The sequence below is a fragment of the Heloderma suspectum genome, chromosome 1 (genome assembly GCF_057233095.1).
Source record: "Heloderma suspectum isolate Gila_16-S chromosome 1, 16-S_ref, whole genome shotgun sequence".
NCBI classification, from domain to species: domain Eukaryota; kingdom Metazoa; phylum Chordata; class Lepidosauria; order Squamata; family Helodermatidae; genus Heloderma; species Heloderma suspectum.
In genome coordinates, this window is record NC_139458.1 from 146,040,221 (window position 1) to 146,184,399 (window position 144,179).

At 45.8% G+C, this 144,179-nt stretch overlaps 1 protein-coding gene across 2 annotated transcripts; it reads left to right on the forward strand.

Moving 5' to 3' along the window:
- The first annotated feature begins 39,834 nt into the window (after positions 1 to 39,834).
- Positions 39,835 to 105,674, forward strand: IGFBP5 (insulin like growth factor binding protein 5). Of its 2 annotated transcripts, none has more exons than XM_084806416.1 (5): positions 39,835 to 39,973; positions 50,335 to 50,723; positions 95,452 to 95,681; positions 96,686 to 96,805; positions 98,138 to 105,674. In XM_084806416.1, exons 2-5 carry the CDS (start codon positions 50,393 to 50,395, stop codon positions 98,267 to 98,269), a joined length of 813 nt encoding a protein of 270 aa, XP_084662542.1. In that variant the 5' UTR covers positions 39,835 to 39,973; positions 50,335 to 50,392; the 3' UTR covers positions 98,270 to 105,674. The 2 variants fall into 2 exon arrangements, with proteins under 2 accessions (XP_084662542.1, XP_084662533.1); XM_084806407.1 differs by lacking the exon at positions 39,835 to 39,973 and adding an exon at positions 47,956 to 48,438.
- Positions 105,675 to 144,179: the final 38,505 nt, after the last annotated feature.

The following is a 144,179-nucleotide window of genomic DNA, read 5'->3' on the forward strand; positions in this document are numbered from 1 at the left end:
TTCTTCCATCTTTTTTTCTTACCAGGGAAAATGCAGTAAAGAGAAAAATTCAGAACAGCTGCACAGTGCCTTTGGACTGGTAGCACTAGGAGTCCTCTGTCTGGAAGCACTCTTTCAGCCCAGGCTGGGAACAACTAAGCAAGACTTTGTGGAAGACAGATATTTCTAAAGAGCCAGTGTGGTGGTGAGAGTGTTGGACCAGGAGCCGGGAGATCTGGGTTCTAGTCTCCACTGGGCCATGGAAGGTCACTGGGTGACTTTGGGCCAGTCACAGACTCTCAGACCCAACCCACCTCACAAGGTGGTGGTTGTGAGGATAAAATGGAGAGGAGGAGGATAATGTAAGCTGCCTTGGGTTCCTTGCAAGAGGAAAAAAGGTGGGATATAAATGCAATAAATAAATAAATAAAAGCTGTTGCTATCACTCCATGTTGGTTATTTGGCCTGGAGGCCAGGAAAAGGCGAGCAAGAGGGTGGCGGTGGCAATGAGGAGGTGGAGCAGGAGTTGTGGGCAGTGGTTAACAATGAGTCCCCTACCAGTGTGTGCAGGTCTCAAGTGCCTGACCATAGACTAACACCTGGTCTGAATGGGAGTTAAAAGAAAAATGGAGGTTACATGGTTGATGGAGACATCAAAATGATGGGTCATTCTATCACCTGCATTTTAAGCACAGATGTTCAACAGGGGATTCAGAAAGGTAAGGAAAAGATTTCAGTACTCAGAGCAAGAAAGAAGAAGATAAAAAAATTGACATCCAAGAACTTAATAATGATGAGGAAGGAGCAAGAGACAGCAGGCACATTGCTAGCCCTACCATTATGCAAAGTGAAGCTGTCACCTCAGGTGGAAGAAAGGTGTTGGAGGAGAGAGCTGTGGGCCATGCAGCCTACTCCGCACCCCCTAAGTTAGCCTGCAGCCTTCAAGGGCAGTAGAGGATACTGACCCATCATCAGTGTTGAACACAGGTCTATCTGCCAGTCCAGTCGGCTTTTGTACATGGAATGGGAGGGGGCACCATCTTTGCCTCAGGCAGCAAAATATCTTGGTGCGCCCCTGAGCAGGCATCACACTGAATTTGAGAGCCAAGGAGAAAGAAGAGCTTCAAATAAAACTGCTTTGGTACCCCTGAACAACAGGTTGGATATGACGTTGCTGCAGATTAAGAGTGAGAAAGGAGAAGGATACATCTTTAAGGGCTTACGATGTGAAACACCCTCAAGTGCAAAAAAGACAAAGGCATGTGGTGGGGGCTCACCACCTTAGAAGGTCAAACTATGGAGCTGCCAAACAGAATGTCCCACCCTTGTTCTGAAATCAGAAACAACCTCATGAGGTCTGCTATCATGACGTCTGTATTGGAACCAGTTTTGAGGCCGCTGTCAAAAATCCCCTTGCCCACGTTTGATCATGGCTTCCTATCCATCAGTTGACTGGCAAGGAGTAGCTCTTAATTTTCTCTGAAACAAGCTTCTTTGCCTTGGCAGATGTTAGAAAAGATGGGGAAAGGAGGGAGGGTGATGGGAGAATGACATCTCATCCATTTTTAGTTCTGCCAACATTCCATTGAGTTTGAAAGCCTGACAAACTGGTGACAGAAGGAGATTTTTATCAGGTAAGTTATTTCACAGAACTGTCAGGTGTGTGTGTGTGGTTGCTTTTGGTTTTTGGTTTTTGTTTTGTTTTGTTGCAAAACAAAGTTAAAGTTTCCAAATTGTTGCTACCAGAGGAGCCAAGAGAGGGTTTTATTCTGTTATATATGCCATTATATAAAATTTAATGCAGACGTTACGCACCTTAAAATGTTAGCTTTGTTGCCATTTATTTTTCTTCTTATTTCTTAAGAACCTTAAGCGTCACCAAGGAATAAACTGTATGAGATGGAGTCAGTTATCTGCTATTTAACAGGTGATTGAACAATCTCATCCAATGCCCTATGGGCCACTCAAATTGCCCAAGGTTTGTATAATCACGTATTTAAATAGCCACTGAATAATTTCTTATTTGCCTGGGTGCACATTACCTTTGAGCTACAATGAGAAGAGAGCAGCAGGAAGACCAGTGAAAATCCGAACTATCAATATTTGGCTATAATGTAGGCTCGATCTTGGGGGGGGGGGGGAGGAGCTTTTTAACATCATAGCTCAATAACTTCTGACCATGTGCAAAGTACCTCTTCCAACTAAATAATCACAACCAGCCTCCATATGTCTATTTCTGGGATCAAGGGGACCCATCTTCCAGTTTGGGTTGGGATAAGAGATTGGTCACTGTGATATCCAGACAGGCTTGAGCGCCCAAGTATGTCATTCCACTAATTCACTGACAAACTGTCCCTCAAACAGCCCCACAAGGAAACCAGGCTGTGCTTGCTTGCCCTTATTAAGAACCCACAACAAGGATTGTTGTCTGCAAGGATGCACCCCTACCTCACACACTGAGTGTCATACAATTTTTCTTGGCAAGCTAATATCCACCAGGGCAAGCTAATATCCACCTCCCTCAAGGTACCCATTTAAATAACACAGGCTAATGAACAGAAACACCAGAGCATTTGCAGTTAGGAAAATAGTATCAATATCTTTCATTCAGGAGGGTTTGGGGGTCTGACTGCTCAGCTATGCAACAGGAAGCACGGTCCAAAAGATCAGCCAGCCTGTGGCAAGGCCTAATATGCAGTTCAAACTTGGGCAGGAGAGAAAATCAGTCTGCTGCCTTTCCCTCGGTGTTGGGCTAGCTCCTCCCAGTCCAAGTAACTTCTTCACAGTGCGCATAGTTAAACTATGGAATTTACTACCACAAGGCGTAGTAATGGCCTCCAATTTGGATGGCTTTAAAAGGGGGTGAGACAACTTCTTGGAGGAGAAGGCTATCGATGGCTGCTAGTCCCGATGGCTATATGCTACTACCTCCAGTATCAGAGGCAGTGAGCCTATGTACACTAGTTGCTGGGGAACATGGGAGGGAGGGTGCTGTTGCTCTCATGTCCTGCTTGTCGGTTTCCCACAGGCATCTGGTTGGCCACTGTGTGAACAGAATGCTGGATGAGTTGGACCCTTGGTCTTATCCAGCAGGGCTCTTCTTAAGAAGCAGCTGCTATGTTTGCCTTTTCAGGAAGGGGGAGGAGCTAATGGCAGTCAATAGGCAGTAGAGATTCTAGCTACAATACTTGGGCTGTGGGAAAACAGCCCCAATATGTGGGAGGCACTTGTCTGTTCGCATTCCAAAAGGAGTCCAGGTAGCCTAGTCTCATCACTCTGCAAGTTCCCCTTTCCCTGTGTAACTGTCACTTTGTGTTTGAGCTGAAGATTCACTGGAATACCCCAAACAAAGAAACAAGGTAATGCAATTATATGTCTCCCCTCACCCACAGGCCTTAGATTTGGAGCACTCTGTCTTTCTCCTCACTAAGAGCCTTTGTACATGAGGATTTTATTATGAGCCCATGATTCCTTACTCATGGTAGTTTGTGGGTCCTTTACATGATGTCATCATCCTCCAGAGCCTCTCCCATGCTTTGCAACCATTTTCATGGGGTTTTCTTTTCCTAACGGGGAAAGTCTGGTATTTTTCTGAATGGTGTTACAGAAGCTTTGTGTATTTGTTCAATTCCGCTGTAACACAGCACCACCAAGTGGTTGTGTAATGGAACATATTGAACGGCAGGGAAAGACACACACACACCCCAGGGGAAAAACACGTGCAAAGGAGCTGATCTTAATCCCACAATGAATTCAGAAGCAGAAGCCTTTGTAAAGGTGTGGGTTAAAAGCCTCATGTAAAAAACCCCAATGATACAGCCACCACTATATCCCCACACAGGTATAAAAATAAGGGAAGAAAGGGGGATGCAACTTCTCTAGCCTTTCCCCAATTTCCTAAGTGGGGAGAAGATTATTAGCTTCATTCACAGCCTTATTTTTAGGAGGGTGCAATGTGAATGATAAATGCACCAAGCTCATCTGGAAAACCAGAAAAGAGGATAGTGGACATGTTAGCGATCACACATATTAGATTCTGGTAAGTGCATTAACCTATGCTTTCAGAACAACACAGAGATATTGATTGTTCATGTGCAAATATCTTCATTGTTCCTGTGGCTTTGTGGATGCAGTGCCCTTCTGACTGGCCGTGTCTAGCACTTCAGATAAGCTGGCTTTATATTGTAAGAACTAAGGGTGTTTGCTCTTCTGCTTTCAAACTACACCTGCTTCCCAGATATAAGGTTTGCACAGAATGCCAAACAAAAGCAGCAGTATAAATAATTCCCTACTCGCCAAGGAACTGTGTTCCCCATTGTTGTTGTTGTTCAGTCGTTAAGTCGTGTCCGACTCTTCGTGACCCCATGGACTATAGCACTCCAGGCCTTCCTGTCCTGCGCTCTCTCCCGGAGTGTGCTCAAGTTCATATTCATTGCATCGGTGATGCTATCTAGCCATCTCATCCTCTGCCGTCCCCTTCTCTTTTTGCCTTCAATCTTTCATCAGGGTCTTTTCCAGGGAGTTTTCTCTTCTCATTAGGTGGCCAAAAAATTTGAGCTTCAGCTTCAGGATCTGTCCTTCCAATGAGCACTCAGGGTTGATTTCCTTTAGGATTGACCGATTGGACCTCCTTGCAGTCCAGGGGACTCGTAAGAGTCTTCTCCAGCACCACCGTTCGAAAGCATCGATTCTTCGGCGCTCAGCCTTCCTTATAATCCAGCTGTCACAGCCATACATTGCTACTGGGAAAACCATAGCTTTGATTATGCGGACCTTTGTTGGCAAGGTGATGTCTCTGCTTCTTACTATGCTGTCTAGGTTTGCCATAGCTTTCCTCCCAAGGAGCAAGCATCTTTTAATTTCATGGCTACAGTCACTGTCTGCAGTGATCTTGGGGCCCAAGAAAATAACATCTGTCACTGCTTCCATTTCTTCCCCTTCTATATGCCAGGAAGTGATGGGGCCAGATGCCATGATCTTCGTTTTTTGTAACGTTGAGTTTCAAACCAGCTTTTGCACTCTCCACTTTCACCCTCAACAAGAGGCACTTTAGATCCTCTTCGCTTTCTGCCACTAGGGTGGTATCGTCTGCGTATCTGAGGTTGTTGATAATTCTCCCGGCAATCTTAATTCTGACCTGTGATTCATCCAGCCTGGCGTTTCTCATGATGTACTCTGCATATAAGTTAAATAAGCAGGGCGACAATATGCAGCCTTGTCGTACTCCTTTCCCAATTTGGAACCAATCGGTTGTTCCATGTCTGGTTCTTACTGTTGCTTCTTGACCCTCATACAGGTTTCTCAGGAGACAGGTAAGGTGGTCTGGTACTCCCATCTCTTTAAGAATTTGCCAGAGTTTGTTGTGATCCACACAATCAAAGGCTTTAGCGTAGTCAGTGAAGCAGAAATAGACATTTTCCTGGAATTCTCTTGCTTTCTCCATGATCCAGCAAATGTTGGCGATTTGATCTCTAGTTCCCCATTACCCTGCATCAATGACACATTGAAGTGTCCCAGACTCTGCTACAATATATAGAAAGATAGATACAGTATATTGACGCATAGCCATTTTACCTTGGCTTCCGGAAAGTGAAAACACATCCGCAGTGTTGTCCAAAGGCTCCTTGTCTTATTCTGTGAGTTCAGCATGACGCCTTTCAGTCTCCGCAATTCCCTCTGTGCTTTTCAAAGGCTAATGGATTTGATTTTGGCAGATATTCAGCGGGCCACATGTTGGGTTTATCTGGATGATGTGATTGTTATTGGGAGAACTTTCCAGGAACATTTAAACTGCCTGAAGGATGTGTTCCACTGGCTTTCAGCAGGCTGGTTTTGAAAGCACAAGGGCCATCCAACTGTGACTTGTTACGGTCCCAGGTGCCGGGCCTCTGCCACATCATTCCTTCACGAGGGCGTCTTCCCAGATCCTGCCAAGATCAATACAATTAATAAATGTGGGGCCCGCACTGCCAATTGCAGAAAAGGAGACAAGCTTTCAGGAGCTTACCCTCTGCCTCTGATTTGTGGTTTGCTTTGGCTGGTGCATGTATATATACACACGTACACACAAATTAACTTTTTGTTTTAAAGGAAGAAAGACCTGGGCAGAACAACAGCTTGTTACTCAGCAACATCTCAGTGAATTCTACCACATGGCATGGGGTTTGGAATTTGGCCTCCTGAGACCATATGCAACCTGGGCTAAATAGTGGCCACTGCCATGGATTCAGTTCATCTGCAGCATTCACCATGATCCTGGTATTTGTGCTTTTGCTGGCATTTGGAATGTGTTTAGGAGGACAGCTGGGTAGAAGGGGGAAGAAGGAAGGGCAGGGCAGCACAGCTCAGTGGCAGAGGACACACTGGGATGTAGGCAATCCCATCACTACCTAGCACAGCCTCCTCAACCTGGTGCCCTCCAGATGTGGCCACACTGGCTCGGAATGATGGGAGTTGCAGCCCAAAAATATATGGAGGGCATTCCTGATATGTTAGAGCAAACAAAACAAGAAGCCTGTTTGCCAACCCTGAAGGAAGGAAGGAAGGAAGGAAGGGAGGGAGGGAGGGAGGGAGGGAGGGAGGAAGGTTCTTGAGTATGTGCAGTTTCTGCATTTTAAACTTCCTTAAATCACAGCACCATCATGACAGGCAATTAAGACCCATTCACTTTACTGAACCCCTGATCCTAGCACATGAAAACTGGTTTGTTAATATGGAGCAACACAGCTGCCTGAATTTTTGGATTCTACTTGGGGTGTGGCTATGGGGTCTGTCATGATGAGCGCCTCCACTTCAAAATGTACTGCTACACATATATCAACTACGTGATCAATCCCTCCTGTTTTTAAGGTATAGTGGTACAGCCCTCTTTGAGATCAGGTAGGCTACTGATGTAAAATTTATGTTAAAATATATTCAAATGAATAAGTATTATTTTTTCTGCAAGACCCAAATAATGAAAATGGGCAGATTTTCAGGCTGAATGAAGCTGCCCACATTGCATCTGCATGATGACTTCATTGTTTATATTCTAGGTGATGAGATCTCCTTGGTTTTAATTACTATTGCCCCCAATTCAGTGAGAGAGAACAGCAACAATAAGTAGCTGCCTGTGTGCGTTGCTGGTAAGAATAGGAATGTACACATGCAACTGGAGCAGCAGTGTTGCCAAAACCCATAATTACCTTGTTCAGAATGCAGACTTGCTTAGCTCATAATGCTTAAGAGTCCCACCTTCCTTCTTTTACTTTCCCCTTTCCAATAACGTGGGGTTTAGGCTGTAGGCATGGGGTGATTGACACTATAGGCACAGGGTTTAACCACAACAGTTTATTGGTAAATTAAAGCAAGCAAATCACAACTAAAGGTATTTATAAAATAGAACTGAGTGACACAAAAGGCATTAAGATAAAATAAAGGTTGCAAAACACAAGTTCCTTTACCCTAGCTCTACTTAGACTTCTCCAGGCTGCTTCTTCCTGCTCCCTCTTCAGGCTCTGGTCTCCCCAACTCTGCTCTTACTGGCTCTCTTGCTCTCTTTATTTACCCTCCTCCCTCAAAACCGAAAGTACTATTTCAGACCCGAAGAAATGAAACTTAACTGGGGAAATGAAACTATTCCTCTCAGACATACCCCCTCCCAACAAAAAACTTAGGCCTCTAAGCCTGGCCTTTTCCCCCTTTGCCTCTATAGGCCTCAAACCTCCACAAGTGGTAAATGTTGACTGTCATCATGACAGTCCCCATAGCCACGCCCCCAAGGAGAGACCAAAAATTCAGACCATCAGGTTGATCCATATCCATCAGTTTTTATCTTCACCAGGAGCAGGGCTGTGTTTCCACCAGCGATTTACTCCAACCTGGCTGTGTGGTGAGGTCTCTGCGTTTCCATGACGTCATGGCCATTCAGCCCCAGCACCGCATTTTATCACTGAAAAACTGCTTCTTCTGGGGCTGCTTATAGTCCGACTTTTCCAGTTTACCACAGCTCCATTACTGATCTGTTTCCACAATCGCACTGGGTCCAGTATCACAATCCTGCCCATGGGGCATGTAGCCCGGCTTTTGTGGGTGTGTCACTCTGACCTCAGTGACTCAACCCTCTCCCTCCCTGTATTCCAGAAGTTTCATTGCCATTTTGGAGCAGGATGCCAAGGGACCAACTTTTAAAACATCATTGAAAAGAAGCACTAGAGCACACCCATGACCCCAGTCAAGAGGTGTTTTCTCCCATTATGCTGAATGAGACTTGCCCTCTCAATGACCTCAGAAATGACAGAGAAGCCCCTCAATTCACACGGCACATATCAAAGCCCTCAATTCTTGAAAGGCGATTAAGCACGAACTTGAGGCTTCAGTCCATTTCCTTAGGACGTAACTCATTCACACAGCTTCCAAATAGAGATCCTGTGCATTAAAATGGGGGCCGGTTTCAGTCTCTTTCCCACAATAAACCCATTAGTGTCTCCTCAGAAGTAACTCCCATTGTTGTGGATGAGGCTGAGATTCCCCCTCAATTGAAATGGCACACATCAAAGCCCAATTCCTTAAATGTGTTTAAGCGACCAAGAAAGGCTCCGATGAATTACCTTAGGATGAAAGTATTTAGCAGCTTCGTTATAGCTATCCTGCAGGTTGCAATGGGGGCTGGATTCCATCTTAGTGTGTACTGCTCTCTTTCCTACAACAAACCCATTAGTGACTCCTCAGAAGTAACTCCCATTGTGCTGAATGAGGCTTGCCTTTGAATGCCTGCATCAGAACTTACACAGATCTCCCCTCAATTGAAATGGCACACTTTTAAGCCCAATTCCTTAAATGTGATTAAGCATGATCTTGAGGCTTTGGTCCATTGCCTTAGGATGTAACTCATTCACAGCTTCCATATAGAGATCCTGTGCATTAAAATGGGGGCTGGTTTCTCTCTCTTTCCCACAACAAACCCATTACTGTCTTGTCAGAAGTAACTCCCATTGTGGTCAATGAGGTCCTCTGGGTTAAAATGGGGGCTAGTTTCCTTCTTTATGTTCTCTTCCCCCACTTTCCCAACACAAGCATATGTGTGTCTACTTGGAAGTAACTCCCATTGTGCTCAATGGGGCTTGCTCCTGAACTGCAGGTGCATCTGGACTTTCAGGGGAAAGGAGAAATGGGGGGAGAGGGGGAAAGCCTTTTTAAAAATCCCATGCTCCTCCATTATCTTCTCCTTCCGTTGTCCTGGAAACACAGCTGAAGAGGTGGGAACACTGAAGTTGTGTGAAGGAGAGGGGGAGATGATCCTGGAGGGAGCAGTCAGGCAGAGATGAAAAGATGCACACATAAGCACCCATTTTAGGGGCAAGAAAGTAAGTTAAAAGGGTGTGGGATGCACCTAGGGATGTACGAAAGTCACTTACCTTTCTGCAATTATGTTGATGGGGGGGGAGGCGTTCCGTCCCTCCCCCCGGAATCCTCAATGTGGGGGGAGGCGATCCATTCCTCCCCCTCGGAATCCTCCACAGCCGGCTGTGCTCCGCAGCAGCTCCGCGGAGCAGCCGGCCAGGCCCAGGCCAGAGCCGTCCGCAGCCGGATTTCCGGCCGCGGAGGGCTCTGGGTAAAAAAAACCCCGTGTACGCAAATGGCAGCGGCTATGGCCGCCGCCATTTGCATTCCTTATTTTTGGCCATCTTAGTCTACGTAAATATTTACGAAGGCTAAAACGGCGAATCAAAAAGGGACACAAATAGCGCCCGCTATACTATTTGTGTTCCCCTTTATTTTTGCTGTCATAGTCTACGTAAATATTTACATAGACTAAGACGGCCAAAAATAAGGAATGCAAATGGTGGCAGCCATAGCCGCCGCCATTTGCGTACGCTGGGGTTTTTTTGTTTTTTTTTTACCCAGCCATGATAGGCTATGTAAATCTTTACGTAGCCTATCACGTCTTGTAAAAAAAATAAAGAACGACAAGACTGCAAATGGCGGCGGCAGCCGGTCAGAAGACCAGCCGCCGCAGCCGCCGCCACCCGGAACATCCGCCCCAGGTAAGTCTCGTCCCGGGGGGGATCCGCGGGGGGGGGGGCAGGCCGTTCCGCCACGGAGTTCGGGGGGCCGAATGCACTGGCATTCGGCCTCACCGAGATCCGTGGCGGAATTCTCTGACATCCCTAGATGCACCAGACACAGTATCACAGTCCTGCCCATGGGGCATGTAGCCTGGCTTTTGTGGATGTGTCACTCTGACCTCAGTGACCCAACCCTCTCCCTCCCTGTATTCCGGAAGTTTCATTGCCATTTTGGAGCAGGATGCCAAGGGACCAACTTTTAAAACATCATTGAAAAGAAGCACTAGAGCACACCCATGACCCCAGTCAAGAGGTGTTTTCTCCCATTATGCTGAATGAGGCTTGCCCTCTCAATGACCTCAGAAATGACAGAGAAGCCCCTCAATTCACATGGCACATATCAAAGCCCTCAGTTCTTGAAAGGCAATTAAGCACGAACTTGAGGCTTGGATTTTTTTGCCCCTTTGTTAATGCACAATTGTGGTTTCAATATCCATGTTAGGGGCAACAAGGAAGGTTTAAAGGCGGAGGGGGGCGCTCCAGACAGAGTGCTTTGATTTTTTGCTCCTTCTCTAAAGCAAAACAAAAGGGCTAGGAAGGCAAGGAGGAGACTGACCAGAGCAGGAAACTTCAGCGGGGCAGAGGGGGCAAGGGAGGGGGGAATCAGAAAGAGGAGGAGGTGGGAAAACAGATGGGGTAAGCAGACCCAACCCACTCCAAAAAGACTCCATGCAGCCATCAAGAGAATAACGCGATTAGGGCTCCGTGGAAACAGTGCAGACCACCAGGGTACAACGATGATAAACCGGGTGTTTTAGGACATGGAAACACATGAGAGAGAAGATGCAATTGGGGAATTATTGCAACAAAGTTGGACAAGAAGTGAAGCCAATAGTGTGGAAACGTACCCCAGGTATTTTGTAAAGCTATTGGGTCTTACTTGCCCATTGAAGACCAAGCCACTACAAAATACTTAGTATTATAACAGGGGACAATATATTGTTCCTGGGATAATTAATCCCCCCGCACCCACAGCTATTTTGAGGATTGCAGCTAAGATCAGGGGGAACAGGGAAGTCTGAGGAGGGTGGCAGATGACGTCAGTGTCCCTGCTAAGAAAAAAGTGCCAACACTGTGTCCCTGTGAGCCCTGGTTTCACTCCACCACTGCATCTGGGAGGACGTCTCTTTTGTCTGGGGCCGCACCAGAGAACTGTGGGAGCTGCATGCACCGGATCTAGAAAAACTACCCTCTGTAGAGATGCCATGAGACTTCCCTTAAGAATCATGGTATATCAAGTCCATCCCTTCAGGTCTCCTGGGAGAAACCATATGGGTCCAGCACGCTTTCAGAGCCAACATAGCAATGGTTTTGCAACTGCCTTATTATTTCCACACTATCTTTTTTCCATTCAAGTATGCTGGAAAAAAAGGAACGTAAATGCAAAACCCACATAAATATACCCATTTTAAAAAGCAGCCAACTGCCATAAAACGATAAAAAGTTTGGGGGCCAGAGGAAGATAATTGCTAATCTGCAAAGCCATCCATCATTTTGAACATCCATCCTACTTCTCTCTTCCATCCTTCAATCATTGGAATTCTGTTCCTCACAGAGGCAGTGCAATCAAGCCAGCTGATTTCATGTCAGCTCCCAAGGACTCCCCCCACACCCCACTCCACCACTGCCTTTATAGATATTGACTTCAGATTTTAAAAAGACTAGTAGCAAATTATATAGTTCATGCAGCCTGCATGCAGCAGGATTTTTCTGGAAAAGCTGGCTCCAGTGAGTCTGGCACTCCGTATCATTAGAAATATTTAAAGCCACTCTATGGAGCCGAGCAGATGGCAATGAACTTATCTGGAACTGCCTTAACTCTTAGGAGGCAGCTGATGTCTTGAACGCTGCAAGCGAAGAAGGCTGTGGCAAAGCGGCCTTTGCTTTTTTTCAGGTTGCCGTTTTCAAATATTAAGTGTGAAGCTTGTCATTAAAAAAGCCTGCAAATTTCACTTCTTTAAACAAAACTCGCTTTCAGGTCAGTGTAGATATAAGTCAAAGCTTAATGAGGTCTGGGTTGTCTTACCTTCAAGTCTGTTCCCGGCTTTGTTTCCCTGAACCTGTCTTCTATTTCTGCATCTTGCACTACATGCTCACCTCAAATGTTTTTGGTCTCCCAAAATGGACGTGTCATTGCTCAGTGACAACAGACATCAAGAGTAGGCATGGTTAGGCGCCTGCCAAGGGCCCACACGCCAGCAGGGACCCACAGACAAGAGCCCTCTGGACTTGCTCCTCCTCTTCATCATTGCAGCTTGCTTGTTCAGCTGCCTCTCACTCTGGCCCAGACAATGGTGGTCATGAGAAGGAGGAGCAGGAGATGCTGCTGCCTCCTTGCTCACTGGCTCTCTTCCTGTCCGGAGAGCAAGTGGTAGCAATGATGAGAGAGAGGATGAGGAGCAAGAGCAGCTGGTGACAATGGCAGTGAGAAGGGAGACTCACTGAGGGAGGGGCCCATTGAGGGTGCCTGCCCAAGGGCCCTCCGAAACCTGGAGCTGGCACTGCTCGGTGGGACTGCATTGCCGAAGACCCTAAGTTCAATCTCCACATCAACTCCAGTTAAGGATCAGGTCACAGGTGACAAGGAAGACTTTCTGCCTGGAGAGCCACAGCCACTCCGAGGAGGTAGCACTGAGCTAGATGGAGTGAAGGTCTGATTCAGTATAAGGCCGCTTCATATGTTCACACTTACCACCATCACACATTTTCCAAAGGAGTCCATAAGTTCTTAGCCCAGCTTTCCCCGACCTGGTGCCCTCCAGATGTTTTGGACTACTACTCCCAGAATTCCTGTTCATTGACTATGCTGGCTGGGGCTGATGGGAGTTGAAGTCCAACACATCTGGAGTGCACGAGTTGGGGAAGGCTGTACTTGCCTGTAAGTATCTTCACCAGTCCACACATAGCTAATATTGTTGTTGGCCTAAAAGAAAAGCCGTTCAACACTTTATAGAAATGGTTTGGATGCAATGCTTCTTTGCCATATTGATTTATTTAGAACTTTCTACCCCACTTTTCAGTATAAAAACATTCAAAGCAGCGTATAAAATTGCTAAAACACCATCAATACAGCCATAAAAGCAATCCAAAAAATCACTTAAAATGAGATCATATGTAATCAGAGCAGGTTAAAACAAGTAACCAGGAAATAAAATGGCTTTTTCCAAGCCTAGCTTAAGTCATTTTGTGCCTCTCTATTGACTCGGGCTATTCTGTCTGATGACTTTGAAGAGCATCATGTGATAAGCTCCCCATCAAAACCACATTCTTACACAAAGCCTCCTTCACACCAGCCATTCTCACCAATGTCAGTGACACCGCACAAGCAGACTCACCCGCAATCACTCCCCCACCCCCAAACCACACTGTGGAAGCAACAGTTCTGCCATCAAGATGGGTTCCCAATTTCCCATAGTCCAACATGGCATCCCCCTTTTTCCTTTTTTCTTTGCCTTAGAGATGCCACAGAATTTTACCAAGTTCACAGTTTGGGTGGGAATCTCTGGCAGCCTTCCCTGACCTGGTGTCCTCCAGATGTTGTGGATCTCAAGTTGCATAAGTCCCAGCCAGCATGGCCAGTAGTTGGGCATCCTGGAAGCTGTAGTCCACAACCTCTGGAGGGCACAGGGCTGGGGAAGGCTAGTCTATGGTTGCACCAGTCAAAATTGGAGGAGAAGAAGAAAAAGAAAATGGAGGGGTTGATCACAGCTGTAATCTTTAACTGCCAATTTTAGGATGTGAACATAGCTTGTGCATTCAAAACATGCTCTCTAATGCCACTCAGCTGCAAGCCCCTAAGTCAGCCTTCCCCAACATGGTGCCCTCCAGATGTTTTGGACTAAAGCTCCCATTACCCCTGACCATTGCCCATGCTGGCTGGGGCTGATGGAAGTTGTAGTCAAAACAGCAGGTGGGCACCAGACTGGGGGAAGCTGCCCTAAGTGAAGTCCCTGGGGGAAGCTGCCCTGAGTGCCATTTTGCTCCAAGTGAGGCCGGTTTGATGCAAGTTTATTTTCTTGGTTACCAATAGCTCACCCGCTAAGGCTGCAAACACATATGTGCATTTGACTGGGAATAAGCCCCATTGTACAGAATGTGACTTACTTCTGAATGAAAGTAAAGAATAGGGAATAAGGACTGGGAATAAGCCCCATCATACAGAATGTGACTTACTTCTGGATGAAAGTAAGGAATAGGGAATAAGGACTGGGAATAAGCCCCATCATACAGAATGGGACTTGCTTCTGAATAAACAGGCCTAGGATCGCATAGGATCGCTGTAATCCTGAGCCCATTTAGTAGTGAAGTAAGCACCTTGGAACTCAGTGGGACTTGCTTCTGAACACCAAATGTGTGGGGTTCTGTATGTTTGGGAGTTGTTGTTGTTTTTAATATGCATAGGTTTTTGCCTTGCTTTCTTCTTATATAGCATTTTTATTTCAGTACAATTTATGCTTGAAAGGCTCGGACATGTCATTTTTATGCACACCACATCCAAACGGCCATAATATGAACCCAGCTGCCCCTGTTACTTGTGTTAATATAGTTCTGTTTTATTTGGTGATGGGCTTTGCCTAAGGGCTGGGCTGCTTGGCTTAGAATGATGTGTGCATCAGCTTTTTGCACGATATGACAGATAGTTTTCCCAGTGGAGGATCAGGCATTTTATAAATCTGCTGAATGAATAAAGGAAATGTAATGCAAAACAGTTTTGGGGACATGACAACAATGTTGCACAGATCTGGTTATGATTGTTATTACCAGCAATATTTGGTTTGTTGGGAACTGGCCAAGGAGAAAGTGCAGAAAACCAGGCACTCTTCTCAGGCATTCAAATTACAATGTGTAGGTCTGAAGGCTGAGCTTCCTCCCCTCGTATGTTCATTCTCCATGGGGAATAAACACCTGGAACGGGCTCCTGTTCTTCCCCTTGAAGTCCTCACTTCCTGCATGACAGTCCTTTCCCAGAGTGACAGGTACATTTTCTGTAGGACTAGAAGGATCTATGACATCTAATGGTGGGCAAGTTGAAACAAATCAGATCCAAACAATACTTCCCATTAGGGATGTACATAAACCACAAGATTCGGTTTAGACCCAGATTCAGGAATTCGGAAAAAAGACCAATTCAACTCTGACCAATTTGACTCAGGTCAGATCTTAATCTCCCATCAACTATCACTGGAAATCAACAAATGACTTTAACTTTTTTGTTGTTTGATAGAATAGGATGACATTTGCTGGGGTAGTAACCCCTTGTGAGGGGATGAAGTCTGTCAAATATCAGATGAATGGATGCAGGAGGTTTTGTCCTAGGTGCATTTAGTTTGATATTTTCTTAAAGGAAAATTGCCATTAACTGTTTTTTCTTGGGAGAATTCAGTGAAATTCGCAGGCATTCGTTGCCCCTTCTGTGGGGACCATGCCTGCCAAATTGCAGGTGAATCCCTGCAGGGGATGCTATGCAATAAACAGCAGCTTGGAGGACTTGTGGCTGCATCCAAGCCTTCAGTCTATGCTTTCTTTGAGCCCTTCTTCATAGGCTGGCCATGTGTCCCATTTTACAGAGGACTGTCCTCTATTTGAAGGGCTGTCAGACGACAGTCCTCTGTCTGAAGGACTGCCCTCTGTATGAAGAGCTACCCAGCCCAAATCCTGTTTAAAGATGAAGAACTGTTCTGTACACCACCCAAATAACTTCTTGTTAATGGGAGGTATAAAAATTACGGGTGTGCACCACTTCGGTCTGAATCTGGAACCCCAAAGCGGATCGGGGTGATTTGGACCGGTCTGGTTCTGGAGTGGGTAGGGGTCAGGCTGAAGCGTCCCAAAGTAGGTTGGCTTGATCCAAAGCTCTTTGGGGTGCTTTGGCCCAATCCAGACAGCTGCCTGCCCAGCTGCCCGTGCCCCCTGCTCCTTACCTGGACCCATGGGGAGAACCCACAGCTGTCGCCGTCTTGGCAGGGGGTCGCTATTTTCTTTTTAAATGGTCACTCTTCTTCTGGTAATTAAATGTTGTGTCTATAGCAGCCATAAATGTCAGGATTCCCTTAGCCCCCACTTTACTTCAATGCCCAAACATACACAGACAAGAGGCTTCAGTCTACAGCTTTTAATCCATTACTTCACAGGGTCATACAGATGCAAATTCTCAGAGACTCTCTGTCTACAAAGGAATGCCTTCAGGGGATTCAAACACAATTTACGAGAGTTGCCTGCCATTTGAAGAGGGAGGTGGTCTCGCTAGCCTAACTTAAGGGGGGGGAGGTCCCTCTCTTGTTGTGAGGCCTCTAAGCGCAGCTTTTCACACAAAGCCAATCGAGTAGACAGTCCAAGTTCCTCCCCTGCCTTCTCTCTCTTTGCTCTGCACCTGCATCTGGCATCTATTAGGTCATTCTCCCCAGACCCCGCCTTCTCCTGTTCGCTGCCTCTCTGGGGGGGCGGGTGAGGAGGGACCCTCATGCTCAGCCATCTGGACGTTTGTAACCTGAGAAGCAGGCCTACTCATATCTGGACTAGCCTGGGAAAACACCTCCCCATGTCTGATGGTTCTCCTTCAGAATCTGAACTACTATCCCACTCCCTGCACTCAGAAACACCCCTGACATCAAAGGGACCATCTACACAACATTACAGGGATAAATGTGTTGATGGGCCCTTTACAGCTGCAGTCTATGCAACATTTAATTACTGAAAGAAATGGCTACACCCTCCAAGTCAGCAGCAGCTGTGGGCACTGCCCATTGGTCCAGGTAAGGAGGAGCAGGGGACTCATGTGACTGGAAGGGGGGCATTTCGAAATTTTGAAGTGGAGGTACTTATCATGAAGCCTCCATAAGCATGCCCTCAAGGAGAGTCCAAAAATGCAGGCAGCTATGTTGATCCATATGTATGTATGTATGTATGTGTCTGTCTGTCTGTCTCTCTATGTTGCTGGGAAAATCCATTTTCCACCAGCTACTGGGAGGACTACAGCTATGTTCAGTGGGAACACCAAAGTCTGGGGCCGGGGAGAGGCAGATTATGTTATCGTCCCTGCTAATCAAAAACATCTTGGCACACTGACCACCAATTTAAACATTTATTTATTTATCACATATATCCCACCTTTCTTCCCTTGTGGAACTCCAGGTGGCTACATGTGGTTCCCAGGTGGTGTCCCCTCCAAGCACTGAACAGACCCAAACCTGCTTAGCTTCACCACGGTGGCTGCCTCATGTGCCTTCAGACTATGCCCTGGGACCTTACACATGGTGTTATTCATCTTGTCAGCCCTTGTGTACATGATGGGTGTGTGTGTGTGTGTAATAAATAGCAGGCACAAGGAAGTGAAAAACCAGATCTGCACCATGACATGAGGAGAGGAGGCTTTAGTTGTTTGCTCCTGCCATGGTCCCAATAAGAAACAGTGGGCCCTGCACTGCGATTTGCAATTAGAGGAATCTCTCATTGCTGCCAATGGGAGCTCTCCTCCCACTGCAAACAGCAGGAGCAAGGACCTCCAATTCTGATTTGTGGTGCGGACAAAGAGTCAAGACCCCCTTCCCTGTACCACAATCCCCATCTGGCCCACCCAGCCCCATGCATGCCTTCCATTATTATTTTTCAATCACACTGTTAAACCTTAATAATGTCTCTTCTGATTTGGCCCTATGTCTGTGGTATAGATATGCCAGGAGAAGCAGCCATTGTCAATACTTGGTTTTCTCTTATAGGTGTGAGGTGTAGGACAAAAGCCCTACCACTTGATGCATGGCCAGCCCTGTCCCTCAGCTCCTGTACTCCCCTAGAAGTCAGTAGAGAAGATGTGTTCTCCCTCATGGCCATAGCAGCTTTTCTAGCATCTGAAACCTGTTATCACATGACCCATCACCCCACCCTCAATATTCTTTTGTCTCTAGGCAAAAGATACCTAATTCCTCCAGTATCTCCTCATGTGTTTTGCATTTGAAGGCAGCTGCAATGCATTCTGTTGTATCCAATCCAGCTCAATGGAATCACTTGGAAGAAGGCAGGGAATACAATGTGTGAGGATGGTGGCGGTCCTGCAAATACTGTCCTTCCCTCGAATGAAGTGCACACAGTGTTCTCAGTCGCTGAAGCATTTTGCTGGATGAAATGTAACCCGGAATTCATTTGGGATGTGGTTATATCATCTCAGTACATGTGAATATTGCGGCATGATGCATTGGGGAAGAGTGGCACTGGATTAAAGGATGTGGGGGTGCCATGTGGAAGACTTGGAATTATCTTCAGAGGATGACTCTCCATACAGAGCTGAACAACTGTGACACACTCTTTCTACTGCTTGTCTCTACACCGCAGAGGCAGGCTTCTTCTTTTTTCCAATTGGCCTATCCCATATTAAGCTGTCAAGGCTCAAAGTTCAGCCCTTAGCGTATGCATTGCATGTTACTCTGACAGAATGGCTGTATAGGCACTCCATCATGTATCCAGCTTAGCATTCTGTTCCACATATAAAGAGCTCATTTTTCTTATTCACCTCATCACAATCTGCAATCTGGGCATCTAAATGAATGCTTATAAGATTGCTTTGTGCGCAACCAGCTGTAACATACATTGAATTTGCCTGATGTGGAGCACCAGTCATAAGAATCGGCTTATTTTCTGTGTCTTGGGTTCTGCTGGATACCCGTTTATTTGTTTTTTTAACTTGCTCTACAACTGGGAAGACAGGAGCTGCTTCCTAGCTATAAAATAAAGGAACAGCCACCATCTTCTGAGTTGCAGGGGATTTTTAAAAAGTGCTCTCTCCAGAAGTGCTCTCAGGTAGCTAAATGCTCAGCATCTATTTATAACCTGTATACTTAGCCTATTGGATAATCCTTAGTAAACGGTAGGGTGGCCGCTTACGCATGGCCAAAAAAGAGGAAACGGACCCATGGAGGCAACCATCTTTTTTTCCATATTATGCCCCTGGGAACAACATTATGTCATCATGTAGAGTCATTCCCAGGGGTCTTTGGGGGAATATTTTGAAAGCATGCTGTGCAGAAAAGTTGCAGCTTTGGTTTTTGGGCGACTAAAAGGAATGAAAAGTAATTAAAAACTCTCAGACCACCTCAAGTAAGTGAAGAAGAAAAATCCACCCAAATGTCTGATTTTGCCAGACATACAGTGAAAGTTAATTTTACCCCAGACAGCCCCTCAAATAGAGGACTGTCTGGAGTAAAGTAGGACACATGGCCACCCTAGTAAATGGTTACCCTTTACAGGTCATAAAGAGCTCATTATGTTGGTGGTGTGGCTGCCAATGGGAGCACAAACCATTTGGTCCCCTGGTTAAGATAACCAGACACAAAAGAAAACAGACCTCCTGTGCTTTTAATGCTAGTACAGAAAAAGGAATTTCAGGAAGTGCAGCTTTTGTCACCCCTGTGCAAGCCAAATGTGGGCTACTAAGTAGGGAGATGTGATGCCAAGATCACAGTTCCTGTAATTTTAATAGCTGCATAGGAAAGGTGTTTGCTTGTTTGTTTGTTTGTTTTAGTATCAGGCAGTTTTTCCCCGCATGTCAAGTTACATCCGCCAAATTTCCCTCTTCTGCATTTCCTCTGAGACATGCTGTAAACGTGTGTTTTTGAGAGAAGACTCTTCTTCATCAGGTCACTGACTTCTGTATTCTTTGTTGCAAAGTAATTCCAAGAACATTGGGTAAAATCCAACGTAAGCCCTACTTAGAGTAGACCCACTGGAATGAATGCAACTTAAGTTAGTCATTACTAACGTAAGTCTTATTCATTTGAATGGGTCTACTCTAAGTAGGACTTAAGTTGGATTTTACCCACAGTACCCCTGACAAAAAGTCTTCACTCAAGGTGTGTTGGGCCCAATAAAATACGTATTTCCAGTGTGCCTTGGAGGCTCCCTCTTTTGTTGTTTTTGTGTTGCTACCCTGCCTCCTTCTCCCTCGTTCCCTCTCTCCCTCCGTCTCTCTTTCGCATCTGGACGTTGTACGCTTAACTATGTGGAAAACCAGGTGTGTGAAGGTGCTCCCTATGCTGTTAATGCTAACCACACCAGCAAAAACCTGGATGGCTTATGACTAAAATGGTCCAGATTACGTGTCGAGTAGTCTTACATACTGTTCATAAGCCCATGTAGTTTGTGCTCCTGGTAGCAATCACGTTGCCAGCGTAACATAAAAACAGGCTGAAGTCACAACTGCAGGATTTTCCAGCTGAAACATACAGAAGAGCTACTCCTTACCCACCAGCCTATTCTACAGGTTCTGTCTTTATCTGATACTGTAGTTTCCCCAGACTCACTGTTGGCATTTACCATACATTTGCCCATGGAATTACAACCCCATTGCAACCCAGACCACAAATAATTAAAACAAGAAAAGCAATCTACCTGTCCCAGGTTGTGAAATTCTCTTTCTATGCAACATGGGGGTGGCAGGTTGCAGAGACAGCTTGGCCAAAGCGCTTTTGATGTGTGCTTAGACTCTTGGAATTTAAGAGGCAATTGTGTCTTTAATGCCCCACTGTTCCTCCGCTTGGCATGGGCTCCTTCTTCCTTCATTGCCTCTTGGATTGCTTTTCAGTTCATTACTTTTAGCTTTCTGAAATACAAAATGAAACAACACTTTTTGAAAATTATTTTTTTAGGAGCTGGCCCGGCTCTTTCAGAAGGCAGGGCCTGGTTGGCGCCGGCCTGTTATAGTCGAAGGTGCTGACAAGCCCCATGGTTATGCAAGAGTTCAATTGGAGCACAATTCCATTTGTTACAGCATGTTCCTATATAGATCCTGTCTTTCATACCACCACATCTCAGAGCAGCAGCGGCGGCGGGGGGGGGGGGCGGGCAGGAGAGGAAGCAGTCCAAGACTTAGGAGAGAAGAAAGATTTCAAAAAGTAAAACGTTTCACGTCGGAAGGCTGAGAGACTCACAGAGAAGGGGCAACACAAGTCAGAGAGCAGCTGGATCTCTAATGGACACGCCAGACCAAAGAGCAAACTTTGGTACCAAGAGCATAGAAAATGGATAAGCCCATTTGTGGTGCTGTAAGGCTAGGTAAGTGTTTTTTGTGAGGGGGGTTGAATCAACACACAGCTGTTAAGTAGGCAAAAGGGAAAGGGGAATAAACCACGGATATGGGCTGTGCATATGCAACACCAATAGGACGACAAATTGTGCAACCAGGAGGAAAAAGAAGGTTCCTCTTGTGCAAGCTCCGAGTCATTACTGACCCCTAGAGGGACACCGTTTTTCCTCGGCATTTTCCTGGCAGACTGTATAGTGTGGTGGTTTGCCATTGCCTTCCCCAATCCTAACTACCTTTCCCCCAGCAAGCTGGGTACTCATTTTACCTAACTCTGAAGGAAAACAATTACTCAAATGATATTGATCTATATGCATTTTTTCTAATGTTTGCATTTTGGGGTTCTGTTTTTCCTAAAGCTGAAATTTAGGATTTATTGGAATGAATGGAAGTGACGGATGCAACTAGAATGGTGGGAGGCAACAGCATAAAGTTTGGTTAAGTGGGGAGGGGTGTGTGTGTGGGGAGAGAGAGAGAGAGAATAGCAGCCATCAAAGAAGAAGAGTGGAGGACTCTGGGCTTCTTTGCACAGAGTTTTTATCCTGCCATTGAGATTGCAGAAGTTTGCAGGCCCTTTAGATGACATTGTGAACCTCCAGGGCATCTCCTGCACTAAATGACCTTTATTCCATTTTTAAATAGATCGGAGATAACGAGCTATCGAATTACCCTGCTTGTGTTCCACTTGAGTTTCCTCTGTGACAAAGGAAAAGCCGCAAGAAGAGGCGCTAGATCGATGAAACATATGGAAGAGGGAGAAGGAAAGGGGAGAGGGAGAAGGAAGCACATGTAAAGGGAGTCGGTTGTGATCTTGCATTTAAAACGGTAGCAGAAAGCCCCATTTTAAATGCGGGCTTTTAGGCTGGTGTAGACATGCTCTGTGGAAGGGTCTAAAATTGCTGACTTCTGGAAGCCCTGCTTGGCATCTCCCTGATTTCTGAAGTTTTCCCAGACACTGCTCCTAGGTAGTGATGCCACTGAATTTCATAATTAGTTGGGTCACTGCTCAAAACTTTGCAGTGAGCTTGGATTGCTGGATGATGAACTTGCTGTTAAGTTCAGAATTGACTGAGGGCTTCATAGCATGCTCAGTCTGCATCTAAACAACACCATTTCTGCACATACCTTGAGTTAGTTAGTTTAACCCTTGAATGATCCAGCGCTTCCACCACAACTTCCATTGTTTTTACTGCAGCTCTGGCTCTGTGAGGAGGAGCACTCTGCAAATCATTCTTCTTCTCTCCTCCATATGTTGGCAAGCGGCAATGGTGAATAAACGTCATGTTGGTGAAACCAACCAACCAGGAAGGGGGTACATAATGTGGTGACGCATGAGGTCATGCTGTACTAGGCGATTCCACTCGACAGCTCTGAAGATGCACTTTGATACTGTACATGTGCAAAGACTCATGTACGTGGAACGAGGTATTGTATTAAAGAACTTTTGCCTGAGTTCACATGAATGAATTTGTTACTTTCAGAGGAAATCACAAATTCACTTGGCGTAAGTTTGCCCATCACTACTCCTAAGCCACCCTCCTGACCCATAACTCCAAAACACCATATCTCAGACTTTTGATCCAGGTTTTTAAAAAATTAATCTTGACTGCGGAGGCACATCTCATTATCACACTGAAAGAGATACAGATATAGATCAATTATCAGAGGGGGAGCTGTGTTGGTTTGTTGCAACAAAAACTTTGTTAGGCACCTGAAGGCTAACAATTTACTTACTTAGATCGCGATCCTAGGCATGGCTGGCTGAAGAATGCTAGCAATTGTAAGACTTTTTTCTGTCTAAACATGCCTAGAATTGCACCCGTACTTACTGCATTTCTATACTGCCAAATGACCAAATCTGTCGGGGAGATTCACAAAACCAGATGAAGTGGTCTCTAGTCTGAATTCTTATTCCTAGGGTCTCCAACATGGTGCCTATGGGCACCAATGTGCCCACAGGCACCTCTCTTGGCATGCACTAGGGTTCCTGCTTCTCCTGATTTTTATTGTATTTTTTATTTTTTTAAAAAAAATTAAAACTGGGAGGCTGGCATGCTGCAAAGCAAAGAGCTGCCTTCCAGCAACATCTTTACCTAGGTTCAAAAAAGTGGTTTTGTTGTTTTGGAGCTCTGACCCCACCTCTGTCTTGTACTTAGGTTTTTGAGCAAGTTACTTTTCTTTTAGTTCTATCATTTTGCCTTCTGGGAAATGTTTTGTGACCGACCATTTCTACTGTGGTAGCCATTTTATGAATGGACAAACCCCCACCCATGGCAGCCATTTTATGAGAGTGCCCATGACACTCTCTCAAAAGTCCAAATATGTTCATCAATTCAAAAAGGTTGAGGAACCTTGGGCCTTATGCCATAAGTGTGTGTGTGTGTGTGTAGATTCTCAGAACAATGAGTGGGACAGCCCAGTTAATATTGCCTGCTGGGGTTAGGATGACCACATTGCCAAAAAAGAAGAAAACGTCACCAAAAATGAGGACAAAAGATGACACAGTTTTGCATAAAAATTGAATATCCTAATTTAGATAGATGATAGATAGATAGATATTTAGCAATAAGTACCATCATTTAAATAGAAATACAATACATCTCACCATAGTGAGGAAGACCAGGTGACCTGAGTTCCTTGCTCAGTCTGCTGTTGAGGTTATGACTATTGGTGGGCAACTTCAAAGCCCCTGTGGTTCTCTTCTTATGGTTCTTTACCTTTAGACTGGACTTGGATTGGTCAGACCTTCAAATAAAAGACACCTCCAAATCGACTACCCTCCTCTCATAGCCCTTCAAATATAGGACTGTCCTCTCTAAAGCAGAATACATGGCCGCCCTTGCTGGCATTTCATTTCCTTTGCTCAATCTGTTAAGGCCCAAGAATGGAGCTGTGTTGAATGGACAAGAATGGGATTCCCCCATTCCTGTATGTTCTAGCATGGGCTACATTAGAGAACCTTGGCAGGAAGAGAGGAGGTGGATGTTGCACAGAATCACAGAATCATAGAATAGTAGGGTTGGAAGGGGCCTACAAGGCCATCGAGTCCAACCCCCTGCTCAATGCAGGAAGAAGCGGGGAGGGCTGCTTCTTCCAGAGGCACCCAATAGTAGATGAATCCAACATGGTGGCTTACAGGCAGCCCACTAGTTTGTTCCAATATAGACTCTGGAAATGACTGGCCTAGAAATTTGCTTTTACTGAAAAAAACAAAACCCTGAGATACCAGAACATGCAGGATACATGCAGGCCTGTTTTATATAAAACATAACTGTCCACAAATGCATTTTTTAAAATTATTAAGATAGCTGACTACACAGTGATTAGCATTTCAGATTTAATATAAATTGAACAGCAGGGAATAGCAGTGAATTATAATGAGCCAGTTCTTCACTCAGCTGCCATTATTTACATGGACAATTTCCATACCTGCGTCTGACATACCGTGGTCCCTATTTTTTCCTTATTTTTTTCTTTTGGGGAAGATTTTGAAGGTATGGTGTTCATGGTTTTAATTTTAGAATATTGTTGGCGTGGGCACGCGTGCACACATGGACTTGAGTGAGCTAGCTCCTTTTCCATCCCAGCTCACAACTGTCTCCTATATACAGATACCAGTTGCTGCTGAATGTGCTTGAGGCACAGCTGTTCCATAATAAGTATAAAATATTGTTAGAGTAAACATTTGTATTATACATTGTGATATTTAAAACAACAGCAACCTGCAACTCATAGAGGGCCAGAAAGTGGAATGTTGATTTTCAAATAATAAATAAATAGAAGGATTAAGACAAACTGTTGTGGTAAATTTACTAGTGCATTCTACTTCAGAAGCCAGTGTGCTAGTCAGGGACTTCCCCTCAAAGCAAATGCTCGCTTCTTTTTATCCCCCTCAGAACCATAGCATGGGAGGAAAGGGTTAAATTCCCTCCCCACATCTGTATAGATCCTGTTAATTCTCAGCCCTCCTCCCTCACTAGCTGATGCATTTGCATTTTAACAGACCAGCATGTTAAATGCAAAGAGGCATTGAACCTCAGGTCCAGCTTGGCCTTTACTCCCATTTCCACTCATACAGATTTCACTTGAATAACATACATTATTCCACCCCATTTTTGGAGTGCTCAGAGACTGAGCTAGGTATCATGCAGTTTGAACCTCATGTACCTTAGGCAAGCCACTCTCTCTCTGAGCCTCCAATGCCACTACCCTACCATCTGCAACACAGGGAATAATCGTACTGATTTACATTACAGAGTTGTTGTAAGGATTGCAACTATATAATGCATGTGAAGCATTTCTAAACCCTTTTAAGCACAATATAAGTATTTGGTATTATTATTTAAGGTTGCACTCTATCCTATGCACTTTTTACTTGGAAATAAATCTCATTGAAATCAGGTGAACTTAATTCTGAATAAACATGGATAAGGATCAGGCTTTTGTTTTTTTATTTAACATTTATTGATTTTTCTCAAATTACAGAATATAAGTGTTGTTGTTTTTAAGAAGTGCTATACATTTTAATTCATCATAAATCAACCCCCCTTCACACATATATTCCTCCAATTCAGAGTAACAATTAAGAACGTAAGAAGAGCCCTGCTGGGTCAGACCGAGGATCCATCTAGTCCAGCGTTTGTTCACACAGTGGCCGACCAGTTGTCAACCAGGAAACCTACAAGCAGGACACGAGTGCAACAGCACCCCCCCCTCCCATGTTCCCTAGCAACTGGTGTACATAGGCATACTGCCTCTGGTACTAGAGGTAGCACATTGCCATCAAGCCTAGTAGCCATTGATAGACTTCTCTAGGAATTTGTCTAACCCCCCTTTTTAGCCATCCAAGTTGATGGCCATTGCTACATCATGCGGTAGCGAATTCCATAGTTTAACTATGCACTGTGTGAAGAAGTACTTCCTTTTATCTGTCTTGAATCTCCCACCAATCAGCTTCATGGGATGACCCTGGGTTCTAGTATTGTATGGGGGGGGGGGAGTCTCCCTATCCACATTCTCCACACCATGCATACACAGTATTCCTAGTGTGGTCGCACCATAGATTTGTATAGGGGCAGTATGATATTTTGCTTTTTTTTACAGCAGCCACACACTGGGTTGACATCTTCATTGAGCTGTCCACCACAACCCCAAGATCTCTTTCCTGGTCAGTCACCGCTAGCTCACATCCCATCAGGCTATACTTGAAGTTGGGATTTTTTGCCCCATTGTGCATCACTTTACACTTGCTTACACTGAACCGCATTTGGATGCCCATTCTCCCAGTTTGGAGAGATCCTTTTGGAGCTTTTCACAATCCCTTTTTGTTTTAACTACCCTAAATAATTTGGTGTCATCCACAAACTTGGCTACTTCACTGCTCACTCCTAATTCCAGATCATTTTTGAACAAGTTGGAAAGCATTGGTCCCAATACAGATCCCTGTGGGACCCCACTATACCATTTATTCCTATTCTGTCCTTTCAGTTTTTTAACCAGTTACTGATCCATAAGAGGTCCTTTCCTCTTATTCCATGACTGCTAAGTTTGCTCAGGAGTCTTTGGTGAGGGCCTTTGTCAAAAGCCTTTTGGAAGTCCAAGTAACAATGTCTACCAGCTCACAGGGCAGAAGCTGTGTTGATTCTTTTTCAGCTGGGCTTGTCCTTCTATATGCTTACTAATTTTATCTTTAATAATGCTTTCAACCAATTTACCCGGAACAGCCGTTAAGCTGACCAGCCTGTAATTTCCCAGATCCCCTGGATCCCTTTTTGAAAATTGGTGTTACATTGGCCATCTTCCAGTCCTCTAGTACAGAGGCTGATCTTAGGGACATATTGCATATTTTGGTAAGAAGATCAGCAATTCCATATTTGAGTTCTTTGAGAACTCTAGGATGGATAATGTCTGGGCCTGCTGATTTATTTGCTTTCAATTTATCAATAATGTTGAGAACTTCATCTTTTGTCACCACTATTTACTTTAGTTCTTCAGACTCCCTTCCTGAAAACATCAATTCAGGCACAGGTATCTGTCCTATATCTTCTGCAGTGAAGACGGATGAAACGAATACGTTGAGCTTCTCTGCAATCTCCTTGTCCATTGTCATCTAACGGTCCAACTGCCTCCCTAGCTGGTTTCCTGCTTCTGATATATTTAAAGAATTCTTTATGGTTGGCCTTGATGTTGTTAGTGATATGCTCTAGTGTATCAATGTATTGGTATTTGATACAATTCCAGTGTATCAAATCAAATGTAAAGTAGAATTTAATATTAATTAACTGTTGGGGTATTCAGAGACAGGGTTGACTCTGATATCACATTTTTGCTACCTCAGATCAAACAACAAATCAAATGTCTCAACTTCAAAATCTGGCATATTTTCACAAGATTGACTATACTGACCCATGATTCTAGATCAGGAAGCCATAGCATCTGCTAGCATTTCTCTCTAGTTGGTTTTTTACTTTTCAGATTGATGCTCTGTTTTTTTTACCATTCAATCATTAAAGTCATAGACAACATTTTAAAATACTATTTCAAGTTCTTCTTGTGCGCCCCCCCCCCACAGCACCATTCCCTATGAGCTTTTCTACATGAGGCTTTTGATCCACTGTATCTACTTTTGATTTTGTCACAGAATTGAGATCCAAGCACTACATGAAGAGCATTTCCTTTCCTGCTTTTCCGCTACATAACCTGTAAGTGGCACTGTGGTATAGTGGAACAGTGCAATTACACAAGGGGAAAAAGGATTTTCTTTTGCTTTCAGAAATAATATCACATTTTCCCTGCTCTAAAAAGAAAAAGAAAAGAAAAAACACCTTGCTGAAAGTGCTGTTTAAAAATAGAAGCAAAACTAGAGCATCGCAACATCATCTAAAGAACCTGAAAACCACCATGACAAGTTCACAATAAATGCCTTGTGTACAAATGCTCCATAGCTTAACCCTCTGTTCTTCTGTAACCTGAACCCTATCTAACAGCATATAGACTATCCTTCCCCCACTATTTTGTATTAAATATATTCCTTTTTATACAATAAATTGTATTTCATTTTGATTGAAAGGAAACCCACACCACTGAGCTCCCGGCTCCAGAGCAATGCTTTCAAATGTAAGTGCATGTCCCCAGATGGTCCAAGCCCTTAAGTCGCTCATTATCATCAGCTGCTAAACGTTTTTAATGTCCCAGGAGCCAAAGCAGAGAGGAGCCAGGTGCTGTTCTGCTTCAGGTGGGTTCCATTATGTCTCATTGGTAGGTTCAGAATGACAGCTTCCTAGCTGGTGCACTCTTAGACACTTCCTCCCATTGGATACTAGACATTTGGTGCATTTGCATTTCCTCCCATATCCCCATAAGCACTGAATGCCATCTGCGTAGAGATCACCTTTGATCCAGGCCTTTACCATTCTTCCTCTTTGTCATCTCTCCCCATTCACTCGTATATATTTACCTATCCAGAAGTCAACTTTCCAGATTCCTCAACAAGTGCAAAACACCAGACATATACATTATTATCTTGCATAAAGCTCCAGATGTTTCACATCTGCCTCTACACTTGTTATCCTGCCAAACTGCTGAGTCTTCATGGCAGGTTTACAGTAAAGAAAGATTGTAGCTGTAAACAGTTTTATGACAGGTTGACATTACAGGCGCATGGCTCCTTGCCTAGTTTCTTGAAGGCTCTTATGACTCCACAAAACCAGGCCATGCACAAACCTCAGAAGCCCAGCAGAAAAAGTGATCTTTGAACCTAGCATATGACCACACAGGTCCTCCGCTTGCTGTAAACGCGCATGTTTAAGTGACTTTTACCAAGAGACTATGGAACATCTGAACTGTGGCTCACATGGCTGCTTCCTGATGCAATGGGTGACTGGTGAGCCATTTTCATGATGAGTTGTTGTGGCCATGTGAGTTTGATAGTGAATGTGGCACACTGAGTTTAACTTGTGGTGGAAGATGCTCCAAAGCTAGTGCTGTGTGGAAAACTTCCCTCCATATTTTTTCAACAATTCTCATTCAATCTGATAGAAAAGAAATTGCTTTCAAGTTATGACAAAATAATAGCCACCGGTCTGAACATACACCAACTGCCTATAAAGCTTTAGTTGTCATATTGGGAGATGATACTTTTTTCCCCACATCTGTGGCAATCGTAAAATGTAACTCCAGTGAAGCACTGGCCAGAAATCTAGCAAAACTGATAAACTGTAAATAAGAAGACAGGAACATCAAAACATGAGAAATATTATAAATTCAAAACTGAAAAAACACCACAACCTCGATCCCAAAATGCACAGTCAGGAAATACCTTTATTAGGACCAATCAAATATGCACAAAAGTGTGGGCAAGCTGTCGAGACTTTTTTTTCTCACGCTCACCCTGCCTTATTCATGGAATTTCACTGCAATACTCTGTATTTGCAGATGCCAACTCAAAAAGAGGGGGCGCGTTGACCTGTGGCTTTCATAACATACACTGCACATTGACCTTAAGGGATTCTCTCTTATGATGGTTTAGTCCTCAACCCCAAATAAAAGAAAGCCGAAGCTCCTGTGACTGCACATTCGCCTATCTTGTTTATCTCTCTCCTCCGTTTCTTGTCTTTCCCCACCTTTGAAATTTAACTGTAAGTGCTTTTGAGCGGGGCAGTGATTGGGGTGGGGTATGTGACTCTGTAGAGTGCAATGTACATTGATGGAATTATATATGGATAACCAATAATTAATAATATAAATAGTGATCAATATGATGTCAACACTCATTTGGGTTTTTATTTCCCCAAATGCAACTGCCATCTTAGCTAACAATTTGCCCCTGAGGAATCAAGGCTTTGAAAAAATCAAGTTTTATAGGTTTCATGACTTGTATGGCTTTAAATGGATTTTGAATGGATTGTACCTTTTTTCTTAATGTTGCAAACTGCTTTGTAAATTGGATAATTGAAAAGCAATATATGTAAAATAGTAAATAGTACAATAAATATAATGCGGGGGGAGTTCCATTTCTCTACTTCTGTTTTCCACCAACCAAATAACGTGTCTGGTTCACCTATGATGAAGAGAGTTTTGAATGAACTGCTGGATTTTATATTCTCACAAATGAAGGATCAACAATTGGCTACTTTCTTGTTCCCAGTAGTCCAAGGGGCACTGAAACCATCATGAAATCTGCAAACCGTCCTCCTCCCTATTATCTTATGACCCTGACTATACAGACATCATGATTTCAACATCAAGTCAGCTTTCACTCACCCCTCCTACCCCCCCTCCCCTGCCGGCAACCTGCTTTTTGTAACATCTTGCCTGATGAAGAGAGGGGGGGGGGGGATCTTCATGACAATGAAAGTAGAACCACCTTGGAGTATTATCCAGATTTTCATGAAATCGGCTTTGGTCCCTCAGGAACACAAGAAGCAAGAAAAGCCAAGTGTGCCCTACCTAAAGCCCTACTTTTTTTTCCTTTGTGTGCCCCTGATGGGCCAAAGCGGATTTCCTGAAAATCGTCATCAACCCTGTAGGTGCTGCTCAGTGAATGAGAGAGTTGATTCCCATCCCTGTCCATGCTCCCCTGCTCAGGGAAGTTTACTGGAAGCCCTGAAGTAAGCCCTGCAGTTTATCCCACATCTCCCCCCTCTCATCCAGCATTGGGGTGAATCCACATCCTGTATCTCAAGAAAAAGCAAAGTTTGCAGCATGATCCCCATGAAAGCTTACTGGAAAGTAAGTCCCATTGAACTCAGTGGGACTTACTCCCCTGCTTGAGACTGCAGAGGAGCAATATTTACTTCTTACTGGGCAGCAAAACTTAGTTCTGAGTAAACATGCACACAAGGGGAGGGGGTGACTCATAGAGACTCTCAGCCAGCATCAAGATATGTGAAAGATTAAAAATTAAAACTGAACATTTATGAATGGAGAAAACAGCCTGCATTCTATGAGTGAGTCAAGCCACTATCGTGACCCATTGAAATATTGAAACTGCAGCATTAAGGGAGAAAACAGCAGCACAGCTCTGATTTTCTCAATAGGAAAAAGAGGCTACAGACAAAAGGCAGGCTAAATACTCACTCCCCATAAGAACACCCCACCAGTGCAAATAAACCCCATTCCAGCAAACTGTCAGGGAGTACTAGTTCCAACCCCCTTTTCTCTTTCTCTGACCACTTCTCCCTGCTAGCAGTGACAGGCTTCTCTGCTCTCATGATCCCGATACCTCGGTAGATTGCTACTGTGGTAAAGCCCTAATGTGCATTTGTTTAACACCAAAAAAAAATGAGTACAAGCTCCCTGTTCACTCACTTTTCCATGAAGAAGCCAAAATCCCAGATTATCCAGTGCAGCATCTGAAGGCTCCCCATGAGAGCACCCCACCACTCCAATTTCACCCCATTCCAGCAATCTGTCATTTAGGCTGAATCTACACTTACCGCCTTTTATCACTTCCAATGAGGTTTCATTGCCTGCCTTTCACACTACGCAGTAGCTGCCTCAAATTGGAACCGGAATTTCCCACTTCCGTGCTCCCGCTTTCAATACCGTAATATCTCGGTATTTCCCCTTAATGTGCTCTGATTTTCCGCCTTCACTACCATATCCAGTTGTAGTCCCCTCCCCCGCCTGTCCATATACGGCGGTGTTTGTATTTCCCTCCTGTCCAATCACAGCTCTCGACGGCCCCATGTCTTCTTCTGGCTACTGATCACATAGCTTCCTCAGCAGCCCCCGTTTCCTCAGCAACAAGCAAAGGGCTGGATGTGCGTGCACTTGTCTGATCTCAGAAGCTAAGCGGGGTCGGTCCTGGTCAGTGCTTGGATGGGAGACCGCCTGGGAATCAGGCTTCCTGCATTGAGCAGGGGGTTGTTGTATCCCTTCAAATGAGACTAAGTTTTACCCCCTCCTATCCCCCACTCCGGATGTTTTTTAAAAAATTAAGGCGTTATCCTCGCAGAATCGGGGCTTCTCCGCAATGTTTTATTTTCTAATTGAGGCATGATCTTCGAAGCTTCGAAGTTGTGAAGCTTCACAAGTTTGAAGCTTCACAAGTTTGAAGCTTCACAAGTTTGAAGCTTCGAAGATCTTGCTTGAATTAGAAAAAAAAAACCCATCACTGAGAAGCCCCGATTATGCGAGGGTAACGCCTTAATTTTTTAAAAAAAAATCTGGAGTGGGGGATAGGAGGGGGTAAAACAACCCCCTGTTCAATGCAGGAAGCCTGATTCCCAGGCAGTCGCCCATCCAACTACTGACCAGGGTCGACCCCGCTTAGCATCTGAGATCAGACAAGCGCGGGCAGGAAAACAGCAGGAAAATAGCACAGCGCTTGAGTGTGAACTGAGCTTGCGCATTCGATGAAGCACTGCAATGGGGAAAATGGGCGAGTGTGAATAATCACATTTTAATGCAAGTTCATTTAACCCGATGGGACACCGAATTCATTGTGATGGCGGGCGCAATGTAGATCAGCCCGGAGTTATAGTTTCCAACCCATTTTTACTGCAAGCAACAGTAACGCAAACACAGAGAAGCAGCAAAGTAAGGCAAGGATCAGACAAGTGCCAAAGTAAAGCAAACATCAGAGAAACAAAGTAACGTGACATCAGAGAAGCGAATTAACACAACATCAAAGAAGCAAAGTAACACAAACATCAGAGAAGTGCATAATGATGGCTCTCAATGGGGAACGGAGGCTAGTTACTCCCACTGGCGAAAAGGAAGTACAGCGCGATTTTGAAGGCACAGAAGAGCTCTCTAGTGCTTTGATGAACTGGAAAGGCAGGGTAGTTATTCTAGTTACCTAGGCTACCGAGGGCACAGCCAGGTAAAAGACACACCCCCAGGAATGCCCAATCATACCAAATTTAAAGTGGAAGGATGGGCATACAGCAGCTGAACCACAGGGGAGCAGAATTAAAGAAAAACAGTGGAGTTTTTTACACATTTTACTCTGCAAAAATGTGGCTTCCCCTCAGGTGAACTCCAGGGTGGTTGCAGACTGACCATGACATCATGTGCCTCAAAGGACCTCCAAATGGTCCGAATCTGCAGCGAATCACCCATGAAGACCAGACACAGGAGATCTCAGAAGCTTGCACATTTTTTGTGACCTTTGAGTTGGTCTAATCAAGGTATTACACTATATGGATTTTTGATTGTTTTCTGAAAGCCAACAACATGGCTGCCTTTGTTTTTTGTAAGAATTATGTGTGTGTGATTGATTCCATTCCCATCCCGAGCTACTAAATGCATCTCAAACTGCCCTTGTCCAAGTCTTACATCCCTCCAGCATGTGCAGACATCAACACTGTGAATAAAGGATCAACAATTTTAAAAGCTCCAGAAGCCAAAGGACCCTTCTGTATGAGCCAGGAGGATCCTTCATTCATTCACTAACTGTGCTCATCCAGTAGCTGTATGCCTCCTTCTGAAGTTCCTTTCCACTCGTGTTCTGTTCTCCTATAGCTTGACTGGAAACTCAGCCAACTCTATGGCTAGGCCCACTTCCTTGTATTTTCACTGCATTGCAAAGTAAATACTTGCACAGCGCCTACAGAATTCAAGAGGCCACAGCATCTGTCAGTGTGTTTCCACAAGACAATGCTGGATTTATACTTCTCCTTTTTAACAATTGATATTCTTTGCTGTTTGCTGATGATGGTTTTCATTTGCTTTTATTAGCTGCACGTGTTTTCTGTGCTTCAGCTGCCGGCACTTTCCCCTTTTCCCAGCCAATTCCAACCCCAGTTTGTGCCTTGGTCACCTTTTTGAATACGATGTTGAGAACAGTACAGATTTCTGCTGCTTCAGCAGATGTACACAACCTGCCTCCCTCTTATCTCCCCCGCCCCATTTCACATGTTTGAAAGAAGCAGCACCTTCTGCTTGGCATGAGAGAGAGAACTAATTTACGGTGCAAGTATGAGGGCGAGATACAGCTAAGAACAAAAAGCATTTCTCCTCACAGAGCATGCGTGCATTTGGTTTGTCTGAGTACCTTGAAGAGTGTTGTTTGGACATTTTAAGGGCACCATAACATAGGCCAGAAAACAATGCTAAAGGCCAGGCTTGTGCAACCTTTTAAATTAATTTCTTACATTTTTTATCGCACCTTTCTTCCGGTGAGAAGGACACCCTGGCATTTTATCTTCACATCAACCCTCTGAGATAGGTTAAGCTGAGAGAGAGTGCCTGGCCCAAGATCACTGAGCTACTTTTGTCACTGAGTGGGGATTTGAACTCGGGCCCTTCCAATCTCAGTCGGATGCTCCAATCACTACACCACACTAACTCTTGTGACCCACCACCTGAAGCCAGGGACTTGGGGGGCACTGGGAGGAATGACAGCTTTCCCCCAGCATCAGCCGTGTGATTTTGTATGGCATGTGCTGCACAAAACCAGGGACTTGAATGGTTTTGTATTGTCTAAGCATTGTCCAAGTCCCTTTCTCCATGCTGAGAGAGCTATGGAACTCTGTGTGTTTCCCTGCATGGAAAAAGGCAAAATGAGTGGAAGGCGAGGTGATGATATCATGGGTGTGGCCACACCCACCGATGTCAGCCTGCCCACAGAGAGCGGGGGGCGATTCCCACCAGCCCCACAAACTTGTTCTGCACCCCTGCCCTAAAGGATCTGGTTTGATCCATCATTATCCCTAGAGGAGCTGGTGATGTTGGTGGTTCAGAGCAACTTCTATCAGGTGTGGCTGATATACCATCCAGGACTCTATCCACACAGAGATAGCCTTGCAAAGGGCTGCTTTTGAAAGCAGCCTGAAAACTTCAGGTAGTCCAAAAGAAGCTGACTAACAAGTTGGACAGCCAACTAATCATATTATGTCAGTCCTTTCCCATCTGCATGGGCTACCAGTCCATCTCTGGGCCCAATGTAAATTGCTGGTTTAAACCTTTAAAGTCCTAAATGGCTTAGGGACAAGTTACCTGAAGGAGTGTCTCCTCCTATTTTTACCTACCTGAACCCAAAAGTCATCATCTGAAGCTTTTCTCATGTGCCCCCACCTAATTTCTGTGAACTGCCCAGAGAGTGTCAGCTATTGGGCAGTATAGAAACGGAATGAATGAATGAATGAATGAATGAATGAGGTGAGGCAGGTGGCTACAAGACAGAGGGCCTTTTTAGTGGTAACATTCCATCTGTAGAATGGCCTCCCCAAAGAAGTTTGCCTGGTGCCTATCGTATAGTCTTTCCAGCACCAAGTGAAGAACTTTTAATTTTCCCAGGTATTTTAGGATATGTTTTTAGTGCTTTTAGATCTTTGCACTGCTTGACCCCTGCTGCTGGCTTTACTTTTGGTTTTATCATGCGCTGCTGCTGGTTTTATCAAGTGATGCTGCCAAATTTCATAATTAGTCTGCTTGCTGGTCAAACCTTGGCCATTTGTAATGCCCACCTTTTTAACAAGCTTGGACCAGCGGTTTACAAGTTCACTATTAAGTTCAGAATTGATCACAAGCTTCTGAGCATGCACAGTCTCTATCTCCACAATGCCATTTTTGCACATCCACTGCATTTGTTCGATTAACTGTTTCTTTGCCTAATCTGGTGCTGCTTCCCTCCTTGACACTGTTGCTGCCGTCACTGCTACTGGTCTGGCCCTGTGAGGAGGAGGAGGGCTCAGCAACACCCCCTCCCCCTAAATGTTTAGTTATCCTACTGTCTTCTTAGCAGTTTCTCTTGCTGCTGCCACTGCAGCTCTGGCTCCAAGGAGGTACGACACGATTCCAAACTACTGCTCCCAAGATGCACTTTGATATCAAATATACGCAAAGGCTTGTTGATATGGAGCAAGAGTTTGCTTTGAGGATGAACTGTCATCCAAGCCTACATGGGTGAGTCTGCTGTTTTCTGAGTAAATAACAAACTCACTCAGGGTACGTTCACCCATGACTAGTTTTATCCTGTTTTTATTTGACTTGTTTCATAGCATTGTTTTACTGTTACTTTGTATTTCATGTTTTTAATTTGTACACTACCCAGAGAACTCTGGTTATTGGGCAGTTTAGAAATGTCATAAAAAAACTATTTTATTCTCCTTGGCATTTTAAGAACGGTTTCAGTGCTTTTAGATCTTTGCACTGCTTTATTTTTGCTGCTGGTTTTACTTTCCACTTGTTATGCCCTGCCTCATTTTTAACCCTTGCTGCTGATTTTATCATGTGCCCTGCTATTATTGTTTTATTGCTATTTTGTAGTCTGTGGGGTTTTTATTTTTATTTATCTGTACACAGCCAAGAGAACTTCAGTTCTGGGGCAGTCTAAAAGTGTAATTAAGACAACAATCCTATGTCCCCTAGGCAGTGTCTGGGGGATATAGGATTTTTCAGTTTCCTGGCTCCGAGGTTGGAAACAGGGCTCCGACCTCGGAGCCAAGAAACTGCACTCCCCTCCCCCTCCCCCTCATAGCCAGCACAGAGAGAACCACGCCAGCTACCTCTCCACACTCAGAAAACAGAGCATGGAGACAGGAAAAAAGGAGGCGTTCCTGGGGGCGGGGAGGGGAGGAGACTGGGGCGGCAGCCATATGACAAATCCTATGGCTGCCCCAGCCTCCTTCCCTCCCCCTCCCTGAAGCCTCCACTAGACTTGCGAAAATGCCTGTCTAGCTTAAATGCAGAGCAGGAGGTGCAATATGCATAGGACACTCTGCATAGGATACGCGTACACCTCTGAGTTTGGAGGCTTACGAGTCCTTGGGGTGGATCAAATAGGATTGTGCCCTAATTAATTAATAACAGGAGGAAGTGTGGCCCCCTGGTACTCCCCTCTTTTGGCATGTCTGATAACATGCAAAAAGCACCCAGAGAGTTCATCAGCAGGATGATGCTGAGTAGATAAAAGGCCGAGGCCTCTGTCCAGAGTCTTGAAGAGGCTTAGATGCTGATGGAGAAAGGTTTGTGCTTCGGTCCCATCTGAGAGTTACCATTATCATTTGGCTTGTGGTTAGATATCATGCAGTATCTTTACAGGGAAGGGCTATAGCTCAGTGGTACAGCACAGGTTTTGTGTGTAGAAGGTCCCCGGTTCAAAGTCTGGGACTACAGCTTCCAGCATTCCTTACCATTGGCCATGCTGGCTGGGGCTGATGAGAGTTGAAGTCAAAACATCTGGAAAGAACGAACCAGGGTGGAAAGGCTGGTCTACACTGACTGGCATCAGTTCTTCAGGGTTGCAGACAGGCATCTTTCCCAGCCCTGCCTAGAGATGCCAGAGGTTGAACCTGAGACTTTCTGCATACAAAGCATGTGCTCTACCACTGGGCTATGGCCCTTCTTTTACAGGTTTTTCCTAGTATTTAACAAAGTACTGGAAAAGAGGTGGGTCAGCTCCTAGGTCCTAATAGGGTTTATTTGTTTAGATGGAATAGACCCCAGGAAGTGACTTTTCTTTCTAATTTTCACAAGATTGAATTTGGAGAAGGTACCTTCAGAAGACGGTACCAAGCAAAGTGACAGGAAAAAAAATGTTGCAACCCCATGTACATTTTCCTGAGCATTTTCAAGAAAGAGCAAGTTTAAAAAAAAAAAAATGCCGTAAATCAAAGTGAAATATTGTTCCCCATCAAACATGAGAATCAGATCTTAGAAAAGATTGTCTGGGGCTGTGCTAATATGCTTGAGCATTCTAGATCCCTGTCCCCAGCAAAGACAGCACTGTAACATAATATTGGGAATAGGTTTCTTGAACAGTAAAGTCATCCAGTGAAGATGGTGCTCTGTATCCAAGAAGAAATGGACATTCTGTTTTTTTGGTGAAGCAAAAGGGTGTTCCTCATATTCTACCAATAGAGAACTGGGCCAGAAGAACCCTGATTTCCAAAAGAAAAATAAAAGTTCTCCCAATAGTTTATTTGTGTGGGTTTCTTTTCTCGATTCCAAGCTGCACGCTGAGTAATGGGGGATCCCATGGAGCATTGACAATTCTGCTAGTAACTGCACAGGTCAGTGTCCACATTGATCAGAGTACTGGGGAATTGTAATTCTGCATGCAGTAAAGCCAATATGTCCCAAGAGGCACATTAGTATCCCAAATACTGGTACTGCCTTCACAGTTTGCTGTGTTTGCTTGTAGCTACGCAGAATGCTGCTTGCAAAGGAATCACTGGATTCCCCATAGTGTGTTAGGCTGGCTGCGAAAGGATCTGCAACTGCACTGCAACTGCAGCAGTTGTGAATCCAGTATGCCCCCTAGCCCTCATCATCACAACTACACCAAGGCAGTCCTAATAATGCTCTTTTGCAGCAAAGTGAATGCTTCGGATGCTAGGCCACCTGCGCCCTTTCCTGGGCAGAGGTAGCCTGGCTGCAGTAGTCTTTGCACTGGTAACGTCACATTTAAATTACTGTAATGCACTTCATGTTCAGCTACCCTTGTGCTTGGTCTGGAAGCTGCAGCCGGCGCAGAATGTGGCAGCCATGCTGCTGGGTGTGGTGCCTGGCCATGCACATATTGAAGCAACTGCACTGGCTGCCTGTTAGGTCTCGAGCCAAGTTCAAGGTTTTGTTGCTGAACAGCTTGGGACCTGGCTACCTGGCAGATCACCTTCCCTGATATAGACCCGTTGGATCACTAAGATCATCAAAGGAGGCCTTGCTGGTTACACTACAACCTGCAGACTGCCATCTAATGGAGACCCAGAAGCAGGGGAATGCCCTCGCCCTTGGTATGTGGGACACACCAGCATGTTTCAGACACCTGTTAAAGACCAACATTTTCACCCCGGCTGACTGTGCTGCCCAGTTTATTCATTCTTATTTCTCGGATTGTAAGTAACTGAGAATGTTAATCTTTCAGTTTTAAATGTTTTTAACCAAGACGTTTTATATTTTCTGTTTATAAACGTTTTGGGGATGTTTTGTATTTAAAATGTTTATGTCGTAAATCACTTTGAGATGTCCTTTTAGACTCCATCAAGCAATCTATACATTGATCAAATAATTAAAATCTCAAAATACAGTGAAAGACATGGTGCCATCTTCAAGTGTTATTAGGGTTAGTAGACACAAGAATGACTTTTTAAAAAATAGGCATCAAGTTTCTGAATTGTACGGGGAGCCTACATGAGCATGAAGGCTCCCCGATGAAGACTATTGCCCCCAACACAGGGATGGGGCAGGGTGGGGCAACAAGGATGTGATGGAGAGGGGGGGCAGCTAGCACATGCCTACTCCCCCCTCACCCAGTTCTAATTACATGAGGGCTTGAATGCCTGCGTAGGGCTTCAGCTCTGCATCATAGCCCACATAACTAGTTCCAGCTTCTATGCAGTCCTCTGTGCAGTTCAGAGAATGCAATTTCAGGGCTTTGTTGACAATCATTTTCTAGGATAAGAAATGCAAAGCTGTCAACTATTTTTTCATCCACATATTTTCTTTTCAGGCTCCCTTCCTGTTGCAGTAACAGAACAATTTCCCAGGGTTGCAAGTGGGAAATGCCACTCTTCCCTGTGCTGCTGCATATACTGCTATTGGCAGGAGGAGCACCTCCCCACACAACAAGGCGAAGATCTCCCCACACTCCCATCAATTACTGGCCCTGGCTGAAATAGCCTGAAGCCTTTCCAAAGCCCTGGAGACACTGCTGAAGAGCAGAGTTGCCAATAGTGTGTGTATGTGTGTTTCCCGGCATAGTTTCTAGTCAAACCAGTTCTGCAAGTTTTCATAGTGCTTCAAGCTATAACCTGGACAAGTCAAATGTTACCCCCCAAGAAGCATGACTAGCAGCCTAGAAAAAAGAAAAGAGGAACAGGCTGACAAAGAACAGGCCAACCCAGAAGGACAAGAGATGCAGTGCAGACAGGTGAGTTGTTCAATGAGTATATTCCCATCCACCTGGGCAACTGAATCGAGCAGCACCATCATGTTTTGTTTTTTTACCTTCTCCCTCCCAATCCCTTTCCTTGCGTCTCAGGTCCTCCCTCCCAATCCCTTTCCTTGCGTCTCAGGACTTTTTAGATCGTAAGCCTAAGGGCGGGGATGATCTAATCATTGATTCCTGTAAGCCACTCTGGGAGCCTTGTGACTAAAGAGCAGGATAAGAATGCTTTGAATAAATAATACATTTTGATGGGGCAATTGCAGGAACTATTGGATGACTTATTCATGCATTTACATGAGTTAGCCCTTTAAGAAAGTAAAAGAAAACAATGTAAAGCTACCTCTCATTCACAGCAGTGCCACACTATTCAAGTATTTTTTTTCTTTTTTAAGTTTTTCCTAAGGAGTGAAATTGACTAGGCCAGAAGCCGCTGGCCTTATCTAGTCTAGTGAATTTCACGACTCCCTTGCTTGTACCAGAGGAGTAGAAATGGCTGCAGTCAAGGCAAAAACAAACAGGGATTGTCCCACTCCTCATCTTTTCTGTTATTTGTGTATGGTTATCAAGTGATGCAGGATCACAGCAATTATCACAGTAGTGGTAAAGATGCTTCATATAAATAACTGCCTGCATACAGCCTTCTGACAATACGTTCTTTGTTTGTGTTCCGTAGTTGGGAAAAAAAATATTGCCTTCATCTAATGCCCTTTAAATATGACCTCCTAGATTGAGATACACTTATATTTAGTTTCATTGTTCATTTCATACATTCCGTGGTAAGAAAGAAGATGGTCTATTTATGAGGCATCTCAGTCAAATCACTTATTAACCATCTCAAAGGAGGGAGGGAGGGGGAGAGAGAAAGAGAGAGTGATTAAATGCCAGGTCTGGCATCAAGGATAGGCATGGTTGGATGCCTGCTGAGCCCCCCCCCCTCCCCAGTTCCTCTTCACTATTGCAACCTGCTTGTTCACCTGCCTCTTGCTCTGGCCCAGACAACACTGGAGGTGGTGAGCACCAGTAGATGCCGCAGCCAACCTCCCTGGCTCTCCACCTGTCAAGCAAGCAAGCGGTAGCAATGATGAGAGAGAGGATGAGGAGCAAGAGCCTCTGGGGACAATGGCGGTGAGAAGGCAGAGTCACTGAGGGAGGGGCCCATGGAGGGTGCCTGCCCAAGGGCCCTCAGAACCCTGGTGCTGATCCAGTCAAATGCCATCTTGTTTGCTCTTTCACCCCTCTTTCACCAAACTTAGCTAATTGCATTTGGTTGGCCAATGCACTTTCTGATTTATGTTCTTCTGTCGTTGTCCCTTCTTTCATCCTCACACATTGGCATTATCTTCTGGCATTTCTGGATGGAGATATTTAAATCCCCAAGGAACTTTAATCCTCGGCCTCCTTTTTAATTGCATGAAAACTTTTCTTTCTTTCAGGCTTGTAAAACGTAAGTTTCCTCCACAAAACCTTTTAAAAATATATATTTTTATTATTATTATTTTCCTTTTACCGAGCTATCCGGATAGAATCCCTTCCAGATAAAGTCAGTTCTTATCCATGAGTCATCCATTAGCCTTTCTGGATGCCCTGAAAAAGTCTGATGTGTCAAGTGGCACCAGAATACAAATGTCAAGCCAAACTGTCTAGAAGACATATGCTCTATCCCTTCATCTCTGTTTGGAAAGCTAACACTTTTATGCATTATAGCCTGAAGCTAGTTGTGAAGCACGGAGCAGATGAGGTATACTGAACACCAGCCATTTCCACAGGACCAACAGCAATAAACAGGGGCTTCATCATCTGTGATGGCCCGACAACATCCAGCAGATGACATCCAATGCAGAATTGAGTATCCTGCGCAAAATCCCATGAAAAAAGGGGAGTATGTGTCTGGACCCCAATGATTGTAGAGAGAGAGAAATTACTGAAATGGTGTTCGCAGTATCAGAATAGCTCCCACTTTGTTCTCATGGATCAAGTCCCTGGGGCATAATAGGTGCACAGGATTTATACTTGGAACCCAGATGGATGAGTTCAGACATTTGTGTGGAAACTGGACTTGCAGTTCAAAAAAATCAAACCAATTTGAAATTGTACAAATTCCAAATTGGCCTATGGCAGGAGTAGGCAACCTGGTCCCTTCCAAATGTTTTGGACTACAACTCCCATCAGCCTCAGCCAGCATGGCCAATGATCAGGAATTGATTATGGGAGTTATAGAACAACATATCTGAAGGGTGCCTGGTTGGGAAGGCTGGGTTAAGGTTTGTGGCAGCATAAAAGGGCTTATTTGAACACAAAGCTCTAAATGTTCACTGGGTTGGAGTGGGGAGGAATATATTTTGCAAGATTCAGGAAAAGGTAGGATTCAAAGTTCCCTGTGGATTGACTCCAATGGTGGCTTTGCCTTAGTGAAAAGCACTTCCCCTCGCACAAGTTAGGGCATCCAAATTTTGTTCAGAGGCCATCCAAGATACTTTGCTGCCTGAGGCAAAGATGGTGCCCCCTCCCATTCCATGTACAAAAGCCGACTGGACTGGCAGATAGACCTGTCTTCAACATTGATGATGGGTCAGTATTCTCTACTGCCCCTGAAGGCTGCAGGCTAACTTAAGGGGTGCAGAGCAGGCCGCATGGCCCACAGCTCTCTCCTCTAACACCTTTCTTCCGCCTGAGGTGACAGCTTCACTTTGCATAATGGACCGAATAAACAACGTTTATTATTTATCCTGCATTGAGCAGGGGGTTGGATTCGATGGCCTTGTAGGCCCCTTCCAACCCTACTATTCTATGATTCTATGATTCTATCTATAACAAAGGGCCAGCCCTGATTTTGTTGGCTCCTCCCACCCCTGCAGGCCTCAGTGCCATATCCTGTCTTTCCTCACACGGAGCTTTTATCCTGCAATTGAGATTGCTCCTTCACTGATGTTGGGGGCTCTTTACATGACACCGTGACCCTCCAGAGCGTCTCCTGCACTAAATGCCCTTTGTTCCATTTTTAAATAGAACGCAGATCATGAGCTATCAAATTCCCCCGTTGTGTTCTGCTTGAGTTCCCTCTGTGAAAAGAGGAAAAGCAGCAAGAAGAGGAGTGAGATCAATGAACAATAATGGAAGACTCAGATACAGGGAGGAGGAGGGGGAAAGAGGAGCGGGGAAAGGAACGGGGTGAAAAAGGGAGTCGTTGTGACCCTGCATTTAAAACGGAAGCAGAAAGCCCCATTTTAAATGCAGGATTTTAGGCTGCTGTAAAGATGCCCCCTGTCCTATTCAAGCCCCCCTGCCACCACTGCCCCAACAGTCAGAAGACGCTTTGGGGGGAATTTGGTAGTTAAATGGATAGGAGGCCTTGGCAAAAAACATGCCCCAACTTGCCTGAGCAAAAGTGCTTCCTGATAAGGCACAGCCAACATTGGATGCAGCCCTATGATCATAAGCGCCATTAAAAAAAAAAAACCTTTCTAGTTTAATTTATTTAAAAATCTCACTGGCCATTTTTCAGTTAAAAACTGCTCAAAGCAGTGTGCGATAAAAACATTACAAGACATCAATACAATTCATTAATGACATATACTTCAACAAAAAACCAGCAACAGCAGAAAACCATTTAAAACCGATTGAGCTGTCCACAACATACCCATTTTATCTATTTGTCTCCTCTCTCTCTCTCATACACACACACACATATACAGAAACATGCATACCATCTTTCCACTAAAAAGCAAGGTAGGTAACCAAATCACTTCCAAAGTAAAATTACATAAAAGCACAAAAGAGTAACTAATTATATACTAATCAAAAATACTCTCAATTAAAACATAGAAACATAATGCATCAAACAACTTCCTACCAATGCAATCCTACACAAGTCTACTCAGACATAAGTTCAAATACGTTCAATGGGATTTACTCCCAGGTAAGTGTGTCTAAGATTGTACCCTAAAGCCATTTATTAGCTGCCTCCTTCAAAGACAGCTGTGTAAACAAAATTGTTTGCACTTTTGTCTTGAGAAGAAAAGGGGAGAGGAGAAAAGCCACAAACTCAAGAAAAGGAGAGGGTGGAGGTCTCCACAGAGACTGTTCCAAAGCCTGAGCAGCACCACTACAGAAAAGGCCCTGCTTTTGTCACTAGTTTCTAAGGGAGCAATCCTATGTGGATCGACAGTCGCCTCCGACCCTAGGGGCGACAGCCTATCCAGTGCAGGGCGGGAGGAGTGGCAAGGAGCTGATCTCCTCCTTGCTCCCCCTGCCCTGCTTTCATGGCTAGACAGCTAATTTCTAGCTGCGGGACCTTGGAGCGCAGGAAGTGGTGGCCAGACGACACATAGGATGTGTCGCACCGGCATTTATGACCTCCCTGCCCCAGGAACACCCCATTTTTGCCCTTCCGCACTGCTCTTCCGAACACGGAGCACAGGGCCAATCCCTGCTGCCTACAAGGCGGCACAGGAGGGGGTAGGGGTCAGTTCTCCTGGAACTGACCTTGGAGTGCAGGCTCCGAGGTTGGTTCCTGGGAACTGATCTATCGTATGGCTGTCTAGCCACTGACTAGTGGCCATAGGATTGTGCCCTAAGAAAAATCCAGGGAGAGTCCCACGTAAAGCCTATTGCAGTGGTCCACCCTTCCCCAACCTGGCACATGCAAGATGTGTTTGATTACAGCTCCCAGCATTCCTCACCCAGCATGGCCACTGGGCATCAGGTTGGGGAAAGCTGCAATAGTCTATTGTGGATGTTTCCAGTGTATGAATGGTAGTGACAGATCTTCCTTCTGCACACAAAGGCTCCACTGGGACACCAACCAAAACCAGTGAAAAGTGCTTCTGATCATGGATGCCAGCTGAGCATCTAGGAGCAAAGGCTGAGCCAATCGCATCCTTAACTGCCAACCTAATTTGTTGTGGCAGGGGTGAGGAATCTGTGCCTCTCCCAATGTTGTTGGACTCCCAACTCCCATCAGACCCAGCCAGCATGACGAATGGTAATGGATGATGGGAGTTGTAGTCCAACAACATCTGGAAGGCCGCCGGTTCCCCACCCCTGCTTATAGGGAAGTGCAATGCCATCTAGAACAGGCTGAAAACTACCTCTAGAGTCAATGGCATGAGAAGCCACCAAGCCCTCGATCCTGTCTAGACTGCATTTCAGTTTGTTAGTCTTCTCTTCCAGCCCACTACTGCCCCTAAATCACCTTTCTAGAACATCAGACTCCTCACCTCAACTAGATGGAAATGGAGCACATTATCATCAGCATATTAATGACATCTCATCTTAAAACCCTGAAGACACCCACCTACAACTGGTATCATGTAAATCTCAATCAGTAGGGAAGAGAGCAAGAGGGAACCTTGTGGTACCTCAAAATAGCAATTGCTGTGGGGTGAAGCAAAGGACTCTCAGTACTTCCTTCTGAAGCCTCCCTGCACCTCCCCAGGTAAGAATGGAACTAACACAATGAGATCTCCCCAATTCCTAACCAGACAAGCATCCCAGAAGGGAGCCTGGACATGGGTGGTAACCTGGTGCCCTCCAGATACTTTTGACTGTAACTCCCATAATCCCTGACCATGCTGGCTCATGGTTTGGGAGTTGTGGTCCAAAACATCTGGAAGGCAGTAAGTTGCCTACCCCTGCAACAGACAATGGTGTCGAAAGACGGTTCAAGGACCAGGAGAATCATGCAGGTCAAGATTCCCAAAGACAGTTCCTGTACCTGGTTGAAAGTTAGATCAAAATGGATCCAGATAATCAATGTCATCCAGAAGGCTCTGGAACTGGACCACCACCATACACTCAAGTACCTTATCCAAGAAAGGAAACATGGAGACAAGCTGGTTGTTCGACAGATATCCAAAATATATCTTGGATTATATGGCTGGGATAGTTTCACCACTTCTCCCTCATTCCAAAGCAGTACCATCAATCAATTGACCTTTGCCCCACTTCACACCACTTCCTCCAGCCTAGGGTGGCCAGGTGCCCTACTTTACGGAGGACAATCTTCTGTTTGAAAGAGTCCTGTTTGAAGGGCTGTCCAGTCTCAGTCCAGCATAAAGATTTTTTTAAAAAACCCATCAAAAAGGAAGAGCTGAGCCTTGAAGTTGCCCATCCACAGTTCGCACCAGAACAGCAGACTGACCAAGGCACACAGGTCACCTGGTCACAGTCTTCCACACCATGGTGAGATGCCTTGTATTTCTTTTTAAATTATATTAATTATTTCCAAATTTGCATCTATGCATATAAATATAGCCTATGTAACATTTATGCAATTTTGCCATCTTTTTGGTGATGTATTTCCTCTTTTTTGGTAATGCCTGTGGCCGCCTTACCCACTCCCTACCTACATATACATGGCAAGAAAGAGAATTTATGCCAACCATTAAGTAGCCAGCGCAATCAGAAATAATGTCTTTGGTTTGACCTTGATTCCGCTTGGTGGGCCACAGATTGTAAAGGCCTGGACCAGGGGCCAAGTTGCCAACTTTTTTAATGCCCCCTCCTCCTGTGCCTTTATCAAATAGCTTGATTGGCAGACATTAGCAGATCGTCATGCTTATCCTCATGCCACTGAAAGCTTTATTGGCTGATTTTGGCTGATAAAGCTGCCTTCAAAACACAAGAGCAAAGCAGGCCAGGTTTTTGTTTGTTTTTCCTGGTCAGTTGGCAAGGTGGCCGGGCAGGGGGGAGGTTAGGATCAAGTCCCTGCTCATCAAGGACCTCTTTTTCTGGCTTTGAAATAGTCACTGTCACCCACCTATTTGTAAATACTGGAATATGAATGGCCTTCTTGGGTTTTGTGAGGATGAACAAATTACCATCTAAACCATCATGGGCAGCGGAACTCTGGTGATGACTAGTTACTGGTGAAATGTCCATCCCTGGTGAGGTATGCATAGAGGGAGGGCTGATGTATTGTATATAAGGGGATGCAACCTCTGGAGAGATCCCTGTGCATGAGAAGCATCCTAACTACTCTGGGGTGGAGGGCACATGCTGCACTTAAGCCAATTTTGTCCTGCATGGAGATGCAGAAGAAAGTTGAGTTTCTGCCTGTCACACAGTGGTTAAACAGGGGTGGGTAACATATGGCCCTCCAAATGCTTTGGCCTACAATCAAAAAGAACATAAGAAGCCCAGCATTCTGTTCACACAGTGGCCAACCGTGGGAAACCCAGAAGTAGGACATGAGTGCAACAGCACCCTCCCACCCATGGTTCCCAGCAACTGGTGTATATAGGCATACTGCCTCTGGTACTGGAGGTAGCACATAGCCATCAGGACTAGTAGCCACCGATAGCCTTCTCCTCCAGGAATTTGTCCAATCCTCTTTTCAAGCCATCCAAATTGGTGGCCATCACCACATCTTGTGGAAGTGAATTCCATAGTTTAACTATTTGCTGTGTGAAGAAGTGCTTCCTTTTTATCTCTCCTGAAGCTCCCAGAAATCAGCTTCATGAGATGACCCCGGGTTCTAGTATTCTAAGAGGAGGGTGTCCTGATCCGCTCTCTCCACACCATGCATAATCCTTCACCATTGGCTATGCTAGCTAGGGCTGGTGGAAGTTGTATGTCAAAGTATCTGGAGGGCCACCAGTTGCCCACCTCTAGCTTAAAGGCTCTCAACTACTGTCAGGGTGTGGGGAGGTGGCAACCCCATCTCGATGTGAAGCTGGCTTCTGGATATTTGCCAGCTTTCAATTCCACGCATACACACACCAGGATTTGTCAGCTCTTGGGCATTTGGGACCCACATTCTGAGAAAAGAAATCTCCAAGGGCTCCAATCATTCCCATGTGCAGGTGGCAAGAGAGAAAATTCAAAGCAGTGCTTAGGTAGCGGGTGCAAAGAGCATGCAAGCAAAGCCAAGTTGGCAGAAAGGGGTTAACATTTTTAAACAGCAGAACCAAGGACTTATCATAGATAAGGGTGCATTCTAGTGGCAAAAGCCGTGCAATGCAGGCATATTCGAGATTGTAGAGAGAACTAGAATCTAACTTGAGGCGGAAGAGGGGAGGGTTGCTACTTGTGGATCTCAAACAAAAATGACAGATTGCTTTCAGTCATCCCCCCCTCCCCGGGTTCCCAGCTTTTCTTTGTTTGAAGGTACTGACTGCTGTCCTTACAGGTTATATGCAGAAAGTAGGATTTCAGAATGCTCTTCCAGGGTTTGAGATCTCTATATACTGTATTTTATTCAAAGCTAGTTTTGAGTTTTAGGGTATTGCGAAGGCCTCTGCTAGACATGTACTTCCTAGCCATTTTCATCTACGGTCAGTCATTCACGAAGGGAGGAGAAGGCCGTTCTATAACATGCAAGAATATGTTCCACACATCTTCTCCTTGTTTGGAATTGTGGAGGAAAAACTTTTCCTTTCCAGATCTGGGATGTTTTTGAATCCTTTGCAAGGTGAGGTTTCAGAAGAGCACCAAGAAGGGTGGAAGAGGTAAGGATGCCTTTACAATCTGTGATGTGTGTGATTTACATGGCAAACATCATGTATGTAGCTAACTTTCTTGAGTTCTGATTAGACCTGACATGCTTTGGGGGGGGGGGAGTTGATGCTTTGGGTTTGTTGGTGCCATTTGTATTTGTGAGGTAAGAAGCTTTTGTTACCACACACATACACACGTGCACACTGTCATGGTGCACAGCCTTACTGAACAAAGCATGCATCTACAAATCCATGCAGATGCACACCCTGCACCAGTGATGTCATGTCACATGCAGACAGACGCCTGCCATGTTACAACCTGAAGACACAGTATATGCTAAAGGAGTTGTCAAACTAATCCAGCAAACAACTCCTTGGTCTAGAGCGCTACAGTGATACACCTCAACTGCAAATGTAGGGTTATAAATTGGTGCTGGGTTGATCGAATGCATATGAGTTGGACCCTGTGAACACTCTTTAGCAAGGAGCATACAGTGGTGGTAAGCTAGGTACAGCAAAGCTATCCTCTTGTACCTAGTGTTGCCAACTGACCCCCCAAAAACTGGTGCCTGGCTTGTTCCTGTGCTTCTTACTGGCTGCATCTTCATCTGAAGAAACCAACAGGCAAAGCTTACCACAGCATGGAGAGAAGCACAATCATCTGTCAGCAACTGTACAGTGAACTGAAGTTAAAAGGTACAGGAGCAGGGATCAGTTTTAAAAAAAACGTTGGCAACCCCACATGCCCTTCCATCCCTATGCATACATACTCACAATTCAGTGGGGCTTGCTCCCCAGGAAGCATGCACGTGATGATAACCCTTGGGCACCAAATAAAAACATGACACACCAGACCTCTTGAGTGTTTTGAAATATTCCCTGCAGTTTGAAGGGAAAAGAAACACGATTCCTTCTTGTGTCCAGGATAAAGAAGGCAATTGGATGCCCTTGGGGGGGGGGGTGTCCGCGCGCGCGCACACCCCTGCTAACAATAATGTTGCTGATCCTTGCCAAGGCTTTGGAAGCCTAGAAGTCAGAAGCTGCGCACACACTCACAGCCCACCCCCCACCCGCATTTGGAGTGTGCACTGATCTTGCCCTGGTTACTGGCACCCATTCAGGCTGAGGTGTCATTGGGATCTCAGATTGCAGCGAGGGGCTGGCAGGCAGCCAGGGGCAGTCTATTTAAAAGACATGCCTGCTCGGCGCAATTCAGTCTCTTTAGAAACTTCTCCAGGGGGAAAGTGTTGGGAGATCTACAAAGTGGAATTCTTCTCTCTCTCTCTCTCTCTCTCTCTTTCCCCCCTTTCCTCCTTCGCTCTCTTTCTACTGCCGACTTTGTAAAAAAAAAAAAAAATCCTCTAACTTTACAGCAAAACCTCTTTGTTGTTCTTCACCCAATCTAGAAAGAGAAGGGATATATATATATATATATAATAACAGCAGACAGTCCCAAGCGAAATCTCTTCTCGACAAAAGCCCAGCTCTACCTGCTTTAGAGCTACTCTAGACTTTTTGTTGTTGTTGTTGTTGTTGTTTTAATTTGCTGCAGATAATATCAGGACAGTAAAAAAGAAGCCTGTTGCCTTCTTTGCTTCCTCCTTCTCAGCCTCTTGCAGAGGCTGCTTTTTTAGTGAGGCGTGTGGATTATTTTGCACCTCTTTGTGCAGCCTCACCAAAGCTACTCCTGCTCTTTTTTTTTTTTAACCCTTTTCCCAGCAACTCCCCCCCCCCCAGTCTCCAACCTGTTGCATCTGTAGTTCTTGCTACTGCCATTGCCTGCAGATTTTGACAGCCTGGTTTAATTTTGTTTTGTTTTCACACACTATTTTGCGGTGGAAAAGCTCTTTTGGAATCTAAGGAAGGAGATACTTTTTTTTTTCTCTTAAAGATATTTTCTTCCCTCAGAAAGACGATCAATACTGCATTGGTTGCCTGCGACGACATTGCTGCGAGTGCCTTGAAGATGCTCCTGACGCAGGTTTTGCTCTTGTCCCTGTGCCTGGGGCTTTCGCATGCCTTGGGTTCCTTTGTGCACTGTGAATCTTGCGACGAGAAAGCCCTTTCCATGTGCCCCCCCAGCCCTGCGGGCTGCGAGCTGGTGAAGGAGCCCGGCTGTGGATGCTGCATGACGTGCGCCCTGGCTGAAGGACAGTCGTGCGGGGTGTACACAGAGCGGTGCGCTCAAGGCTTGCGCTGCCTGCCGCGCCAAGGCGAGGAGAAGCCCTTGCATGCCCTGCTCCACGGCAGAGGGGTCTGCCTCAACGAGAAGAGCTACAGGGAGCAAGCCAGGAATGGTGAGTCCTGCCTGGGCCTTGGTGGGGGTTCAAGGCGGTATCTCTCTATGTTGCTCCGCTCTCTTCCTTCCACGTATCCCCATATATTGGCTGCTATGCTCTAAGCGCCCTCTGAACAACCTTAGTTCCTTGAGGCACCACCTATCCCATCAGGCCACCTTTCCGATCCTATTACGCCTGGGTCATCATCCCTCGTTTGCATCTCCCTTGCCTTCTTCAATCACACACACAAACACACACACCACCCATGCCTGATAAACCTGTGCGACCTCCACACTGTCCCATTGTTCATGCTTTCCTTCAGTGCAGTTTCCTTTAACTTTCACCTGCAGCTACATTTCCCTTTCCCACCTCAGCCTCGGGCCACTGTCTTCCTTATCTTCCACTGCATAACCTTTGCCCACCCTTATTACACCCCTTGTTTCTCACTCAGATGAGTTTTCTTCACCACCTGTTGCATCTCAGCCATCGTTTCTCACTTGGGGCTTTACTGCACCCTCTTGACTGTGCCACTTTTCTCGGTCCAGGCATTTTCCCCTTTGCTCAGTGGTGCCAATAGAGCAGGACATGGGGGCAGAGGTCCAGGGCCCCACATGGCAGAATGACCAGGAGGGTCCCCAAATGCAGCAGGGCTGGCTTACTACTTTTTGAAGTAATGTGCCATCTGAGTAGGGGAGGGAGGAACAAGATCATTAAGTCCAGATTCTACAATTAGTAACTGCACTATTGTCTTTGGTACTTGCCACCTAGATTTTGCACCCTCCCAAACTTTCCCTTCCATTATATTGTCAGGTTTAGTATCAGACTTTCTCCTTTGGCCTTTATCATCCTACCTTTAAGCTTTGCATCTCTGTGGTAAAAGCAAATACCCCATTGAGTCCAATTCAGTCCAACTTTCCATACCTGTGTATGCAGCCCTGTCCCATCCTCCTCAGAATGGATTTTCCCTATGATGCATTTGGAGGTCATTGTTGCCTAAGTCACTCTGGCAGAGAAATGAGCAGGTGGAATAAAGTAATGCATTTTAAAAAGACATTTTTGAAAACAAAACCTTGATAAGCACTTGTAGGGGTGGGCGGAAAACAAATCCTGACCCAATGTTTCCTATCCTGTATTCCATTTGGATGATTTCTTCTTCTTTTCTCCATACCTGGATGCAAAGGAGAGCCTCACACTTCTCTCCCCAAAAGCCAGTGTTTCTCATCCTTCCCCTTCTACAAAAACAAGCATCTGCTTTTTGCCAGACTGCCTGTTGCATCCACACAGGGAAGATTTGCAGCTACAGTTTCTTCTTCCCAACACCCCATAAATCTTGCTGCTTTTATGATTCCCCACCCCTCCTCCTCCTCCTGCTGCTGTTACTTGAAGGCATTGGCTTGGTTTAGGTGTCATCTCAACTGGCAGAGTGAAAGTTTCTTTAAGTAAAGAACAAATTTGCAAAAGGTCAGGTGCTGCTTTTGGAGGAGGCTAAAGGCAAAGACTTTGGCTGGATCATTCCATAAGGTGGAACTGCTCTGTTACATGAGGGGGAGGGGGCGGGGGGAGATTTGACTTGATTTCGACTTGATTTCCTGCCTTGGAACCCAGCAAACTTAAACTGTGTAACAATCCGCTCACACTAAAACTATGTGAAAGATCCTTATTGCACATCATCTACAGTACTTACATATCTGTGTGTGTCTGTCTGTGTTTGGTCAGTAATATGGAGAACAGAGTTAAATGCAAATACAGCAGCCTGCAAAGCAATGCACTCATCTGCAGCATTTGGAGTTGCAACAGTGCCACTTACAGACAGATGAGACCAGCAACAGTTTGACTTTTTGATTTGGTCTGAAGATGCCTGTGCGTTTTCCCTTCCCACCCCCTTCTCCCCCCTCCCCCCGCTCTCACGCTTCCAGCTGTTGAGCAGGTGCTCCAAAATGGTCTATATCAGGAATAGCCAACTTCTGAACTTCTCATCAGCAGTAGTGTTACATGCAAAACCCAAGGAGTGATGAAGTGAAAAGCGGAATCTCTCTCTCTCTCTCATGCATACAGCCCTTGAACCAATTTTCATTGGGGATTGAACCTGGGACCTTCTACATGCAAAGCAGGTGGTCTACCACTGAGTCACAGTTCCCCAGTTGGCCATGAACCTATTATGGGGTTGCATGAGGCTTGTAAGTTACTAGGTTGCCAACCTTTAGTGTACAACACCGTCTGAGGACTTCAGGATCAGAAAGTGGATCCCTCTTAAAAATAGACTTCCCTTCGTTGTTTGCCTTACTAAAATGATTGAGAACTGTTGGCACAACTAGCCCATATCTTCACTCTAGGATGAAATTGTCAGATACCTGTGGCTATCAGGTGTCTGTTTGACATTTCAAATGTTGCCATAGCATTTTAATGGGGCTGTAATATTCTAGAGAGCCCTTCAGAATTTGCTTTCCGCCACCGTTTCCCCCCCCCCAAGTCTTTGCAAATGAATTTCGAGAAGCCCCGTTTTGCTCCTCCATTAAAATTTAATCCAGTCTTGTTCAAAGTGGTCCCTGAAAATAATACCAAAGTCACCTTTCCCCAGAGACAGAAATTTGTTGGGAACAGATGAATGACTTGGGTATAACTTTATGCCTGCAAGACTTTAAAATAAAATCAGGAATTTCCGAGGGCAAGGCATAGGGAAAATAAAAGCTCTTGGCACCAGAACAGTAGAGTGTGAGAACGGAGAAGTATATTTTCATAGGCATGTTTCTAAGCAACTGGTGAAGGGGAAAAAATGAAGTTCGACTTGAACTTGAAGGCTTGTGCCAGGTTGGCCAGAAATCCAAGGAGTGAGTGCTCAGGAAGCCAGTCCCGGCTGTGGTCTCTCAATGACCAAAACTGGCCCAGAGCTGGAAACTGAAGAGAGGCGAAAAAGTCAGGCCTATATATAATAAATTAATGGTGTATTCCTCTTTGCTGAGGAAAGTTGATTTTGAAGCCGGCATTCCCACCATCCCTCTCCTGTGCTTCCTACAATGGATGGGCTGCAATAGTCTGGGGTTGGCAAGAAACTGCATGTTTGGAGCAGAGGCTGATCACTATGCCTCAGTTTGTCTGTGGCCCAGGGATAAAGGCACATGACTGCCACTCAGATAGAAGGAGACATTTGCCAAGGCCAGGAAAAAGAACACTAGGAGCCTCTGTTCTTTCTAACTAGCTATTACATTTCTAATTGGCTATTACATGGCTATCCCACATGTGTGGGATGTGAGAGTAAGTGCCCATATCTGGTCCGGGGGGCTTCAGCCTCCCACGCCAAAGAAGCCTTGGCCCCTACATCACTGGTGGGGGACGTGTCTCCCTCCAAATGTTGTTAGGCTGCAACTCCCATCACCCTTAGCCAGCATGGCCAATGGGGAGGGATGATGGGAGTCGTAGTCCAACAACATCTGGAGGGTCATCATTTCCCCTTCTCTGCCCTGCACCTTAGTTTCCCATGTAGAAGTGCATGCTTAACTTCTGCCTACCGCCAGAGAGAAGCCCTTCCTGCCCACCCCTAGTTTTTACTATGATGCCTTGACTTTTTCAACCATTTCCCACATACCTTTCTCACATTCTGTTCATTTCTGTTATTTGCCCATGCGCCTATAGTAGGACCCCAGCCCAATCGGTGAGCTTTCTTCTTGCCATCATCTGGATACAGCCAACCTTTTTGGAAGCAAGAGGAGAATATGGTGCTTCCCCTCTAGAACTGAACCACATTGGAATGCAAGTGTGTGTGTGTATTCACATGATTGAATGCTTCTCCGTGGATGCTGTTTCTCGAACCCTTCCTGCATGCAGGAAATGAGCCGATCAAGAGGAAGACTGAGCAAGAATCCTTCTCCCCGATATGGCGGCTTTTCATGGGTTTGGGAGTTTTCGAGATGGGGGAACATTCAGTCATTTGAATCTCTGCCTGCATCTTGAAGTGGTACAGTTCCAGAAGAGTTTCCCCATGTGATTCTACTGACTATGTTGCTAGTGTCAGACACCATCCCACACCCTTGCAACCTTCCTTGTGCAGGGAAGGTTTTCTTAGTAATATGTGGTTGCTGCAGAAGCAACCCCTAGCGGCCACATGCAGCAACAGTAGCTGCGCTGTAGAAACTTTGCCTGAAGGAATTGTGTGTGTGTGTGTGTATATGTGTGTGTGTGTGTGTGTGTGTATGTGTATATCTGTGTGTGTGTGTGTGTGTGTGTGATGTAATAATAGTAACATCAAGGTGACTTTCTCAGGAGCCACAAAAGGCTAGAAACATTTCTGTTTTTATTTTTAATTAAAGGTGAGGTTTTAGGAAATAGATGCCAGTAAACATCCTTCATGATCACCAGGAAAATATGTCACCTGGGGTGAACAGACAACTGGACACTTGCACAGCTAGCTTGGAGAACTACAACCAATCAAAATGGACTCATTTTTCAGAAAGAGGCCAATTAATGCACCTACCAAAATGGAAGAGATATTATTTATTATTTCTGCCAGCAGCACGCAGATATTCTTGGACTAAAACAGTTGTCCTACAAATGAGAAGATGAGTTGATCATGGTTCTAGCTGGGATTCTAAGCTTTGGCCGTGCTGCTTTCTTGAGAAAAAGTGATGCAACTGAGAAGAAATGAAAGGGTATTATTTTATGATAGTGGTTCTGGATTTTTTTTATTTTTAAAACATTTGCTTTTTCTGCTTTGGCGTCTTGCCTCGCCACATCATACCAGCGCTTCTCCATCACATCTTCTGAGGAGAGGAAATAAATAGCCCAATCCTATGCATGTTTCTCAAAAGTAAGAGCCAGCATGGGCTACTTTTGCACATGACATTGCATTTTTTGGAATTATGGTCACAGACCAGCCACTGAAAATACAAAGCATGAAATCAAGCTCACAAATACAAATACAAGCTGCAGGTGCAGAATTGCACATGACGTTGTTAACATGCTGGTGCACGTTAAGAGGGGGAGGGCCCATGCTTCCATTGGGCAACACATGCTATGCCTGTAAAAGGTCCCTGGTTTGGTTCTATGCATTTCTACCCAAGAAGGAGTTCAGGTTAGGGTGGCAAGATGCGAATGAGGAGATAATGCTCCTGCACCTTTAAGAGGACATTTATCCAGCATTTGTCATGCCAAGCTGCACCTGCTGAAATTCTCTCTTCTACACCAGGGGTGGGCAGAAGGTAAATCTCCAGGTGTTTTGGACTGCAGCTCCCAGAAGCCCTTGCCAGCAGGGCCAATGGTCAGGAATGCTGGGAGTTGAAGTCCAAAACATCTGGAAATTTCTTTTCTGCCGAACCTGGTTCTATACAACTATTACAGACAAGGGAGCTTTGTCCTCTTTTGCAACTTGCCAAACTATTTCAGGCGGCACAGTAGAAAAGACTTCTCTTTGTATTCTTGGAAGCTGCCTGCTGCCCATCAGGGTAGCTGGGCCAATGGTCTGAGTCAACACACGCACACCTTTCAAAACACCTTGCATGGCAGGAAGCAGACATTAAGTGAGGGTTCCCTGCCGCATGTCTAGATCTTTAATGACATGCATTTGTTGCCTGGGGAATTACTAGGTAAGTGCACGCAGGATTGCACAGGGATGGCCCTACCATGGGGCAGAATGAGGCGGATGCTTCAGGCAGCAGATGCTAGGAAATGGGAAAGGGTGACAGTGTGTTAGAGGACAGTGTGGTGTGTGTGCTACACAGCCTGCACTATGCCCCCTAAGCAAGCCCGATGACCTTAGGTGCAATGGAGGAGGACACTGTCCCATCACAACTGTTGAAGTAAAAGTCAACCGCCAGTCCAGTCTGCTTTTGTATGCGCAATGTGGGAGGGAGGACAGCATTTTGCCCTCTGCCTCAGGCAGCAAAATGTCTTGGGCCAGCCCTGGGATTGCAGCAGTTGCAGACAAATGTAGGGTTTCTTACTCAGACCTCAAATTTCCATTTGCAGAAGAAGCAAGTTCCTAGAAACTAACTGTTGCCCCAAAGTTCTCTCCTCCTCCCTCCCATTATGCCCCCTATTTTTTTTTTTCTTGCCAAAAAATGGAGAATGAATCACTGGTAGACTTCCTTGTGAGACCACGAGCCAACAATAACTGTTGCTAGGAAGGAGGGAGTCTTGGAGCTAGCATGATAATAGTAACAACAACAACAACAACAGTTTTTGCTGCCTCAGCTTTCACAAGCAAGGGGAGAAGCAGTGACTTGAGCTTACGTTTCCTCCAGCTAGTAGTAGATTTAATGTTTTGCCATTCCTTTGACATAGTTCCCCTCACACTCTCCGCTCAAATGAATTTAACATGGGGCTGGGTAGAACAGACACACAACAGCTGCAATAGAGTGTCTGGGATATAAAGGGGGGCAGGTGCAAAGTTAGAAAGGGAGGATGGGGGCTCTGGGTGAACGGGGGTTAGGCAGGGTGAGGGTTGGGTCAAGGGTCATGGGAGCAGCAAGCTGTGTGCCTTCTACAGTTGCTAGGATGTGCTGTTCATCCAAGGCATAACTGGCAACCCTCGATGAACTGTTCTCTTTCTCTCTCGCCGCATGAAGCCAAGACAACTTCAAAATCCTCGAGACGTTAAAGCTAAGGCTAGTAGCAACAGGCCTGTGGCTCCCTCAGAAACTGGAAAAACTCCATTCTTCATTCATATATATATATATATATATATATATATATATATATATATATTCTAAGATAGGGGAGTGGGGAAAGAGGCATTTAATCCATCAGGCCCAAGTGCCAAAGCTGAGTTTCTCTTATTTTGTGGAAAGACAGTGGGGGCTCCTGAGGGAAAAGGTAGCACCTGGTTTTTGGAGAAGGAATGGATTTAAGGTATTGACCAGAGACAAATACAAAATAAAAAGGTCAGCTTAAAGAAAAGAGGGGTGAATGAGAGAAACATCGAAAGTTGATGTGTATCAAGTTAAGGATATTTGTCCATCAAGCCCAGTACTGCCTGCTCTAACTGGCAGTGTCTCTCCATATAAGCCCAGACTTTCCCATTGCTGGGCTGATATGGGTTGGATTTTGATACTTAGGCTGTATTCTAACCAGTGCCAGTTCCAGAATTTTCAAGGCCATTGGTCAAGACACCCTCAGCTGGCCCCCTCCCTCAGTGAGTCTGCCTTCCCACCACCATTACCACCAGCAGCTGTTGTTCCTCATCCTCTTTCTCATCATTGCTACTGCTTGTTGGCTTGACAGGCAGAGAGCCAGTGAGCAAGTAGGTTGCTCACTCCTCCTTCTCAGGACTACCATTGTTTGGGCCAGAATAAGAGGCAGCTGAACAAGCAGGTTGCAGTAGTGAAGAAGAGGAGCAACTCTAGGGGGCACTTGCCAGTGGGCCCCTGCTGGAGTGCAGGCCCTCAGCAGGTGCCTAGCCATGCCTACCCTTGACACCATCTCTGACTCTAACATTACACTGCTGAGTGGGCATTGAAGGCAGGATAGGTGTGCCAGAGGACAGGTGTGCTCCTCCTCCCCTCCATATGTCTATTATGTATAGGCCAGAGTAGGTCCTGCTTATGTATAATGTTCAATACAATGAAGTTGGCTGGTGTGTGCGTGCGTGCGTGTGTGTGTTGATTGCTGCTCCCCATTGTTTCTGAGCATGACTGAGAATGTTATGAGAAGCCCACTTCTCACGTAGATGTGCGTCAGTCGATCCCTCATGGCTTGTTTGCTCAACACTTTTCCTTTTCCATCATGCTGCTGCTCCCCTGTGCATGCAATGTGAATGTGCATTGGGGTGGGCAGAGTGGCAGGCACCACCCCCACTACTGCATGCATTCATTGAATGCATCAGTAGGGCCCCCTCACACATGCAGCTCTATGTAGGAGGTCCCTGTTCAGGCATTCAATGCAAGTGTGCAGATTGGGAGTAGAGGAAGGGCTGTGGCTCTGTGGTAGAGCACCTGCTCTGCATGCAGAAGATCCCAAGTTCGATCCCTGGCATCTCCAGGTAGGGCTGGGAAAACACTCTGCCTCAAACCTGGGGCAGCTGCTGCCCATCAGTGTGGACAATACTGGGCTAGATGGACCAAGGGTCTGACTCAGCAGAAGGCAGCTTCCTATGTTCCTCTGCCAATGTGTGTTCATGGAATGTAAGGAGGAACATGGGAAGTTGCAGTGCGCCGAGTCAGACCAATGGTCCATCTTGTTCAGTATTGTCTACTCTACACTGACTGGCAGTGGCTTTCCGAGATCTCTGGCAGCAGGAGTCTCCCCAGAGATTTTTCCCCACCCAACCTGAAGATGCTGGGGATTGAACCTGGGACCTTCTGCATGTGCTTGACCACCGATGTACAGCTTTAAAGGAGCACCAGCAAATGTCTGAGAAGGGGTTGTGACTCATGGCTGAACATGTGAACTGACTCCATTGACAAGCAAGCACTGTGGTTCAGGCAGATCAGTTCTGTTAGTAGTGTTTAATCTATGCTGGTTCATTCACACACTCATGTCATCGCTTGATGCTGCAGTCGTCAACTGATACATTTTCAGAAAGGGATACAAGGGGGATCTGGGAAATTACAAGCTGGTTAGCTTAATGTCTGTTCCGGGTAAATTGGTTGAAGGCATTATTAAAGATAGAATTAGTAAGAACATAGAAGGACAAGCCCTGCTGAAAAAGAATCAACATGGCTTCCACAAAGGTAAGTCCTGTCTCACTAACCTTTTAGCGTTCTTTGCAAGTGTCAATAAACATGTAGACAGGAGTGGTTCGGCAGACATTGTTTACTTGGACTTCCAAAAGGCTGTTGACCAAAGACTCCTGAGCAAATTTAGCAGTCATGGAATCAGAGGACAGGTCCTCTTATGGATCAGTAACTGGTTAAAGAACAGAATGCAGAGAGTAGGAATAAGTGGTAAATTCTCCCAATGGAGGAAAGTAAATAGTAGGGTCCTACAGGGATCTGTATTAGGACCAATGCTTTTCAACCTGTTCATAAAGTGGTCAAGTTTGCTGAAGACACCAAATTATTTAGGGTGGTAAAACAAAAAGGGATTGTGGAGAGCTCCAGAAGGATCTCTCCAAACTGGGAGAATGGGCATCTAAATAGCAAATGCAGTTCAATGTAAGCAAATGTAAAGTGATGCATGTTGGGGCAAATAAAAAACCAACTTCAAGTATAACCTGATGGGATCTGAGCTTGCGGTGACCAACCAGGAAAGAGATCTTGGGGTTGTGGTGGACAGCTCAGTGAAGATGTCTACCCAGTGTGCGGCCACTGTAAAAAAGGCAAATTCCATGTTAGGCATAATTAGAAAAGGAATTGAGAATAAAACTGCCAATATCATACTGCCCTTATACAAATCTACACACCAAGTGCGACCACACTTGCAATACTGTGTACAGTTCTGGTCACCACACCTAAAAAAAGAGATATTGTAGAGCTGGAAAAGTGCAGAAAAGGGCAACTAAATGATCAAGGGGCTGGAGCATCTCCCTTATGAGAAAAGATTACAACAGCTAGGATTGTTTCACTTGGAAAGAAGAGGGTAAGGGGAGACATAATAGAGGTCTACAAAATTATGCATGGTGTGGAGAATGTGGATAGGGAGACATTTGTCTCCCTCTCTCAAAAAACTAGAACCTGGGGTCATCCTATGAAGCTGATTGGTGGGACATTCAGGACAGATAACAACGCATAGTTAAACTATGGAATTCGCTACCACAGTATGTGGTGATGACCACCAATTTGGATGGCTTTCAAAGGGGCTGGACAAGTTCCTGGAGGAAAAGGCTACCTGGGACCCAGCTTCCACTGGGATCGAACTCAGGTCGTGGGGAGAGTTTCGGTTGCAATACTGCTACCTACCACTCTGCGCCACATGAGGCTCTACTAGTATTGATGGCTATGTGCTACCTCCAGTACCAGAGGCAATGAGCCTATGTATACTAGTTGCTGGGGAACATGGGTGGGAGGGTGCTGTGGTGCTCATGTCCTGCTTGTAGGTTCCTGGTCAAGTGTGAACAGATTGTTGGACTAGATGGACCCTTGGTCTGATCCAGCATTGCTGTTCTTATGTTCTTCAACATGTGTGTGTGTGTGTCTTTAATATCTGCATGAGAAATGTTGAATTCAGCAGGTATCGGTTTCCCCAGCATGCAGATGTAAGGACAGGGAAAGCTGCACCTTGTGAACTTCAGCTTGTTGTGCAGCTATTAGACACAGCAGCTCTGAATTGCGGGGGGGGGGTGTTAACAACCCTAAAGCTCCAGCCTATTCTTGTCCCCTTGACCCAGCATGGAATCATATAAAACAGCCCTCCTGAACCTGGTGCCCTGCAGATGGATTGGACTTTGGCTCCCATCATCCCCAGCCAGCATACCTGGATGGGGTTGGTGGGAGTTGTAGTCAACCGATCCGGAAAGCACCAGGTTGGGGAAGGCTGATCAGTTGGAATGAGTTCAGAGAAGGGAGGAGGATGCGGGGACCAGAAACCAAGTCCTATGAGGAAAGATTGAAGGAACTGGGTATGTTTAGCCTTGAGAAGAGAAGAGTGAGGGGATATGATAACATTCTTCAAGTACCTAAAGGTTGTCACACAGAAGAGGACCACAACTTGTTCTTTATCATCATTTGGGACATGAAATTACAGGCTTAAGTGATGGGAAGGCAGATTTTGGTTGAACATCAGGAAAACCTTCCTAATGGACAGAGCACTCAGACAATGGAACCAACTGCCTAGGGCAGTGGTGGGCTCTCCATTGCTGGAGGTATTCCAGCAGAGACGGGGCAGCCATCTGTCAGGGAAGCTTTAAACTGGATTCCTGCACTGAGCAGGGGGTTGGACTCAATGGCCTAAATGGACCCTTCCAACTCTCTAATTTTAGACCTTCTTCTCTGAGACAAACATCATCGTCTGGAGACAAACATTATCATCTGCTAATGTCTGCACACCATGTTGCTGTTAAAGGAGCATAAAGGCTGAAAAGATGACAGCCCTAGCTCTTGGATGGCACTTCATGCTGTATGCATGTGCCTTTCTTTCACATACCCAGTGCTGTGCCACCTAAGCACCTGGATTGCAGACTTTTCAACCAGCCACTGTAGCTCTGCCTTTAGCAATGTGATGTGCAGGCATAAGTGGCTGATGATGATTGCCTCCTTCATCCTGTAAAACAGTGGGTCAAGCTAGATTTGTTATTTCCTGGTCAGTTGACAACCATACTAGAGACAACCCAAGGATCTGTCTTCCTGAATCACCAGAGCTCGCATGCCTGCCAGTTGGAGGTCACCCTGCCCCCTTCAACCTGTGGGTCAAGTCATCCACCACCGCCCTACCATACCACCCTGCCAGTTCACATTTCCAAGACTGATAGTTGCTCACGTTATGGCAGTTCAGCTCCTTCACATGTGGCTAGGTATCACCATCTTGCAAGCCCAGCTGGCCAGTATCTGAGAACAGGGTGCATCACACATGTCCAGTGTTAGAGCCAATAATGAAACTCTGGACTAAATGGCTGCCAACTTGCAGCACCAATTATCTCTCAGAATAAACACTGGGTTTTCATTATAAATGTTTAGGTATTTGTTATGTGCAGAGCCAGGGACATTGTTCATCTGATTTGATCCATTGCATTGGTTTGATACAATATAGGACGAGCATTCCCAGAGAATATTTCTTGGCTCCAGCCATGGGTTGCTTAGCACATACACAGGGAAGTTAACCTTACTCTTGATCAGGAGTGGGGAACTTGTGGCCCTTCAGATGTTCCTCAACTGTAACTCCCATCATCCTCACCATGGGGTATGCTGGTTGGGGCTGTTGGGAGTTGCAGTCCAACAACATCTTCAGGACCACACATTCACCACCCCTGCTCTCTGAAACAGAATTCAGAAGGATGAGAACCTTTTCTCTCAAGTCACCACCCCAGGATTCTGGCAGCAGGATCCTGACCATATTTAGTTTACTTAGACATAGGCCCCATTGATGCCTGCTCTACATATGTGGTAAAACAGGGGTGGGGAACATAAGAACCTAATTTAGCCTAAATCAGACCATAGGTCCATCTAGCCTGATGTTGTCGACACTGACTGGCAGCAGCCCTCCAGGGTTTCTGGCAGAATTCTTTGCTAGCCCTACATGGAGATGTCGGGGATCGAACCTAGGACCTTCTGCATGCAAAGCAGGTGCTCTACCACTGAGCCATGGCCCCTTCAAGATTTTGTGGTTCTCCAGCTGTTACTGGACTCCAAGCACATCAGCCCCTGATGGCAATGATAATAGAGAACACTGTCTTAAGTAGAGCTGTGCACAAATGGCCTCTTGAAATTCTCCACCTTACTTGTGGGCAGAGAAATTTGGGAGATAATTTCACTGAATTTCTCCAGGGGGAGGATAAATTCTCCATAGTTTCTCCCAGGTAGGGCTCCCCATTGGCAGGGCTTGTAGCACAGCTTTTTCTTTTTCCTAAGGGGTTGGGGGGGGGGGTTGTGCTGCAACAGCATCAACTGTCTTGGCAGGCTGGCCCCCAGTTTGCATCCACCACAATGCAGGTGGGGGCAGTGTTGTGTCTGGCTCCAGGGATGAGGTGGAGCTAGTGCTCTGCCAAAATCTGTCCTCCAATTTCCTGAAAGTTTTCTCCCCAATGAAGTTTTCTCCCCAATGAAAGAGGCTTCCATTGTTCTGCCTCTTCAGGATGTTTTATAATTTATTTTTGTGGTGGTTTTGAGCTTACCTAATCACAGCTAGCCTCCCAGGCTGCCTGCACATCCTGATCAGAAAACACCCTATGGGAGGAATTACCTCATGGTGCCTTAAGATGGGCTTTAATTGAAGTGTAGGAAGCTGAGGAGGCTACAGGAGGCCAGAGAGATGATTGTACAATGAAAAACAGGACCCTTGTGCTCACTCCTTGCCCACCTCCCAAGTACGGTAAGCCTAAGAAACCCAAACGCAACCCAGGAGAATTTCTCCGAAATTTCTTCACCATTGAATTTCTTTTCAAAAGCAATTTATCTTCTGTCACGTTGATGAGAATGTGGGAGTAATTTTCAGCACAGCATTAGTCTTAAGGCACAATCCTATGCATGTTTGGACAGAAAAAAAGTCCTACAACTTGCAGCATTCCCCAGCCAGCCATGCTGGGAGTCGTAGGACTTTTTTCTGTTTAAACATGCATGGGATTACACCCTTATAGTATCATGGGCTTCATCACATGGAGCTTTTATCTTGCGATTGCGATTGTTCCTTCATGGAAGTTTGCAGGCTCTTTACATGACACCATGACCCTGCTGTGGCCCTCCTGCACTAAATGTCCTTTGTTCCGTTTTTAAATAGATTGTAGATAATGATCTAGGGCCGCGGTGGCTTAGTGGTTAAGATGCTGAACTGCAGACCGGAAGGTCAGCAGGACAGCAGTTCGAGACCCGAGTGCCGCGTGACGGAGTGAGCTCCCGTCTTCAGTCCCAGCTCCTGCCAACCTAGCAGTTCGAAAGCAAGAAATTGCAAGTAGATAAATAGGTACCGCCTCGGCGGGAAAGGTAACAGCGTTCCGTGCACCTCGGTGTTCAGTCATGCCAGCCACATGACCACGGAAGCGTCTTCGGACAGCGCTGGCTCTTCGGCTTAGAAACGGGGATGAGCACCGCACCCTAGAGTCGGACACGACTGGTTGGGGACACCTTTACCTTTAGATAATGATCTATCAAATTCAGTTTCCTCCATCCAAAGAGTTAAAGCGGCAAGAAGAGGAGCAAAATCAATGGAAGGCTCAGAGAAGGGGAGAAGGGGTGAGAGTGGGTAAAGGAAGCGCATGTAAAGGGAATCAGTGGTGATCCTGCATTTTAAACAAAAGCAGAAAGACCCATTTTAGGCTGATGTAGAAATGTCCTAAGTCTCTGCATACTGAGTTAATTCAAGGCTACCAACACTGAAAAGTTGGACTGGCAACTTTACCTATACATGAACCCTTCACACTCCAATACCATTTGTTCTTTTGATCACTGGATTATCCTAGGATTTGCATTTTCTCCGTTCATCCTCCCTGCTTGCAAGATCCATCCGCATTTCCTCTTCTAAAATTATTATCCCTTGTGATCCAGGCGTCTCTGACATTTCTGCAGCTTGTGGTCCTCTGAGCGATCTTAGGCTGTGTTTCTCTGTATTATTTTTCCATTTGGGGTTGATCTGGATGTTTGGTTAAGTGGGATTCGGACTTAATACAGAGCTTTAGCATAATTGGCCACTTTCAGCCCCATAGTTCTGTGATTTTTTATAATTTTCATGATTCTGTCATTTTGAAAAAAAAGCAGCATTCAGTCTTTTCCTGGGACTAAGGAGTATGATCTTTTTAAAATAAACAGAAGAATAGCTGGCTAGCTGGGCAAGATTCTCAGGGACACAGATTCAGCACTTGGGTGGCCACTTACGAACTGCCAAAAAAGCAGAAAGCATCACCAAAAAAGAAAGATAAAAGAGGGGGTTCATTTGCATAAAATTTGCATATGCTGATTTATATGTATAGATGCAAACTTAGAAATAATTATTATAAATTGAATAGAAATACAATACATCTCAGCCTAGTGCAGAAGACTGACCAGGTGACCTGCGTGCCTTGCTCAGTCTGGTGTCCAGGTGCTGTGGATGGGCAACTTCAAGGCCCCTGCTCTTCCTTCGTGTGGCTCTATATCTTTAAACCGGACTTGGCTTGGATAGCCCTTCAAGTAGAGGGCTGTCCTCCATAAAAGAGGATGCATGGCCACCTTATGATGCAGTAGTGAACATGAATAGCTTTGCAAGCACAGCAGGCTTAGCTCAAGGGTCATATTAGAGGGTTCAAAGTCAAGACTATGACTGCCAACTCCTGACCCATCCCCTGTAGTTCTCCCTTTAACAGTAATCTTATCTACAGCAATTAGCAGCTAATAATAATAATAATAATAATAATTAGCAGCTAATAATGTTCAGCCCTGTGTTCCGAAAATCGCTGCAGTTCAAAACTATGTTTAATAGAGTTTTGATTTGCACCATGATCGCTGCAGATCAAAACTCTGTTGAAGTGTAGGCCAGGCTAGTTTCCTCCCCATCCTTTTTTTTTCCTGAATAGCTAGTGCCCGTAGTTTAGGATGCCATGAAAGTAGCACACAGAGAAGGTGGTGCTACGTAACAGCCAGCAAATGCAGTCGTGGAAGAAGGTCCCCACTGATCTTCCATCCGAGAAAGATTGCCAGGTAACACGAGCATAAGGGTGGTCTTACACTGTCTTGCTTATGGGTTTCCTGTCGACAGCTGGTTGACCACTGTGAGAACAGAATGCTGGACTAGATGGACCCTTGGTCTGATCCAGCAGGGCTCTTCTTATGTTCTTAAGGGTGCAATCCTATCTATATAGGTGGCCGCCTCCAAACTCAGAGACGACCGCCTATCCAAAGCAGGACAGGAGAAGCACGGAGGGGATCGTTCCCTACGCACGTCTCCTGCCCTGCTTTTTCTGCTAGGCAGCCAATTGCAGCTGTTTCCACCCCGGAATACCCCCAGACATGCCCCTTTCTGGCCCCTCCACACTCCTCTTGTGAGTGCGGAGGATGGGGCTGTTCTGCGCTGCCTCGGAGGCAGCGTGGAATTGAGAGAGGTCAGTTTTCCGGGAACTGACATCAAAGCACAGGCTCTGAGGTTGGTTCCCGGAAAACAGCATATCCTATGGCCATCTAGGGCATAGGATTGCTCCCTCCAAGGGGCAAAGATTAGGCCATTATATAGGTCATTATATGGTGCATATTATGAAAATGGATGCTACCTGGCTAGCATTGAGGCTAAGTGGCAAATAAAGCTCACATCCAAGAGCAGGGTCGGCTCTGCCATTAGGCAGAGTGAAGCAGCTGCCTCAGGCAGCACAGTCTGAGGATGGGGGCAGGGAGTGGCAGCAAGGTGTTGGAGGACAGAACTGTCTGTGCCTGCCTTGTGCCCCCTTAGCTAGCCTGCTGCCCTCGGGTGTGGTGAAGGATGTTGTCCCATCACAAATGTTGAAATAACACCCAACTGCTAGTCCAATTGGCTTCTGTCAGGTGGGGGGTGCCATGTTGTCTTTTGCCTCAGACAGCAAAACCTCTTAGGCTGGCCCTGTTCAGGAGGTTAAAAATAAGAATGGCCTACAACTGGCCAGAAAAAATAATTGGGACAAAGACGGAAGTCTGTATGCTATGGATAGACAACTGGAGCATCCTGGGCCAAATCCAACTCTTTTAAGGATACTATCTCGTCCCATGCTTACCAAGCCTAGGCATCAGACAGGTTTGGCAGCATCTGTGGGAAACAGACTTGCCAAGAGGCTCTTTAGGATGAGGCTTTGCTTGCCCTCATCCCACCTTTCCTTTCCCAAAGTGGTCCTATACCAAAATTAGTTGCTGGTGAACAGACTAAGGTGTTGCGTGCAAATAGAAGAAATGGGAGCAGAGTTGCCACCTCCTTTTCCCCTTTGGGAGTCAGGTTGAGAAGATTGAAGACTGAGTAGCTCGCACAGGTATTAGACCAGCAACCTGAGCAGCACCAAGCAAAATGTACCTCGGGAGGCAGCTGAGGTTCAACCTCCAGGCCTCACCAATTTGCATCTTGGTCCTGCAGTTTGTCTATGCAGGCAGAGTGGTTTGCCTGTTGAAATAGGTACCACCCTAGGCTTTCTGAAGGATGGAGGTGTAGCTGGGATGCTTGGGGATTTAACCCATTCAGAGCCAGGCCCCGATAGATCACCCCCAACCCACCCACTCCCCGTGCTCCATTCTTTAGTGAGCAGGACTCCAGATGTGCCACACACAACATGCACAAACAAAAGCGCTGGATGGGGAAATGGGCAGGGGATCGTTACAATGCCTTGACCTAATCGCCTCAGTCAGTGCCACATTAAAAGAGAAAAGGCGGAACCTCCAGGTGGCAACCGAACATCCTAGTTGGATGTTCCCACCACGCTGATGGTGGCCCACTTCAAATTGCCATGCTCTCTTGCCAAGTGTCTTCCCGTACACACTGAACAGGAGAGAAGACAAGAGATGAATGCGTAAGAACCCCATGGAGATGGGGGGCAACCACCGCAGACTGTAGGTTTTAACCAGAGGGGCACTCAGCACACTTCTTCAGGCTGTTGAATGACAACTGCATTGGAGGAGTAAGGGAAACAAATGCAGCAAGATGCAACCCTGGAAAACGAAGAGGTGGGGATCTTCTTAATGCAAGGCTGTTGCTTTCATTGCCCTTTCGCCCAGCAAACCTGTCTGAGCATTCACAAAATGCATCATGTATTATTGATTATATCTTTTCCCAGGTATTTGGCAACATGTGATGAGTTTTAATTGATCCTGGATTTGTTTGTGTGTTTTTTAAATTTTAAATTTTGCATATTGTACTTTTAATGCTTTAACCTTTGTACACCGCCCAGAGAGCTCTGGCTGTGGGGTGGTATAGAAATGTAATAAATACTACTACTACTACTATTACTACTACTACTAATAATGTGCCGGGGTGGGGACATCTGGCTCTCCAGATGTTGTTAGAGTGCAACTCCCATCCGCCCTAGCTTGTATAGCCAATGGTGAGGCATGATGGGAGTTGCAGTCCAACAACATCTGGAGGGCCATGTATTCCTCATCCTTGATATATACTGATAGCAAACTCTGTTCTTCTTATGTCACAAAAATGGCACCATTCATACACACAAGGGAGGGATCAGCAGGCTTGAAGAAAACACAAGGCTTGCAGAAGTAGACTCTCTCTCTCTCCCTCTCCCTCCCTCTCTCTCTCAACTGGGAAACCCCTGAAAAGATCCAGTGAGGACTGCGCATGCTCAGTGACCAAGGCATGCTGACACTGAGTGAGACAGTGAGAACCGAAAACCCCAGGGGCAGAGGGGGCAGAGTGGCAATCGAAGGGAGTATCCTGGGAGAGGGGCATGGCTGGCCGGAAGCCTGAACCTTCTCACTGCACATTTTCTTGCTGGTCCCAATTGTTACATGAGGGTCCCGCAGGCAGTCTTTCATCCAGGCACTGACCAGACCCAAACTTGCCGAGCTTCAGGAAGATTCTAGCACCTCATCCGGCTGCCAACTGCACCCTGGTCCACAACAGCAGCTAGAGCATCCTTCCCCAATGTGGGGCCCTCCAGATGTTTTGGACTACAACTCCCAGAATTTCTGATCCTTAGAGTGCAATTCTATGCATGTTTAGATGAAAAAAAGTCCTACAATTCCCAGCATTCCCCAGCCAATTGTGTTGATTCAGGAATGTTGGAAGTTGTAGGACATTTTTCTGTCTAAACATGCATAGGATTGTGCCCTTAGCCATGCTAGCCAGAGCTGATGGCAGTTATACTGCAGAACATCTGGAGAGTCCCAGGTTGGGGAAGGGTAAGCTGGAGGAAGGAATCAGATAAAAGATCACAGTACTGGATGGTGGGGGGATGCATAATTTCCCCATAGGCCACTTTTCTGAGTATAATTGCCCCACCCTCAAGCTCCTATTTGCCCAGTGGGGGAACACTTACGGATGCCATGCAGATACCTGTAAGTCTTCCTCCATCCGGCAAACAGCAGCTTGGGGGGGGGGAGGATTTAATTGAGAAAACAGTATGGGCGAGAGGATTAGGTTGCCCCTTCCCAGCACTGCAGCCCCAATCCACTTCAAGGGACTAACTTTTCTCAAACTGCAGGAGATCCTAACCACAATTGCCCACATCTTGTCTAGTTTGGCCCTGACTAAGTATGGATTTGGGGTCGGTCCTTGGGAACAGAGGCCACCGGTAAAAGTGGGATACAATTGGTATGTATATAAATAGTGATCCAGTCATGAGGAAAGCAGAAGTCACTTTCTGCCTGTTGTGTCGCTGTGAAAGTTGCAAAGCCTTCTGTAAGAGAGGGTCCCAGTGTCCATACCCACCTTGTGTTAATTCTTCTCCTGCTTCCTTAGAACGTGGCACCCAGGGGTGAAACCTCCCAAGTCCAGTTATTCAAGAGCCTTTTATGCCTTTGTCAGTCCTATTTGAACAGAGCCAGAAGCAGGGGGGGGGGATCAGGAAGGGTTAGGGGGTGGGTCAGGGTGGGGTGGGAAACCAGCTCCATGAAAAACAACTTATTTATTTGATGAACTTCTGTAGATGCTCGTATAATCCAGAAAATCTAGAGTTTCTGCTCCCTTTGGTTTTTCTAATCACCAACCCAAGCCAAAGGAGTTTTAACTGGGAAGTGCCACAACTGTTCCCTTCTAATGAGTAATCTCTAGGGCTGCTGACCAATTATGCATTTAAAGTGGATTTAGATGCTGTTCACTATCAATTTTTTTTAAAGCACAATCACAGCCCCAGACAAGTTCTATCCACCACTCCCCAGAGACCTTGTTGCTTCTATCCAAGTTATATTTGGGGGTTGATCTTCTTGGTTCAAACCCATGAGTCTTTTAGCCCTTTATCCTGCCTTCCAAAATACCCATATCCTGGATGCTTATTAGGGATGAATGGACTTCATGTGTGTTTCGTGGATTGTCAGGCACCTGTTGTTCCATTGTCCGCTCACAGACAGATGCGAACTTTTTCATCATGCAGAAAAATATGCAAATACGTAACATTTAGTGTATTGTCCCCCGCTGCATTCACCTTTTCCTCACCAGAAATGTGCATATTTTCCTATGAATAAATATGTATAAATCTCGGGAAAGAAAAAAACATCCAAAAGTCCATGGATTCCACACAGCCTGAGGGGGTCACTCCGCAGCGGATTCCACAGGTTGGATTCCTAGAAATCTAAGCTCATTTTAGTCTGTCTTGAATTTCTCCAGCATCTAGGGATGTCAGACAATTCCGCCACGGATCTCAGGGAGGCCGAATGCCAGCGCATTCGGCCCCCCAAAATCAGTGGCGGAACGGTCTGCCCCCCCCCGGGACGAGACTTACCTGGGGCGAATCTTCCTGGCGGCAGCGGCTCCAGCGGCAGTTCGGCGGGAGCAGCGGCTCCAGCGGCCGGTCTTCTGACCGGCTGCCGCCACCGCCATTTCCAATTAAAAGAAATAAATAAAACATGATAGGCTACATAAAGATTTACAGTGACATCCGGCCACTGGCTAGCAGGGACACAAATGGCGGCAGCCGTAGCCGCCGCCATTTGCGTCCCTGCAGTCAGCCGTGATAGGCTACGTAAATGTTTACGTAGCCTATCACGGCTGACTTAAAAAAAACAAACAAACGCGCGTATGCAAATGGTGGCGCCCATGGGCGCCGCCATTTGCATACGCGCGTGTTTTGTTTTTTTTACTCAGCCGTGATAGGCTACGTAAACATTTACGTAGCCTATCACGGCTGACTGCAGGGACGCAAACGGCGGCGGCCAAGGCCGCCACCATTTGCATCCCTGCTAGCCAGCAGCCGGATGTCCGGCTGCTGGCGGAGCCAGCCAGTGGCTCCGCAGAATTGCTGCGGAGCACAGCCAGCTGGCCAGGATTCCGGGGGGGACGAGATGGAGTGCCTCCCCCCCCTGTCCAGGATTCCAGGGGGAGGGACAGAACGCCTCCCCCCGCACCATCAGCATAATCCCTGAAAGGTAAGTGATTTTCGTACATCCCTACCAGCATCCCTAATATTTCTAGAGCCTGTGAAGGCAACTTCTGCCTCACAGGCCTAGTCTGGCCTGCGGGGATGCACAATAGAGGAAGTCAGTAATGAACAGAGGATACTGATGCAATACCCTATGGCAGCCTTGCCCAGCATGGTCCTCTAAACTCCAGCTTGCATCATCCCTGACCATTGGTCATGTTGGCTGGGGCTGATGGGAGTTGTTGTCCCAAACATCTGGAGGGCACCATATTGGGGAAGGCTGCTGTACAGTTGAGTTTCTAAAACAGTGGGGTGGACAGTGAGGTACAAACTCCCTAGAGGAAGAGGACCCTGTACCAGATGTAACCTGAAGAGCTTTTGCATTGTTCTAAGAAGTTTGTGTTTTAGGATGGGATGTGCCACCATGTTCAGTTCTACTGCTCGTCTTTTGTCTGTGTTAGATGAATGCCCCCAGTTCCCAAGTCCTTGCAAGCAGCAGTGAGCTGCATATGTGATGGGGTGGGGGGAGAATCTCCCTACGCTCACCCACGGAACTGCTTCATGGTGCTTGGCTGGAGGGCCCAGAAGGTAAATCAAGTTTAAAAGTGGGGAGGGGGTCACAAATTTGAAAACATTGCCAACAGGGAAACTCTCATAAAAAGATACAGACACCTTTTTTGGGAATTCTTGCCATATACTCTGTAAGGGGTAAGAGTAACCAGAGGGTCAGCTCTCGCAAATCTGACCCATATTTTTAATGAAGTGCCACTGAGCTGTTGATAAGTTAACTGAGCTGATTAATCAAGTAATGCTTTTAGGCCTGGCCATTTCTGATTGAATTGGTGGCTTATAAACCTGTCTCACTTCCACGCAACCACCCCTACCCCCACACCCACACCACCACAAATGCAGACAATTCTGCAGCTTGGCAGAATTTAAGGAAAGAATGGTGCCTCTGCTATTCCCTTGAGACCAGGCCATGCTTTCTAAAGAGCTTGCTGTTTCAAGTACCCACCTATCCATCACTCAGCTCCTCAACCCCTATGCCTTTCCAGCATTCTGCCTTTCAGGGATCTCGTTGAAATCCCCCTTTCAGCCAAAACCCAGGGACAGAAATACACTGTGTCAACAAACAGAGCCAATAACAATGTGACTGGGTTTCCCTAAGTCATCAAGTGTACAGTGTTCGAAGCAGCTGCCCTGGGGGACCAATCCAGCTGAGTGCTGAGAAGACATTTCAGAAAAGAGTTGGAGGAGCTCAGAAATCATGTGTGATTGAGATTTGGTTATGCTGGGATCCCGGTCTGTCTGTCTGTCTGATTTGTTTTAGCTGTACAGTTGCTGATGGAGACAGCCAGTCTGTGTTTGCAGCTCAGCCTAGCAAAGAAACATAGGTGGAGGTTATCGAAAGAGCAGCCGAATCAGGAATTGGTTTTAAGAAGGAGCGTTTTCTGATCGAGATGAGGGGTTATATAAAAGCAATGGAATTGTTCGTCACATTTTACTCCCCCGCCCCTCAAAAAAAAAGAATCTAAAATTAATAAATAAATAAATATTGCAAATAAAATAATCTAAACAATCTCTTTTTTTAAAAGTTTTTTTTTGTAAAGTACAACTTTTACTGCAACTTAGCATGATCCTAAGAAGTTTACTCAGAAAAAAGTCCCACTGAGTTCAATTGGTCCTATTTCCTGGTAAGTGCATTTTAGGATTTCAGCCCTAATAATAACTTCAGCCTTGCAGTGCAGTGTCAGAGTTTGGCATCATTGGGCAGGTGACTAGGCCCACATCCCAGCAGGGGGTCCGTTGCTGACCCCAGGCCCACCTGCTAGGCTGGCCACTTATGCATTACCAACAAAAAGAGGACACCGATCTGCACAAAAGTTGCATTTGCTAATTTGTATATGTACATGCAAATTTGTAAATAATAATTATAATTCACATAGAAATACAATTTCACCATGGGGCAGGGGGGGACAGGACAGGGGACTGACTAGGCAATCTGTGTGCCTGCCTGTTCATCCTCCTGTCCAGGTGCTAACTGTTGATGGGCAACTTCAGGGCTTCTGCTCTCCCTTCTTACGGCTCTATCTTTAAACTGGACTTGGCCTGGACAACACTTCCAACAGAGAACATTTTCAAACAGGGAACTGTCAAACAGGGAACTGTCAGAGGCAGTATGCCTATGCACACCGGTTGCTGGAGAACGTGGGCGGGAGGGTGTTGTTGCACTTGTAATCTGGTCGACAGCTGGTTGGCCACTGTGTGAACAGAATGCTGGACTAGATGGACCCGTGGTCTGATCCAGCAGGGCTCTTCTTATGTTCTTATGTTTTCTGGAAGCCTTTCAAATACACATGGCCACCCTACCCCCTGCATGATGACAGTAGTAAGGAGGGGGCTCCTTGATGGTATCTTGCTCCACTCCCCACCCCTGAAAAGATCTGGAGCAAATATTAGTAGGGTGGACAAATGCAAAAGAGGACAAGCATTCTGCATCTTTTATAGACATCTCAGTCCTCCCAAACATCACCTGCTGAAATTCCCTTTTCTACACAACTATTAAAAGTTCACAAGCCCTCTGCTTTACTTGTGATTAGTAGAAATTCAGTATTTATTGATGCTGCCGTTATTTATTGATATACTTTTCTGCAAGGCATTCAAGGCAGCTTACAATGATAACATTAATAAAAATAACAGTACAAATGATCATTATAAAAGAATAGTCAGCACATATTTTAAAAAGTACGATACTAATGCAGGTTGAAGCACACCATAACAAAACGACATGATGTAGTGCTGGGAGATGCTTCACCTCCTCAGTTTCTGCTTGTCACACAGCTGTATAGTCACAAGATCCCTGCCAAATTTTTAAGAAGACAAGTTGGCAACCCAACACTTAACACACTGCATTCTTCACAACATGCAGGGGTGACTCAGCATAGTCCAGTTCTATTCTTCGGAGCCTAAATAGTCCCTCTAGAATGTCAGGAACACTTTTGGTACTGAATATACCACGGCACAAGCAGTGAAATGCATTGTGGGATTTGTTTGGCTGGCTTTGAATTATTATAAGTGGGTCACCATTTTTTTAACCTAACAATCTCTCTGCCTTTAACAGCTGCATAACTGTCAAAACTCAACAGGTGCATTTTCTCATTGCTGCATCCCCATGTAGGGCGAACTGCACCTGTTGGTTTTCAGCCTTTGAGACAGCTGCTAAAGGCACAAAACATCTGGCAGAAGAAGATAGCAACAATAAATAGCAGTGACTTGACTGGTACAATAATATTCTCCATTTAATTTGCAACTTTACTATAAGATGGATGTACCATATTACCCAGTACTAGTAGCCACTAAAATCTCATATGGTTGTATGTCAAGAGGCAAACCTTGTAGACTTGTATGGAGTCAAGGTGCGAATGTGTAGACTCAGGATCAGAATCTGAGGCCACTTTAGAGGGTGATCCAGAGGCAAAGCTCAGATATGTGGATCAGGAAAAACAAATGATCTTGATGCTCAAATTACAGGGGGCTAGAGGGGGCTGGACCCATTACCCTCTTGTGATAGCACCCTTAATGATGGTATTTAAAAGGCTACAGGAGGCACGAAAAGGGCAGGGGGAGTCAAGGGATGGGGCTTGAGGTTTTCATTAAGGGCTCTGCCTACAAATGTAAATAAAAATACAATCCTAGAAATGTCTACTCGGAAGTAAGTGCAATTGAATCTGATGGGTGCTACCCCTTTCAGCCTTAGTGTGCAATCCTATGCATGTTTAGAGAGAAAAAAGTCCTACACCCCCAGCATTCCCCAGCCAGCAGGGTTAGAAGATGTAGGACTTCTTTCTGTCTAAACATGCATAGGATTGTGCCCTTAATGAATTAACTTTACAGAAATATCCAGGAATCCCTAATGTGCAAGCTTTGTTCCATCTTTGATAAGAAGCCAAAAAAGACATGCTGTTTATCAAGGCAGTGGGAACAAAGTCTGAGTGCTCCAGTGGAAGTTTGCTTGGACTCTCTCTCCAGCCTCATCTGGTTCCCATGTATGGTTATTACAAGAGGATTTATTCTCTTTCAGGCATGCATTCCCTGATTGCAATTTTCAGTTCTTTAGTTTTTCCTATGCAGATGTGATTTTGTGTCGTGTTCTCTTGTTGATGATGGTTTTTTTAAAAGCGGGTAGAGTTGGGTGAGCATCCTGATCCATTTCCTAGCTTTAAGAACACTTCTGTGATGAAACTGTTTGGAGGAGCTATGGAATCTTACTGGTTGGCGGTTTCCAAGGAGAGGTTGGCCAGGTGCCAATGGAGGATGCTTTAGGTGTGCAATATTCTGTCCTTGGGATAAGGCAGATTTCCCCCAACCTCGAGCCCTCCCAATGTGTTGGACCACAACTCCCATCATTCCCCAGACAGCCAATGCTTGTGCTGGGTGGGTGATGGGAGCTGTAGTGCCACACATCTGGAGGGTGCCAGGTTGCAGGAGGCTCCGGAAGGACTATGACCCAATGGGTCTTTTTCCAATTCTGTGATTCCAACAACATTTTGCTTCATGGTCATTGCAGGAAAATGATAGAGTGACCCTCCCTGCTTTAAATTCTGGTTTCGGACATGGCAAAACTACATTTCCACTTCAGTGTATAACAGATCCTCATGTCATGATGTCAGCACCTGTTTTTGTACATTTTCAGTTCATTCTCCTCTCCCACCCTTTCTTGTTGTTGTTGTTCTTCTTCCATTTTGCATGTTGAGAAGTATCCGCATTGCCTCTTTTGTTTGTTCTCTGACGACTTCAGTGCAAGCAGAGACAACGTTGCCAACATTCCCCTGCCTTTAACAGCAGCCTGATCTGAACACGTTGCAGGCAAAGCTTTCCATGGCATGGAGATGACAAGTGTCATCCCCTGCTAATTCCTGTGGATCAAGCTGCTGTTAAAGGCATAGCTGCAGGGGTCTGTTGAAAAGCTGGCAATCCTAGACAAAGGTCCTAGAATCTTACAAACCAGACAGGGGAATCTCACTCTCTCTCTAGTGGTCACTTCAGTAACACAAAACCAAAAGTGCAGAATGCATTGCTGGCTGGGTGAAGAAGGTAGAAAGATATACAATTTTATCTCCTTCCTGTGTGGACTGGATCAGTTTTCACTTTTTGTTCTCTAGCACAGAGCTCTGCATCCCTAACAGCTGTATAACAGACAAGAATCCAATAGATACATGATTTCCCCATGGCGGGAGGGAGAATGAGATGGCATTTCTGCCTGTCAGGCAGCTGCTAAACAGTGCTTCTGTTAGGAGGGGGAAATGGCACCCCTACCTGTGATTTGCTGGGGCAGCCAGGTGTCCTCTTTTACAAAGGACAGTCCTCTATTTGAAGGGCTGTCCTGTCCGATACCAGTCTGTTTATTTCATTTATATCCCACCTTTCTTCCATCATGGAACTCAAGGTGGCTGCATCATGCATGTGGTTCCCAGGCGGTCTCCCTTCCAAGCACTGACCAGACCCAGACCTGCTTAGTTTCAGCAAGGTGGCTGCCTCTTATGCCTTCAGACTATGCCCTGGGACCATTAACATTTAGCTCCTGGACAGCTGGCTGAAGAGGCAGGCACACAGGTCACCTGATCACAGTCTTCCACACTATGCTGAGATGCACTGTATTAAAATGGTAATTATTATTTCTAAATTTGCATCACTGCCAATTAATTAGCATATGCAAGTCGCCTGCAAATCACCATCCTCTTTTTTGGTGATGCATTTCCTCGCTTCGGGGGGGGGGGGATGATTCACAATTGGCTCCCACCTACCCTGGATTAATGCAGACCATGCACAGTTGCCTCCCCTGGAGCATGTGGGGAACAGCTCCTCTGGAGCCTCTTTCGGCTTCCTTTGGGGAGAAAAGCGGATAGGAATAAATGGCGGTGAATCAGCATAGCAGAGCCTTAGTGCAAAACACGCCTGGAGAGAGAGAGCAGAGGAGTTTTGCCTTCGCCCCCTTTGTGCTTCTCCGCTGGCCAAGAGATCAACTTTCTTAAGATAGACTCTGTATCTCCCTTGGTCTTTCTGTTTGTGGCCTTTCTGACCAGGGAGGGCCCTAAAATGTATTAACGGTGGTGCAGTTTGTTACACAGACGCTTGACCTCTAGGAACTGAACTGTGATTAATCCTCATACCCCTTCTCCCCCCCACCCCCGCCACCTTCTAACTGGGCACCAAACAGCTGTCCGCCGATAACAGCTTTCACTCACCACCCACATGGCTGGGAGCCCAAACTAGAGTCTTAGAAGCAAAAGATCCCTCTCCGGTTACCCCGCCTCGCCTCGGAGCTGGTTCTCAACTTGCATGTCTACCTGCCCCCACCCCAGCCGCCACGCTCAGCCAGGCGGTCGACATTTCTAATGGGGATCCCGCACTGTGGAATGCCCACTTCAAGTCTAGACAGATGTTGACAATCTATGTTGATCCTTGTAAGAAAGATTGGGGAGAAGATGAGAGCAATGGGAGCTTTCTCGCACTATCAGGGCAGCACGGAGGCAGTGGGGAGATATGGGGGGGCATGATGCAATCTCAGCAAGCAGCTGCTGCCAATTCTGTGGAAAAAATTAAATTCAGCAACAAGTGGCCAAGATGATGATAGTTACCAGAGCTGCACAATGCAAGATTACGGACCTGAACAAGTCATGAATATGTCTTAAGCAATTATTTTATTTCAACACTGAATCTCTAGTAGGATTGCCAACTGCCCTGGAAAAAAAAAAAACTTCATTAGGATGGATTTTTTTTTCCAGGCCAGCATGAGGTAAGGCCATTTTTGTCCCCAACACTGCCCTGTTCAGTTTTTTTTTAAGTGGCACACTTTAAGTCAGGGATGGGGCACATGGCCAATAGATGTGATGGGAGTTGTAGTCACAGAATCATAGAATAGTGGGGTTAGGAGGGGCCTATAAGACCATTGAGTCCAGCCCCTAGTCCAACAATGACTGGAAGGGCACAGGTTATTTTATTTTATTTTTTTTACATTTATATACCACTTTTTTTCCTCCTACAAAGAATCCAAGGCAGTTTACACAGCCCTCCTCCTCTCCACTTTTATACTCACAACAACCCTGTGAGGTAGGTTAGGCTGAGAGACAATGACTGGCCAAAGTCACCCAGTGAGCTTTATGGTTGAGTGGGGAGTAGAACTCAGGTCTCCCGAGTCGCAATCCAACACCCTAATCACTGCACCACACTGGCTCTTTAGGTGACTGTCTTGCCCAGTAGACGTGATTGGGGCTCCACCCCCAGGGCCCCATCTACACAGAAACGCTTTCTGAGGTGCTTCCATTTAAATCTGGATTTTCATGAAATCGGGTTTGCTCCACCAGTAAAGCGGTGTATACATTTAAAAAAATCATGGTTATCACCCCTGAAGGTGATAACCATGATTACTGGTTATCATTGATAAATGGCTGTCTTTATTTCAAGGCTACAACTGTTAAGGGTTTTTTTCTACATTCACCACAGAAATGGGATGGGGGGAAAGACTTCCATTCCTTGTCTCACTTCCCAAAGACATACCAGCTTTATTATGCCACTGGAAAAGGAACACATCTTGTGGTATGTCCCCCTCCCCTCTGCTGCCTGTCACTAGTTACATTTTCTGGAACCTTTGGTCCAAATTCCTAGCTTGGATAAATCTGAAAATCAGTATTTGAATGAAGGACAAAGCTGTTCATTTCCACCAGCTGGAGTATTACCATAATGAAATTCCAAGGTGGAAAAAAATCTAAAAAGATATCAGACCTATACATGGTATTATTAGTGGGTTGGTTCCTGATCTCGAGAGTGACCCAAAAGTGATGCCTTTCCTCCTCATACCAATTGGGCCAACAATAGTTATGACAGATAACTATGACAGATTGTTCCCTCAGGAACAAGACACCTCAACTCCTCATCCTCCACTTTACCTCTTCACTTTACTTTTACCTCTCATTCCTATTTCTAAAACATCTTTGAGCATCTGTGAATACTCATCTCTTTTGGGGTTCACAACCTGCCAATATTTGAAGCTCACCAAGGCTGCAATCCTACGGTCCCTGGGAGGGTGTCCCAGAGGCCATAGGGTTTTTCAGATCTCCCTCTCCAATGTCAAATGCCTACTCCAGCTCCCTCCACAGCCCTTACATCTCTGAAGTCGGAGTTCTGTTGGGGGGGGGGGGATCCACAGATCTCCTCCCCCCCCCAGCTCCTGATCAAGACCAACTCTGGGGCTGGCGTAGATCACTTCCCTCCCATTGGTTTCAACAACAAACAAAAACACCTCCTCAACCCCCACCTCTGTTTAAAAGAGGAGAGGGCAATGGAAATACATTGTAATGTGATCTCTGCCTTCAGGACTGGGATACCAGAGTGAAAGTCGGTGTGCATATTCAGGGTACCATTTGACATACCAAGTTCCAAGCCAACTCCATGACCTACCATCCCAATCCCTATGATCTCTTGCTTCACATGCACCTGTGAGGTTCGCAACCAAACTTTGAACAAGTGGAAATATGACTGGCATCCAGCACGTTTCCCAACCCTGTTTGTATATGAGCTATTGCCCTTGCTAAGAAGGCGAAAGTCCCTGGGACTTGACCATAGCTCATTCTCTGGCATCATGAGTGACGGCTTGGCAGTGGATGCTCTCTTGGCATGGTGAGCTTGGAAGCCAACACGGGTGCTCCTTTGGAAACGCAGAGGCATTGACATCATCAGGGTGTGGATCCCAAGTGACATGATGGTTCGTCATGTTCCAGCTTATCCATGTTCAATCTCCCCCAACCATCCACATGTCCTCCTCCTCCCTGTCCTCTCCAGGTCAGTGGCAACTGGGATCCTTGATTCATCCTTTGCTTGCCATTACGGGTTTGTCTCACTCTCCAGACAAAAGAGGCCTTTTGTTTGGAGGTGTTAAGATCTGGCCGTGAAGGCTCCCTTTCTTGGCATCAAATGGCATTGCAGATTCCACCACTCATTCAGCTTTCCAGTGAACTCAAGGATACAAGGTTGTTTTTTAGTCTCTCTGAAATGTCTCCTCAGGTAAAATGTTATTTAAATTAATTTGACTTGTGTATTGGTAAAAGGGCAAAATGACTTTCACCATATGGCAGCCTTCCCTAACTTGATACCCTCCAATTAATTGAGACTACAGCTCCCACCATCCCTGACCTTTGGCCATGCTGGCTGGGGCTGATGGGAGTTATAGTCCAAAAAAACTGGAGGGCACCAGGTTAGTAAAGGCTGCCATATGACAATAAATGTGTAGTGTGTTGCTAATCCCAACATATTTTTTTTTATTTTAGTGTAAGTGTGTGGGGGCTTGATCCAGATCAGGACCACTGCATGCTGGGAGCGGGGGTTAAACCTTCCCATACAGCCCCATCTCCCTTAAATCCTTCCCCCCCCCCCAATGTGCAGGGGATAAAGAAAGAAAGAAGCCTCCATTGACACGAATTGAGGTTTCTTTTCTTTAGCGCCCACATGGAGTGGGGGAAAGTGGCTTGGTAGTTAAGCTTAACCCCCACTACCCACACACAGTGGTTGGGGGCTTGTACACTTACACTAAAGTTTTTAAAAAACAGCTATAATCAGCTACACATTTAACGTAGTGTATAGTTTAGCTTACAATTGGAATCTGGCATGACCTGGTTTAGGCTAATAGCTTCTAAATGTCAGTGAAGAAAGGAATTACATCTTTTTTACTACGTAATATTGGATCCATTTCAGCATGATCTTTTGCATGAACTCTGCAGTGCTAACTTGGAACTGTTTTTGTGGGTGTATGAATGAACAAACATGTCTCCTAATAGGTTATCCAAGCAGCATGCTGATAAAAAGATCCCATTCAGCACAGCTTTCGAGGAATCCAATCCAAGCTCAGGATATCCCTATGAGCCAGTGATTCTGATGACCCAATGAGAGAGAAGGTTTCCTTATGTATATGTGTAGGAAGTCAGATAATGACCCCTAAATCAGAAACTCATGGGGAAAATCCTAGGTATCTGATTTATTTACTTTCAGAAGTAGCCACAGTTTCTACCAAGAAGACTGCTAAGGTGCAGCGTGACTGCAGAATTCCTTTTGCTCATAGCTTACAGTTTTATTGGTGGGACTGGAAGGGTATAATGCAGATAAAGGCATGGTAGTAGGCACTAACAAAGGGAATAGGGAGATAGAAAATATTAGCAGGTGGACTCAGGACAAGGTGAACCTACTCTTTCCATTAGGGCAGTAGTTCTCAGACTTTCTGCCCTCATGAAACTCTTCCATGTTGACTTGTCAGCACAGGAGCATCTGTGCTGCCACATAATCCCTGCATGTTGCAGAGGATTCTGGGAAGTGTTATTCACACATGGAACTGACCAGGTCTCTTGGGCTTTACCATCACCCCATGTGAGTATGGCCTAGAACAGGAGTGGGCAGACTTCAGGCTTGTGGGATCTACTTTTCTTAAAAAAAAAAAAAAACAACTAGAAACCTGAGATCCACCAAACCAAGCCTGTGCAAAAGATAATACACTTAGAATTAAAGACTTCTGAGCCCAGGGGTTTGCTTTGAGTATCAGAACTGAGTAACATTCATAGACTTCAATACAAAATTCCACTCCTAATTATCCCAAACTCTCTTCATTTCTGCAGTATAATTAGGATGGGGGTGTCTTTGTGTTACTATTTTTAAATAATGAGGAATCAGAAATCCTTGTTGATCTACTGTAAATCACTTCTACCAGTAGATCCAGATCTACCATGTGCCCACCCCTGCCCTAAACCACACCAGTGCTGTCCTGTCACTGCATATTGCAGAGAGTAAGCACTTTTCTACATGAGGTATTTATTGTGCACTCATCATTCCCTACTCATGACTGTTGCCGGCGTTTTTAGACAATGTTGTGACCCTCCAGTTTCACTTCTGTTTTTTAAGAGCACTTCCCCGGGATTTTTTAGGGTGGGGAAAATGGAGTATTATTTCTGAAAGCAAAAGAAAATGTATTTTCCTACTTGTGTCATTGTGTGATTCTGCTAAGCACAACAGTTCCGCCTACAGGTTTTGTAGTAGAAAAGCAAGGGAGAAGCTCTTTGCGTAGAGCTCAGATCTCAATTCTGCAACAAAACTGAAAGTAGATAAAGCAGATTAACAGCCTCATGTAGAAAAGCTCTACGCAGACTATAAGCCAGCCTTCCCTAACTTGGTGCCCTCCAGATGTTTTGGACTTCAGCTCCCATCAGCCCTGGCCATCTTGGCCAATGGTCTGAGTCCCGAACATCTGCAGAGCATCAGATTGGGGAAGGCTGCCGCAAGCTGTCTTTCAAGGACACTCACCTGCCCTCAGTGATGATCTCATGAAAGAAGCCCTCATAAGCTTCCAAGGAACCCTGGGCCTTTGTTGTTCCTTTGAAAACCATCACTTCAGGCTGTGCTTGTGGCATTCTTATTTTGAAGGCAGTCAAGTAGCGCATTCAGTCCTCCTGCAGTCCACACACACACCAGAAGCTTTAACCCAGGGGCTGTGGAACGTGTGGCCCTCCGTATGTTGCCAGACTGCAACTCCCATCATCCCTCCCCATTGGCTAGGCTGGCAAAGGCTGATGGGAGTTGCAGTCCAACAACATCTGGAGGGCTGCATGTTCCCCCATCCCTGCTTTAACCTGTGCTGTCCCTCTGCAGTTCTCACCCATCCACATGTCTAAAGGGGGCAACTGCAGGGCTAGCGAGGATTAAGCAGTCAACATGCATGAGCAAAGGATGACATACGAGTGTAAGTAGAGCCATGCTGGATCAGACCAAGGGGCCATGTCTTCGGAGAGCAGGGGGACCTGCTTTCTCCAGGGCCAGTTCCCACACTTCTGGGTCTCTGTTGTTCCAGTGTTCATTAGGGGGATGTAAGCAGCCATGCTGTTGCTGTTTTTATTTTCTTCTGTACCTCTTCGACTGAGTTCCTTGGGAGAAGGTGGGTGGATCCTCCCCGGAGAAGAGGGGGGCAGGGGGGACTGTAATGATTCCCTGTGCAGATATCACTTCTGTATAGAAAAGAAAAACACACATACATCAGCATGTGCATCAAGCATACATGAGCTTTTTTGTCAGGAAGTGGCACCACTCTCACCAACGCATGCATCCATGGCAAAATAGATGCCTGCATGTTTGTCGAACACGGCAGCATGTGTATGGCTTTCCTGGATGGATATAATGGATGGGGAGTGGCCCTTGGGAAGCCTGAGTCAAGACATCTTTTTAAAATCTATGAAGTTGCCTTTGTCCAGCTAACCCAGTATTGCCTCCTTTGACCAGCCGTGGCTCTCCAGGGCCACAGACAGAGGTTTTATTCTATCACCTTCTCCCTGATCCTTTTTACTGCCTTTGCCAGGGATTGAGCCTTCTGCGTTCCAAACCCGGTTTTTGAGTTATGGTCCCTCCCCATCAGAGGTGTCTTGATAGATTTAGACCAGCTGCAGATGTTTTGGCCTACAGGTCCCATAATCCCTGACCATTGGCCATGCTGGCTGGAGTTGTAGTCCAAAACTTCTGAAGGGCAATGGCCTACCTGCCCGATTTATTTATTTACAACATTTATATACCATTCCACAGCTAAACAGATTCTGGAGCGGTACTTAGACCAAAGGTTCATCTAACCTAGCATTCTTTCAGTAGCAGCAGTGGTGGGGAACATGTGTCCCTCCAGATGTTATTGGATTGCAGCTCTCATCAGCCCTAGCTAGCATAACCAATGGTAAGGGATCATGGGAGCTGTAGGCCAAAACATCTGGAGGTCTACACATTCCCCATCTCCGCTCTAACAGTAGCCAACCAGATACCTCTGGAAGCCCGCAATGGAGGTGATGGAGATAGGCTTCCTCCTTTGTCTCCAACGTCTAGTCATACAATGTGTACTACGTTTACATGCACACCCCTCAAAACCATTGTAGGTGTTCCCTGTCAATTTTCTTCCTCCGTAGCCTACGCTGCATAGGTGGAAGAAGCCTAGTACCTGGAGGTTAACAGATGAGGACCAGGGGCCCGACGGGCTCAAGATTGTTTAAATTAATGTGTAGTTGACGTAGGCAGTGGATCTTGGTTGCATCAAGTCAGTGTAGCGCGAAGCCCAGCTGGAAAGGCAGCTCAGGTTCAGGCTGTTTGAGTGAGTTTCATGAACCAGCTGGGGGATCAGGTAGCAGTGTGATGCAGTATCAGTAACATGGGCTAGGCTGAGTGTGTGTGCTCCACCGGATGCAACCCGCTCCTCTGCATTCTAGCTAAGGACACATGATCCCTGCATAATCCCACCAAGCTTCTGTGCAGGGAGAGGAAAGGAGGAGAGACCTCTGCCCTTCAGAATTCCAGCTTTCCATTCCTCCAGCTCTAGGCAGCTTTAATATCTGAGTCCCCACTGCACCCCGAATACACCCCTTTTGTGCTTGTTCTCACTATGAGAGATGTTCAGCTAGTCATCTTATAAGGGGATTGAGACCACCAAGGGTCGCTGCCTTGCTAAATTTCAACTGGTCGAACCAATTGGCAGCTAAGGCTACTACCTGGCTGGGTTTTCTTCCTGTTTTAGAACGAATGCCTGATCAGAATATGCACAGAGATCAGCACAAAATATAGTCGCTGTAATCCTTAGCTTATTTTTCTCTCCCCTCATCCCTAGCCCCATTGGTGAGCGTGAGGTATATCACTGCCTTACTGAAGCAAGATCCAAAAGAAAGATCAACATTGAATTTTGACTTGGGAATTAACAACACACATAACACACCAGGTATATATGGACACACCCAACAATAGCGTCTAAAAATGCAAATATTTCCCAGTCTAACGTTGCTGTGTTTGGCAACAGCTAATAGTCATGGCAGTCATACTGAATACTACCTCCCGGAGCAGAGACAACATGCCTCTGAAGACCAGCTATTGGGGAACAACAGTGGGCGAGGGCTATTGTGCCCATGTACTGCTTGTGAGCTTCCCATAGCTATCTCGTAGGGTGGCCATGGGGTTCATCACACGGAGCTTTTATCCTGCTATTGAGATGACTCTGTCATGGAAGTTTGTGGGCTCGTTAGATGATGCTGTTACCCTCCAGGGTGTCTCCCACCATTTCCCCCAGCCTATCCCATGTTTTCCCCAAACGCAATAAATGTGGGGGGTTTTCCGGCCCATGGAACAGGAGCGTCATGACCTCCCCGTGAAATTCTCCAATAGCGGAAGAAACCGCTCTGTCCGCCTGCTGTGGGCATTTGTTGTCAGTTGCTGAGGGCGCACGCAGTCAGGATGACGAAGGCATTGAGGATGGGAGCACGGCATGCAGGAGCAGATTTGACAGGCGTGAGGGCAAGAATCCCTGCCAATTGCAACTCCTGCCTCCGCTCAAGTCTTGCTGAGGAAGGACTTTCCTCGATTCCCAGGTGTCTGCCATGTAAATGCTTCAGCACATTTCTCAGTTGGAGGGAGAAGAGGGTCAAATGCCTCCCTGTAACGAAGGGAGACACATTTGATCCCCCACCTCACCAAGCTCAGAAGCAACGTCCTCTGTTGAATCAGAGCACCCCATTAAGTTCAGTGGGGCTTACTCCCAAGTAAGTGTGCCGAGGGTTGCAGTCTTACAGGGCGATTATCTAGATCCATTTCAATCAGGCTTCAGGCATGGGCATGGGACAGAAACGGCCTTGGTCGCCTTGGTGGATGATATGAGGAGGGCTTTGGATAGAAGTGAATGCTCCTTGTTCTCCTCGACCTCTCAGCAGCTTTTGATACTGTTGACCACGGTATCCTCCTGGACTGCCTGGAGGGGTTGGGCATTGGAGACACCGTATTGCGGTGGTTCCGGTCCTTCCTCTCCAGCAGGTACCAGAGGGTAGCACTGGGAGAGGAGGTTTTGGACCCATGGCCACTCACTTGTGTGGTGCCACAGGGTTCCATCCTCTCCCTGATGCTATTTAACATCTATGTGAAGCTGCTGGGGGCTATCATCAGGAGGTTTGGGGTGCGGTGTCATCAATATGCGGATGACACGCAGCTCTACCTCCCGTTCAAATCTTCACCAAGGTTGGCCGTAGAATCCCTGTCCAAATGTCGGGAGACAGTGAGTGGCTGGATGGGGAGGAATAAGCTGAACCCTGACAAGACCGAGGTACTTTTGGTGGGAGACAAGAGGAGGTTGGGGGATGTTGACCTGGTGTTGAATGGGATACGGCTACCCTTGGAAGACCAGGTCTGCAGCCTGGGGGTCATTTTAGACTCCCAGCTTTCCATGGAGGCTCAGGTGTCAGCTGTGAGCCGGACAGCGCTGTACCAACTCCATCTGATATGGCAGCTGCACCCCTACCTTTCCGACCATCTCCTCCCATCAGTAGTACATACCCTGGTCTCCTCTCATTTAGACTACTGTAATGCGCTCTGTGTGGGGTTACCCTTGAAGACAGTTCAGAAGCTGCAGCTGGTACAGAACGCAGTGGCTCGCCTGATTAAAGGCAGCCGCCGGCAAGATCACATCACTCCAGTGCTGAAGGAGTTGCAGTGGTTACGTTGTTTTCCGGGCCAAGTTCAAGGTGTTGGTTTTGACCTTTAAAACCCTATGTGGTTCTGGGCCAGCCTATCTTAAGGAGCGTCTCCAGCAGCACCAGACAGGCTGCTTAACAAGATCAGCCTTGGATGGCCTTCTCTCTGTCCCATCAGCCAGGACAGCTAGGCTGGTGAGGACGAGGGAGAGGGCCTTCTCTGTGGTGGCCGCCACTCTGTGGAACTCCCTCCCTAGGGAACTCTGCCATGCCTCCTCTTTAATGAGCTTCCGCTGCGCATTAAAAACATGGTTGTTCAGGCAGGCATTTGGGGTGGGTTAGGGTATTTTTTATGATATTTTTAATGTAGAATTTTATTGTTTTAACTGTTTTGTTGTTGTACATTGCCCAGGGTGGCTGGGTGACCGGCCAGATGGGCTATTAACAAATTTAATAAATAAATAAATAAATAATCTTATGTCTGCTCAGAAGTCCCATTGAGTTCAATGCGGCTTACTCCCACATAAGTGTGCCCAGGGTTGCAGACTTACCATACAATCTTACATTTTATGTCTACGGAGAAGCAAGTCAGAGGTTTCCTGGGGGCTGCGAGAAACCAGTACAGCAGAAGTTTAGCTATGAAAACAAGACCTCCCCCCTTTGAACACATACCAGGGAGGGAGGGAGGCACGCCCTCAGTTCAAACCACGTGGCTGCCATGTAAAGAAGCCCTTCCTAATCCCGCAAAGAAACCGAAAGCAGCAAGCTCCGGAAAGGATGTGGGGTTTTGTGGGAGGGTTGCTTAATGTAGAAACATCCCATATGTTGTACTTTACAGAGCCCACTCCTCTATCTGAAGGGCTATTGGTCCATCTCTGGTATAAAGGAACATCAGATGGAAGTTGCCCATCAATCCCTGAGGAGCAGACTGAGCAGGCACACCGTTCACCTGGTCTGTCCTGCCCACTGTGGTGAAATGTATTTCTATTTAAATTAGAGTTATTGTTTCTACAGTCTGAAATATCCTACAGCCCCCAGACATTGTCTAGAGGCCATAGGATTGCTTCCTAAAGGCACAATCCTATGCATGTTTAGACAGAAAAAAAGGCCTAGAATTCCCAGCATGCCCCAGCAAGCTGTGCATGCTGGGAGTAGGCCTTTTTTCTGTGTAAACATGCATAGGATTGTGCCCTAAAATAGCTGCTCTGGAAAGCACCATTGCATGGAGAAGGTTAAGATGATCGGGTTATTGTGCGCTAATTGGCTTCACCATGTGACAATCAAGATTGAGCAGAGCGTAAGGGAGGTGAGTGTAATTTCATCATGGGGCTGTGAATCCATTCTGGATTTTAGTCCATCCCGAGAATAAGTTCAGCATCTTGGATAGCTCCTTTAGAGTTCTGTCAGGTTGTGACTAAAGCCCAGAGTGAAATCACTGAAATTGGAGCCACCAGCCTCCACTGCATTCATGCACGTGTAGGGCCCCCTTCAGACTGATGCTGGCAGGGGGATGTGGCTGATGTGCACACAGGCGTCTGAGAAGTGCAGCTAGCCTGCTCCTGCATGTGAGCCCCTTCCCACATTCAGACTGAATGCCTAAAGAGGATTAAAGAGTCTAGAGCCAGTGTAGTGTAGTGGTGAGAGTGACGGACTGGGAGCCGGGAGATTCGGGTTCTAGTCCCCACTTGGCCATGGAAGCTCACTGGGTGACTTTGGGCCAGTCACAGACTCTCAGCCCAACCCACCTCACAGGGTTGTTGTTGTGAGGATACAACGGTGAGGAGGAGGATAATGTAAGCTGCCTTGAGTTCCTTGCGAGAGGGAGAAAGGCGGGGTATAAATGCAATAAATAAATAAATAAACAAACAGAGCAGCTGTCCCCAACTTGATGCTCTCCAGATGTCTTGAATTTCAACTCCCATCAGTCCCTGCCAGCATGGCTAATGGTCAGGAATTCTGGGAACTGTTATCCAAAACATCTGGAGGGCACCAGGTTGGGGAAGGCCAAGCAGAGGAAGGTTGGGGTAGAATGGACTTTAGATTGCAGGTGAAGGATCATATATTTGAATGGTCCCCTGTGTAGACCATACTTGCTGAAAGTAGCATAGGAGCAAGAGCGTGACTTCAGAGCCTTTCTCCCTCATGTGTTAGTTTTCTGCTTGCAGGGAATTTCAAGGATGGTATCTCCCAACTGCAATCTGAAGTAGTACAGGCCATTTGGCCACCTCGTTTGCATGAACGTATAGACCAAAGCTGGGACATTCGGCAGCTGTCCCATATGCAGCATTTCATGCAACTCAACCCATATCACCAGGTTCCTTTGTGCTGCAGGGTGTGCTAATAATCACATCAAAATCCCTGGGGTGAACCATGCCTTTTTTGCACAGGAGGCAGTCACTGTTTGATTGCTGATGTACAGAATCCTGTTTCAGAAGCCTGGGAAATAATATCCGTGCACAGCTGGGGCACAAAACCTGTTTTGGACCAATACTTAGTTCAGGCCCCATTTGCTCTAGCAAACTGACATGCCAAGGATATGGGTTGAGGGAATCCATGTGGAGTTCAGCTCATGGTGAAGCATATAGATGGCAGGATTCGCAAACAAGGATTCCCGTTCTTTGAATTTATGCCCAGTTTATAGTTCATGCCACAATTATAGGACTGCTTCTCAAGCTACTTTCACAAATGGTGCGGCAGTGCCAGTAACCATGGAGTTTTGTGCAGGATAGGTCTATCAATGACTATTAGCCGTGCTAGCTCAACCAAACACCCACATTCAGAGGCAGTATACCTTTGTAAAGCAGATGCAGAAGTCAATCGACAGAGGGGGACTGTTGCTCTCATGGCCTCCTTATCAACTTCAAAGAAGTATCCAGCTAACCACTGTTGAAAAAAGGGTGCTGGACTCGATGGACCTTCGCTCTGATCCGGCAGGGCCCTTCTTATGTTCTTATGTCTACGATCCCTTTACCGCATGCTGGACTCTGCATGGACCCGCTCCACCCAGAATCTCGACAGCTTGCTACATAAACTGTCAGCTCGCCAGATCATGTGAACTTTCCCTAAGGAGGAAGGGCTACAGTGCATGAGGGGAGTAAAGTAGAGGCTGTGGAACCATTCAGGGTATTACCACCTCCCCATGACACTTGCACCCCATTCCCAAATTAGACTTTTTCTGGGGGCTGCTCCTATCTCTATCCCAATTACCAAAAGGAATTAGAACTCGGCCAGCAATTTCTTGCCCTGGCTTGCTGACAGATCCCAGGTTGAAAGAATTGTTTATACTTTCTTGTAATTTATAAGGGTTGCTCTGTTTATATACCCAGATTATATTTCCCAGATTGCTAGAGGCATGCCTCTGGTGCCCTCTTCAGAACGCAGGATAATATTGCACCCAAGATCATTAAAGGAACCAGAAAAAGGACTTGTGGGAAGGATGTGACCATTATTACCACAACACTTTTGCATGGAGGGGCTCCTTCATGTAACCGTGCGCCTGGCTCAGTATTCTTGTGTCACATGCATGGACAAAAAATCGTGTCGACAGGAATATTACTTAGGTCAAACACAATGAGACATCATAAGCAATGTTGCTGTTGTTTTCAGGGGAGATGCGAGCCTCTCAGTGGCTAGGCCTTAAAAAAAAGGAAAAAAAGACAACATTATTTTCCAAGTAGAAAATGAGTATGGTCTAGTAGTTTGAGTGCTGGAGTGGGACTCAGGAGATCCGGGTTCTAGTCTCCACTTGGCCATGAAGCTCACTGGGTGACTTTGAGCCAGTCACTGCCTCTCAGCCTAATGTACCTTATAAGGCTGTTATAAGGATAAAAATGGATGGCAGGACTAGGTAAGCTGCCTTGGGTTCTTTGCAAGAGGAAAAAAGGGGATAGAAATGTAATAATAAATAAATAAAAATACTACTATCCAGGTCCACTGGGGGTGCATGTAGACTGGTACTGTGATTGGTCCTTTTTCCTAGACAAAGACAGATACAATCTGGAGCATAGAGCGTTTCTACACGACGCTGTTAATCCACTGTATCTACTTTTGGTTTCATCCCAGAATTGAGATCCAAGCATTTTCTTTCCTGCTTTTCCACTACATAACCTCTATGTGGAACTGTGCTATAGCAGAGTAGCAGAAATACACAAGAAGAAATCACAAGAAGCTTTCTTTTGCTTTCATGATTAAATGTCGCATTTTCCCTGCTGCAAAATACCTCACCGAAAGTGCTGGTTAGACACAGAAGCAAAACTGGAGGGTCACAACATCATCTAAAGAACCTGTAAACAGCTGTGAGTAGGGAATGGCGAGTGCATGATAAATGTCTCATGTAGAAAAGCTCATAGTGTGGCGCAGGGGGAGGGACCAAAACAAAGTCAGGCAAAGGTACTTCTTTAAAAAAAAAAAAAAAAAGCTGGATACACCTGTTGTCTTGAGCAGCAGCTTTGCAAACCTGATGACAGCTTTTTTTGGATCGTGAGGCTTGAAGAGCTCTCCCACCCTCATGTATGCAAAGTTTCCTCTGCAGCTTTTCTGCCTGTCTAGTGAGTTGGCTAAGGGTGCCATCTTGCTAATGTTTGACATTAACCCACCCTGACCCCATACCACTGAAATTCGTAAACATCCCAGCTGCAATGCCATGCGCACTGACTTGGGAGTCCTTTCCAGTGAACGAGTGGGGCTTATTTCCTAGTAACATGCATTTGACTGAGTGTCTTCTCTGTTGAACCAAAGCAGCACTGTCTATTACCTGGAGCAGTATTCATGGGGTCCATATAGGAGACGTTTGGATTGGATTAAAGAAATGTGGGAGTAGGGGCAGGTATTTCCTTTAGCCCTTTCATCATTTCTGGCAGGGGGAAAAAAGGAGTTCAGCTCTGTGACACTGGGCCAATAAGAGAGATCAGTTTACCAGACTGTATCACTCTTTGCAGCTAGTGTGTCAGCCCTGATGATCAAAGCACTTGACACCGCACCTCCCAAGGTTCTTCTGTTGCTGGATAACATAGAATTGGGAGGGGGGACTCCTGTAACAAGCAGGAATTCACACAACTAGAAAAATAATATGAACAATAATTGTGCCTGCACTCACAATGGCATTAACATTTAGCCTTTGATAAATAGTCCCCCCATCAAAAGAGCCAAGTATTCCAACACAGAGATTTTCTAGCCACTTTGAAGCAAGCAATGCAAAGTTCCCTGCATGACTTGGGTGGTGTGAACTGACCCAAGGACAATTAATAGCCTAATACTGTGCAATTTATCAGATGTAAGTCCCATTGGGTTCACTTGGGCTTTGGGTTGCCAGGTCACAACCTGGCGAAGATGCCTAAACCTTTCAATTCCTAGATGCAGTGGGAGGCAGGGTAGCTCCTAGTTTTTCCTCAGTCTTGTCACCCAGTCATCTTGTAGGGGAGTTTACACAACTAGGTAAAATATAGGTAAAATACAACATATTTTCTTAAAATAATCATTAATACATTTAAAGGCTGGGGGGAGGGGAGATGTCTTTGGCACTAAAAAGATAATGTTGGCACCAGGTCAGCCTTCCTGGGAAGGGAATTCTACAAACAGGGGCCACCACTGAGAAAGCACTTCCTTTGGTTACCGGCTGCCTTACCTCAGATGTCAGGGGTGCCTGGAAGAAAGCCTCTGAAGTTGTCCTCAGTACATGGGCTGTGCCATCCTGCAGAGCTGAGAGAGACAAGAAAAGCAGGGCTGTTGCATTGCCACAGCCTTTGGCTCTCCCCAACTATCACCTCGCTGGCAGCCTTCTGACATCAGGCTACCAGAACTGTTTCCACCCCAGCTAGTTGTGATAAGAACTGTAACTTTCTGAACTAGTACTGGAGCTTGCTTTGTTTTCCATGCTTAGTTCCCACCTCTCCCATGCTTTGCAACCATTTAGTGAGTTTTTTTTTCTAACAAGGAAGTCTGGTAATATTTGTGAATGGCAAGATAAAGCCAAGTGTAATTGAACAGGTCTGCTATACCACAGTGCCACCTAGTGCTTGTGTAATGGAACATAAGGAAAGGAAGGGAAAGAAAAACCCCAGGAACAAAAACATGTAAAAGGAGCCAATGTTAATCCTGCAAAAAATCCGGAAACAGGTGCCTCAGTAGAGTGGTGGGTTAAGTCTGTCATGTAGATATGCCCTAAACATGAAAAGAATTATCTATCCTAGCTTAAGTGCCCATAGATTGTGGGAGAATGGCAGGAAACTTTTTTGGAAGAAGAGCAGTGATGGTGGATTATCTTCTCCAGCCAGCTTGCTAACACATGTTTAGCACAAATTGGGTCATCTGGGACTGCTCAGATTCTATGGGGGAAGGGGTGCTTGGAAGGCTTTTTGGGTGCTTGGAAGGCTCTTGGGTGCTTCTGAGGATATGGGAAGCAAAGCTTCTATTCTTCCTTCCTGTCTGCACTTCCTTTTAGTGTTTCCCCATACCCACCCCACCTCTCAGTGGCTCAGTGGGTCTGGCTGAAAGGGACACCACAAAATTCCAATGTCCCTGGTGGTTAGAACTTTATTCAAATCTAGTACCAAAAATAACCCTCTTTTGCTCTAAGGGCTGCATTAAAGGTCACAAGTTAGCTAAGTATAGGCTTTCACCAAGTCGCTCCTATATATAACACACCCCCCCCACCCCCAAGCTCTGAAAATGACCATCTGTTAATAAGATCATATTGGCTGGGATCAGAGAATTTGAATACACAGGCAGCGAGCTTCGGAGGCAGGGTGGATTTTCCCAGTGGAATTCACCACCACACAACGGCCACTAGCACAGATTACTTTCTGAAAGGGTTAGATAAATACATGGAGGAAAGATGGCTGCAAGCTAGGGCCATGATACCCAGAGAGGTAACATTCCCTTTCAGTGGCAGTACTGATCAGTGATCGGACACAGAGGACTAGCAGGGGATGGATAGCAGTGTTCTGTCTGCTTGCAAACTTTCTGGGGCAGCTAGTTGGCCACAGTCTGAATGCATGATTCTACATCATGCTGATAAGACGGACCATTGCTCCCTCTAATAGCAAATTCTGCTGGTGAGTGCCAATCAGATTGTAGCCAAAAAAGGGTCCACTGAGAAACTAGGGGGAGGTATCAGCATGCTTGACGGAACCCTAAGGTTTGCAGAGATGCAAAAAGAAATCTTTATTATTATTATTTTTAAAAACCTAAGAAGGTTAAATGGTCCCTCTCTTCCTGCTGCACTTCTGATCCTGCTTCCTCCTCCCACATAGCAGCTATTTACATACGGAAAAGAGATGTGCATTAAAGGCAATTGTGCATTGATTTAACATCATGTTTCATTTTGCCCTTAGTATGATCCCTCTGCCAATAGCCGAAGTAGCAGCAAGAGTTGGTAACTTATCAAATTTAGCACAGCCTTGTCCCCCAAAGTAACTCTAGGAACCTAGGTAATTCTGCCCCACTGGAGCCACAATGGTTGCCAACTGACTCCTCTTTTGTGGTACCAGGAACATACTGCCATGCACTGTAACTCACTGGACAAGATGGCAAATGTGATTCACAACCCCTGCCCCCCAAACAAGCAACACGGTAGGCCAGTTCACACAAAGAAGCAGCCCACTGTGGCTTATTTATTTATCATGTTTCCCAAACCTGGGGACCGTGGGTTATGCGAGGGTTAAACAACCCTCGCATAACTGTAAAACAGGCCATGGGTTCTGTGAGGGTTGTTTAGCCCTCGCATAACCTACAGTCCCCAAGTTCAGCTGACACGACAAGCCACATCCATGGTTTGAATATTTAGGATGGCACCCATGGGTGGCATGGCTCATCAGGCTTAATTAAGCCACGACGAGCCCCAGCAAACGTGTGAACCTGGTCACTGTGTTCAGCACCCCTAAATTTCAGCTGGCTGGACTGCTCTATCCTTATAACAGTTTCCAGAGGGGAAACCACATTTGTCTGTTGTAGCAAAACAACAAGAGAGTCTCTTAACACCTTAAAAGGAGAGCCAGTGTGGTGTAGTGGCTAGAGTGTTGGAGAGAGATCTGGGTACTAGTCCCCACTCGGCCACGGAAGCTCACTGGGTGACTTTGGGCCAGTCACAGACTCTCCGCCCAACCTACCTCACAGGGTTGTTGTTGTGAGGATACAATAGAGAGGAGGAGGATTATGTACGCCGCCTTGGGTTCCTTAAGGAGGAAAAACAGCGGGGTATAAATGTAATAATAATAAATAAAATAATAAAAACAAACACATTTATTATGGCATGCACTTTCAAGGGATAGAGCACGGGACCCAGTCTCCTCCAGATGTTTTTGGACTATGACTCCCATCATCCCTGACCACTGGCTATGCTGGCTGGGGCAGATGGGAGTTCTAGCCCAACACACCTGGTGGGTACCAGGCTGCCTACCTCTGCTTCATCAGAAGGGTTATCCTTACACGGCAGATACATACCTATCCTGTAGAGGAGAAAAGAATGTAAAGTTTACATTGTAAACAGTGGGGTCAAATGGTAATAAACTGCATCAACTACTACTGCTGTGGATGGTCGCTGGATTGAATGGTCACACATGGTACTTTCTGCATTTCATTGTCATCTGACGTTTACATGTTTCTTTCTTTCAAATGGCTGGATTTTGTGGCTGTTGTTACAACCACAGACGTACGCTGTGAATCAAGTGAGTCCAAATGCATCTTGCCCATTCCTTTTTTGTTCCCTTGTTTCCAGAAAGGGAATCCAGAGAGCACGAGGAGCCAACCACATCAGAGATGGCAGAGGAGACCTACTCACCCAAAATGTACAGGAACAAGGGACACGGGCGCCTCTCTGAACTAAAGGCTGAGGCCCTGAAGAAAGATCGTCGGAAGAAGATGACTTTATCCAAGTTTGTGGGCGGGGCAGAAAACACAGCACACCCTCGGGTTGCAGCCCCTGAGCTGAGGCCAGAGTTTGAACTGGTAAGTGCAACCTTCCCTAGAGCTCCATCAGATCTCCTTTCTCTTTATTCCTGTGCTCCATCTCTTATCTTCCCTTCTCTCCTTTTCCTGCCACCTAGTTCCACCATAACTGTCATGGCGGTGGGAAATGGGAGAAGGGCATTCATATTGATAAGTGGGAAGCCTGAAGCTGACACACGTATTTTTCCAGCTGCTAGTTCAAACCACTCTACACAGCCATGTTCACCATGCGGAGATCTCTTGATTGGTTGGACTCGTTGGTCTTATAGGCCCTTTCCAACCCTTCTATTCTATTCTATTCTATTCTATTCTATTCTATTCTATTCTATTCTATTCTATTCTATTCTATGATATTCAGCAGCTTGTCACATACCTCAGCCAGTTTCTTCCATGCAAGATGTGCATGCCAACGTTTGAACAGATTGGATAAAATGTCCCCTTTTTATAGATCCTGTTTTATACCTGTCAGTTTCAGTGTGCGCACCCCCACTTGCACCCCCACCCCGGTAACCTTTCTGTGACCTGCACAGGCTGTTCCAGAAAGTTTCCCGTTTCCTTCCCAGCAGAAATGACTGAAAAAGTGAATGCATAACGGAGTTTTATTCAGAACTCGTTCATTTGAATTCCCATTTGTTTTTATAATGAAAACAAATGGGGCTCGTTGGTTTGAATTCCCATTTGTTTTTTAAGTGAATGCACACCCCACACCCCATCTCTCACAGCTTCCCTCTTATGTGACTAAAGGAGCAACCATCATGTTCCAGCTGGTGAGAAATGCTAGGCACATTCAGAAAGGCAATACAGTAAGCACACCCTTTGCACTCTCAGATAAACTGAGTCATCCCCAGTGTTGCTGTGCCCCACGCCATGGCATATTTAGCACTCCCGTTCACCTGACCCTATCTTGGGAGCTCAGTGTGTCATCCTCCTCAGTGCTGGGTCTCTGGGCATCACCTGCTTTCGGGGCCTAATTGTTTTCTCTCTCTTGTGCTCTCTGTTTTCAGGGCCCTTGCCGGAGACAGATGGAGGCATCACTGCAGGAGCTCAAATCCAGCCAGCAAATGATCCCCCGTGCCGTCCACCTTCCCAACTGTGACAGGAAAGGCTTCTACAAGAGAAAACAGGTATAAGCTCCTCTGGCAATCAAGGAGATGCGCTTTGCAAACTAGGGGCAGGGACAGTGTTAGGGCAGCCACTTATTCATCGCGAAATTGGAGGAAATGTGTCACCAGAAAGAGGTGATTGATTTGCATAAAGTTTGCATAGACTCGTTTGTGTATATGTATGTGCAAATTTAGAAATAATTATTATAATTTAAATAGAAATACAATTTCACCATCGTGGGAAGGACTGACCTGTGTGCCTGCCTGTTCAGTCTGCTGTCCAGCTGCCAACTGCTGATGGGCAACGTCAAAGCCCCTGCTTTCCCTTCGGGAGGTTCTTTAAACCAGACTCAGACTGGACAGCCCTTCATATAAAGGACTGTCCTCTGTAAAAGAGTTCATATGTTTACCCTACATGCATGTGAGAGTCCTCCCTTTCATACCCTTTTGGACCAGTCAACTCAATCTCTGAACAGTTTCTTGTTCCCAAAGCCAACCTAAACCAAGACTGTGGCCAATGATTTTATGTGCTTTAGGGGTCAAACCTATCATGATGCAGGAGATCTGTGAGTAAGATCTCTCACTGGTTTTGTTTTTGTTTTAGTGATACATTGGACAGAGAAGGGAATTTGAATCCAGGACCACAGTGCTGGAGGAACTGGAGGTGGAGGGTGTTTAATCCTCCCTTCTGTCCCATTTGCCTGATTAAAAAATCACACACATTCTGAAGCTGCTATTAGTTGTGGTGGAGAAAAAATAAAGACAGGTACAATATGGAAGAGAGAGACCCCTGCCCTCCCCCCGCCCCAAAAAAACCAGCAGCCTTTGCCAGAAGGCAAACCTTGCTTGTTTTTGTTTTAGTTTAATTGATGACTTATCCTCATGGTCAACAGAAAGCTCAGGTTACTCTCCTCTGAGATGAAAAAAAGGCTGGGTTCACACAACATGCTAACCCACACTCAGTGGTTGAGTGTGGATTGTTGTTGAACTGTGGACTGTTTGTTGAACCATGGGTTAGCGTGTTGTCCGAACCCAAGACATTTTCCACAGGTTGGCTTGTTAACCACCCTGAACAACCCAGCAACAAAACATGGGTTCTCAAGGTGGCTTGTGTGAGAAAAATAAGCCACACTGCATGGTTAACAAGCTACCCTGCAGAAAATGTCCTGGGTTTGGACAACATGCTAACCCATGGTTCAACGGCAACCCACACTCAACCACTGAGTGTGAGTTAGCGTGTTGTGTGAACCCAGACATTGTCTTGTGGGGTGGCGGTGGGGTGTGTGTGTGTGTGTGACTGTCCCAGCTGTCCTCCCTCTCACTGTTTATCCTTTTTTTGTTCCCCCTCTCCAGTGCAAGCCATCTCGGGGCCGGAAACGTGGGCTGTGTTGGTGCGTGGACAAGTATGGACTGAAGCTGCCAGGAACTGATTATGTAGCCGGAGACCTCCAGTGTCACAACTTTGATAGTGGCAACACTGAGTGAATTACCCCTCTTGCCTCTCCCTGCCAAAGCCCTTCCCCACCCATCACCTACCCCACACCTCACGGCGCCCCAAGAGACCGATTCCTTTCATCTCATTTAAGAAACTGAGGACCTCGGAATCTGCAGCATGTCATCAGCTTCTCTCAATGGCAACGGCAGAGACTAAAGGAGAAAAGGCAATATGTTAAGCCAAAAAGAAAAAAGAGGAAGAAGATGAAGAAGATGATGATGATGACGACGACGACGATAATGATGATGATATGATGACGACAAGCCAGCCACCTCACTTGGGACATGGCCCTACATAGGCGACCTTGCTTGCACGTAACTCCACACTGCCACCCAGACAGCACCGACGTAGGAAGCTCTAAGAAGCACTTGAATTATGTTCTCTTTTTCTCTTGTCTTTAATTTTGAGGGTTTAAAACCTTTCAGATTTGAAAAATGTATAGTTTAACCAGCAGAATCCTAGGACAAGCAGGCCTCTCACTTATAGATATAGATATTCTGGCATGTTTCTTTTAAAAAATAATGTTATTTTTAGCCCCTCTTCCCTCCCCCAAGATGAAAGTTTATTTGCTCTTGTGCACTCTCTGATCTTCTTTTTAATAAAAAGCGAATGGTCAGAGAACAACGGAACCTATAGCAGGATAAAGCGAAGCTAATACTTAAGAATCCAAAGCTTTCCATTCCCAATGGGACTAGTCCCCATAGGCAGTAAGTATGAGGTTTGACCTGAAATTTAAGGTGTCATTATACAGCCCTTTCCTATGTAAATACAGATGTGTGCACATGTTTGCTCTTTGTTGAACAAGCCCCTTTTTTACAGGCACAGCCCTTTTACTTTAATCATGGGTGAAGGCCCAGAAGCTTCTTTGGAGTGATTTGTGTACATCATAGGTATTCAAGGTTGTGTACTTGCAGGATGAGGGCCCAAGTTGAAGTAACACTGCACCAGATGACCTGCAGGCCCTAAAAACATATATTTTTGATGGCTTATGTAAACAAACCTGCAGATTTCCACACCCCTGATAGGCTAAAAAATATTATCACCCTCTGCCTTTCTGTTGTAAGGATGAGGATGGGGGAAAATACAACTGATATTTCACTCAAATACCCAAAACGTTGTCCTATGCAAGGACCATCTGAAGGGGTTAGTTCATGATTAATAAAATCACACGTACTAGAAATGTAAATTTGATCCGCAGATAGAGAAATGTTTTACCAACTTCCGATATCTATGGAATGTCTGGACATCTCTACAGACAGAGGCCTCTGCTCTTTCAAAGCGTACTTGAGGAACTGGCTGTGAGTAGGTTGCCACTTTTTTTTTTCCTGACAGGGGTTCTGGGTCTGCTTGGCAAGCAGAAATTCAGTAGGTGTGCTGGGGAAAGCAGTGTCTGTTTAATTTCCAGCGGTTGCGCCACTGTGAAAGGCACAGAGCCTCTGTCTGGGAAGAAAAAGTACCAACTCTAGCTGTGAGAACAAACAGAATGGCACATATAAACTGCCTGCAGAAACCATTGATTTGACAGCTTTCACATTCAGGCTTGGGCAGACCACTAAAGCCTATTATTATTATTGTTATTGTTATTATTATTATTATTGCTCTTGTTGTTGTTAACATTTTTAACTCCTTGGTATGCTTCCATGGACACTGCCATGACAAGGGTCTTTCCTGTGCCCAGAACAATGAATGAGAATGCACAAAAACAACAACTGCAACAACAAAGGAACGTCTATCTTTGACGTTGGAGGAATCGCTGAAACAGTAACCATTCAGAAGCATCAGGCCACTGCAATCAACCTGAGGGTGCAGAAGAAGTGGAACCATTGGCGGTTGTTCCCTCCTAGAGGAGGACTCCAAAGGACTTGATGACACTGGGGTGGCTGGCTGCAAGCACTTCCAGACCACGTGCTAATCGGAAGCATGGAGACAGACAGAGAGACAGAGGGAGAGACTTTCCTGTGCGCAGGCAGAGAAAGCCTGCACTGCCTGCCGAGTATTGGGAAAGAGTGCTGTTGATAGGAGAACCAGAAGGACACCCATGACACGCAACACACACACTACTAGCACAGATGAAAGGGAAATAAGGAATCTTCCAGGCAGAATGGCCACTGTACAAAAGTGACTGTGGTGGGTTTTGCTCCTTACACACACACACCCTGCGTTCAGCTCCGGAACAAAGCTAAAAAGCCAATCATATCTGTCCTTCCCGGGAATGTGAGAATTGGCCAGAAATCTGGATCAGAGAATCAATATTTGGCAGTCTCATTTTATGGAGTATTGGAGAGAGGTTTCTCTACCTTTGGAGGTGCAGAGACTTGGAACTATGAGGATGGAAACTTAAAAAAAAAAAATCCTCCCAAGGTAAAAGCTTTCGAAGTCTGAACATTTGGGATAGAATTCCCAGCACAAACTTGAACAATGCAAACAAAATCCACTCTGCCCTTTGACCCATAGCTTGATCTTTGATCCAGATATTTGTTAAGTTCAGAATTTCAGAGATGCGGTAAATTGCCTCTAGCTGTTCCATCTGTCATTTCTGCTCGCCTGGGCCTTGGGAGCAGTTATGAGACTTTTATACATTTACTTTTCAGAGTTGGGGCTAAACCTTCCAATTCGCTCCTTTCTAACAAAAAGCCGAACTGTGCTTTGACTGGGGCATTTGCTACCATAACAGCTGGACCCAAGTTCCATTTTTCCCCCAACCCTTCTTTAGGGTGTGGGAAGGTGAAAATGCCCCTTTGTTTATTACCTGCCTTTGGGTTGGTTTAGCTATGCTTCTTGTCTTAACTGGTAGGCTTGGGGTGCTTGGCTAACTTTGGGTTAGGTCCAAATTTAGTGATACATACTGTAAACCCATTGACACTTAAGTTAGTAAAATTCCCATAGATTTCAATGGGTTTACTCTAAGTATGAGTAAATCTGGATCCAACCCTATAGAATGAGTTGGAATAACCAGAATAACCCTAATCAATTGGCTCCTTCCCAGTTCCCTGGCAACAAGCATGGTACAGACCACTTGTGCCAGTCAAGGGAGCTCCTATAGGACAGGAGGAGAAACGCCCACCCTTTTAGAGATCCACTACAAGGGTTGCGTGAATGGACTTCTGTGTCGCAAGCAGGATGCAAATCCATGGTAATTATGGAAGGGAGGGGGAGTACCCAAGATGCCTTTTTTGCCAGAAATGGCCATAATCCTAATGTCCATGCAAGAGACCCATGGGCAACATCTGGGCTATCCCTGAGGTTTTCTGTCCATCAAGAGGAAAGAAATCATGGAAGGATTTCTCCTTCTCTGGCAATAGCTTTGAGCATGGTTCACTCCTAGAAGCTGATAAATCATTTGTCTTGGATTTGATGGCACGGGGAAGGTCCTGTCCACATCCCTCCTTCCCCATAAAACGGGTGGGCAGCACGCAGCCCACAGAGTGCCAAAATTTCAGTGGCAAACCGGCAGTTTGAGCACTTCTTTGTTTGTTTTGGGGGGCATCCTGTGGACTGCGGCCATACCAGTAGACAAAAATGGCCACCAGACCTCTGGAAGTTGCCCACCGCTGTGACTGAAGATCCTGGAGACAACCCTAATGGCACACATGGGTCTCTTAGGTATACACAGCCAGGATTCCAAGAAGGGGAGACCTAGAGTGGCATCAAAGTCATTTGACTTGGGAACCACCCTCACTACCCCCAACGAACAACCATAAAGGCCAGTTGTTAATGACCAAGCCAGTAGATGATGTAAGGCTTTAATCTGGTCCTGACATTTCCAGGGGGAACTCCCCTAGTCCTCCAGCATAAATGTGTCTGGCCCTAGACAGAGAAACAAAATGACCACAAGACCTGATGACATCTCTGCTAAAGCAGAGCTCACGACTGGCTTCTAAGCTGTTTCAAGATGGAGGTTCACTTGGACCCCATTACAAACAAAGGCAAAGGTTCCAAAAGATGCATTGGAGCCATTTTGCTCACTCCAGGGCAGACACAGTGCACTTTCTTCCATATGCAAATGGTTCATGGGTTGTTTCCGAGGCAGGATAGCTACAGGCTGGGGAGAAGCAGAAGGATTTCATTGCTTACGATTTTAAAACAAACAACCCCTGTTGTCAAATGTATATTAAAGAGGAGGAAGGGGTGTGTGGAGAGGTGCACGTATAATCGACATAGCATCTAAGGGGCAAGAGTTGTGCTGGGCACAGGAAAGGAAAGGAACTAGGGCAAATTTTCACTGCAAACTTACCCTGGCTTTATACCCACTGGATTGCCAGGATTTCCCCCAAAAGCATCTCAGGAGCTGTAGTTTGCTGAGAATTCTGTTGGGAGGCTCTTAGCTCCCCTTGCAAGAACTACAGTTCCTAAGATTCCTTGGAGAGAAGGAATGACTCTTAAAGCAGTGTGAGTCTGTGGTGCAAATATGACTTTAGCTGCATAAGATGAAAGAATGTCACTAAAATCCCTCTTCCTCCCCAAACAGTGGAGAGAGTGTCTTTGCACTCCTGCACTGGTTTCACCCCAAACAATCTTTTAATTCTTTTTTCTTTCTTCTTTTATTTTCTTTCTTGTTATGTATCTTTTTGTTATTTCCTGAAACTTGAAAACCTTTCCCTGCGTACAAAACAAGAGCCCTTTTTAGCCAGTACACCAGGGGTGGGGAACATGTGGCCCACCAGATGTTTTTGCAACTCCCATGATCCCTCACCATTAACTATATTGGCCAGGGCTCATGGGAGTTGCAGTCTAACAACATCTGGAGAATACACAGGGCATGGAGACAGCTGCTTGACCTCCCATTCGTCATACACAACGTAGAGGTATTGCAATCAGGAGAGGGGACTCAGTGAATAATATTGCCAGCTAGGTGTAGACTTCAGCCATTTGAAGCCCCACTTCTCTAGATTACTTGCAGCAGCACTCAAAGTCTTAGATGAAAGGCAGGGAAGCCGCTGCCCTAACCCATGCAAAGTTACTACTGTTCTAGGGAAGATTTTTTTAAAAAACAAACAAACAAACAAACCCACCTTCCCTTTCCCAGATGGGTCCTGCAAAGCAGACCCAGAAAGGGTATAAGATCTTCCCAAGTCTGGATGTCATTTGCTTCCAATGGAGGGCTCCAGCAAGGCCATGCGCCACTGGCAAAAATGCTGACTTTGCTGTGCTTGAGCCGAAAGTGGGATGGCAGCTCTGTGTGCGTTTAAGAGGACTCCAGCTAACCACTGGCATGACCTTGGCTGAGTTTGATCACTGTCTAGGAGCACTGCAAGACTGCAGTGCAATCAGGCTGGTGAAAATCCCAGGAGCATCAAAGGCTGCAAAAGGTGCTAGAAATTAAGAACTAGTAAAAAGCCTTTTTTCCCAACCTGTAGATTTTGAATCACTAACATAAGAGACTATGGCAGAACTCAATCTGTTTGAAACGAAGCTAGTTCAAACAAAAACAACAGAGAAAGGTCTGAATCATCTTATTCAAGGGCCATCCATCCAAAAGTCTTTGTTCTTTATGTCACCTACCAACCCATCATCTCCAAGTCCATTTGCCTATTATGAGACATTGGATCCAATGCCCACTTCTGGCAACTCATTCTCCAAGATCTCACTGACCATACGCCACTGGTAGGGCCACACATCCCTGTGTCTAAATGATGATGATGGTGATGATGCAGAAATATCAACTGTGTTGTAATCATCCATCGCATCTCAGCTTGAAACATGGCATCCTTGCCATAGAATGAACAGATTTCCCGCCCTTTGTCTCACCAATATGAGCAGGATCCAACACTGATGGAATTTATTCCACCAGCAGAATGAGGAGGGGGGATTCCTCCTGCAGCACCCCCACTCACACACATACCCTGTCAAAATCTGTTCCAAAGGGCTAGGAAACCCTTCAAAGCAAGTTTGGGAGCGGCACAGAGGGTTACAAGGGGGAGAGGAAGAAAGCTTAGTTGGATTTAATCCTATATGGTTAAAAACCTTTTACTCTTCACGTACCTGTGTTCCCAAAAAGAAAACCAGCTACATTAACTATTGAGGCAGGTAAATGTCACTGAGGGCAGGCCCTGCCATTAGGCAGAGTGAGGCAGCAACCTCAGGCAACTGGTTTGGGGTGTTAGGAAAGGACGGCAAATTGTTAGGATTGGGTGTTTTTTTCTTAATTATTGTATTTTTACTGCCAGGGAGAGGCATTTGTGGGATTTTCTGCCTCAGGTGCCAAACTTGACCTGCCTTGGGTAGTATGCACCTTAACCAGGGGGGGTGGACGTGGGACGACGACATGCCATTTGCTACTCCACCTCAACAGCAAACTGTCTCGGGCCAGCCCTGCTCAGGATACAATCTCCATTGCTGACAAAGGAGAAAAGGCCTCCCTTGATTTTCTTCAAATACCAAAACTGCCCTGTCAGAGTAGCGAATCAGGATGAGGAGAGGAGAGGCAAAAATGAAAGATAAAAGACAAAGCAGTGAGGATGCTCCCTTCAGAGACACTTGCACAGCGGAAGAGCAGAGAAGGTTTCAGGGGCAGTTTTCACGGGGAACATGCTCAAGGAAGCAGTGGTAAGCTCTAGTCTCCAAAGCAGTGGTCACTCCCCACATTTGTGGTGGGGAAACCAGAGCATATCAAGATCTCTAGATGACCCCACTGCAGCTGCTGTAGCCCAAGACAGACAACAACAACCTGAGGAGTGAAGACCTCCTTTCAAGCTGACATATTCTTTGCCAGTGCTGCGGTGGACTGTTTTGTTTTGAAACCACTAGTACAAAAGCGAATTGCACTATTTCTCCTCTCTCTCTCTCTCTCTCTCCCCCTCCCCCTCCCTCCCTCTCTAACGGAGCATCTATAGTGTAAGCAGTTGACAGGTCACTGCAGGACCAGGCCACCTTCCTGGCTAATGCTCGAGGGGGGCAGGGCTTGCATCACTCCACTTCCAACTCCGCCCTCTCGAAGCCCCTCCCACAACACCACGGAGACGGCTCTTTGACAGCGCAAGTCCCCCCACGATAGCACAGCCCACAACACACCAGATTCCGAGTTTCCTACCTGGTTATAACCATTACACAGAATTACTCACTACACATTTTACAGTAGCTTTGAATAGCTTTACATACATACAGTAGCTCTGTGGATATTTTGTTTTGTTTTGTTTTTCTTTTGCAGTAAACAAGAATATTCATACTCTTACCGGTGGGGGAGGGGGGTTTAAAAAGCAGTTTGTGAAAAACTGACAATGGATGAGGAGTGTAATGCTCTGTTTAGCATTTTGTACTTAAAAGAAAAAAAGTATCTCACATTTTATTAAAAAGTGAAGATTGCTGTATACTATTTATTCAACTTATAATTTATGTTACTCTTTGATCTTTGTCTTTTCTTATGACAAAGCATTTATTTAATAAAGTTATGCATTCAATTAGCTTGTGTGCATGGCCTGGAGGATGTCTGTGTATCGCATGCATGCTGGATGAATGATCTGCCAACCTTTTACTAAGGGGGCCAACTAGCAAAGTGCCCAACACTGGAGTTTGTGCGGACAGAAGGCTTGCATATTGCAAGGATCATGGAGGGTGCAGTGTGCCTCACTGCCCAGCCCAATGCTATTCTTGTCAGTGAGGGCCTGGCCAGTTTCACCATCACTGCAACAGGGCCCCACCTTCTTTTCTGCATAGGAGATCATGGCATCAGTTCCTTTATATGGGAGAGGGCGAAGGTGCAATTCGGAATATCTTTAGGTGGGAGCTAAACCTACATCAAAGCTGCACCCTTCTCTCTTAATACTAGAACCTGGGGTCAGCCCATAAAGCAGATTGGTGGGAGTTTCAGGAGAGATAGAAGGAAGTACTTCTTCACACAGCGCATAGTTAAACTATGGAATTCACTTCCACAGGATGTAGCGATGGCCACTAATTTGGATGGCTTCAAAAGGGGGTTGGACAAATTCCTGGAGGAAAAGGCTATCAGTGGCTACTAGTCCTGATTGCTATGTCCTACCTCCAATACCAGAGGCAGTGAGCTTATGTAGACCAGTTCCTGGGGAACATGGGAGGGAGGGTGCTGTTGCACTCATGCCGTGCTTGTGGGTTCCCGATGGACAGCTGGTTGGCCACCATGTGAACAGAATGCTGGACTAGATGGACCCTTGGTCTGATCCAGCAGGGCTCTTACGTTCTTATGGAATATCATTAGGTGGGAGCTGAACTTATGCCCAGACACTGAGAATCACGTTTGCTCCTGTCCAGAACGTAGGAAGCTGCCCAGTACCACTTACCCCAGTATTGCCTACGCTGACTGGTGGCCGATCTCTGGAGTCTCAGGCAGAAGTGCTCATTCCCACCACTTGCTACCTGATGCTTTTGACTAGAGATGCCAGGGATCGGATCTGGGGCCATCTGCATGCAAAGCATGTCCCCTGCCACTGAGCTATGGTCCCTCCCCTATCTGCACAGAAACAGCCATTCATCTGTATGGTGGGTCTTTCTTGGTCATGCTAGGTTGTGAAGGAAAATTGGGAGTGGCTCTTATAGATTAAGATCCTGGTTCTGAATCCCTAAAATCCTTTCCGTTAACTGCCCTGAACTCCTCTGATCTACATTTTCACCCATTGTTTGGGGAAGTTCAAAATCCACCAATATTCCCCATTTGGATATTAGTACTGCAACAACACAGATTGCTTACAAACTCGAAAGGCTGATGAAATCAAAACATATTTCAAGTGCAGTTGTGGGAGTGGGGGATTGCTGGAGTGATGATGGCAATACTCCTCATCTTGAAAGGGTAGGGCCTGCAGCAGAGAAGAGTTGTTTTGTGTAATAATAAACCCAGTCCCAAAAGTCTGTCGCAGACTTGATCACTTGATACTAGACAGGGGAAGGTGGCCTCTTGCAGTGATTCTAGGGCAGCCTTCCCCAATGTGTTGGACTATAATTCCTATTTGATGGGAATTGGGAGTTCCCATTTGATGGGCATGAGAGGAGTTATAGTTCAACACATCTGGAGGGCACCAGATTGAGGAAGGTTGTTCTGAGATTGTTCACACAATATGCTAACCCACACTCAGTGGATTGGCATGTTGTCTGAACTCAGTCAGGGTGGCTTGTTAACCATGCATGTATTTTCTTGAACAAGCCACCTTCAGAACCCACGGTTTCTTGCTGGGTTGCTCAGGGTGGTTAACAAGCCACCCTGGCTGCGTTCAGACAACACAACATCCCACCCTGTGGAAAACGTGCTACGTTCAGACAACACACTAATCCACAGTTCAAAACAACCCACACTCAACCACTGAGTGTGGGTTACAGTGTTGTGTGAACAGCCCCTCTGTCATCTTTATTGTACAGGTTCCTCTTCATTTGACAGATGGCTGGGAACACAGAAAGCTCCACTCAAAGGATTTTCCAAGATTTTTTATAGATAGGTAATAATGCAATAAGTGCAAAGTTCTTTGTCAACTGTTACATGGGATCCAAATATATTTTTTCACAAGAGGGTGTTTTTGTTATAGTGAAGTCATGTTTATCAGCAACATTTTGATGCCAGGAAATTGTGATTCCTTCCCCTTCCCACTGCCCCACCAGAAGAGAACACATTTATGGTTACATTATTTCTGGAATAAACTACTTCTATTTGAGAGGATAGGTGCTGCAAATACATCTCAGAATCATGAAGCAGAATCAGGGATAGCAGCTGCAGGCTAATAGCCACACTGCCTACACAAATGTGGAATAAGCTAGGGCTCTTCACTTTGGTGTATCCACAGTCACCAAGCTGAAGTATTCACTGCTTTGCTAATACTTATTTATTTCATTACATTTCTATACCTCCCAATAGCCAAAGCTCTCCAGGCAGTTCACAATGAAAACCATAAAATACAAGATGATAAAATACAATATAAACATTTAAAAGTGTTAAACTATATTATAAAAATAATAAGCAAATAGAACCTAGCAGCATGGCAGAGATATAACAGTACCCAATTTAAAACAGAAATTGAAAAACTAACATGCCTGGGAAACTAAAAATGTGCCACAAAGAGCACAACGTAAGTGCCAGGTTAGCCTTTCTTGGAAGCTCATTCCACAACTGGGACGCCACAGCAGAAAAGGCCGTCTTCTTAGTAGCTACCCATTTCACCTCCCTTGGCGGGGGGTCCCAGAGAAGGACAACTGAAGATGATCTTAGGGTTGGGACAGGTATATATGGGAGGAGACAACCTTTCAGGTAACCTGACCCCAAGCCATTTTGAATGTTAACACCAGCATTTTGCATCGGGCCTGAAAAAGGACTGGCAGTCAGTGCCGCTGGAAAAGTACTGTACCGGCATAATATGATTATGTTGGCCAGTCCCCGTTCACAATCTCACTGCCCTATTTTGAATCAGCTGAAGTTTCCAGACCACTTTCAAAGCCAGCCCCACATATAACGTATTGCAGTAATCCATACAAGACGCTATCAGAGCACAGATAACTGTAATATGAGAAATATAACATTTTTCTGCCCTCTGCCTCACAAGGGACATGCATTCTTCAATCAGTGCTAGAGGAATGGACCTGAATAACTGATGGCTTTCTTAGTTTTAGACATTCACTCAGCATGCCTTGCGGCTGAGGGGAATTATTTAGTATTGATGCCTCCTGTTAGGCAGTTAGCAGAGAAAAACAAAAGGCAGAACAGAATGAGCATTTAACAGTCCCACATGCACACAAGGCTAGAAGGGAGACCACACCCTTCTTTGATGTAGAAAAGGTAACAGCTTTACTTACAAATGTTCTGTTATAAAGGCAGGAGCAAGAGATCAAACACCAGTGCTCCCAGCAATGCAGGAGGTCAGAGCGAGGGGGCGGGGAAGGAAGGGGAGGAGCAAACCCAAAAAATCAAAGGAAACCACACTGCAGGCCAGAGATTGTAAGGCTAGCTATAGCCTAAATTCCCACGAAGTAACTGCAATGCTGCCCTTTTCCAGTAACTTGCAGATAAGGTGCCATATTTCCAACAGCTGCAACCTGAACTCTTCTTGTTCTAGGCATCATCTAACATGAAATAACAGCACAATTCCATATGTGTCTACTCGGAAATAAGCCCCACTGAGTTCAATAGGGCTTATTGTGAGCTAAAGGTTATAGGACAGCAGCCTAAGTCTGCAAACCACCTCCTCCACTCCATCCTAAGATTGTTACAGAAGGTAGGGCTTTTCCATTGTGCCCACCTATATCCTCTGCCTGTCCCCCACTTCTTTGAGTTCTTTTTTTCTTTGTTTAACATCCAGACTGAAAGAATCTGTTGCCCGGCGGAGCTTTTCCGAGTGGTTCGCGGCCTGTTACATTCTGGGCCAGGGAGAGAGACGGTGGAACCCTCGGTAGCACGCTGTGACGAGTTTGCGCGGCACTTTGAGGATAAAGTCACTCAGATTCGTCATGAATTGGACACCACCATTAATGCAGTTCCATTGGTAGAGGCGTTCAAAGCACCGTCTAGTCCAGTTTTATTGGATGAGTTTCAGTTACTGAGGCCTGAGGATGCGGACAAGGTGCTTGGCCAAGTCCGATTGACCACTTGTGTGCTTGACCCTTGCCCTTCATGGCTTATTAAATCAAACAAGGAGGGGTTGTCCGGCTGGGTCCAGGAGGTTGTAAATTCCTCCTTGAGAGAGGGAGTGGTGCCTGCCGCTTTAAAAGAGGCAGTAATTAGACCACTCCTGAAAAAGCCTAACCTGGACCCAGAGGATGTTAACAATTATAGGCCAGTGGCCAACATCCCCTTCCTGGGCAAGGTGCTTGAGCGGGTGGTTGTAGGACAGCTCCAGGCACTCTTGAATGAAACGGATTATCTAGATCCATTTCAGTCGGGCTTCAGGCCTGGTTTTGGAACGGAAACTGCCTTGGTCGCCCTGTGGGATGACCTCTGCCGGGAGAGGGACAGGGGGAGTGCGACCCTGTTGATTCTCCTGGACCTCTCAGCGGCTTTCGATACCATCGACCATGGTATCCTTCTGGATAGGTTGTCTGGGTTGGGAGTTGGAGGCACTGCACTACAGTGGTTCCGCTCCTACTTGGATGGCCGATTCCAGAAGGTGGTGCTGGGGGATTATTGCTCTGTGCCATGGCAATTGTGCCATGGGGTTCCACAGGGCTCTATTCTATCCCCCATGCTGTTTAACATCTACATGAAACCGCTGGGGGAGGTTATCCGGAGGTGTGGGCTGAGGTGCCATCAATATGCGGATGACACCCAGCTCTACCTCTCTTTCTCATCAAAACCAGGTGAGGCAGTGGCTGTTCTGAACCAGTGCCTGGGCACGGTAATGGACTGGATGAGGGCTAATAAACTGAAACTCAATCCAGACAAGACGGAGGTACTGTTAGTGGGTGGTTCGTCTGCCCGGCTAGGTGATATTCAACCTGTTCTGGAGGGGGTTGCACTCCCCCTAAAGGATCAGGTTCGTAGTTTGGGGGTGCTCTTGGATCCAGAACTGTCACTTGAGGCACAGGTGAACTCAGTGGCACGGAGCACTTTTTATCAGCTTAGGCTGGTATACCAACTACGCCCTTATCTGGACAGAGATAGCCTAGCTACAGTTATCCATGCTCTGATAACTTCTCGTCTGGATTACTGCAATGCGTTATATGTGGGGCTGCCTTTGAAAACGGTCCGGAAACTTCAGCTGGTCCAAAATAGGGCAGCAAGATTGTTAACAGGGACTGGCCTGCGAGCTCATATTTCGCCAGTACTTTTCCAGCTGCACTGGCTGCCAGTCCATTTCCGGGCCCGATTCAAAGTGCTGGTGTTAACATTCAAAGCCCTTAACAGCTTGTGGCCAGGTTACCTGAAGGATCGCCTCCTCCCATATGTGCCTGCCCGGACCTTAAGATCATCATCAGCGGCCCTTCTCCGTGAGCCCCTGCCAAAGGAAGTGAGGCGGGTGGCTACTAGGAGGAGGGCTTTTTCTGTTGTGGCACCCCAGCTCTGGAATGAGCTCCCTAGTGAGGTTCGCCTGGCGCCTACATTGTACTCCTTTCGGCGCCAGGTGAAGACCTTTTTATTTTCCCAGGCATTTTAGCTTTCTAAATTTTTATCTTTGCTGTTTTAAATCTGTATTTTAAACTCCTGTACTGCTGCTAGGTTTTATTGTGGTTGCATTGTTATATTGTGGTTTTAATGTTCTATATATTTTAAATTGTTTTATTGTGTGTTGTTTGGTTTTAGTTTTTGTGAACCGCCCAGAGAGCTTCGGCTATTGGGCGGTATAGAAATGAAATAAATAAATAAATAAATAAATAAATAAATAAATAAATAAATAAGAGGTCTGCTGAACTCCAAAGTTTGCTCTCCACTTTGTGACCTTTTTTATTCGTACCTAACAAATGTATTACCATACTGTTATTGGCATAAGCTATTACTGTTTGAGTGGATAGATGTGAACATAGCCAGAATCTAGTGCCATCAAACTAGTGCCATTCACATATCTTCGTATGTGACAGAAGCACCTGATGACCTTTTTTTTTAAAGGAGTATAAATAATTATCAAGAATGTTAAAAAAAAATAAAATGGCAGCAGCTGCTATTTTACTTCTCACCAGATGAGGGCAGCACAGACCAGAGCTGATCTCAAAACACCTGCATGGTGTGTGGTAGAAGAAAGCAGCAAGTTCAAGGGGGACTCTGTATGGCAGATGCCTCTAGAGCAGGCTTCCCTAACTTTGTGCCCTCCAGATGTTTTGGACTTCAACTCACATCAGCCCCAGTCAGTATGGCCAATGGTCAGGAGTGCTGGGATTTGTAGTTCAAAATACCTGGAAAGCACCATGTTGGGGAAGGCTGCTGCAGAACATAAAATAATAGATGGAAAGCGTGTAACAGCTACGTGACCATCTGAAGCCATTTGTCCAAAAAATGCCTAATGGTGCAAAGGAAGTATTGTGCCACACGCTCCTCCTTGGAGTGCACAGATTTGATCTGATTTTATAGTGCAAGGGCATAGGGGGCACATTCCTGCTGTGAGTCAGTGTGAAAAATGGTACTTCAGGAGGAAATATTACTAGTTTGGGACTGTTTGGGATAGGGCTTTCTAATCTATGTCTATCTTATCTTCCCATCAAGGAACTCTGAAACTGCTAGGGGAGAGTTTCAGATCCCACAGGGTTAGGGAGGTATGGAAGCTAAGACAAAGCCTTGGTAACAGTAAGAGGAGGCCCGTTTGAAGGCCGGGCAAGATTACACCAAGGGTGCTTCCAGCTGAAGCTTTTATCACGCCTTCGCTTTGCCTCATTCATGGAATTTTACAGCGGGTCCAGACAACATCACCTTCTCCTCATAACCCTCCAGCATTTTCTCACCTTCCATCTTTTTTCTTACTGCGGAAAATCTGTTCAGGAAGAAAAGGCAGAATAGCTGCACAACGCCTTCTCATTGGTAGCATTAGGAGCCCTCTGCCTGGAAGCAGCTACAGAAACTGGGTGGGGTGAGTGACAGACAGACAGGGAACAGCAGACTTTGTTACTCAGATTAGAGAACCAAATAGGCCCAGGAAGAACATATATGGAAGTAGACTCCTGTCCTTGTCAGTTGTGGGTCACCTGCCTCAGCCAATCCATCTTTCAGCCTCCAAAGGCATCTTCTAGGGCAGGGATGGGGAACCTTCTGACCTGGTAAGCATCCCCATCTGGCCCACTGAGGCCTGTCCTGTCCCCTCTCTGAAATCCTGCCCCATCAGGCCCACTGAGGCCTGTCCTGTCCACTCTCTGAAGTCCTGCCCCATCAGGAAAGCCAGCTTCTTTGTGTACCTGTGTGCTGGGTGGCTGGCTGGATCGTAGTGAGTAAGGTGGGTGTGAAAGAGGAGTATGAGTGCATGCTTTGGCTCCACCCACTTCATCATCGGCCCTGCCCATCACCACTGGCATACAGCCCCCAACCACTTTTTCTCTAAAGAATGTGGCCTTTGAGGGTGGGGAGTGGAGAAATTCTAGGCTGAAGTACTTGAGCTGACATGGTGGCCCAGGAAATATCAAACTGAAGGTGACCAGGGGCAAAAGAAGACATGGTATATGTACTTATTCAAGTTGTGTTGAAGGGGACATTCCAACAGGTGTGACTTGCCCTGCCCCTGAATTACAAGCTCTGCCCACAAAAAAATAAATCCTTCTTCTACCAATCATTTAACAGAGGAAGCCTGTCTTCCTTTGCATCTGGACACACCCCTTGGTGTCAGCAGCTTACATGGCACCTCACCATAGACTACAGTGCTCTGACAGGGGAGACAAATTCCCATTCAGTGACAAACCTCACTGGGTGACCTTGGGCCGGTCACTGTCTCTCAGCCTGACCTACCTCACAGGGTTATTGTGAGGATAAAAGAGGGCAGGGAAGGGAGATGCATGTATTCTTCCCTGAGCTTCTTGAAGGAAGGGCTGGATACAAATGTTAAAATGTAATGTTAATTACCACCCTCCACCAAGTGGAGGAAAATATACAGGCATCCCTATATTTTTCCCTCTGTGCCTAATAGCAGTTGCGGGGTGGGGGGCAGGGAAGGCAAGGAGATTTGTATCAGGGAGCTTCTGGCAATGGGGCATGTGGAAAGGGTTAAAAAAAATCTTCCTCAGCACCATGGCTCCAAATTGGGGTGGAGCAGTGGCTCCCCTTAGCAATCACAAAAAAAGATTTCAGAGATGCATTCACACATCTCTGGGATCACATCTAGCTTGGCCATAAGAGATCGCGATTTGTCCAATGTCACCCAGTGCTTCCATGGCCAAGCGCTGGTTTGTATCCATGTCTGTTAGATCCAGCTGCTGGATGGAAGGGTTATAGCTTAGTGGTGGAGCGCATGCTTTGAATGTTGTTATGGGCTGTTCAAGAGAACCACACAGGCGCCTTTCCAACTCCATTAATTCTTCACTCCGCCAAACGAAACATGCTTCGAATCATGCATAACAGAGCTATGCGTGATTGGCTTATTTACTTCAGTGTAAGCATGCATGGCCACAATTTGGATTGGGACCATGGCAATCCAGAAGGGGGTATTTTATTTTATTAATTTATTGTTATTATGTTTATATCCTGCCTTTTTTCCTCTTGTGAGGAACTCAAGGCACCATACATGGTCCTCTTCCTCCTCTCCATCTCATCCTCACGACAGCCCTGTGAGGTAGGTTAGCCTGAGAGTCAGTGACTGGCCCAAAATCACCCAGTTAGCTTCATGGCTGAGTGGGGACTAGAACCCAGATCTCCCAACCCCAATCCAACACTCTAACCACAACACCACACTGGCTCTCAGTATGATGTAATCTCAGGAGATTTAAGCTTCTCCCCCCCGTTCCATTTTCATCCCCAAAATTACACACACGGGGGGGGGGGGAGAAAGAAAAACAAACATCTCCATTGGTTCCAGAGCCCAGCTAGTTTGCTGCCTTCATGTCAGAACCGGCCCTACCATTAGGCAGAGTGAGGCAGCTGCCTCAAGAGGCAGATTTGAGGGACATGAACAGGCAGTAAATTGTTAATGATTTAATTTATTATTATTACATTTTTACTCCCAGGGAGAGGCACTTGTGGATTTTCTGCCTCAGGTACCAAAATAAGTTGGCCAGACTTGGGCCGGCCCTGCTTCAGGTGTGGTGGAGGAGGCTGTCCCATTATCAGTGTTGAAGCAAGTTTCAAGTGCCACTCCATTCGGCTTTGTACACAGAATGGGATGGGGCACCATCTTGTCTGTTGCCTCCGGAAGCAAAATGTCTTGGACCAGCCCTGACTGATAGAAGGTCTCCAAGGTCTCTGGCAGAAATCTTTCTGGGCCTTTTATACTAGCCTAGATGGGCGAATGGTTTGATTCGGTACAAGGCAGCAGGCCTGGCCCGAGGCAGGTTGCCACCTGAAGCGAGCACCCCCTGCCACTGCCCTGCTCCTTTTTCTTCTGGCAGCGGTGGCTATGCCACCAATCTCCTTGGCTGGCCATGCCTGCCTGCCTGCTCACCCGCTCACTTACTTTTCTTGGCATGCACATACACGTGATTGCCTCATCACCACTCCCACCCATCAGCTGCTTCCACTTTGTGCAGCAGCCGTGGAGAGCCTGCGAGAGTTCCAAGAGCACCAAAAAAGGGCTTATTGCCGAGAGCATGGCTGGCTGGCTGGCTGGCTGGCCAGCCGTGCAGGCAGCCAGCAGGCCCAGGAAGCGGCAGGCCCTTTGGAGGGGGAGAGCAGTGCAATTCTCCACTCTTCCCATATTCTGCCACTGGATGCACCCACATCAGGCTGCTTCATGGTAGGGCTGGCCCTGCAAGGCAGTTTGGTGCCTTGGATGGGGTTCTGGGATTCCTGAACTGGAGGGTCCAGGGACTGAACCTGCGACCTTCTGCATGCCAAGCATGTGCTCTACCACTGAGATATGGTCCTTCTCAGTTAATGCATTCCATATTAAGGCTGCAGTCTCACCTATGTGCACTTACTTGGGAACACATCTCATTGAATGCAGTGGAATTGACTTCCAAGTAAGCACACACAGCAGCCGCCTGTAAGGATTAAATCAAATGATCATTCTTTCTAGGGTGTCAGCTTGTGGTATGAAGATGTGCAAAAAATGTTCTATATGCGCTCAGACAACTGGAGAGAGAACACCGCCACTGTCACAACAATATCCAGGACCCCACCCCCTCCAGAGTAACTTACATCCTTATCCGCAGGGTTCAAATTTCTCCATGGTGATTAGAACAAAAGGGCAGTTAAGGGGTCGCCAGCGATGCTGTGATTGATGCAGCTAAGCAAAGTGGCACCATGCTCTCAATAACTCACCAAGTCATCACAACAGAAGCATGGTGGAGGGACCTGAAAATAACACCAATTCAATCCTTTGAACAAAGAAAGAGCAAAAATATTGGTGATCCCCACCAAAATAAATCTCTCTTTACATTCCCAAAGGCATAGTTTTTGGTTCACTGGCCTGTGTATGCGTGTGTGTGCGTGTGGACAGAGCTATCTAGCCAGAGAGTGGAGACAGGACCATGGCAAAGTTTGCTCTCATATCTTTCATGTTAACAACAAGGAATTATGATTATTTTTTTAATGTCCAGCAGAATGGAATATTTCAGTCTGGTCTTGTTAGGCTTTTCCAAAGGAACCTCTGTGCTAGCCAAGGCATATTTATTTATAATTCAGGCCTTTGGTTTCAAGAATTTGCTCCATGACCCCTCTCTGTTCCTTTGATTAAATTCTAATATCAAGAGAAGAACATTTTCTTCTTATGGCTGAACACAAAGCAACCTGTTTTATTGCCATTCTGGTGACCCAGCTGGATTGTGAATTATAGTCCCTCCCCTCCATGACCCCTGAATCCCAAAAATGGGTTATATATAACATGAACAGGGAAACATCTTCTCCAGACCCAATATGGATTTTCATAAGACCTCAGCTGGATGTTCAAGGATCTTGATTGTTCCACAATATAAATGCCACACAAATCACCACCTGCTTGTTTGCTTCACCCTTGACCTTCAAGGCCTAGCTACAAATAAGGCAGAAGAGTGCTCAAGAAGCTAGATGAATGCGTTCATGGAAGTGGAGAGGGAGGAGGAGAGAAATACTAGATCTTTAAGGGCCACCCGCAGTTTCTGTTGGCTGCATGTGTCAACAGCCTTGCAGTTGCAGTGTTGTTTTCTAATGCATGTTATTTTGCGATGGAAAGATTGAAGGCTTCAAAAAGATGAAAAAATTGTGAATTTTAGTGAATTTATTTAATTTCCACTGTGCTGTGCTTGGGTCAGACACCTGGGAGGAGAGGTTTTTTGCACTTATTCATCAACACCAGGCATGGTGCCACAGGAAGATGCATCCCTATGAACGTATTTTTCTGCTGTAAGTACAGGCAGAATTGTCATCAGCTTTCTGCAGTATGGGGAGATACTGGGGTTTTTCTGTATGCACACCCTACTATGTTCCATCCACACCAGTTCCCCTAGCACTACTCTTCCATCTTTTTAAAAGGGCATGTTTTGATGCAGGTAGTGATTTATGGGCCAGCTAAACCTATCGCAGTTCAGAACACACGCACAATATGTTACAACACCCTTTGCAGTGGGTGCCATTTTTATCATTTTATTTATTTATCTGTTCTTAATCTTTTAAGCAAAGATAAAGCACTTTTCCAGCTATATTTTAAAAATATTAAAATAGCAAAATCCACTTCAGTGAAAGAGTGTTCTAGTGCCATACCCTTATAATGCTATCATGATAGATAGATAGATAGATAGATAGATAGATAGATAGATAGATAGATATTAAAGGATGGGTTGGGCAGGACTTTCCAATCACTGCCATGTTAGCGAGGTAGTTGATGGCAGAGACGGATTTTTTAAAAATTAGCATTATAGTGTTCTAGCACTTAAAATGCTGTTAACTTTTTCTTTAAAATAGTATTATAGGGGTATAGCACTAACACTATAAGACTAATTTTAAGAAAAACTAAAACTAAAACAAAAGGAATTTCTGGTCACCACTATTAACCACCTGACAAAAAATGGAGGTGAATGGAAAGTGGGGTTTTTTCCCCCATCACACACACATACACACAGAGAGAGACTATATGCTATAGGGGTATAGTGCTATTACACTCTTTCATTTAATTGGTATATTGCCATTATTTTAAAATGAAGAACTTTATCAGGAGGGCTTTAAACTGAATCCTACGGGGAAGGGAGACGTAAAGTTGGGGGTAACAATGGACAAAGGCTCATGCACCGCAACGGACAGAACAGCTCTAATGGCGCCCAATGTCTTCACAACATGTAGGAAGAAAGCCAGACTATGAAGCACATGGTCTTCGATGTCTATATACTAATGCCCAGAATATGGGAAACAAACAGAACAAACTTGAACTCTTAATACAGGAGGGAAATTATGACTTGATAAGTGTAACTGAGACTTGGTGGGATGACTCTCATGACTGGAATACAGCAACTGAAGGATATAACTTGTTCAAAAAGAACAGGAGGAACAGAAAGGGAGGTGGGGTTGCACTATATGTTAAAAATACATATTTCTGCACAGAAATATAAGAGGATGAGCTTGGTAGCCCCATCGAGAGCATCTGGGTTAAAATAAATGGAGCAAAGAATAAAAGGAACATGGTGGTCAGAGTCTACTACCGGCCACCCAATCAAGGAGAAGATGAGGATGAAACTTTTGAAAATCAAATAGCCAATGTTTCAAGGAAGCATGATGTAGTAGTGATGGAGGACTTCAATTTCCCTGATATTTCTTGGGAGACAAATTCTGCAAAACATGGCCCCTCCAGGAAATTCCTGACCTGTGTGGCGGATAACTTCCTCCTACAGAAAGTAGAGGAAGGAACTAGAGGATCGGCTATCCTTGACTTGATCCTAACCAACAAAGATGACTTAGTGGGTAAAGTATCAGTTACAGGAACTCTGGGGGAAAGCAACCATGTTGTACTTGAGTTCTTGGTTCTAAGGGAAGCAAAAGCCGAGTGTAGTCAAACGCGTACCCTGGATTTTAGGAAAGCCGATTTGAATAAACTCAGAACAATGATCAGTAAGGTCCCATGGCAAAGCAACTCTAACGAGAAAAGGAGTCCAAGATGGGTGGGAGTTTTAAAAAAGGAAATTCTAAAGGCACAATTACAATTCCAACAAAAAAAAAGGTGGAAGACAACAGAAGAAGCCAATGTGGCTTCACAACAAGCTTAGAGATGACCTGAAAACAAAAAAGGACACATAGAGGAAGTGGAAAGAAGGCCAAGTAACAAAGGAAGAGTACAGGCAGGTAGCACAGAATGGCAGGGATGGCTTCAGGAAGGCTAAAGCTTAGAACGAGCTGAGGTTAGCAAAGGATGCTAAAAGCAACAAAAAGGCTTTCTTCAGATACGTGCATAGTAAAAGATAGAGGAAAGAAATGGTGGTTCAGCTATTAAAGAAACATGGCAAAATGATAACAGATGACAAGGAAAAGGCAGAAGTGCTCAATTCCTACTTTGGCTCAGTCTTCTCCCAAAAGAGGGTCTGTGATCCCGCTGGCAAAGGCGAAGTACAGGCTGAAGGGGCAGGATCGCAGCTTAAGATCTATAGGCATATGGTCAAGGAACACCTAATTCCTTTGAATGAGTTCAAATCTCCAGGGCCAGATGAACTGCCCCCTAGAGTAATAAAGGAACTGGCAGAAGAACTCGCAGAACCACTGTCTATTATCTTTGAGAAATCATGGAGGACGGGTGAAGTGCCAGATGACTGGAGGAGGGCTAATATTGTCCCTATCTTCAAAAAGGGTAAAAAGGAGGAACTACAGACCAGTCAGTCTGACATCAATCCCTGGGAAAATTCTGGAGCAGATGATAAAGCAATCCATCTGTAAGCACCCTGAAAACAATGCAGTGATTACTCGAAGCCAACATGGATTTATCAAGAACAAATCCTGCCAGACTAATCTGATCTCATTTTTTGATCAAGTAACCTCCCTTGTGGACTGTGGGAATGCTGTGGACATAATATACCTCAACTTCAGCAAAGCTTTCAACAAAGTGCCCCATGATATTCTGAAGAGCAAACTAGCTCAAAGTGGGCTAGATGAACCAACGATCCAGTGGATCCACAGTTGGCTACAGAATCAGACTCAAAGAGTGCTTACCAATTGGAACTTCTCAAACTGGGAGAGGTAACAAGCAGGGTACTTCAGGGCTCAGTCCTGGGCCCAGTGCTCTTCAACATTTTTATTAATGACTTGGAGGAGGAGGTGCAAGGAATGCTGATCAGATTTGCAGATGACACAAAATTGGAAGAGAGAAACAAAATTCAAAGTGATCTTGATAGACTGGAATGCTGGGCTGAAAACAACAGAATGACATTTAATAGGGATAAATGCCAAGTTCTGCACCTAGGAAAAAGAAACCAAATGCACAGTTACAAGATGGGGGATATGTGGCTCAACAACACTACAAGTGAGAAGGATCTTGGAATTGTTGTCGATCACAAGCTGAACATGAGCCTACAATGTGATGTGGCTGCAAAAAAGGAAAATGCTATTTAGGGCGGCATTAATAGAAGCATAGTTTCCAAACCCGTGAAGTACTAGTTCCCCTCTACTCAGCACTGGTTAGGCCTCATCTGGAGTACTGTGTCCAGTTCACCACACTTTAAGACTTTGTTAAGCCTTGAGAAGACACTTTGTTTAGCCTTGAGAAGAGAAGACTGAAGGGAGATATGATAGCACTCTTCAAGTACTTGAAAGGTTGTCACAGAGAGGAAGGCCAGGATTTCTTCTCGATCATCCCAGAATGCAGGACATGGAATAATGGGCTCAAGTTACAGGAAGCCATATTCCGCTGAACATCAGGAAAAACTTCCTGACCATTAGAGCAATATGACAACAGAACCAATTACCTAGGGAGGTGGGGGGCTCTCCCACACTGGAGGCATTCAAGATGAGGCCAGACAGCCGTTTGTCAGTGATGCTCTGACTTGGATTCCTGCATTGGGCAGGGGTTGGACTTGATGGCCTTGTAGGCCCCTTCCAACCCTACTATTATATGATTCTATTATTCTACGGGGGGGGGGATAGCCAGAAAGGCATTTTAGCTCTATGTAAAAGCTCAGTTAAAAAAACAAAGGGCCGATCTACATTGCGTCCGCCATCGCAATGAATTCGGGTTAAACACTCTCGCATTAAAACGTGATTATTCACACTCACCCATTTTCCCCGTTGCAGTGTTTCATCGAATGTGCAAGCTTGGTTCACACTCGAGCGCTGTGCTGTTTTCCTGCTGTTTTCCTGCACGTGCTTGTCTGATCTCAGATGCTAAGCGGAGTTGGCCCCGGTCAGTAGTTGGATGCGCGACTGCATTGAGCAGGGGGTTGTTGTATCCCCTCAAATGAGACTAAGTTTTACCCCCTCCTATCCCCTGCTCCGGATGTTTTTTTTTCAAATTCAGGCGTTATCCTCGCAGAATCGGGGCTTCTCCACGATGTTTTTTTTTCTAATTGAGGCATGATCTTTGAAGCTTCAAGTTGTGAAGCCTGTCTTCTTGTCTTCTTCCGGCTACCAATCGCATAGCTTCCTCAGCAGCCCCTGTTTCCTCAGCAACAAGCAAAGGGCTGGATGTGTGTGTGCTTGTCTGATCTCGGAAGCTAAGCAGGATCGGTCCCTGTCAGTGCTTGGATGTGAGACCGCCTGGGAATCAGGCTTCCTGCACTGAGCAGGGGGTTGTTGTATCCCTTCAAATAAGATTACGTTTTACCCCCTCCTATCCCCCACTCTGGATGTTTTTTAAAAAAAATTCAGGCGTTGTCCTCGCAGAATCAGGGCTTCTCCGCAATGTTTTTTTTTCTGATTGAGGCATGATCTTCGAAGCTTCGAAGTTGTGAAGCTTCACAACTTTGAGGCTTCAAAGATCCTGCCTGAATCTGATATAAAATTTCTCCCTGTGGCATTTCAATACTTGACACAGTGCATTCACACATTCATGCTGCCATTTGATGCTACATTCATCACGTGATAAACCTTCAGTTCTAAACCAGCTCTTAATTTCGTGCATACACTTACATGCCATGTGCTTTTCTCGCTGCTTCCACCAAAAACCAGTCAAAGCCATTTTCCACCTGGACATTTTGCTAATTCTGCGCAGATGGTGGGCCAGAGGGATGCAACTGTTTTGGGAAAAGCAATCACCCAGATGCTTTGGGCCTGCCTGGTTTTGCCCACATCACTACAGCGCATACTAGAGCAGAGAAAGGAACGCGTGACCTTTAAAAATTAAGTATTCTAATTGGGGGAAAATGGGTTCCATTGAAAGTGCCAGCTTGCCTATTCTTTTCCTAAATCTAGTGATGTTTCAACATCCAAGAAGCAATGGAAGATGAAGTATTCCATGTTAAGTTGGGTCCTCCACCCTCAAAATGATGGAAGGAAATGCCCTTGATAAACATTTTCAGTTAATAAATTCCATTTTTCTTATAAAACTGAGCATGCCAAGTCTTGAAGAGGGGAAAATATTTCACATAACTCTGAAAGCTGTGTGTCTAAAAAGTTTGCTATGGTCTGGGCTGAGCAACTCTTTCCATAAACCTGGGCAGAACTGGAGAGTGCCTATCCACAAAAACCTGGGTGTTCAGCTTCATGCTCTTTCACTACTTAGTTTAAGTCAGTAGGAGTTGTAATATATGTATGTACCTGTTCCAGCAGGCACATGAATAGGAATGTCAATGTGAAAAGTCCAAGTGTTTGCAATCAATTATAACTGTTCTAGAGATTTACAGGAGGGACTTCTTCTAAGGGCTGGAGCATGCATTACGTTCACCATGGGATACCACCCAAAACAGACTGATCCCTCTCCCCACCATAATATTTGGAATTACTCACCTTATGGGTGGAGACATTGTATTGTGGGTCCCCCCCCCCATCCTGGGCACCATGTCCCCAGTAGTCAGGGGGGAGGGCATGGACATGCACAGCTACAACACCCATGATCCCTTGGGTGAGCCAGGCAAGATTGGGAGCATTGAAGGCTTCCATGAATCCAGAGGCCTTCACACTGAAAAGCAGGGTGGCCATTTGTGAATCACCCCCAAAGAGGACATGCATCACCAAAGAAGAGGACAAAAGAGGACACCGATTTGCATAAAATTTGCATATACTAATATACATGTATATCTGCAAATTTAGAAATAATGTAATTTCAATATAGTGCATCCCACCATAGTGTGGGAGACTGTGACCAGGTGACCTATGTATCAACTCAGTCTGCTGTCCAGGAGCTGTTGGTGAGCAGCTTGAAGGTCCAGCTCTGCCTTCTAGTGTTTCTTTACCATTAAACAGGACTAGAAATGGACAGCCCTTCAAATAAAAAGTGCTTTTAAAAAAAGAGGGCAGTCCTTGGGCAACCCTTCAAATAGAGGGCTGTCCTTTGTAAAAGAGGACACATGGCCACCCTATGCTTTCAGTAACTAACACAAAATAAGAGAGTGGTGTGGCAAAGAGGGTTTCATTTGCCTCATGTGAAAGTTCAGGGGCTTCAAAGCACTGGGTGGTGTGCATGTGTGTGGAGGATTTCAGATATCTGAAGTTTTGGATGTCCAGTATAACAATGTGGACTTAGTTCAGATGTCCATGTAAATACAGCAGTTCATCTGGAACAGGGTAGTAATAGTTTGCCCTGTGCCTATGGAGGAACCAAACATCATTTGGGAGGGTGGGGAATACAAAGTTCTAACATGGGGGCCCCGCTACAAACATACCATGAACCCATGCCAAACATACAATCTTATGAGTCATGAAAGAAAAGATTAAATTTTAATTCCAAAAATTAAATTTTCTGCATTTCTGAACTTACATCATAGCCCACACTGGGATTTTGTCTACCATATCCCCAAGCGTATGCACACACACACCTTATTTTGTGTCAGTGGGGTTGGGGTTGTTACTATTTTTGTTTAACATAACATCCCAGCCTAAAGAAGAGTTGTTGACTATTTTGTAACATTTTGGTTGGTCCTAATAAAGATATTATCCTGTTGATGTTTCATTTTTTATTCTCATGGACCAACATGGCTGCAAACATTTTATAAATAGACCAATTCACTTTAAACATTTATTTTTCTGGCCTTTCTAACTGCAAAATTATGGATCAGCTCCCCAAAGTCAATTTCTCTTACAAGTTTACTTACTTGTGTGTGTGTGTGTGTGTGTGTGTATGAGAGAGAGAGAGAGAGAGAGCACACTAGACATTTACCCACATATATTTTGGGACAGTAAATCCTACCAGCAGCTCTGGCTCCCACTGTCCCAGGGATTGTCCCTCCCTCCTGCACAAGGACAGGTGGTACTTGAGAGAGCGTGTCACATGGGGAAGCACAAAGCTCTCTGTCTCGCAAAGTACAAGTCTTTCACTGCTAGTATCTGAAGACCCTGCCCTCTCCTTTACAGTGAATACTGTGCAGAATTCTTAAGGATTTTTAAAAAGTAACCTCTTCAGCAGGTCGTTATAACCTCCCATTTATAGAAGGGGAATGCAAAGCAGAAAAATCAATGAGAGTTTTGTCACAGTTTCACCAGGATGTGGATTGTAGCTAATAGCCTGCATAGGAGGAAGACTCATTGAACACAGTGGGATTTACTTCCAAGTAAGCAGGCACAATATCAGGCAACATGGCTGCAAGATAAGAAATTGTAAAAAGTTAGAGGCATGGACATTGGGAAAATTGCATGGCAGGGGAAGGGCTGGCTCATGGGGGTATTCCTCCTCCCCAAATACTCAGCTTTCATGTTTAAAAAGCAGATCACAAGCCCTTTTTTACTTGTAGAGAAATAACGAAACATGTGTAGGCAGTATTCTATACACCTGCACAGTATTTGATACAATTGCTCCCCATTGCTGGCTGGGGAATGCTGGGAGTTGTAGGTCTTTTTCCTGTCTAAACATGCACAGGATTGCACCCTTAATATGTTCAGTTATTTAATTACCACTTAGTGGGCAATTGCACCTTAAGTTACACCTTAACTTACCAGTATTTATGTCCTGCCTGTTCTGCAGTGATTGTGCCTGAACTTATCTGTATTTATGTCCTGCAATGTTTCCCCACCCCAGTAAACCACCTTCACTGACAGTGTTCTGGATATAACCTGTACCTAGTGAATTCAGTGTTGACTTAGGCTTTGAAGCCAGGTCAGCTTGGACACTGATAGGACCACACTGTCTCTCTCTAGAAACATCCCTAGAAAGATAGACCTTAGGTACGGGAATGGTTACAACTTCATTGGACATGCTTGCTTGGGAACTTGGCTCCAAAAGAGCATGACCCCATCTCCTTCACAGAAGGCAAAACACAGGTCCTTCCTCAAGCAGGTATTGCCTTGATGAAACTAATGGCATCTTTACTGAAGTCTTAATGTTAATAGCAAATCACTTTAAGGGTGGGGGAAGTAAGGAGGATGTCTCGGTGTTTCTTCATTGACTGTACAACTCCTGGATTATAGAATTTAAGCTAAGAGTGGAGCATGGAGATATGTACTAAATTATCTTCCTGGGCACCAGTCTCCCAGACGGTTCATTGGTTTTGTAATGTGGTACACAGGAACCCCTCGCCCCTGTGTTTAGCCACGCACATCCCAGGCAGGGATCTAATTCTAAATTTACAGTCAGCTAGTAGCTTAACAGAATTGGTGAAAGGCAAAATTGAAACGGAGAAGAGGGAGAGAGAGAGAGAGTGTGTAAAAGTAACAATAACTACAGCAACAAAGGTTTAAAGGTCTAGGGAAGGTCACCCGCCCCATGGGATACAACTCCTTGTACACTAAAACCCATGCTGTAGCGTTTGTTGGCTGACAATTCCAGTATTAAAGGAGCTGGACCTTCTTCTTTTCATGATTCTTAAAGGGACCAAAACCTTTCCATTCCAAACCTCACTGGTGAACCTTAATCTCTGAATAGGTAAAAACTGCCTTGCCAGCTCACACACCAAGGTTCAGCTCTGCCTGCAGCACTAACCGGCAGACAGATGCTTGTGCAAGCTCACAAACAGGTGATGACCGCCCCTTGTTGTTTTTCCCCAGAATCTTCAGCGCATGGGTATACTGCCCCTAAGAGGTTCCACTTAGCTAAATAGTTAAATAGACTTGCCAAAATGTATAGCCATCGATGAGTTTGATGCCAGAGTATAATCACATTACAGCTTAGGGTGCAATCCTATGCATGTTTAGATGGGGGGGGGGGAGTCCTTCAACTCCCAGCATGCCCCAGCCAGAACTTTTTCTGTCTAAATATGCATAGGAATGCACCCTAAGTCTGTGTTGTTGTTTCTAAAGACCCACAAAATATCGATTACATCGGAATGGGTTTGCAGCACACCAAGACCAAGTGCACACAACCAACTGCTTTTTCCCTTTGTCTGTGGCTGCTCCTTAGGGTCAAATGGACTTTCTGGCTCATTTGGTCATTAAAAAGCTGCACTTTTGCACACTACCAGAAACTTTCACAGTGCAGTTTGAGCATGCAAAATTCTTTTTCTGCTTGTTGGATATAAAAGTTTGGACACATGCCTGGCACTAGTGCCGTGATAAAGAGGCGACTGCATAGCAAGCCAATCTGAGCATGCTGACCTTGACACTTCATGTGGGTCTCTGGGAAGGTTAACTGCAAGATAAGACACACACACACACAAACGCAGTCTATTCCCCCCTACTGACAAACATGGGAGGAATATTGATTTCATTTGCTTCTAGTAGGTTTCATGGAGGCATTTGGCTGTCTGCTGTAGATGGACCTTTCACCATATCCAGCACTGCTCTTTTTATATTCCAGGTATAATGATCTTTAGGATTATTATGGGTCTGAATATGGGACAAATGAGTACAGGAAAGGTTTTATGGACTTCTCACCAGTGGCACAAAGAAGTTCCTTTTCCCCCCTATCAGGATTTAAATATGTAATAGGTGTGGTACCAACTTTGATGGAGGGCGTAATCCTGTGGGGACAGGCAGCCGCCTCTGAACTTGGAGGCAACCGCCTATCCAATGCAAGGCAGGCAGAGTGTGGAAGGGATCTTCTCATGTGCACTTGGGCCACCCTGCATTTGCAGCTAGATGGCCAATTTCAGCTGTTTAACCAGGGTGCTTTGGAGCAGGGGGAGAGGCTGGATAGCACATAGGAAGCATCGTAACAGCGCTTCCACCCTCCCCGCCCCACTCCCAGGAACGTCCCCTTTTTGGCCTCTCCACACTGCTCTTCCGAGCACGGGGACAATCCGCACCACCTACAAGGTGGTGGGGGAGGGGGAGGAGAGGCAGTTTTCTAGGAACTGACCTCAGAGCATGGGCTCCGAGGTTGGTTCCCGAAAACTGAATAATGCTACGGCTGTCTAGCTGCTGTCTAGCCACTATACGATTGTGCCCTTAAGGAAGCAAGCTATTGTGCATCAAAAATCATAGACAGGTCAGTTCAGTTGGATGACAAATAAGGAGAAGATCATCCTATCCTGTGTCTGCTGGCAGGTAAAACTTGTGCAAATTCATCTTCGGTCTCTTTCATTGCGTCAGCATTCTGAAGTATGCTGCACACCATCCCATGAAACGTTAATAAAGAGCACCTTGAATGTGGCTTGGACTATGGGAGGGAATGCTCATCGGACTAGAGCAGGGGTCCCCAACACGGTGCTTATGGGTGCCATGGTGCCCACAGGGGCTACCAATGGCACCCATGAAGCTCTCCACTCACTGCTCCCTTTTAAAAAACGTTTTTAAGTTTAAGAACTTGAAAAATGTAAGGGCGTCTTTCTCTCGCTATTCCTTCCCCCTCCCACCCCTAGCCTTGCACTTTTTATCTCCCTTTGCAACCCCTTCTCTCTCTCTCTCTCTCTCTCTCTCTCTCTCTCTCTCTCTTTCTCTTTCTCACACACAGAGCACCTTCCCAGGCAGGGGCTCTAATGCCAGAGGTGGAGCTAGGAGTGGCAGATGGGAAATGGAGTGGCTGAGCCTAGGGTCGAGGTAGGGAAAATGTTGCCATTCCTTTGGGGGCTGGGGAAAGGGGTGTGTGGATAGGGTGAGCAGAGCAATCCTATGTTGTTCTACTCAGAAGTAATTCCCATGAGTTCCCATTGTAAGCATGCATAGGATTGCAACCTTAAATTAGTATTTTGTTGTGCTTCTGTGAGGTCAAATATGTAGATTGCCTTTGGAGTTCAGGCCCGTCCTCTGCTTGTACTCAGTTTCTTGGATGAATTACTTTTGACTAGCCAGACCCCCACAGTGGCCATTATGTGGCACATCCTCTGTGGCACACAACAGTTTCTCAAATTCCCAAATGTGCCCATGGGTCCAAAAAGGTTGGGGACCCTGAACTAGAGCTCCTCCTAGTATGAGATGCGCGGAAGAAATGTTCAGACTCTTCTGTAAGTTGAAAGGGAAGAAAGAAGTGCTGTCATCTCTGCTGTGGGGAGAGCGAGTGCTCTGAGGGGAGAGCATTGAGTGCATCTGTGTGTGTGAGAGAGAGGGGGAGAGGGCAGAGAGACCTGGTTTGCACAACATGGACTGTGCATCATGGGTTATTGTCAAGCCCCCACTGGCGAAATCTTCCTCAGAGGAGGAGCTAGAGATCCCAGAAAGTGAGAGATCTCTAGGTCAGTGTCACCAGACCAGGAGGAGCCTGGGCCCCCAGGGCAGATGGCTGCAAGTCCGTCCCTGTCAGTACGAGGGGACTTTGCCTCTGAGGCAGAGGCTGAGCAACCCCCTGGCCCCCAGGAGCATTGTTGCCTCAAGCGGCAGGCTAATAGTAGGGCTCCCATAAAAAGGAGTGCTCTCTTGCAGCAAAGGACTCCTCAGGAGAAAATGACTCTTCATGAACAGGGCTCCAACCAGAGAACTCTAATGTACTGCAGCTGAATCCTGGTTGGGGCCCAGCAGGTTTTTAGCCTTAAAAACCTTCAGTGTCTGCCTGGCGAGTATCGGAAGCAATGTCTCACTCAGCCCATTCGGCCTTGTAGACTGTTTTCCTGCCCTTGCCTTGAGCTTGGACTATTCCGCTACTGACCTTGGACTCTTGCTCGACTCCGCTTCTTGGACTGTGCATTGTATCTGACTGTTTATCTGTGCTTTGACCTCGGCTGCTCCTCTGACCTCTCTTTTGGATCGCTCCCACTTGCCTGGTGAAACTGTGCTTTTATTGCCTGCTGATGGACTTGGTTTTGGGACGCCCCTTAGTTTAACCTGAGCCTGATCCAGCCATAGCAGGACAGTTACTGATTTAGCACTTGATTAATAGCAGGGTGAGGTGAGGGTTATTTAACTCTCAAATAACACGATGGCTGGGTTTGCATGACATGGTGAAACCCTGGATTAGGGGTGGCTTATTCAAAACGGTGTCTGCGAGCAGCACGACTCACTGTGGATTAAATAACCCACTATGTCATGTAAACTGGCCCGGTAATAGAGAGTATGCACTGGTGGGGAAGGAAGAGCAATAGGGAAAGCAGAGCCTCCAGGAGTGTGCAAAGGGGCTGGAGAGTATCTTACCAGAGCACCTGGCATAGCATCGTCTGCTGGGCCATCCTTGTCTGCCTCACTTGTCAGGCAAAAGCAGCTACTACTATTGCCCCCCCCCCCCCGAAAGGTACAAAGAGTTACACCATCATGTACATTATCATGTTACATACTACACAGGATCATGGGATCCCGTGAAGGGATGCTGGATGGGAGCCTTACCCCACTCCTCCCCTGCTCTTGGCTGGGCTGTGTATCTGCAATAACGTGGCACTGCTGAGCCACACTTGGGAATGGAAGCAAGCACAAGCATAACACTGTTGATGGAGGCTGCTGGAGAGAGAGGGCCCTCGGTCCTCTCCCACTACAAAGGCCGAGTTCGAACATAACAAGAAGCTACCATGGGGGAGTTTCCCTGCAGGGCTTTTTGTTGTGGCAGCTGCCACCATTCTGAATATTCAAGTGGGGAGGGGGGCACCGTAGCTTGCCATTACATGTGAACCCAGCAAGGGTGGGTCAATGCAGTGCTTGACAAGCCACCCGCAACCTTGAAACAGCTTATGGGTTCTGGATGGCTTGTGAACCAACCCAACAACCCAAACTCTCTGGGTTCACATGTAACAACAAGCTATGGCATAGCCCTGCCACAGCTTGAATATTCAAAATGGTGGTGGCTGCCACAACAAGAAATCCTGTGGGGAAATTCCCCCACAGTGGCTTCTCGTTATGGGTGAACCAGGTCAATGTGTTTGCAGATTTACCCATAGATCAACTACTCTGTGAGTACAACAGTAGGATAAGGCATGCAAGGAGGTACCCTGGCATATTAGGAGTTTATAACAAACTTCTTTTGACATGCACACTGAGCTATATTTATCCTTTAGTTTAAGCTAAAGTTCCCTTTTGGCCAATGGGATAATGAGCACAGATCTGCACTTGAGTGTCCCAAGCTCTTGTTTAGCTGCTGGTAGGGCAGCTGGAGCAGGAATAGGTTTGGCACAGACAAATCCCACATGAATTCCATACATGTAAGTATACATTCTCTAAGTCTACACCATACACACTTAGGGGCGCAATCCTGTGCACGTTTAGACAGAGAAACGGCCTACAACTGGCTGGGGAATGCTGGGAGTTGTAGGCCTTTTCTCTGTCTAAACATGCATAGGATTGCACCCTAAGTCACCTGTCTTCAGTCTCTGGGTTAAGAGCATCTTTACCAACCATATAATTTTCAACCATTTTTATGCTTCTACAAGAAAGCCCCTCACTCAGGCAGTTGCTTTTGTCAGGCTCAGGTGGAATTTGAATTGGGAAGCTCCTAGCCTGTGCTTTTCTACCACTTGAAAGTGAGCCACTCAAGGCCATACCTTTTATAGTATAAAATACTGGAAGGGACAATATTACTCTCCCAGGACATGAGACTGGGGGAAGGCTGCATTACAGGGATTCTTCATAAAATTAAAGCATAACCTAGTAGTCTACTCAGTTTACAACATTTCTCTAAAGTCTCCGGCAGAGGTGATTCCTCTAAGATCCTTTTACCAGGGACTGAGCTTTGGATCTCTCTGCATTTCACAACATTTGTTCTATCACTGCGCTATGGCTCCTATATAAAAGCCTCCGGACTGGTCAAGTCTGGTATAAAGATTAGGAAGACGGCATTGTGCGCTTGCCTTGACAGCTGAGCTGAACTTTCTGCACGCTGTGGTTCACTGTTATGTATTTTGGCCTTCGCTGAGTGTTATCAGTCTATAGTTCCAGTATTTAGGAAGCCTTTGGCTGCCAGTTACCTGTAGCTGACCGATATACTTCAAACAAAGTGTACACCAAAAATTGTTTTTGGTGGATTCAGTTTTGGGTTTGTACTAACAAGAAGTAATACAGGAAAGTCTTTTTGGATCCATTTAACGTTTTTATGAAAAATATATTTGTAACATCACATCAAAATATAACTTGCATAAAATGACATTAAAACGTTTCTTGATATTAAACAGAGCTTTGCTAAAGATTCTTAAATATTAATAGCTTAACAAGAAATTGAAACTTAACCATTTCTTGTTCTTAGACTTTTAGTCCTAATACCTTAAAGAGGAGAGATCTCATTCTAAGTACCACATATCCCATTCAATACCGAATAGGCTATTCAGCTGACCAGTACACAGGCCTGGTGAGCTTCTAATAAGAAGCTCCCACATTCTAAAACAAGCACATATTTATACCTTTTTTTGTAGAAATTACTTCATAGGTAATATTATCTTCTGTCCCATAAATTAGGGCTCATGATGTTAATTATCTCATTGTTATTAAACATTTAAAAAAATGAGAACATACAAAAATGGTTTACACGTATACCTTTCAGGCTAGACAAGATTAATTTTAAATTATACCTTTGAGAAGATAACTCCTTATTCAAAATTTGCCAATTAAACTTGAGTACATATTTTTTTCTTGTTGTTGTTGTTGTTCAGTCATGTCCGACTCTTCGTGACCCCATGGACCATAGCACGCCAGGCCTTCCTGTCCTGCACTCTCTCCCGGAGCATGCTCAAGTTCATATTCATTGCATCGGTGATGCTATCTAGCCATCTCATCCTCTGCCGTCCCCTTCTCCTTTTGCCTTCAGTCTTTCCCAGCATCAGGGTCTTTTCCAGAGAGTTTTCTCTTCGCATTAGGTGGCCAGAATATTTGAGCTTCAGCTTCAGTATCTGTCCTTCCAATGAGCACTCAGGGTTGATTTCCTTGACTGATTTGACCTCCTTGCAGTCCAGGGGACTCGTAAGAGTCTTCTCCATCACCACAGTTCAAAAGCATCAATTCTTCGGCGCTCAGCCTTCCTTATAGTCCAGCTCTCACAGCCATACATTACTACTGGGAAAACCATAGCTTTGATTAGACGGACCTTTGTCGGCAAGGTGATGTGTCTGCTTCTTACTATGCTGTCTAGGTTTGCCATAGCTTTCCTCCCAAGGAGCAAGCGTCTTTTAATTTCATGGCTACAGTCACCGTCTGCGGTGATCTTGGAGCCCAAGAAAGTAAAATCTGTCACTGCTTCCATTTCTTCCCCTTCTATATGCCTGGAAGTGATAGGGCCAGATGCCATGATCTTAGTTTTTTTAATGTTGAGTTTCAAACCAGCTTTTTTTGTTCATTAATTGATAAGTGAAAACGTTCAGTACGCTTTTGACCTGGAATAATAGTCTCACAGCTGTTCATTACTCAAATAACTTTTTGGCCCAGGTGATAGGGCTTTAACTCAATATTTTCTCTTTGGATACCAACCAGGTCAACTTGACCATTATTTTGTATGCCAGTTACCCAGAATTCATTGTGAACCTCTATCTTTCCTTTAATACAATTACTACTTGTGAAGAGTTGCTGGTTTCACCCCAACAACCTTGTAAGGTAGGCCAGGCCCAACATGGCCACAAATTATCCCAAAGTTAACCCAGTAGCTCACCTCCAGGCCAATAGGCCTGTATTTAGCACTGAAGTTATACAGGACACACCACACCACCCTCCAACAAGGCTGAATCTTCCCACCAAGCACGGCTGTTATCATTTTCCCAATTAACCGGAGCAGAGCATGGCCTTGAGCAGCAGGGCTGAGAAACGGCCAAAACATTCAACCTCCAGGTGGCTGCTTCGTACATGACTACCCAAGCGGCCCACATGGTTCCCACTCCATTTAACCCATTCTTGACACTACTTTTTACTTATTTACATTTTCAAATTCTTAATGTTTTATCATTAAACATTTGGCATTTGCATTTTCTAATAAGACATCTTATATTCTTTTAAGAGAGGTGGGTTAGCATTTTTTCAATAGTCTTCCCAGCAAGTCCAATAAAGCAACATCAGCTATTTCCTAAAATCCAGGATATCATACTTCTGTCAGTTGATTTCAGGAACGCTGGGACAGAGAGCGACACTTCAGGGATGGCCATTTGTGGTCCCAGCCTGGCCAGAACAGCATCAGCATGACACTTCTACTAGTCCCTCCTGAGTGATAATAGTATTATACACTCACCACTGGCCTGAATGGTAAGTAAGCTTCTCAAGATTCAGACCTGTTTCTCCTTGTCTACTTTGCAAATCAAAACTGCTTCTCTCTCTCTCTCTCTCTCTGCCCTACACACAATGACAGAATACTGACTTCAATACTCTGAGGGGTGAAAAGTACCTCAGAGGCAGGCAGGTTTGTCAAGAAAATTGGCCCAGGGGAAAAGAGAAAGGCGCCCATTCCCGCAGGACCCTCCACCAAGATTTAATCTGGGTTGCAGTTTCCAGCAGCTGCCTTGGTTAATTAAAAAAAAACCAAGACCTCAGGGCCAAAATATTCAGGAGATTGTCATGTATGTATAGTTTTCCCCTCAGTATCCTGGCTGGTACTGACACCAGGCAGCTAATAGCCCTTAATGCCCATCAAGGTTCATTTTAGACATATCAAGTGACCATTAGCAAGCAATTTAGTAGAAAAGATTGTGACTTGACAGTCCTCATTACAACAGCGAAACAACCCCTCCACAGGTAGTGTACAGGGCAGCAGAAATACCCCTAGTACTTGGAAACACATGTGAGTGGGAGCCATATTTATACACCTGCAGCATTGTGACTCCAATTTCACCCACACACACAGCTGCTCCCCCACTTCCGTAGGGTTCAAACACATGTCTGACCTCACTGTGAGGACTGCATGAAAGTTTATGCATAACGTGGAATTGTCCCCTCTCAAAGGGCCCACCATGTCAGCAGGGGGGAAAGGCTTCATTCATCATTTGTGTTTTGAATGGCAGGAGAAGTTCTGGGAAAACACCTAAGTTTTATCAAACTTGAGTATCCAAAACATTCAAGATTCAACTCTTCCAACATTGGGGCAAAGCCATTTGCATAGGGGAGATATTCAGTTATTTGTTAATATCTGCAAAGAGGTAAATTGTTTTGCAAAAGCCTGCCAGACAGACACACATCTCTCTTTCAAAACAAGGGTCAGTTTCATCCCACATATAATCATAATTTAAAATTGATATGTGGACTCTGGATTAAAAGAGGTGATCCAGAAAAAGAGAATTTATGGGCTACAAAAGCCAAGGATACTTATTTCATGCTGCCCCTTTTCTGAGCAGTAAGTTTCCTTCAAAAGAGAAGAAAGGAGACTCTGGGCAACTATAAATTCTAATTATGTATAGCTGTACAGAGTGCATAGGTATTACTGGGCTGTAGGAGGAAGTACACAGGCATTATCAATCTGTAGTGCCATCAGTCCAGTTCCCCCAAATCCAAACCAGTTTTTGGCAAAGCAAAAATGCCTGAAACTGCCTCTTTAAAGATCCCCTCACACACTGCAGTTGGGGGCGGGCGTGTGCTGTGGCTTGTCATATCATGTGACCCCCGGTGGCATGGGGATTGTGAGGGTTAAACAACCCATGGATTGTTCTAGGGTTATCTGGGGGTTGTTTAATCCTCACATAACCCACACCACCCAGGTTCGCATGACATGACAAGCCACAATGCCTGCTCGCTGCAGCTTGCGTATTCAGAATGGCAGCCAGCATGCACCGCAATCCACCACAGCTTAAACAAGCCATGGTGGGCTGTGGTGATCATACAAACCGGGTCTCAGACTGGGAAACCAACGTCAGCCTCATGCCATTTTGCCAGTAAGTGTGAGTCAAGGTATAGTCCAACAGCAGCTTTAGACAAAAAAGCAGGCAAATCATCTACTAGTGTCAACTTGATCTCCAGCAAATGTAATGCCTAAGAGGAAACTTTGTCTAATAGGAGAGCATGACTCACAGTAGTACATTAGTCCTAGCACACAACAATCATAGGAATGGTGAGATGGAGTTTTAATAATAAAAAGGAAGAAAAACACATGAAAGGAAGAATTAAAATAGTGTTTTATGTGGATTTAATCAATTTATTAGGTGACTTTTACAAAGTACGTAAGCAGAACACAGAAACCACCAACCCAAATATTTAAAAAATCTGAACAGAAAGCCAGCCACAATGCATAGCCAAACTGATTCAAAGAAAACCTAGCGTAATAGCAAAGCCAACCATTTTCAGGCCAGTCCAAAAACAGGAGGTATCTTTTCCTCTTTTGGCAAATAGAGCCATCCACAAACAAGATTCACTTCCCCACAGACAAAACCACAGTCATCCACCTCTTCTTGTAGACCAGACTGCCAGAAAAGAGATTCATTCAGCAACTGCAGGCACTCTTGGACAGTACTGCTTAACTAGATCCATTCCAGTCTGGGTTTCGATCTGGTTATGGGACTGAATCAGCCTTGGTCGCCCTGACGGATTATCTCTATTAAGAGAGGGACAGGGGAAGTGCAACCCCGTTAATTCTGCTTGATCTCTCATCAGCTTTTGATAACATCAACCATGGTGTCCCACTGGATCGACTCCATGGGATGGGTATCGGAGGCACTGTGTTACAGTGGTTCAGGTCCTACCTACAGGACCGATTTCAGAAAGTAACATTGGGTGACTATTCCTCGCCCCTTGGCAATTGAGCTATGGGGTGCTGCAGGGACGATCTTGTCCCCAGTGTTGTTTAACATCTATATGAAGCTGCTGGGACTGGTCATGAGGGGATTTAGAGCTAAATGCCATCAGTATGCTGATGACATGCAGCTCTATCTCCTTGTGACATCTGAATCAAGAGAGGCTGTGCAAGTCCTGGATTAATGGGCTGGATGAGGGCCAATAAACTGAAGCTGAATTCTGGCAAGATGGAAGCCCTGTGGGTGAGTGGTTCCTGAGTCTGGGAGATAGGTGCATTGCCTGTTCTGGATGGGGATGCACTCCCTCTGAAATATCAGGTTCGTAGTCTGGGGGTACTCCTAGATCCATCATTGTCACTGGAGGCCCAAAGTGGCCGCTGTGGCTCAGAGCACCTTTTACCAACTTTGGCTGGTTCGCCAGCTATGGCCTCTCCTGGACAGGGATAGCTTGGTCACAGTGGTACAGGCATTAGTAACCTCAAGACTGGACTACAGCAATGCACTCTATGTGGAGCTGCCCTTGAGGCTGATCCGGAAGCTGGAGCTAGTGCAGAATGCAGCAGCTTGGCTGTTGTTGGGAGCTGCCCCTTTTCAGCATGTAACTCCTTTGCTGAGGAAACTGCACTGGCTGCCTATTCACTACCGGGCCAGGTTTAAGGTATTAGGACTAGTGTACAAAGCCCTAAACAACTTGGGACCAGGGTACCTGAGGGTGCGCCTTCTTCTTTAGAAGAAGCCCAGTCACTGAGGTCATCAGAGGGCTTGCTCCTGGTAGTTCCACATGGAACTATGGCCCAGTTGGTGTCCACCAGGAAAAGAGCCTTAGGGGTGGTTGCCCTCTTCCTGTGGAATTCCCTGCCTTTGGAGGTCAGGCAGGCGCCAACGTTGTGTTGCTTTTGGCACCTCCTGAAGACATTGTTATTTCGAGAGGCTTTCCCTGAGTGACCAGCCGCGGTTTATTAATCTGTTCAGAATCTGTTCTTTTAAAATATTTTAATTGTTTTAATTATGGGGTTTTATTCTTTTATCTTGTTGTTCACTGCTCCAAAATTTTGATGTGGAGCAGTATATAAATATTGTAAATAAATCAAACAAACAAATAAATAAACAACTTTCCCACAAATTGCAGTGGATAAGGTCTCCTTTAGAAATACAGTTCAAAAATATTATCTATAGCATCTGTCTATCATCTATTTCCGGGGCCGGGGGATGTCTATTCCTTACCCTGCACATCCATTCATCTCAACATTAGAATTCTTTCTTAGCTTAATTGCTAAGGGAGATTTCAGCTGGGGAAGGAAGGGTTAACTCTCTCCTCCCCACATGCTGGAACTGATCCAACCTGCCCCCCCAGCCCCCATGTCAATTAAGCCTAGACTAGAAACAAACTTCCATTGGTGTTAAGGAAGGTGTTCTTCTCAGCTTAATTGCATGAGGTGGGGGCAATTTTCTTCCAGGAGGGAAAGAGAGAGAAGTGGGTAGGGGAGAGAGAGAAGTGGGGGAGAAGGAAAAGCAACAGATTGCAATTAACTGGAATTGAAGAGAAAGTACTGATTTAGGATTATCTGGATCAGAGTGCAAATTAATTGAAGAATTTCTTTTATTTGAGGTGACTTGGATAAGAAATTATTTGGCTTGCTTTGCCTTCTATGAAATTTAAATAAATCCTTGCAATTTATTCCAAATGTGCATATATAGATATAAACTATCATATGTATATTTGTGTCCTATGGGCCCCAAATCTTTTAAGTGACTAGCATCACCCCTGGAACTATCAACTCTATTTATCCATCCATCTATCATTGTCATACTCCCAGTGGGGGAATCCTCCTCTGAGGAGGAACTAGAGCTCCTGGAGATAGCCAACACAACACACATGGCAGGAGATCTGGGAGATCCTGGGCCCTCTGGGGAGATGACCATAGTTCCATCTCCACAGGAGGAAGGAAGTTCCACCTCCGAGGCAGAGGCTAGGTGACCACCTAGCCCCCGAGAGCGCCGTCACCTCAAGAGGCAGGCAGGTCACCTCAGAAGGCAGGCAGAGACACCCACTTTTATGGAAAAGTGCTCAGATAGAAAGAACGACTCCTCCTTGGACACAAGGCCTGTAATGAACTCCAGCTGAGCCCTGGAAGGGACTCAGGAAGCTCTGGCAATATAAGCCTACAGTACCAATCTAGCCATTGCTAGAAACTGTGGGTGCATTGTTCCCCTGGCCATCCCTGCAGTATGGTTCCTTCACTGTCCCCCTGCCGCTGTGGCCGTGTATCCCAGCAACCACCGCAGTGGGAACAGGGATGTGCTGGTTGCTCCACCCATCACTATGCGACCATAGAGTTCAGCCATGCAGGCTAGAGCATTGCCAGAACTTCCAGACATTCTAGGTGGCTATCTTTATGGTCATCCAGATTTATCAATGGAATGGACAGATTTATGTACAGAATGCTTGACAGATGATATGGTAAGCCACCCAGGGACCCCATGTCCACTCTGCGGAGGGTGGGTAATGAGGGTGGGTAACTTAGGAATCATGGATGGCAAAAACACACAACACACTAACCTATCATGAGTCACTTCCAAAGGCGACCCACAATGGGTTAGCATGTGGTCTGAACACAGCCAATGTCTTCTACCAGCTCCAGTGCCTTGTGCTGTGATTGAATCTTTGTGCTACTGACCTTGGATTCCTGCTTGACTCTGCTTCTTGGACTGTGTTTTGTATCTGATTGCTTATCTGTGTTTTGACCTTGGCTGCTGTTCTCTCTTTTGGAACTTTGAATGAGTTCAAATCTCCAGGGCCAGATGAACTGCATCCTAGAGTAATAAAGGAACTGGCAGAAGAACTCTCAGAACCGCTGTCTATTCTCTTTGAGAAATCATGGAGGACGGGGGAAGTGCCAGATGACTGGAGGAGGGCTAATGTTGTCCCTATCTTCAAAAAGGGTGAAAAGGAGGAACCTGGGAACTACAGACCAGTCAGTCTGACATCAATCCCTGGGGAAATTCTGGAGCAGATGATAAAGCAATCCATCTGTAAGAACCTTGAAAACAGTGCAGTGATTACTCAAAGCCAACATGGATTTGTCAAAAACAAGTCCTGCCAGATGAATCTGATCTCATTTTTTGATCAAGTAACCTCCCTTGTAGCCTGTGGGAATGCTGCAGACATAATATACCTCGACTTCAGCAAAGCTTTCAACAAAGTGCCCCATGATATCCTAAAAGTGGGCTAGATGAAACAACAATCCGGTGGATCCACAGTTAGCTACAGAATTGGACTCAAAGAGTGCTTATCAATGGGACCTTCTCAAACTGGGGAGAGGTAACGAGTGGGGTACCGCAGGGCCCAGTCCTGGGCCCAGTGCTCTTCAACATTTTTATGAATGACTTGGAGGAGGAGGTGCAGGGAATGCTGATCAAATTTGCAGATGACACCAAATTGGGTGGGATAGCTAATACTTTGGAAGACAGAAACAAAATTCAAAATGATCTGGATAGACTGGAGCGCTGGGCAGAAAACAACAGAATGACATTTAATAGGGATAAATGCCAAGTTCTGCATCTAGGAAAAAGAAACCAAATGCACAGTTACAAGATGGGGGATACGTGGCTCAACAACACTACAAGCGAGAAAGGTCTTGGAATTGTTGTCGATCACAAGCTGAATATGAGCCAACAATGTGATGTGGCTGCAAAAAAGGCAAATGCTCTTTTGGGCTGCATTAAAAGAATCATAGCTTCCAAATCCCAGGAAGTACTAGTTCCCCTCTACTCAGCACTGGTTAGGCCTCATCTGGAGTACTGTGTCCAGTTCTGGGCACCACATTTTAAGAAGGATGCAGACAAGCTGGAGAGGGTTCAGAGGAGAGCAACAAAGATGATCAGGAGACTGGAAACAAAGCCCTATGAAGAGAGACTGAAAGAACTGGGCATGTTTAGCCTTGAGAAGAGAAGACTGAGGGGAGATATGATAGCACTCTTCAACTACTTGAAAGGTTGTCACAGAGAGGAAGGCCAGGATCTCTTCTCGATCATCCCAGAATGCAGGACATGGAATAATGGGCTCAAGTTACAGGAAGCCAGATTCTGGCTGAACATCAGGAAAAAATTCCTGAGTGTTAGAGCAATACGACAATGGAACCAATTACCCAGGGAGGTGGTGGGCTCTCCCACGCTGGAGGCATTCAAGACGAGGCTGGACAGCCATCTGTCAGGGATGCTCTGACTCGGATTCCTGCACTGAGCAGGGGGTTGGACTCGATGGCCTTGTAGGCCCCTTCCAACCCTACTATTCTATGATTCTATGATCTATGATTCTATGAACTCTCCCTCTTGCCTGGTAAAACTGTGCCTTTGACCATTGCCTGTTTCTTGTCTTGTTCTTGGATTGCCCCTTAGTTTAACTTAGCGCTGAGCCTAATCCAGCCAGAGCAGGACAATCCTAGCCAATTCCCAGCTTTCTCTCGAGCCCTCATGCACAGTGTTCAAACTCACACAGAGAGCCTCCACAGACAGAGGAGGCCCTTCCCTTCAGAAAGTCATTCACCATGTGTAGAGGGCAATTGAAATGAAAACAGGAGTGGAGCGAGCAAGGGGGCTTCTGTCTAAACCTGTTCCCCACATTCCATTGCACTCATGTGTAACAAGACAAACCAAAAGTGCGGCTATGGAGATGAGGAAGTGGGACTATGGAGATGAAGGGTGCGATATGTAAAAATGGGGCAGGGCAAGCAGGCTCAGTGCTGAATGGCTCCCATCCTATTCTAGGCTCTCCTCAATTCTCCATCCTTATGTAACAAATATGGCACTATCCATGGTCCTGTTGTGATCGGTGGGGGAGGGGGACTGAAGGAGAATGGAACAGAGTATCTTGGAAGAGGGCATAGCTGACTGGCTAGAACCCTGAACAGCATTTTGTTGTAGGCCCCACTTGTTTTGTTTTATGGGATGAAGTCAACAGGCTGCAATCTAGGACACTGCTGCAAGGGGGCAAAACCTGTTTCTCATCAACAGGGGCAGATTTAAACCCTACCTCCTGTTGGCCCTGAGTGCATGCCTTGACTTTTTCCCACATAAGCCACCATTCATTACTATGGAGAAAAGTAGAGCACTGCACTTGCGGACATTATGGCCTGCCTGCCACCCCTGAACCTTGGTAGCTCCAGCCACCACCAATGGAGATCCCAAGGAGGAAGCATCAATGTCTCTTCTCCTCCCTGACAAGGCCAATTCAGGGCTGTAACATGCTTCCTGTGCTTTCTTTTTCCCACACACGAAGGAGCATGGTTCAAAAACGTTGAGGTACGCTCCCCTCCTGATCACAGTTTATGGGTTGGGACTGGGGGAAAGTATGTTTTACGTCCTTTCATAGAAAGCTGCCTTATACCAAGTGAGACTATTTATCCACCTAGTCTATGACTGCAGGACCAGCCCAAGTCATCTTACTGCTTGAAGCAAAAAGCAAGATGACGCCCCCTCCTATTCTGCCCACGAAAGCCGACTGGACTGGCAGATGAATCTGTCTTCAGCACTGATGGTGGCACAGCATCCTCCTCTGCACCTGAAGGCAGCAGGCCAACTGAGGCGGTGCAAAACAGGCTGCGTACGACACAGGTCTCTCCGCCAACACCTTGCTGCCACCTCCCAGCATCTGCAGCCTGAAGTGACTGCTTCACTCTGCTTAATGATAGGGCCATCCCTGCACGACTGTTGACTCTGACTGGTAGCAGACCTCCAGGGTCTCAGGCAGCTTTCCCACCCACAGCTACCGGATCCTTCCTCTTTTAGCTGGAGATGCCAGGCAGTGGAGGCTGGTGGCTTCGATTTTGGTGGGGCTGTAAGTCCATTCTGGGTTTTAGTCAGAACCAGCCAGACCTGTAAAGGAGCTGTCCAAGGTGCTGGACTTATTTGGGGGCTAGGGTTCAGGACTTTGAGTAGCTCCTTTAGAGGTCTGGTTCTGACTAAAACCCAGAAAGGATTGATAGTCCCACTGAAATTGGAGCCGCCAGCCTCCACTGATGCCAGGGATTGAACTTGGGACCTTGTGTGGGCCAGCATGTATTCTGCCACTGAGCTCTACCTGTTTCCAGTGGGACATGTTAATTCTCGGTTCAGAACACTGAAACATGAGCAGGTTTGGAAACAGAGTCCTGCTCCCACCCCTTCTTCAGTGTTGACCTCAGTGATGGAGGGGTGAAAAAGTAGTGGCTGGGGGCTAAGTACAGATGGAAAGTGGGATTGGGAAAAGGACTGGAATGAGTAGTGAAGGTGTGTTATACACTTGTAAAAAGACTAGTATTCAGTTCAGAGCAGCTGCTGTCTCCAAGCTTGGTTGCACAAGGGTAGGCTGATGTGATGTTACATGAAGGTAGAGGGAAACTCTTATAAATGGTTGTGCCCCATTTGTAAAATCTTTAGAATTTTTAAAATCAACCACTGAGTAAACTAAAACATTTCAAAATGCACATACAATTCTCATTCAGGCATGATCAGGAGGGGCTTTTAAAAATTATTCATTGATTTATATCCTGTACTTCAATACAATTCCCACGGCAGGTTACAAAACGTATAATAAAACTATGATAAAACAAATTGAAGCAAAAGATTACAGCAAGAACATTAAAATACCACAATATAAAAGAGTGGCATAAAAGCAGACAGCAGAATTAAACAAATACAAATACAGGCACCAAGCAGCACAAAGGTGTTGTTGTTGGTGTTGTTGTTCAGTCATTGAGTCGTGTCTTTGTGACCCCATGGACCATAGCACGCCGGGCCTTCCTGTCCTCCGCTCTCTCCCAGAGTGTGCTCAAGTTCATATTCATTGCATCGGTGATGCTATCTAGCCATCTCATCCTCTGCCGTCCCCTTCTCCTTTTGCCTTCAATCTTTCCCAGCATCAGGGCCTTTTCCAGTGGGTTTTCTCTTCGCATTAGGTGGCCAAAATATTTGAGCTTCAGCTTCAGTATCTGTCCTCCCAATGAGCACTCAGGGTTGATTTCCTTTAGGATGGACTGATTTGACCTCCTTGCAGTCCAGGGGACTTGTAAGAGTCTTCTCCAGCACCACAGTTCGAAGGCATCAATTCTTCGACGCTCAGCCTTCCTTATAGTCCAGCTCTCACAACCATACGTTGCTACTGGGAAAACCATAGCTTTGATTATACGAACCTTTGTCAGCAAGGTGATGTCTCTGCTTCTTACTATGCTGTCTAGGTTTGCCATAGCTTTCTTCCCAAGGAGCAAGCATCTTTTAATTTCATGGCTACAGTCACTGTCTGCGGTGATCTTGGAACCCAAGAAAGTAAAATCTGTCACTGCTTCCATTTCTTCCCCTTCTATGTGCCAGGAAGTGATGGGGCCAGATGCCATGATCTTAGTTTTTTTAATGCTGAGTTTCAAACCAGCTTTTGCACTCTCCACTTTCACCCTCAACAAGAGGCACTTTAGATCCTCTTTGCTTTCTGCCATTAGGGTGGTATTGTCTCTGTATCTGAGGTTGTTGATAATTCTCCCGGCAATCTTAATTCCGACCTGTGATTCATCCAACCCGGCATTTCTCATGATGTACTCTGCATATAAGTTAAATAAGCAGGGCGACAATATGCAGCCTTGTCGTACCCCTTTCCCAATTTTGAACCAATCGGTTGTTCCATGTCTGGTTCTTACTGTTGCTTCTTGACCCTCATACAGGTTTCTCAGGAGACAGGTAAGGTGGTCTGGTACTCCCATTTCTTTCAGAATTTGCCACAGTTTGTTGTGATCCACACAATCAAAGCCTTTAGCATAGTCAATGAAGCAGAAATAGATGCTTTTCTGGAATTCTCTTGCTTTCTCCATGATCCAGCGAATGTTAGGGATTTGATCTCTAGTTCCTCTGCCTCTTTGAAACCCCACTTGTACTTCCGGTAGTTCTCAGTTCACATACTGCTGAAGCCTAGCTTGTAGGATTTTGAGCATAACCTCTCTGGCATGTGAAATGAGCGCAGTTGTACGGTAGTTTGAACACTACAGCAGATTAATGGTATGTGAGCCCATCACCAATGTATTAGGTCTAGCTGGATCATATCATTGTGAACACCCAGAAGGTGGCAGCATTTGCCTTACAAACTAATCTCTGCTTTCTCTTAACTATAGCCTGCTGTCTTGAGTTGTCATAGGTGTTCTCCCACGCACACAGACACGCATTCTAGTATTTTAGGATTTCCACACAACTTAACAACTTGGCCCTGTTAGATAAATATTCTTGTTGGATCCTTAGTGTGGAAACAGTGACAATTTCATTTTACTGTCTTTCCTTCTTTCATTGCCTGTGTTATTCCCCCCCCCCCCGTATGATTACTTTTTATCCGTATTTGCTTATTAGAATCCAGCGTCCTCTATGTGGAGTCTAATGTTGTATATGAATCAAGCCAAGGGTCTGTCTGCTTCAGCTTCCTGTGTC

What these genes read in the sequence shown, in the direction of transcription:
- IGFBP5 (XM_084806407.1), top strand. Translation starts at nt 48,305, where the DNA reads ATGCAAGAATATGTTCCACACATCTTCTCCTTGTTTGGAATTGTGGAG. An exon ending in CACCAAGAAGGGTGGAAGAG is followed by an intron (nt 48,439 to 50,334) that starts GTAAGGATGCCT and finishes TTCTTCCCTCAG; the next exon opens with AAAGACGATCAATACTGCAT. An exon ending in TGAGGCCAGAGTTTGAACTG is followed by an intron (nt 95,682 to 96,685) that starts GTAAGTGCAACC and finishes CTCTGTTTTCAG; the next exon opens with GGCCCTTGCCGGAGACAGAT.